At 37.0% G+C, this 126,778-nt stretch overlaps 1 protein-coding gene, 1 long non-coding RNA gene and 1 pseudogene across 4 annotated transcripts; 1 reads left to right on the plus strand and 2 right to left on the minus strand.

Annotated features, from left to right (window-relative positions):
- Positions 1–25,572: 25,572 nt before the first annotated feature.
- Positions 25,573–25,870, minus strand: LOC125387561 (small ribosomal subunit protein eS21 pseudogene; annotated as a pseudogene).
- Positions 25,871–54,929: 29,059 nt separating this feature from the next.
- Dthd1 (death domain containing 1) lies at positions 54,930–117,436 on the minus strand. Of its 2 annotated transcripts, XM_087909031.1 has the most exons (10): positions 116,899–117,436; positions 114,583–115,195; positions 110,034–110,364; positions 107,451–107,630; positions 105,656–105,906; positions 95,985–96,149; positions 92,927–93,216; positions 87,133–87,371; positions 63,881–63,938; positions 54,930–58,949 (listed from the first exon to the last, which is right to left on the minus strand). In XM_087909031.1, exons 1-10 carry the CDS (start codon positions 117,167–117,169, stop codon positions 58,627–58,629), a joined length of 2,721 nt encoding a protein of 906 aa, XP_087765157.1. In that variant the 5' UTR covers positions 117,170–117,436; the 3' UTR covers positions 54,930–58,626. The 2 variants fall into 2 exon arrangements, with proteins under 2 accessions (XP_087765157.1, XP_087765156.1); XM_087909030.1 differs by lacking the exon at positions 116,899–117,436 and having other exon boundaries at positions 114,583–115,191.
- On the plus strand, positions 85,172–113,957 carry LOC148121163 (uncharacterized). Of its 2 annotated transcripts, XR_015738574.1 has the most exons (6): positions 85,172–85,549; positions 95,379–95,468; positions 96,825–96,917; positions 100,614–100,794; positions 111,366–111,429; positions 113,077–113,957. It is a non-coding gene; the product is annotated as an uncharacterized LOC148121163 (long non-coding RNA). The 2 variants fall into 2 exon arrangements; XR_015738573.1 differs by lacking the exon at positions 96,825–96,917.
- Positions 117,437–126,778: the final 9,342 nt, after the last annotated feature.

Here is a 126,778-nt window from a genome sequence, read left to right on the forward strand (position 1 = left end):
AACAGTTTAATCAAAATGTAATTATTTCTTTTTCACCTTTCCTCTTCTTACCTCTCCCATAGACCAAACCCCTTGCTTTCTTTCAAAATCATGGTCTCAGACATCTTCAGTTTATAAAAAGAAATCACCATTAATATCCTGAGGAAAAAAATGTAGGAATTGCTACATCTTTTTCTAAAATGAAATAAAGTTAAAAATAAAACAGAGGCAGGAATAAAATAAAATAAATGGTAGAGAAGGGAAAATAGATAAAATATAATGGTAGGGAGCAAAGACTCACAGGATATTGAAGAATAAAGTTGGAGAAAACTGTCCGAAAGTAGAGCCAAGGCCGATGAGGTAAAAAGAGAAGAAAATGAGAGAACAAATCCAGAAAAGTCCTTTGCAGGGCTGCCAGAAATAAAGAACAGGGGGCAGAAAAAAATACAGAGAACACGAAGTCATCAAAAGAATTTCAGGATTATTTCCAAGAACCAGAGAACAAGAAATTTTAGTTTCACAGCGCCCGTAAAAAGTTCATAAAAGTGGAAGAAAAACAGATCTAGCTCAAAGTGCCTATAAAAGTGGAAGAAATAAGCTCTCCAGAGAAAATTTTATGAGCTGAAACAAAGAGAAAGAGGAGGGAGGATGAAGGGGAGGGACAGAGACCACACAAGGATCTTAACACTCTGTAATGACATTTTCAGTAACATAACACATTCAGCATGACTTCCATGTGACCATTCTAAAGAAGAGGAATAGGATCCCTCCCAACTCACAGGGTGGAAGAAGAGGAGATATTGCATAGTGGGGAAGAGACAGAGCAGGACAAGTAATTTTCAGGATGGTGATGGAATGCAGCACCCATGTTAACAATGGCAATCTATGTTGCCACCACAGATGAATTTACAGTCTTCAGAAGTCTTCATAGTTATACTAGATATAAGAATAGCTGACACACATGGATATATTTAATAAGTTTTTATTAACAGTAAGGAGTATCTGGTTCAGGATATTAATCTTTGACATCAAAATGTGTGGAAATAAAGAGTTTAGATTAAAAGTTAAAACAACTACTTTTGTATGACTTTATATAAATTATAGTGCAAGAAATAATAGAGAAATGATGACATGGAAATAGCAAAAATAAAAAGATATAAAGCATGAAATGGAAAAAATCCATAAAAACCATTTATTATATTTGATTCTGAAAGAATATGATAAATTTAAAAATAAATTCGTTTTGAGAGATCATCTCTGTTAAGAACAACCTGAGGAATGTCATCTCTGACTAAAGTCCAAGCATGTCAAGCTCGGTTTGGGTGATGTTATCAGTAGATAGAATACATGGAGGAAAGACTGACAAACAAGAAAAACAAATTTAAAGAGATTGGAGTAATTAACTCTCCTTAAGAAATGATGTTATCTGCCTTAACAGATTAAATAAAAAATAATGAAATCTTAGAATTAATATACTGATTTGCTCATTAGTGGAAAGTGAATATGACTAAACTCTGAAGAAGACTCAGGTAAGAGTCTTAGGACAATTCTCATCTCATTTTCTTTTCTTTCCTTTAAATTCAAGGGAAAAAAGAATCAAGGCTTAAAATAAACCTAGAAAATATAAATATATGAATATATTCATATTTGAATTTATATTATCTATTCACATGCAAATTATGAGCCACATAGGGGGATGGAGAGATAACTCAGTGACAGCGTGCACTTGTTTGCCTTACAGAAGACACAGGTTTGGTTCCCAGCACCCAAATCAGGCAGCTCAGAATCACCTGTAATTCTGATTCTGTAAGATTCTATGCCCTCATCTGGCCTCCACAGGCACTGCAGACATGTGTTGCAGATAGACATGTACACATATACATAAATAAAAATAAGTATTTTTAGTTAAAAAGGACAGACTAACCTCATTGGAGTCAGAGAGATGGTGCAGTAATTAAGAGTGCTTGCTGCTATTTCAGGGGACCGAGAACCGTTTTCTCATCCCCTGTCATGGAGTTCACCACCACCTGTAACTCAGAGGATTCAACACATGTGAGGCAACTGCACTCCCATGGCATACACACACACACACACACACACACACACACATAAAATGACAAAAATAAATCCTTCTTGAAATGATTAGCTACAAAAAAGAACAAATTGTTCAGTGGTGGTAATCACAGTGGGTATTAAATATATATCAATTATCCATTAAAAAGAAATTTCATAACGCTGGTATTTTCCAATCAAAGCAAATATTTAAAACAGCAAGGTGTCTTTCAATTAATTAATGAGATGTTTTAATCAGAAAGATATATGACAATTTGTTTGTTCCAGATAATGGCAAAATTTGCTGCTTGAACACATTTAATGAAAACAGCTATCTGACAGCATGTTTCTTTTTATAGAATCAACACACAATCTTGCCTACCTAAGAATAGTGTACCTTTTATGCTTAACTCAATTCAGGGTGAGAGAATTCTTTCCAATTGCCACAAAAGCACTCAAATTTCACAACTTTCATCATCAAAAACATATTAATGAAAACAGGGCAGATTGTGAATATAAATCTTTAGTCGCCCTTTTAACTTTTCTAAGTAATTGAAGAACAAATGCCGAAAGGAAGAAAAACTGAACACTAGCCAAATTTCTTCTTTGTACAAAAATCCTGGAGTTTAAAAAAGACAAGGGGAGAGACGTCATACTATATAAATGCTATCTCAAACCATAGCATTTCTTCAAATTTAAGAATATATTCCATCACTGGGTTATCTCTCCTGCCCCATGTTTGGCTAATAATTTGCATGTAAATAAATAAAATAAATGTAAATATAAAGTCTCTATCTTAGAAAGAAAACATTAATATAACCACCACCACCACAGATTTCTACTTTCTTTTCCAAAGTAATGCCAAGGAAGTTTGTTAAGCACAGGAAACTATTTCTGAATTCTAGAGTGCCCCCATGTGGAAGTAAGTAAGCATTACTGTCTTATACTAAAATCCATCGGCTTGTCTCACACCAATCTAGAGGCTTATAAAGATTTCTTTTTAAAATTTTTAAATTGGTTTTATTGAGCTATACATTTTTCTCTGTTCTCCTCTCTTCTTAGCCCCTCCCCTTCAACCCTCTCACATGGTCACCAGGCTCTCAACTTACTCACGAGATATTGTCTTTTTCTGCTGTCCATGTAGATTACATCAATGTGTGTCTCTCATATGGTTTTTATTCTAGTCTAGGTTCTCTGGGATTATGATTTATAGACTGGTTTTTTTCTTGCTTTATTTCTAAAAGATACTTATTAGTGAATACATATGATATTTGTCTTTCTGGGTCTCTGGGCTACCTCACTCATAATGATGCTTGAGATCCATGCATTTGCCTGCAAATTTCAAGATGTCATTATTTTTTCTGCTGTGTAATTTTCCATTGTGCAAATGTACCACATTTTTCATCCATTTTCGGTCGAAGGGCATTTAGGTTGTTTCCAGGTTCTGGCTATGACAAACAATGCGGCTACGAACAGAGTTGAGCACATGTCCTTGTGGTACAATTGAGCATCCTTTGGGTATACCCAAAAGTGGTATTGCTGGGACTTGAGGAAGGTTGTTTCGTCGTTTTCTGAGAAATCGCCATACTGATAACTGAACGGGCTGTACCAGCTTGCTCTCCCACCAGCAATACACGAATGTTCCCTTTACCCCACAACCTATCCAACATAAGTCGTCATCAGTGTTTTTGGACTTGGCCATTCTTACAGGTGTTAGATGGAATCTTAGAGTTGTTTTTATTTTCATTTCTTGATGGGTAAGGATGTTGAGCATTACCTTAAGTGTCTTCCAGCCATTCTATATTCTTCTGTTGAGAGTTTTCTGTTTAGGTCTGTACTCCATTTTTTATTGGATTATTTGTTCTTTTGATGACCAATTTCTTAAGTTCTTTGTATATTTTGAAGATCAGTCCTCTGTCTGATGTGGGGTTGGTGAAGATCTTTTCCCACCTTGTAGGCTGCTGTTTTGTCTTGTTGACCATATCCTTTGCTTTACAGAAGCTTTTCAGTTTCAGGAAGTCCCATTTTTTAATTGATTTAATTGATTCTCTCAGTGTCTGTGCTACTGGAGTTATATTTAGGAAGTGGTCTCCTGTGCCAATGCGTTCAAGTGTAATTCCCACTTTCTCTTATGAGGTTTAGTGTGGCTGAATTTATGTTGAGGTCTTTGATTCACTTGGACTTGAGTTTTGTACATGGTGATAGATATGGAACTATTTTCATTCTTCAACACGTTGATAGCCTGTTATGCCAGCACCATTTGTTAAATATGCTTTCCTTTTTCCATTTTGTATCTTTTATTACTTACCAAAGTTAAATCAAGACCAGAAAAGCAAAGTAAAAAGACCTATAATTGCTAAAGAAATAGAAACTGTCATAAAAACTCTCCAACCAAAAAATCCAGGACCAGATGGTTTAGGCTCAGAATTTTACAAGATTTTCAAAGAAGAACTTATACCAATACTCCTCAAATTTTTCCACACAATAAAAACAGAAGGAACATTGCCAAACTCTTTCTATAAGTCTACAATTACCCTGATACCCAAACCACATAAAGACATTTTTAAGAAAGAGAATTATACTCAATAAAATACTGGCAAATCAAATCCCAGAACACATCAAACACAAAGTCTGCCATGATCAAGTTGCCTTCATTCCAGAGATGCAGGGATGGTTCAACATATAAAAATCTGTCAACGCAATCCACCATATAAACAAACTAAAAAATAAAAACCATATGATCACCTTATTGGATGCTGAAAAAGCTTTTGACAAAATACAACATCCCTTCATGATAAAGGTCTTAGAAAGAGCAGGGATACATAATAAGGGCAATATATAGCAAGTCAACAGCCAAAATCAAACTAAATGGAGAGAAACTCACAGCAATCCCACTGAAATAAGGAGCAAGACAAAGTTGTCCACTTGCTCCATATCAACTATTCAATATAGTTCTTGAGGTTCTAGTTAGAGCAGAAAGACAACAAAAAGAGAACAAGGGGATATAAATTGGAAAAGAAGAAGTCAAACTTTCACTGTTTGCTGATGATATGATAGTTAACATAAATGACCCCAAAAATTCTGCCAAGGAACTTTTACAACTCATAAACACTTTCAGTAATTAAGCAGGATACAAGATTAACTCAAAAAACCAATGTCCCTCCTTACACAGATAATAAATGAGCTAAGAAAGAAACATCATCCTTCACAATAACCACAAATAGCATAAAATATCTCAGAGTAATTCTAACCAAACAAGTGGAAGACCTGTATAACAAGAACTTTAAGTCTTTAAAGAGAGAAATTTAAGAGACTGGTGAGATGGCTCAGTGGCTAAGAGCACTAACTGCTCCCCCAGAAGACCTAGGTTCAATTCCCAGCACCCACATGGCAGCTTGCAGTTGTCTGTAGCTCCAGTTCAAGAGAATCTGACATCATTATACCAATGTGCATGAAATAAAGTTGAATAAAGCTTTATAAAAAAAAGAAAAAAAGAAAAAATTTAAAAAATACACCAGAAAGTGGAAAGATCTCTTGTGCTCTTGGTTAGGTAGAATTAACAGAAGAAAAATGTCAATCTTACTAAAAGCAGTCCACAGATTCAATGCAATGCCCATCAAAATCCCAGCAAAACTCTTCACAGACCTCTAAAGAATGATACTCAACTTCATATGGAAAAGTAAAAACCCAGGATAGCCAAATGGTATAGGAGAGTCTTCTTTCTATGTGTTGCTTTCATTGGTTAAATAAAGAGACTGCCTTGGTCTTTTGATAGGACAGCAGTTTAGATAGGTGGAGTAGACAGAACAGAATGCTGGGGAAAAAGAAGCAGAGACAAAGCATTGCCTGCCATGAAGCTGCCAGGTCAGACATGCTGAATCTTTTCCGGTAAACCATGAGCTAGTAGTGACATACAGATTATTAGAAATGGGTTGAGTCAAGATGTGAGTTAGCCAATAAGAAGCTAGAACTAATGGGTCAGGCAGTGTTTAAATGAATACAATTTGTGTGCTGTTATTTCGGGGTATAGGCTAACCAGATGGCCAGGAGCCTGGCAGCGGGAAGTGGCCCTCCACTCCTTATACAACAAAGTAGCACTCCAACGTGGTAACTAACTCCACGTAAATCCTAAGAGGGCTTAAAAAGGAGTTCTAGACACAAATAAAGAGTTTAACACAGCTTTTTTGCTGTTTTCTAGGGCGTGATGTAGGGAGATTTCCTCATTCAGCAACAGTAACTGAAAAAAAAAGCTGCATAGTTTGAAAACTCAGCTTCCTGGGCTGTGCTGCCAGCATGAATTCTGGCTATAAAGCATTCCAATGGATTTTATCAGACTGGATGTTTGTGTTTCTGCTTGCAATCGGGAAGAAAATACTCTGAGACTATGCCTGCGTTCCCTGCCTGGGCAGACAGTGGGATCAAGCTTAGGCAGGCGGCAGAGCATGGCGGATTTCTGCCACCATACAGAGAGATGTTTCCAGGCTGCCCTAGAAAACCGGGCTGGTTTTCTTTGCTTTATGTTTAAAAACCACGTATGAGTTAGTACATGTGATAATTGTCTTTCTGGGTCTTGGTTACCTCATTCAATATGATGTTTTCTAGATCCATCCATTTGCCCACGAATTTCAAGATATTACTTTTTAATGCTGTTTAGCATTCCATTCTGTAAATGTACCACATTTTACTTATCTATTCTTCAGTCAAGGGGTATTTAGGTTGTTTCCAGTTTATGGATATGACAAACAATTCTGCTATGAACATAGTTGAGCATATGTCCTTATGGCACAATTGAGCATCCTTTGGATATATACCCAAAAGTGATGTTACTGGGTCTTAAGGAAGATTGTTTCCTAATTTTCTGAGAAATTGTCACACTGACTGAAATGGGATTGGACCAGCTTGCATTCCCACCAGCAATGCAGTGAGAGAAGATTTATTTTTGAGCATGGTTTCTGTTGAATTTGTTCCTTGTCAATTTCATACAAGCACAGTGCATTCTGATTTTTCTCACTCCCTTTCTTATCTCTGTCACAACCTTGTCAAATCCTTCCCACAAGTAGCTCTCTCATATCCATGACTCTTTGTTTTGTTACCTATAGTGATTAATCAGAGTGGTCTGAATAACCATGGATTTAGACTATCCATGAATGGAATCTTTCGAAAGCAACACAGAAAAACAACAGTTTACTGTGCTTTCTTTTTTTATTTGGTTAAACCCTTAATAGGTGCACAGTAACAATATAAATAAACTGCACAGTCACTGTTTGCATCTTAATGCTTACCAAAGTTTTTTTCACAAGGCAAAGAGATCTTAGTTTCCTTTTAGCTTTCATGATAAAATATTCTGACAAAAGCAAATTAAAGATCAACAATTTATTTAACCACACAGCTTCAGGTTACAGTCCATCATTATGGGTGAAGGCACAGCATCAGAAGTTTGCCGCATTGCGCTCAGAATGAAGTTGCAAAGGACTTGCTTGCTGTTCAACTCCCTTTCGTTACTGACATTGTCCAGAATACAAAGTAGGGAATGATACCACCAACAATGACTGGTCATGCTCATCAAGCATTCATTGGTAGCAGAGGCTATCAAAGGCAGACAGCCTACTAACTACTGCTTTTTATTTCCTCAGGAAATAAATAGTGAGGGGCTGGGAGAAAGAAAGAGTGAGAGAGAAAGTGTTATGGAGAAAGAACATTTCTGGTTTGGAGGAGTAGGAAGTTTGGTATGTTCCTCCCCTTCCCACATAGCTGAAATTATTTAAAATGCTTAAGACTGCTAAGACTCAATAAATGACAATGAGGTGGAACACCTTTCCACGGTTGTCATTGCTTCATGCTTAGGTAGTCATTCTGGTACAGATTCGTAGAAATAACAAACAGTGGCATGGGACCAAACTGAAATTTCCATCTCTAGCACCGGTTTTTAAACCTTGCTAATCTCAATATACTTTCTCTTGTTTGCATGAATTATTACTTGGACACTTTAGAGACAAATATTTTGATGATTTTATGTCACGAAGAACAGTAAAAACTAAAATTATTTCCAGTAGCAAAACTTAGGACCAGCAAACTAAAGCTTTTGCTATTGTCATTGAAATAAATTAAGTCAAGGACAATTTTAACTAGAATTTCACAACACTCATTAAACTTATTCATGAGAAAAAGAAAGAGGCTAAGCTATTTGATATTGACAATTCAAAGTACACATCTTATGAGAAATTATGTTTTAAACTTCATTTGTAATCAAAATTATGAATACTTGGTTTAAATATATGTGATGGAGTGTGAGAATTGATTAATAAGGAAAATGAAGTTTCCCCATTACAATAATATAAAAAATAAGTTCTTACTATTCTACTTTTTTGTTCTTCTCTCTGTTTCCTACTTAATTTATAATTATAATACAAATAATGATATAAAATTATATGAAGCAAACTAGGGCCATAGTCTATACTATTATTAAGAAATTTAACAAAAATGAGTTTTATAAATACTTATTATTAAAATGTCAATCATGCACTTTAGATTTGTATAGCATACCTTTAGATGTGGTATTTTCTACATAAATTACTGATATGTATTTCCTTTTCACCGAAATATAAAATCAAGTAGACTATAATAATGTTCTCTTCTTTTTAAGCAGGAAAATGTTTCATCTAGTAAATTATATTCTTTTGTGTTTTCTCAGGAAAAGAATAAAGTCTGCAAATAATTAAAGATACTTTTAGGAAAAATTCATATATATATATATGCATATTTAAATATGCACTCCATAAAACACTAGTTGGCATAATCAATATAGAAATCCAAGTCTTCATATGTGCATCTCAAATACAGATCTAAGGAAGAAGTTTATGTATAGAAGTCATAACATTATTGGTTGTTGTAACACCAACCAAAGATTTGACTCTAGTGAAAACAAGCCTTTGATGTTTCATTGTCCACAGTCCCTTTATGTAGGCTCTGATTCTCAATCTGGTAGACCTTCATCTTCCTCCACCACATCATTAGATAAATACCAACACTAGGATGCCACTTCATCTTCTTCTCCAGGTTCTACTGATGTTAGAGAAGAGTTGGAGTTGATTTTCTCTTTTCTCTAGAGAGACTATCCTCCTTCTCCTACCTCACAACTCTTCCATCAGTAATTGCTGATTCTTCTCAGTTAGTGGGCCACAAGTCTCTGTAGCTCCTGCTGCTTTCACTACCCAACCCTTTTCTCCAGTTCTCTCTGTACTCTCTTTTACCATCCTTTAACTATATCTGGAAAATTAATGGATTTAGTATTTAGGTCCCCCATGAGAGATGCATAACTTCCCACTTGGGCAAGAACCCATTAGACAGTACAATGCCAGTAGTGTCTTGTCCATGGTTCTATTACTGCTCTTATAGTTCATGCCTTTACGTATACTTCTGCATTACAAGACAACCACAAACCCAGAGAGATAAGGAACAACACGAACACCATTTACAAGCATCCTGAGGCATGTTGGGTTCTAAATGCATGTTTAGTAAGAAAGAAAAAGTGCAAAACTTTTAAGCAGAGAATCCCACAGGGGTTTCCATGTAGAAAATAACCAGGAAAGACTGAGTTCTTGTGGAAATTGTGTGTGTGGTAGTTTTTAAACCAACGAGTACAGAATAATGATAGGGAAGTTGGCCACTGAGGCCTGGAAAACTCAAGAGGCTCCATACAGCTATTCAATATAAATAATTTCCCTTCTGAACTTTCCATACTTCAGTCATACTACTGTCTAGGGCCTTACTATATTAGACTAGTTTTCATGCATAATATTTTCATAATATTTGTTTAAATTGACTCACACTTTCATTAAACTTACTATAAAAAGAATTTTGCATCATTACTCTCTAGAGAAAATTCAGGTTTGTCCCAAGAATACAAATTATACATAAGGATAATGGGTGTTTGGTTTTAGCTAATTCCACAGTAGGTAATTAGAACTAATCCTCCCACAAAAAAACAACTAGGAAAGCTAAAGGGAGTATTTTTAAAAGTAGTTTTAACACATTAGAGATCTCCCAAGGCTAGGACAAAATAAAGAGAAAAATCTTGGAGAATACAGGACAATAAGAGTTGAGTCTCACAGCAGACTAACCCCCTCCAAACCACTTCCCCCTGAAAACCCCAGTTCTGATATGTTTTCTTTGTCAGATGCTGATGTCTAATGAAGACAAATTAATTCCAACCCTCCAATTTCTCCTTCATTGTTTTGATGAAGACCATAGTAAAAAATAACTTAAGAAGAAAGGGCTTATTTCAGTTCGCATGTCCAGACCACAGTTCATCACTAAGGGGGCAATGCAGGGAATGAATTCAAGGCAGGAACCTGGAGGCACAGTGTGAAGAAGTGTCATGGAAGATTGCTGCTTGCTGTCTTGTTCTTGGCTTGCTCAGTTTGCTTTGTTGTGCAACCCAGGACAACGTGCCCAGAAAGTGGCACTGCTGATAATGAGTTGGAATTTCCAGTATTAATCAGCAATAAAGAAAATGCCCCGTAGACTTGCCTGCAGGTCATCTGATGAGGCCAACGCTCGATAAAGGTTTCCTCCTACCTGTCCAGCATGTGTTGAGTTGAAGAAAATAAACAGCACCCAAGCTGTTTTGGAAATGGAATGTATGGCAACTGCAAGCTTTTACAATAGAGCCTTTTCCATAGAGAAATCGCCTAGAGTTGTCCAAATTAAAGCACAACCTTATTTGGGATGGTGCTTTCTTCCTTTGTCTGCATAGATTCTCTCACCATTTCTCTCACTTTCTCCTGTGTGTTCACACGGTAACACTTCCTGGCTCTCACAGAACTTTCTTCAGTAAAGATAACGTAGGTCAGATGGAAATGGTCTCAGATGGTGCACAGATGTTCAGTCCGAAAGAAACACACAAAGGTCTACATTAATTATAAAATCGTTGGTCAGTAGCTTAGGCTTTCTTATTAACTAATTTTTACATCTTAAATTAGCCCATAATTGTCTGTGTTAGCCAAGTGACTTGGTACCTTTCACCAATGAGGCATTCTCATCTTGCTTCCTCTAGGTCTGGATGACAACTGAAGACTGAGCCTTTCCTCCTTCCAGAATTTTTCTATTTTGGTTGCTCCACCTATACTTCCTGCCTGGTCACCCCATCTATACTTCCTGCCTGACTACTGGCCAATCAGTGTTTTATTAAATCAATATAAGTGACAAATCTTCACAGGGTACAAGACCATTGTTCCACAGCAACTCTTAGGCAAGTCATATGTGGAGTTTCATTTGTCCTGTGGGTATTATTTTAAACATATTGTTCAAGTTCCTTTACCAGAGGCTGTGTTTCTGTAGAATATTAACAAACACTTTGCAAAAAAAATGCCAATAAGAAAAACTAAGAACTTTGGAAGTGTTCTTTCCCTTTCTGTTTTTTTTTTCTTCAAATAATTTAAGAAGTATTAGTTGCATATTTTCTGTGAAAGTCTGAAAGACTTGTGATATTAATACATACGGGCCTGTGCTGTTTTCAGTTAGAAGAAATGTTATTATTTAAAACTAACTAAAAACTTAAATATTGTTTTACAGAATTAGCAAAATTCAATACCATTTAATTATCAGGAGGCACTGCCTTGCGTTCTTGGTGTTAGAGACTGCCTAGTTGTCTTTGTTGATGACAATAGTCATAATACCACTAGGAATACATAAACACAAAGCCTGAAGAAGGTTAGTAACATTAATAATTCTAATTTAGAAGATGCAATTTCTGTACAATATTTTCTTAAGCTTTGTATAATGCAAGGATATCACAAAAGAGCCAACAACAATTAATCTCAGTATGTAGAAGAATTACACAAATTTATATATGTTTAGTAAGCTTCAGTGACTGTAAAGTAAAGTCATAATCATTTTGAGATTTAAATATATTACAAATTTTAAAAAAGAATTGGGGGGAGAATTTCAAATATAATTGCTATATTTATATCATTTTCTCTTTCCTCTCTTTCCTCCCTTGTTCCTACCCACACCCCTCTCAAACTCATGATCTCTTTTTCATGTATCATCACATATAAATATACAATGTGTGTGTGTGACCTGCTGAATCCATTTTATGCTATATGCATTTTAATGCTTTTAGCACTGTCCACTTGGTATTGAGTAACTAATTAAAGGGCCTATTCCTGGGGCAAGCTGATTCTCCCTCTCTTAACAGAATCTTTAATAGGGTTACAGCATTTGCAAACCCAAAAGATTTTAGTATCTTTCAATGGATCATTATTAGCTATTATAAACAAGTTAATTACAAGTCTGGCTTATACAAATAATAACAAAATATTTATTTTATTACAGAAAACAGATATATACCAAGATTTTTATAACAAAATTGTCTAAACACCAGATTCTTTACTTGAACACTTTTGGTCTGGAAGATACTAGGAGGGTGAAATTGTATCATGTATGTAATTAAACCTTCCCACATATTCGTTCCATCTCTGAAGTCCCATCATTATCTAATTTAAGTAAGCACCTGCTGGATTCAAGAGTCAATAGCTAAGCTAAAGTCAAAAATACCAATGATAACCTATGCTGGAGAGGATGTGGAGAGAGGGGAATTCTCATTCATTGTTGGTGGGAATGCAAACTTGTGCAGCCACTGTGGAAATCAGTGTGGCGGTTTCTCAGGAAACTGGGAGTCAACCTCCCTCAAGACCCAGCAATTCCACACTTGGGAATATACCCAAGAGATACCCTATCATACCACAAAAGCATTTGTTCTACTATGTTCATAGCAGCACTATTTGTAATAGCCAGAACCTGGAAACAACCTAGGTGCCCCTCTATAGAAGAATGATTAAAAAAGGTGTGGAACATATATACATTAGAGTTTTACTCAGCGGTAAAAAACAATGACATCTTGAATTTTGCATGTAAATGGATGGACATAGAAAACGCTTTCCTGAGTGAGGTAAGCCAGACCCAAAAAGAGGAATATGGTATGTATTCACTCATAAGTGGATTCTAGCCATAATTAAAGGTCTTTGAGCCTATTATTCGTGATCCTAGAGAAGCTAAATAAGAAAGTGAACCTGAAGAAAATCATGTAGTTATCTGCCTGGAGATTGGAAATAGACAAGAGTGCCAGGTAACCTCGGGTGCATGGGGGGGATGGGGGGTGGGATTGTTGGAAGGGGAGAGGGTTAGAGAGAAGGGAGTAGGGGAGGAATGGGGAAAGCTTGGGGGACTGGGATGGGGGGAGGGAGGAAGGATGGATATGGGATCAGGGAAGTATATATCTCAACTAAGGGAGTCATTTTAGGGTTTACAAGAGACTTGATTATAAAGGGGATCCCAGGTCCAAGAAGAGATCCCCAGATTGTTCTCTGGACAGAGGAGAGGGTGCCTGAACCGACCTTGGCCCACAACCATACTGATGAATATTTTGCATTTCACCATAGAACCCTCATCTGGCGATGGATGGAGATAGAGACAGAGACCCACATTGGAACACTGGACTTAACTCCCTAGGTCCAAACGAGAAGCAGAAGGAAAGAGAACATGAGCAAAGAAGGCAAGACCAGAGGGAACCCTCATTTGACGATGGTTGGCGACACAGACGGAGACCCACATTTGAACACCGGACTGAGCCCCCCAAGGTCCAAATGAGGAGCAGAAGGAGGAAGAAAATGAAAAACGAAATCAGGACTGCAAGGGATGCTATCACCCACTGATACAAGGGAACAGATCTAATGAGAGTTCACCCAGGCCAGTTGGACTAGGACTGAACGAGCATGTGATCCAACCAGGTTCTCTGAATGTGGCCGGATTCTCGGAATGTGGCTGGCCCGGAGTCTTTCTGAAAAGCCATTGACAATGACACTGGGACTTGTTTCCTCTGCATATACTGGATTTTTGGGAACCAGTCTGTTTGGATACTCACCTTCCTGGACCTGGAGGGAGAGGGGAGGAACTTGAACTTCCCACAGGGCTGGAAGCCCTGACTGCTCTTAGGGATGGAGAGGGAGGAGGAGGGGGAGGGGGGAGTGGGAGGGTGTTGGGAGGAGGGGCGGAAATGGAAACTTTTATAATTTAATAAACTTTGAATATAAAAAAAAGCAAAAAAAGAGTCAATAGCTAGGGGAACTAAAGAAGAATGTTTGCAAGGTCTAATACAATATAAAAAACTTCTATCAATCGTTCCTTTAAAAAATCAAAGTTGGGTACAACCCTGTGAGTGACAGGTGTCCCCTGGTCATTCTTTTTTTTTTCTCAAAGTTTATTAAAATACAAAAGTCTCCATTTCTGCCCCTCCTACCAACCCCCTCCCACTGCCCCCACTCCCTCCCTTCCTCCTCTCCATCCCCAAGAGCAGTCAGGGTCTCCTGCCCTGTGGGTAGTTCAAGCTCCTCCCCCCTCTCTCCAGGTCCAGGAAGGTGAGCATCCAAACAGACTGGATCCCAGAAATCCAGTATATGCGGAGGAAACAAGTCCCAGTGTCATTGTCAATGGCTTTTCAGACAGACTCCGGGCCAGCCACTTTCAGAGAATCCGGCCTCATTCAGAGAATCTGGCTGGATCACGTGCTTGCTCAATCTCAGTCAACTGGCCTTGGTGAACTCTCATTAGATCAGTCCCCTTGTATCAGTGGGTGATTGCACCCCTCGCGGTCCTGATTTCCTTTTTCATGTTATTCCTCCTTCTGCTCCTCATTTGGACCATGGGGGGCTCAGTCCGGTGCTCCAATTTGGGTCTCTGTCTGTATCGCCATCCATCGTTGGATGAAAGTTCCCTACCATCCCTGACTTCAAACTCTATTGCAGAGCTACAGTATTGAAAACAGCTTGGTATTGGCATAAGAACAGAGAAGTTGACCTATGGAATCAAATAGAAGACCCGGATATTAACTCACAAACCTATGAACACCTAATTTTCGACAAGGGAGCTAAAGGTATACAATGGAAGAAGGAAAGCATCTTTAACAAATGGTGCTGGCATAACTGGATGTCAACCTGTAGAAGAATGAAAGTAGATCCATATCTATCACCATGCACAAAACTCAAGTCCAAATGGATTAAAGACATTGACATTAATATGTCCACTTTGAACCTAATAGAAGAGAAAGTGGGAAGTAGTCTACAAGATATAGGCACAGGAGGCCACTTCCTAAGTAGGACCCCAGTAGCACAGACAATAAGAGAAACAATGAATAAATGGGATCTACTGAAACTGAGAAGCTTCTGTAAAGCAAAGGACACTGTCAGTAAGACAAAAAGGCTGCCTTCTGACTGGGAGAAGATCTTCACCAACGCCTCATCAGACAAAGGTCTGATCTCCAAAATATATAAAGAACTCAAGAAACTAGACCCTGGTCATTCTTTATAGCTTTCTATAAGTTGTCCCTCTTCTCACCAAGGATGTCACCATTGAGCTTCCTTCTACTTCTCCATTGTCAGTATGGTTAGTTCAAGATATTCATTCTGACCCAGGTCCAAGGGGAAGCAGAGTTATTGTTTGGCCTGCTGTGTCCATTGATCAAACTTACTCTGACTGTAAACATCATTATTGCCTCTTCCTTAGACATTCCTGCCTTTTTAGAATAAGTTGTGGTAAACAATGACATGTACCAGTTACAGTTACTTTACAAGTAATCTTATATGTCTCTTAATTTCTAAACAGTTTATGATAAAATTTAGATTCTGAGAAATATGTCATGGATAATATATATGACTTTAAAATGGTTCCTTAAAAGCTAGTTATTTGAAAGATATTAACACAAGCAGATACATAAATAAACTTTGAGTTCGTTAAGGTAATTTTTCCAGTAGCTCAAAATTTGAACATAAATAGCATAGAATATCAAACATTTTTCTCATAACAAAACATAAAATCTTGTTTTTTAGCTATAAAATAATATTAAAAAGAAAACAATATCTGTACTCAAGTTTAAAATGTCACAAGATGGATGCAGCTATTTATTAATGCAGAATTCTCCAGATTACCAACAGGTCAATAAACAAGACACAGAAATTATGTTATAAATTTACTATCTATTTCTAACCACTTCATATTAACCACTTTAATAGTGAAGAAATGAGCAATCAATTCTCAACATCTTCCTTTATCTTACTAGTTAACAGATGACAAGGGTCAGATTTTCTCAAGAATCAAAACAAAGTCTAAATGTTCACTTTTCTTCTAAATAAAGTTAACAAACAATTGATGTCAAGTGGAGTGGTAAGATATAAAAGTGTACATGTAATGAAATTATTCCAGCAACTTCTGAGATCTTCTAATCTCTCTTTCCACTCTAGGGTCCCCTTCCGGCAGGTAGTAGGTACCACAAGTGTGCTTGTCAGTTCCCTATGCCCATGGTGATTGTTGCAGAACTAGGATCATAGCCTGCACCCCAATAATCCAGGTTTAGGTATGCCTCATCTATAAGATAATTAAAACAACAAATTTGGTAATGAATAGCAGGAAAGATCTATTTTACTCACTGTGACTACATTGGGACGAGAGACAGAGGTATAAGACCCATAAGCTCATCTTCCTCTGTAATGATGTTTAATAAGTCCTCTTCTATTTTGAATAGTCCCAATAGAGTCTGCACATTAACTTTTGCATAAGACAATGAATTTGGAATCACTTGGAACAATGAACCAATCCCAAGTTGATCTTTGATGACTGTGAGTATCCTGCATCTTCGGTCCTTGTGAGCAATGAAAGATTCTGTTACTCTCAGAAGTAGAAACAGCAGATACAGTGTAAGATATATCTCAAGGAACTGGTTTATGTCATAATCAGTGTCAAATGGGAAAGACCAAAAATTGCTGGCCAGGTTATCAGAAAAGACAAGTGGGAACACTTTGGCTCATGGCAAAGTTGCTGTTTCGTGGATATATCTTCTTTATCACAAGTTTTCGAATACCATTCAGTAGATTAAATTGGGTCTGCTCATGTCATCTAAAATATCTCTATTGCTTGAATTCAGTTTCATTGTGACAGCAATGACAGCTGCAAAATGTCTTTAAGGCAGCATTCACATTTTGATTTGTAGCCCAGCCAAGCTGAGCTATCAATAGACACTAGGCTATATATTGTACATTAAAGATGGAACAGAACCACATTTACAATTGAAGTAAACACAGTAGGTACAGCATTCAATACCACATACATTTGTCTAAAACATAATCTCATATATTTGCCTTCCCTCATGGCCTTCATTCACATGTGGTCTGGTCTCCACATGTTTGAACTGTCAACGACTGGAGTCTAATATTCATAACAGTTCCTGCTGAGAATTTCTAACTGATACAGTATCCAAAGATAATCATCTTTCCCTAAAATGATAGATTACACTTTCAGAATATTTCCTTTGAAGTCCAAAGAGTTCTGTCATCTTTTATACATTAAAGTAATAAGCCTGAATCTTAAGATTTGGGTGAATAAAGAGTGTACCATGACTGATCAATAATATAAAGATACATTATTAAAAATATTAAAAGGATGCTCTCAACCTTCATGCCTGTAACAGTAAAAGGATATTCCAGTTCTACACAGCATGATACTACAACGTTCTTTTTTCTTGTTAGGGACTATTTCCACAACAAACTCAATTGTGTTAAAGGCAAAATTGTGAAGTACCTTTAACGTATTTCATATCAATTCATTTTGTTCTATAATCTTGTTTGGTCTCTGTCATGTTCCAAATAGTCCAACAGAAAAATTTTAAACCAGTTTCCCCACTAACAGTGATTCATTTTTCCAGGAAATGTCTTTTCTGTCTCTTATCATTATAAAAGAAATTACCAGCTATTCCACCAGCAATTTTCAGTGTCCTTGGAAACAAACTCGGTGACTTCTTTTCAATAAAGATGCAGAGAAAGTCACATGTGCTCTGAAAACAAATTTATCTAAACTAATTTTTGAAAGGAAGAAAATGCCAGTTTCCTAATTTAATCATACTATATAGAAAGTTATCAAAAATATAATAGAAACAAGCCATATTTAAACAAATAAGAAATTTAAAATCAGATCCTACACAGTAAATAAGAGAGAAGACATGATTTTTTAAAAATTCAGTAATAATTATTTAACAGGAAACATTTTCTTCCTACACCCCACATTGTTGGCTATTCCTGTATTACATTTTCCTTTACTGTCATTGTCAAAAATTGAATGCAAAATCTTCCCTCTGTAAAGTTGGTTCCTAGAAATCACTGGTTTAAATGGACATTTTATACTTGACCTCAAAGTACTTGTGGGAGGAAACTGTGTGTATTCAATTGGATTGTTTGTCTTCTGTGTTTGAAAGCACTGGGTGGAGTTTCCTGTCTCTGAAAGAGACTGATGAGATGCTAGCTAGAGTTGTAAGAGGGCACTACATTTGTCTTTGTCTCTAAGCTGACCACTCCTAAGATGGGTGAGGTTAACTAGCTGTCTCTATAATTCTTCACACTCTGCAAATCTCTTCTTGTACTATTTAAATATGGTACTATTTAAATGCTTACGCATGATTCTCATGCTACTCCTCATGATTTTAAGTGGCTGAAGATTTCAGAAATTGAATCCAATGTCCTAGAGCACTTAGTTACATTTCTGACTCTGAATCACATAGATCTTTATAGAAATGAATTTGTGTCTCAAATTATATATCGTATTTATATTTATATATTATCTTTTTATATATAATTTATATGTTTTACATGTATGCATCAGATGGCTTGAGATTGGATAATCTACCAGAAGGCTCAACCCTAGAGAAGACTGATTCTCCCTCTCAGCAGCCATTTATTGCCTGTAGTTCTTTATTTGGAAGTGTTTGGACCTGGGAGATCTCTCCCAGCAATGTAAGCATATCAGCTGTACTGTTACAGTTCAGGCCATGTTTAGGCAACCACACTGTTAAGATATGAGGAACAATAAACTTGCTCATCAATGTGTGTGTGTATTTGTGTATGTGTGTACTGTCAATATATATTTGTAAATCAATAATTTTTCATCAGTATATATATATATACATATGTACATATATAAGAAAAAATAACAAAGAAGAAGTCATAAATTTGAGACAGAATGGGGAAAACATGAAGTGATAGGATTTGGAGGGAGAGAAAAAGGTAGAGAGAAATGATGCAAATATAGTATTCATGGATGATACATTTTAGGAAACAGATAAGAAAAGTTATATAAGTCCTGAGAAAGAATCAAAAATTCTGTAAATAATCTAAATAAGAAGTGAATTTGGGGGTTTCATAGATTTTAGAGGTCTGAAGAAAATTAATTTTGTAGACAAATATCGATGCAGAAAATAAGCTAGCATATTAATATAAAGAACTAAATAATGGAAGAATTAAGACTAGACATAGGTTCTTCTGATATTCATAATAGTGCTGTAACCATTAAGCCATGTGCATCTTACAGTCCATATTTTGGATTTATCATGATAAATATTAAAATAATATCCCAAAGTCTCTAACAACCTAATAATGCAAAGAGTAGAGGCATGTAAAGAAACTGATAAAAGAAGAAAAAGGATGTAAAAATCAAACTGAAATGTTATATAACAACAAATACACTATGGGAGAAATGAACACCGTTAGTGACAGTTCATAAGTAGACAGTTCATAGAATCAGTGAGTAAGCAAACAGAGCTTGGGAATAGCTCTTAAGGCATCTAACATCTTGCCCACTCTTAGCCTCTACTGAGAGCTTCTTCCCAATGCTAAAAGTCACAAAGGTACGGATATCTCCTTTGTGCACTCTGTCTTGGTCTTACCTCCAAACCCTCTTACCATGTAGAAGTGCATGCTAATATTGTTTCCCTTATATAGTGCAGTTGTCTTGATTAACATCTTTGCCCATATTTCATTTATATTTTAGGATTTAAGGTGTGTATACTACCTTAGTTCTATATGGAGGTAATATATGACTCTAAATGTATTATTTATTTCTATTTATTTTTTAATAAAATATATTTTATCAAATCCTTTATCAACCACTACTTCTCTCAGAGTGTTTTCACCTCCCCAGCTATCCAATTTCCTATTCTGTGCATAAAGATAAATAAATAAATAAATAAATAATCAAAACAAATAAACTTTCAATAAGACAAACAGCAACAGAATTTGGTTTTTGTGGTTTTTTATTTTGTTTTGGTTTTGCTGACCAACCACTCTGGGCATGGACCCTGTCCTGGAGTGTGGTTGCTATACCCAGTGACTATCCATGAGAGAAAATGGGATTTCCCTTTTCCCAGCATGTATCAATTGCAAACAGTGTCTTGGTTAAGAGTTGGACTTGCTTATGTCTTAGATACTCAAAATTCACAATGGTGACTTTTGGTCACCAGAGGGCACTGCCTACACAGAAACTGGTGTTCTAGTGACGTCACCTTGACTACTAAACCACAACTGAAAACAATGATTGGTCTCTCTGCCACTAGTAGTGCAGATGATCCTGGCTGAACACAGTGAATCTAAAAAGAAAAGAAAAAAAAGGAAGAAGGAAAGAAAGGAAGGAAGGAAAGAAGAAAGGGAGGGAGGGAGGGAGGGAGGAAGGAAGGAAGGAAGGAAAGAAGGAAGGAAGGAAGGAGGAAGGGAGGGAGGGAAGGAAAGAAGGAAGGGAGGGAGGAAGGAAGGAAGGAGGGAGGGAGGGAGGGGTGTAGGGAGGGTTGGAGGGAGGGAGGGAAGAAAGAAGGAAAAAAGAAAGAAAAGAAAAAAGGATAGAAGAAAAGGCGATTAAGTAGAGCAATACACATCAGTCAGGAGGGTGTGTGTGTGTGTGTCTGTTTATAAGAAAATCAAATATAGAAAAAGAGGTTATGGATTCAAAAGAATGTAGTTGGTAGGGATACTAAAGAAATTATAGGTCAAAGATGGTGGGGAATAAGACAAATACAGTATAACTATGTTTAAAATTTGAAAAGTTTATAAAAGAAAGTCATGAGTATAACAAGGAGAATTGTAAAGAGGAAGGGAGATAATGAGGTGAGAGAGAGAGATGGGGATTTTAATAATCAGAGTAAACATATATGATTGAAATTGCCAAGGAAAATACTCAATAAAAGCTTAAAATTTATATACTATGCATATACTTTGTACAACCAATCATTTAGAATCCTGGAGATATCTATGGATTATGCAAATAAGGTCTCTCACAATGGGTTTCTAGGATTTCACTCCAAGCTGATTTTTTGAAATAATCGTATCTGGTTAGGCATTTAAAGTCTAATTTGGCTGGGTCATTTCCAGTGAGGGAAACAATTTTTATTCTGGTCTCCTCTAGCAACTTAGCCAAAAGGTGTTTGTCAAAATCCACCTATGTAACATATTAGGTTTGTCATTCATGCAATATAGAGAATGAGGAGGGGGAATATACACCCACACAGTTTTAGATATCTATTTGTAACTAGTAATGATTAGCTAAATTACAAAGAGAAGTCACAGTGCACAAAAGTATGGACTAATCCTTCTTTTAGAGTTTAGGAGCAGCTACCTTGAGGTGGTAACATAAGCAAAGCATCACCATAACTAATCCAAAGTAAGTAAAAAATAGTTTGGTAAAGAATGTCTAAGAAAACACCCCAGATGGAAGAAAGTAAAAATAGCCCCATGAAGTACAACATGATAGATAACAGGATGAGGGAAGGAATGTTTAGACTTAGAGTTTAGTCCAAAAGAATTGCTGTGTGGGAGGCTATGCTAATCATTTGCATTCTTTGGAGATGTACCTGCTATTCAGGCACCTGATCCAGTGTAACCGCAGCTTTATGACATTGGTAACATCAATCTAGATCCATATTGATTTGGAACGTGACCTGGAGAGTCACCACAAAAAGATATCATTATACTATAATGAATTGTTGGTATATGTATTTTAAAGATCTTGATTTTGAATCTCAAAATCAGAGAGTAAATCATAGCTTTTGTATTTACAACCAATAAACATTGACTTTTGCAGTGTTCATTAAGCAATGATAGATAGGTCATAAATGTAGAAGATAACAGAAAGTTCATTAAACACACTCCTGGGCATTTAAAATTTTACAAATAATACAAATGCTTGTGTCATTAGTTTGGCAAATAGACAAAAGCACATGAAAATGAAGTAGGATAGTGAGTGAGTAGAAAGAAAGGGTCATGTTTAAAACCCATTGTAAAATTTACCTAGTAACGCTTAGGACACTATACATTCAGTTATAAGAGTACAATGACAAAATAAATTAGTTAGGGAATGTCTTGTTTCTAGCATGAAGGTGCTGCTGACAATAAGCTCATTTTTAGTATTTGACTTTAGTATCCTGAGCACAGCATTAAGCTAAGACACAAATAAAAATTTTAGGAAATAGGAAAGATGGATGGTTAATTGACTCTCTTGTGATATTTCACAGCCTAAGTTTTATTTTGAATGACTAGGGAGGAAATGTTTAATGTTTTTCTCTTGACTTTTTAAGTTATTCTCTCTAGTTTGCTTTCATACTCTTCCCAATTGTGTCAAGTCTTTTTCAAAAAGGAGAGGAGGGCTTAGTGCTTATTTTAAGAGTCATATGAGAACAAGTGAAAGATGCCTGTCAATTGTACAGGGATCAATCAGAAGTCAATGTCATGATGAAGGTATTGTCCTCCAAGTCAACCTACCCTGACCTCACTAACATGGCTTGTATTTAAAGAGAGTATGCAAAGTGAAGAGACACGGGCAAGCATGAACTAAACTTCAAATCCCCTGTTCTTCCAGAACCAGCAGTCACCAGAGTTTGCTCCTGATATAAGCATTACTCATCACAGCTTTGAATTCTACACTTAAGACAAGATATTACACAGCAGAAAAAAACAATGAAATCTTGAAATTTGCAGGCAAATGGATGGGGCTAGAAAACATCACATCGAGTGAGGTAACCCATACTCAGAAAGACAATTATCATATTCTCATATGTACTCACTCATAAATGGTTTTTAAACATAAATCAAAGAAAACCAGCCTACAAATCACAATCCCAGAGAACCTAGACAACAATGAGGACCCTAAGAGATAAGACATACATGGATCTAATCTACATGGAAAGTAGTAAAAGACAAGATCTCCTGAGTAAATTGGGAGTATGGGGACCATGGGAGAGGGTTGAAGGGGAGGGGAGAAGAAATGAGGGCAGCAGAGAAAAATGTATAACTTAATAAAATCAATTAAAGAAAACCCTTGAAAAGAAGACACGCTTTCTAAAAATCCCTGTTGATAATATGAGGGGATGAGCTCTGAGTAGATCAAATCCTGTGGAGAAAAAAAAGTCATAAATGGAATTAGTGCTCTGAAAAGAAGAGAAGTGTGTAAGATATTCTATATCTTTTATAACATGTGAGGTTACATAGAGAAGAAAACCAGAAAAGGATTATTCTAAATTGCTTTCTACTGTGATAATATTCACTAGGACCCAAAGCAACATGGGAGAGAAAATGTTCATTTCATCGTTCCCTTTGTGGTAACAGATTATCAGAGTTCAGGGCAGGAAGTTAAGGCAGGAACTGAAGCAGAAGCTATGGATTAATGCTTTTTTATTGTCTTGTTCCCCACATTATGCTCACCCTACTTTCTTAACACATCCAGGAACCTCGACCCATGGCGGTACCGCCCACAACGGGTTAGACTATCCAATATAGATCATTATTCAAGAAAATGCCCCACCGACTTGGCTACAGGGCAGCTGATTGAGGCATTTTCTCAATTGAAATTTTTCTTTTCAAGAGACTCTAAAAAGTGTCAAGTTGATAAAACTAACCAGGAAAATAACCCTCCTCGTTGGATAGTTATTGTGACAAAACACGTGACATAAAGTAACTTACAGGTAGACGTTATCTTCGTGGAGATATATAGATTAATAGAATGAAAGAGCCAGCTAGGAATCTGTCTGAACCATTGGTCAAATAGTATTGTAATTATTATAGTCTCTGTGGCTAAGCACTGGGAAACTAAATTCAGATCTGAGCAGCTGGGAAAGGAAAGTGCAGACTCCGTTTACAAGTCAGGGTGCTTTTTGCTTTGCAGCTAAGAAAAGCTAGAATGTCACTGAGGCAAGTATGATAGAGCAAATCTGCCGACAGCAGACAGTAAGAGAAGAGAGAAATATATTGTTCAAGGCCATGCCCTTAGGACAACCTTCCTCCAACATGGTCCCACCTCTGATAGCTCAACAAGCTAAGAAATCTTCAGTGGGTCATACTTTACATAAATTTTATGTTCCAATGTGTGGGAATAGCAGCCCCGAGTTACATTTCCCTGCCCCCATTTGAGGTGCTTATCTGCAAAGAAAACATAATAACTTTCCTCTGCCCCTGGAGTTGGGAAAGGAAGTTTGAGTGCACGTGATCATTCCTTGATCCCTGCTGGGGTCAGGTGACAGTCCCTCCTGGGGTCAGGTGACAGTCCCTTCGCAGCCCCCTCCTCTTTTGGTGCCATGGTATAAAAGTTAGCCCCAGCAGAACAATAAAGAAGCTGTTCCACCTCAACCTCGTGCTCTGTGAATTCATTCAACCTGGACACCCTCCGCCGCGACTCTTGGTTCGAGCCCGCGCTGGCGCAGTACCAGTGTCCTCTCAAAGGTCTTCACCTGTGAACACTACTGTACACATGGGGACCAAGAATTCAGCACATCAGCTTCTGGAGGACACTATAGATTCAAACTATAAAATGTCTTTAAACACTAATCAAAATGCCTTGGTCTCAGACAGACACAATTCAGATTATTAAAAAAAAATTTATAACATTCAGTCGAAGATATTTGTTATTAAATAGTTGCCAAAACAGATTAAGACATAAGTAAAAATGACTTTAGAAACAGTATTACCACCTCCATTTGTCCTGAAAAAATTTCTTGATTTCCTACGCTTGTACACCCAAAAGTTCACAAATGATAGACTTCCATTTGTTATCCAGCACTTAAATGAAAGATACAAGAAAGTATAAGTGTTTTCAAAGAATATAACATTAAAAATAAAGCTAGCTTTAGGATTTAAATGTTTAAGTACAAATAATCATGTTTCTTTAATGATTAAGGTAGAAAGCAACAATGACCAAAAGCAGCAGCAGCATCATATGTTACAGAATTGGAAAAGACTGGAGATGGCCCCTTAACTTATCTAAGGCTAAGGCTAAGAATTCATAATTGGTAATAAGTCTCCTTGTCTTTATTTGGGAGCTGGTTGACAGTCCAAAGAAAATCCCAACTACAAAGTACAGTTTTAGGGCTTTGTCTGCCATGCAGAAGGACCTAGAATCAATTTGTGAGAGAGAGAAAGAAGGGAGGGGAAAAGAAGAAGAACAAGAAGAGAAGGAGGAAGAAGAGGAGGGGGAAAGAAGAGGGAAAATGAAGAAGAGGAGAAGGAGGAGGACAGGAGTAAGGTAGACCTAATCCAAATTTATATATAACCTCCTGTAGACTTAGATTCAAATTTGTAGATAACAAGTAAGGTGACTTTATGCTTCATGCTAACTTTTCCTCATTTTCCTTTGTTTTTTTAAGTTTACCAAACTTAATCTATTTTTTTTTGTACTTTTTCTCACTTTTATTTATGACCGATTTTCCCCGATCTCTTCTGTTCAAAAGTTCTTGGAGACAATTCCATCAGCTTTAGCCAATCGGAGAATAGAATCATCTGACTCACCCATCCTGCGAATGGCCCCACAGATAGCGTAGGTTTTAAACTGGCCATTAAATCGACCTGTGACCCTGTCAACCTCGGCCACGTTCATCTGGATGGACGTGTGGTCCTTGGCACCAATGATGCGGTTGCTCGCTGAGCATTTCCGCGGCACGTACAGGTCCACGAACTGGCCAGTGTCCTTCTGCATGTCGAGGTCCTGCCTGCTCACTAGGCCGCGGGAGCACAGAAAAGCACTTAATCCATTTTTTATGTTTTTTGCCTTAAACACGAAACTCTGCAAAGTTTACACGATTTATGGATAAGTATAATATAAATCAATAGAAAAACATTTAAAACATTTATATTTTATAAAAGATGTTTATATAATTGTATTTCACTATATTTGAGATTACTAAGACTACACCATTACAACATTTGTGACATCCTGATGACTTTTTAACTCACAATTAAAGGTAGATAGTATATGGAACATATATTTTATATTGTAGTCTTGTCTTCTGTATAATCTCTTCCTCAATAAATATCTGAAATGTTTATAATAAAATGTTATATTTGTGTCAATATATATAAATTGTATGTCTCTAAATGTGTGTGAATGTGCGTGTGTGTTGTTTATATATGTGCATAGGTTGTGAGAAATATAAAAGTTTTGTAATTTCCTACTGTGATGAGAATATAAATGTGATGCTTGTGCTGTTTGTTCTTATTGGGCTAATACACGTCTTAACAACTTAAGTTGAAAGTCTCTTGCACTGCAATAATGGCACTGTTCTCATTAACAGGGATCCAGGAAAGAAACAATATTTCTTTAACTTAGTCCACAGCTATTACTAGGAAATGTGAGCCATTATTGTGTGGAATTTGTGTATTAAATATTTATAATTAGTGATAAATATTTATAATTTAATAGTACTGTAGTTTAAAGCAAATGAAAACTGCTGTAAATGTGAGTTGGATATGAACAATTAAGTAATGGGTGGTGGTCACTAGGAAAAAGGTTTCTTGTTGCTTTAGAGAGGAATTATAGATAAGTAATGGGGGCTAAAATAACATACATGGGGATATATAGAGCTAGTGACATCAATGACAATGCATTCTAAATTACTGTAGTCTCAACTAGGTATACATTAAACATATGTACAGGTCTGTGTACACAGGAAACATATGAAAACATAAAACTTGCTTTAATTGCTCCAGTAGCCTAAACATTGCCTACAAACCAGGGGCCATGAGTGCAATGCTCACATATAATAATTATTGAAGAATTGGCTAATATAATACTGGATAACATGTATGGTGCACCCACCAAGAACATTTTAGTGTCTGAGAGTAAGAAACTTTTTCTCCAGCACCATGTCTACCTGAATGCCACCACGCTTCCTGTCATAATTCCAATGGATTAAACTTCTGAAACTATAAGAAAGCCCCAGTTAAATGCTTTCCTTTATAAAAGTTGTTATGAACATGATGTCTCTTCATTGCAATGGAATACTAAGACACCAGGCAAATACTTCTCAGCAAGGCTGCATGGTAATTACCATAGGGTTGTGTCAAACAGAAAGTGTGTACCCTTAATGTGACATGGTGGCAGAGGAGTTTAGCTATACTCCTCTGTAGATATTTTCAACTCAAGGGAGGGGAGAACCTTATGATATCCAGAAAGCTAATGAAATGTGCAAAATCTGGAAGCTTATGAATCACAAGAATGATAAACTCCTTCCCCAAATATATGTAAGTGTAATGACTGCTGAAAAGAGGAGGCAGACCCATGGAGCTGAATGTGAGTTACACAGACAGCTCGAAGTTTAGTGGTTTAGTGCTCATGTGGAAGTAGGTCTTTGGGTGATGTAGCTGTCTTAATTCAGTCATGTTCCTGTGAGTAATCCCTCACTCATGATCTTGTAAGTACCTCCTCTCCCATATTTATGTAAATAACATCGTATGTATCCTGTAAAAAGTCATTTACCATGGTCCTGTAAACAACACCAATAAACCCACGAGATAGCTAGAGATGGATGGAATTCTTTATTTGGTCTGTTGTCAATATCCTGTCTGGGATGAATAAACATTTGATTGTGTCACCTCCCAAAAAATCATTCAACAGATTGATCTCACAAAAGCTACAATATAATTTTTGTTGTAATAAAAGTATGAGACACGTTTAAGAACATTCTCCAAAATACCTGATGAGTATTTCCCACAACTGTCAAGTCATGAAAATATAGAAAAGTATGGGGTACTACTGGAGGTATAAAAAAGGAGATAGGGTAACCAAATAAATTATATTCTAAATAGAGTCTAGGAATAGAAAACAAACATTAGGTTAAACAGTAGTTAAGTCTCAGTAAATAGGATGCAGTTACTAATTGGTGAAATCTGATTAATTAATGTGTTATACTAATATAATGCATTAATAACAGAAAACTAGATATGGAATGCATAAGAATCCTCTGGTTTAGCTTCTCAAATTTTATACAAATATATTTTATAATGATAAATTTACTTTAAAATACATTTTAAACGTGTGAGAAGCACATAAAATATTCTAAACACATAAGACAGACTAAAATTTAGGTATATTTTTATGAAATACAGTTTCTAAAATTTTCAACATACTCATGAAAGTTAATGTGTATATTTAATAAAAAATAATATGATCATAAATAACTCACTCAAGTCATAGTGTTTGTTGAAGAATGTATATTTTTATCTTTTTGAAACCACAATGAGTAAATTTTCTAGACACATAACAATCTTTGATATACTATCCTTAGACAACTTAGTAAACAATTCATGCTTCATTAATTTCATTTGAGCAATATTTTATGTTCTACATTAATGAAAGAAAACATAAACACATCAAAATTTCATCACTAGGTTTCATCTAATGTATTACAATCAAAATCAAAATTGCCTATGTGTCTGACACTGAATAGCCCTGTCATACCTCCCCGAGGACTTATCAGACTATCATTTCTTAATCAATTAAAGTCAGTGTTTACAGAAATATTTGAGGCATTAAAATTCCAGGTCATGTTTGGATGTTGTCAGTACGTGTCATGTTCTTAGTTAGGGCTTCTATTGCTGCAATGAAACACCATGGTCAAAAACTAATTTGGGGAGGAAAGGTTTTATTTCTCTTAGACTTCACCATTGCTATTCATCACTGAAGAAAGTCATGACAGGAACTCAAATAGCCAGGATGCTGGAGGCCTGAGCTAATGCAGAGGCCGTAAAGAGGTGCTGCTCAATGTCTTGATTAACCTGGCTTGCTCAACCGTTCTTTTTTATAGAATGCAGGGACAACCCAATACGGGCTGGACCATACCACATTGAACACTAAATGAGAAAATGCCTTACAGCTGGAGCTCATGGAGGCTTTTCCTCAACTAAGGATCCTTCCTCTGATAGCACTAGCTTGTGCACATAAAAACCAGCCAGTACAGATTACTAGTCTTGTTTGTCAATTTAACTGTATCTAGAATTAACTAAAACTCAAAAATGGAGGGCACACCTGTGAAGGATTTTTGCTTAATTTGAAATAGGAAGATCCACTTCTCATGTGAATCTTTGAGGTAGGAAGACACACCTTTAATTCAGTTCTTTTGATCTTGGAAAACACTTTCACTCAGATTATTTGAGCTGGAAAAACCCACCTCTAATCTGGGCCTCACCTTTTACTGGAAGCCCATATAATGACATGGAAGAAAGAAGATTTTGCTCTTTGTCTGTTTCCTCTTGCCTCATTAACAAATCAATTCAGTCACTGTTATCAGAGTCTACTTCTTTGGCATTCCCACAAACTAAAGAACACCTGTGTGTGTGTGTGTGTGTGTGTGTGTGTGAGAGAGAGAGAGAGAGAGAGAGAGAGAGAGAGAGAGAGAGTGAGCGAGCAAGAGAGAGAGAGTGAGTGTGTGAGCGAGCAAGAGAGAGAGAGAGAGAGAGAGAGAGGCTCATCCTACAAGCTCTGTTACTCTAGAGAACCCTGACTATTACATTAGGTAAACTCTTCTTTAAAAGAAATTAGAAATGTTTTAAGTTGCAATTATATAAATTCTGTCTGGGAATAATTAACACATTGAATCCCATTTCCCCAACTATTAGCATTCTTGTTTTGCTGATGAGTCAACCAAAGTCCAATCACTAAAGAAGTATCAGTCTAAAAGTTAGAGGAGAAGAAATTAGCCCAGGTAATAGACTTTACGCAACAGCAGGGGGTACGGGGACTAGAAAATAGACTCCATCAGTGATGGAGCTTCAAGGCATGTCCTGCCAGCTTCAGATAGTAAACTCCAAGTGACAGGCCTATGGAAAAGAGAGTAGCATCCCCAGGTAGTCGTGGTGAGCAGCTCCAAATGTTAGAGAAATAAATGAACACCAAGTGAGGCATCTGTGACCTTCTCCTTAACATATAAGTTTGTGGAAAAGGTTTAATAGAATAATGGGTCCTCTAAAATAGCTGTCTTCCAAATTCAAATTCTAGTCAGCATTGATTTTGAAGAATACAGAGAAAGGCAACTCTCAGGCAGAATCAGCTTAACCCCAAAAGTACAATGTGCACAACCAGGGGGTGCTACAGTGGCAACAGTGTCCTTGAACCTGACATCACTATCCATCCTAATCTGTATGGAGCTCTGTACTCATCTGACAAATAGAGGACACTTTATTACACAGCCGAAAACAATATTTTAGAAGAGTTCTTACAAACTAAAGATCACCTATGATGCTGATTAAGATGTACCTTTACAAGAAAGGTAGAAAACAAAATAGAGCGTGTCAAGAATGGTTTATTAGTGTGTCTGTCTGAAGTGAATAAGAGGATACATCATATCTGGAGGCCAGATTTGTTATGTGGTTAGAAACACCTCAGGAAAAAGTCAAGGTGACCAAAGCAAGATGGTGGCCTGGAGTTGATGACACAGGTCCAAGGATTTCACAGGACATAAGGACATAAACGAGCATAGCAGGAGACTGCACAAACACCTCTCACAGCAGGCATCAGACCACAAGGCCTCTAAGTCATGGAAGCCTGGAGCACGAGACAGCATTCACCACTGGTACCCTGCATCAATAATTCAATCTTTCTAAGCCTCATCCATCTCATCCTGTAATTTCAACTACTTCACAATAGAGAAACCATTTAGAATGCTGAGAAACATTATTATTAATAGTAAGTATATGAATTAAATTAAAAAGTGATAATAATAATAATAATAAACATGGTTATGAGACTATGAAAATTGAGCACAACTGTCCAGAGCACAGCAGCAATGCCAGAGAGCTTATGTGCAGTGATTTTTAAAAATCTCTTGTTGTTCCTAGTGACTCAGTTCCTGATCTTGATTACTAGCCTTTAAGACAAATTAAATTATTAATTACTGGCAGGTAACTGTATTGTATATTACAAACAATATATATATATATGTATATATATATATAAAAGAATAAAATTGTACCCTGCATGGTATTCATAACAGATATTAAAACATTCATATGATTTGTTGGTCTCAGCTATTATCCATAAATACCCTACCCTCAAAATATTTTAGGGGTAGATTTATTGACATCCAAATAGTCTAGAACTCTTGAAAGCTTGGGTGTAGTCTGAGGAATTAGTGTTCTCTTAGATGTTCTTTTCTCAACAGCACTTTTTGTCCTCATAACTCTTCACATGAATGCCCTTTTAAAGGTTTTTAGTGATCTCCTTTGATTTTTATTTCTAGCCTTGAGCAGTGTACCATAACTTTGCAGAACAAAATTCTGTAACTTTCCAGAATTACCTTTTAACACTAAAAGTCATATGTCATTTTTGCATCTTATTTATTTTTCTCCTTAGCTTATAGACACAGCAAATGCCACTGTTGTTTAACGTAACCTTTGCAGTACCTTGCATATAAAGTGAGGGTGTAAAATGTGTCCTTTTAAAGGCTAAGCCGTCTCTAAATTCTAGGGTGAATGTCAAGATCCTCTCCTTGCTTCTCTAGGAACATTTCTGGTGACCCTGCTTGTCATATAGACTTAATAAATTGAACAAATTAAAATGTACAGGTCTCAGACCAATCCGATGATAATTTGATTTTTTATTTAATCACATAAGAGGTTCTACTGAGTGTTTAGATTGAGTTTGTCTTGTAGAGATTGTGCAGTTAAATATATTGATTTCTATAGCTGAGAGCAGGTGATAAGGACAAGTAAAAAGAACAAAAAGGAATTCACATCAAATATAGCGAATCAAGCCCCTAAAGTTAGATAAGAGGACAGAAGCTGTAAAAGATGTGTCCTCTATTCAGAGAACTCAAATTCCTAAGTATGTCCAGCATATGAGCGGTAGAAAATTATCAGCCACTTTCATCTTCTCCTTTCCAACATCATAGTTCTCTTCATTTTTCAGGAGATTAATTCTAGAACCTGATGATTGGGATTTAAATATTAGTTACATATTATTGGAGGATTTTATTCACTTTTTAGTTCATCACTGACACATCTATAAAGTGTGAATAATCATTCCCCTATCAAAACAATAACAGTGTAACTAAGCACATTTTGTTAGAATTTATGCTACTGCATTTCCTCTGTATTAGTTGCTTTTCTGTTGCTGTGAGGCAAGACCATGATCATTGTAACTTATAAAAGAAAGTTTATGAACCAGGCGATGGTGAGGCATGCCTTTAATTCCAGCATTCGGGAGACAGAGGCAGGTGGATCTCTGTGAGTTCAAGGCCAGCCTGGTCTTCAAGAGCTAGTTCCAGGACATGCTCCAAAGCTACAGAGAATCCCCATCTAGGAAAACCAAAAAAAAAAAAAAAAAGCAAAAACCAACAACAAAAAAACAAAACAAAACAAAAAAAATGAAAGAGAGAGGGAGAGAGAGAGAGAGAGAGAGAGAGAGAGAGAGAGAGAGAGAGAAAGTTTATTTATGATTATAGTTCTAGAAGGTTAGACTCCATGACAGCAGAGGGAATGCATGGCAGAAGGAACAGGAAGCAGAGGGCTCATATTTTAAACAGCAAGTACAAAAATAAGACAAAGGGGATGGTGTGAGTGTTCATACTTTAAAAGTCCACTCCCAGTGACAAACTTCCTCCCCAAAATTACATCTCAACCTACTCTGGTGGAGCCAGAAACTGAGGACAAAGTATTCAAATTCCAAGGAATATGGGGAATATGGTAAAAATTTCATTCAAACCCCCACAGAGTAGGTGACTATTTCTGAAACTGACTGCAAACATAGAATCTGATATTAGCTATTTTAGTGACACACTTAGGGATAAAGTACGGTATAGAATGACAATCATCATTAGACACCCAGAGGTAACTTTAGGGGAGAAAAAGTGCCAAACAGAACAAGACAGATTTCTATAATATGTAAGGGGAACTTATAAAATTTTGAGTGGAGACCTACAATTCCTGAAGCTATTTGCTGTGGGATCTCAGATGATGGTTGCTTGTGATGTGGGATTTCCCTCTGTATGCTGTGATTATCATTAATGAATAAAGAAACTGTTTTGGACCTATAGCAAGGCAGAATTTAAGTAGGCAGGAAAAACTAAACTGAATGTTGGGAGAAGGAAAGGCAGAATCAGAGGGAAGCCATTGAGATGACGTAGACAGATGCTGGTTAGAATCTTGCCAGTAAGCCACAGCCATGTAGTAATACACAGATTATTATAAATGGGTAAAATTAATATGTATGAGTTAGCCAATAAGAAGCTAAAGCTAATGATCCAAGCAGATATTTAATTAATACAGTTTCTGTGTGATTATCTAGAGTCTAAGCTAGCCGGTTCTCTGGGAACAACAAGTGTCCTTCTTCTACACACATTTGTGTTCAAAACCAATAACCATCCCAGAGATACAGAGAACTTCAGAGTACTGGGGCTTTCATTTTAGTTTAATCAAGAATTAGTTTTAGCTGGGTCTAGTGGTGTAGTTCTGCAACCTCAGCTACTGTGTGGTTTGAGACTGTGGACCCCAAGTTCCATAACTACCTGGGGAACTTGGTGAGATCTTGTCTCAAAAACCAAAACTGAACAGAAGGCTGAGAACACAGTTTAGTGGTAGAACACTCACTTTGTATGCCTGAGGCTTTAATTTCAGTTCACAATAGAAAGAAAGATAATTATTCATGAACAAGGCTAAGTCATTGTAGTATAGAACAGGAAAACTATAAATTGTGATTGGTGCTCTTGAATACCTTCTGAAAGTGCCTTCTGAGAAGAGAGGTTCCAAAAGGAATGTCTGATGAACCAGTTAGAACAAATATTCAAATACAAGAAAGAAGACAGGAAGAAACCAAAAGAATAACATACTAGGCAGAGGTCAAAGTTCAAATGTTTTGAATGAAACAATATCAAAGTAAAAACAACCATCCCAAATGTGGTTGTATTCAAACCCCGGAGTGATGGAGTTAATTCTACAAGAAGAACCCTGAGAGACAGTAGGTCGAAAGGGAAAGGGTACTCTCTCCTTCTTAAAGGCTGGAAATATGAGGACTCTAAGTGCTTTTCCTAAATGAATGAGAAGACATCACAAGTTACATGAGGACGCAAAGTGGTATGTTTTTAACTGAAAAAAATCTCCTCAAATTATTGTCCAGCTATTATTGAAGGTGAGAGAGCAATCACTAAATCTGTCCTTCCCAAGGCATTCGCTTTTATAGTTTTCCTTTAATTTCCAAATCATCACCTTTATCTCTTGGACCTTTTTACTCTAAGAGCACACAAATAAGATGCTGTTTTCTAGCATATTATCTTTTAGGATTTCACACACTCCTCGTGATGGTTGATCTTGTATGTCAACTTCACCCACTATAAAATTAATGAAAATTCAGGTTTCTGGGACTTTCTGCAATGGGATTTTTGTTGGTTTGTTTGTTTTGTTTGTTTGTACTTTTTTCTGATCAGATTATAGGAAGTGACAAGGCCCACCCATATATGTAGGTAGTACCTTCCAGTTGCAGCCCAGAAAAAAAGGAGATGGAAGGAGCAAACTTTGCTTTTTGCCTTCTTGCCTTTACTATTCCTAGAAAGTTCATTCATTCTATTACTGCCACTGCTGTATTTCTTCACTGAAAATCATCTTCTTTTGGGTTTCCATCACAGACTAAAAACCAGTACTTCTACATACACACAAACACAGACACACACACACACAGACACACACACACAGACACACACACACAGACACACAGACACACACACACACACACACACACACACAGAGAGAGAGAGAGAGAGAGAGAGAGAGAGAGATTTTCAGTAAGGTTCCAGACACAGCTGAGACATCCAACCGCATGGATTGAGCAACTGAGCAAGAGACAAGAGAAGAGGGGAGGGGAGAGGAGAAGAGAGAAAAGGAAAGAAGATTTTCCTTCCTATTTGAAGGAAGGTCTGCTTGTTTATTCCCGGCCTCCCGGCTAGCATAGACCTGAAAAAATCACACAGAAACCATATTAATTAAATCACTGCTTGGCCTAAAGTTCCAGCAGGTCTGACTCAGGCAATGACTCCATGGAGTCTCTCTGACTCTGCCCTTCTTTCTCACAGCATCCAGCTTAGCTTTTGCTGCCTACCTAAATTCTGCCTTGCTATAGGTCCAAAGCAGTTTCTTTATTCATTAATGGTAATCACAGCACACAGAGGGAACTCCCACATCACCTTCCTTCCTTCCTTCCTTCCTTCCTTCCTTCCTTCCTTCCTTCCTTCCTTCCTTCTTTCCTTCCTTCCTTACTTTTTATGAGACAGGATTTCTATTTGCAGCCCTAGCTGTCCCAGAACTTGCTCTATAGACCAGGATGTCGTTAAACACAGGAGATACACTGCCTCTGCCTCCTAAGTGCTGAGATTAAAGCCAGTGCCAATACTGCCCCTGAAAGAAGATTTTTCTAAGTTTTCTGCACACTTTGACTATAATCCATCTTCTGTTGCCTCTAATTCAGCTTCTAAGTGGACTTCAGATATACTACTTCACAAAAGATTCTCTTTATAGATATCATTAGTGAGCCCTGAATTGCTGAATTCACTTTTTCAGATGATCTTTCAGAACTTTTATCACTGCTTGTCACAATCTCATCTAGGAAGTTCTGTAATTGTTGACTTTCCACATACACCTTCTTCTAGTGTCCCTCCTCTTTTCTTGGATGCTTTTTCACCTCTTGGTGGTTCTTCTCTTGGTCCTCCAATTTTTAATTCAAATATATAACACATCTTTCTCCCCCTAGATATTTTTATTCAGTCTCATGAACTTAAATTTGTTGTATATTATGATGTGTCTCAATTTTACAATCCCTAGCTAAGACTTCCACTCTGAATTTCAGAGAATACAACTGTCTAATTCCATCTTGTGCTTGGAAATTAACTTGCAAAAGCCATAGTTCCCTGTAAAATGAATGGCGGGCTGCTTTCCACCGCCCACCTGGTTAGCTTTACCTGAAATAATTACACAGAAACTGTATTCTTTTAAACACTGCTTGGCCCATGACCTCCAGCCCCTTATTGGCTAACTCTCACATATTAATTAACCCATTTCTAATAATGTGTGTGGCACCACGAGGTCATGGTTTACCAGGAAGATTCTAACCCACGTACATCTTGGAGAGGAAAGCCATGGCGTCTGCCTCATTGCCTTCTTCCCAGCTTTCTGTTCTGTCTACTCCATCCACCTATGTTCTGACCTATCAGGCCAAGCAGTTTCTTTATTAATTAACCAATGAAAGCAACAGAAATACAGAAGACCCACCTACATCAGTTCCCTCTGACTGCTCTATACCTTAAAAAAGAGAGCTCTATTTCTGTAAATAGAAACTACTTTGTTCCCGAAACTTACTAATTTGTAGGCAGAGATTTCCTGTCCTAGCAGCTGCTTCCAAATTACCTCACTGAGGTTTATGTTACTTATAAACGCTTGGCTCTTACAATTTAAAGCAACCCATTTTTATTAATCTACATACTGCCACGTGGTTCTCTCACCTTATATAAAATTTTTGGGCAAGCCTAGTGTACTCCATTATGAAAGCGTATTCACAGATGAACTACTTATTGCCTTCACTGCAACTACCCCCCTAAAAATACCATTATTTCTCTTAATTGCTTTCTACCCTTTAGTTTTAATTCTTCTAAGTCCACGGTAATCATAAACCACCAAATAAATTGGCAATCATCATGACATACATTGATAACTTCTCAGTAACTTCCTTTGAAGAGAAATACAGACAAAAGTGATTTTTCTATACTTTCTAGCCCTTATATCATTTGACATCATCTCAACAAATAATTTCTTATTTAACTTTGCACAACTCATGGTATAAACACTATTTAACATTTTATCCTCATGGTGCCTAGATGATTCTTCTCCTAGACTCATAATGCTAGTTCACAGATTGTCTATGAGTTGTCATCAGCCTGCAAATAGAAACCACATTAGGCAATTCAGAGAAGAAGATTTATTGTGGAACTGGCTGTTGAAAGAGGTTGACAGGAGGTGTTGAAGGATGATAACAGTCCTAGGAAGCATAAAAGTGAACGTGAAATAGTAAATGCAGAAAATAGCTATCACCTTTACAAACAGAGAAATTTCTAAAAGGGTGTGGGGTTGTCAGAAGATTATGGTTCAGAAAACTGTGATTCAGAAATCTAAGCCTGGACTATGCCCACTTGATTGTGGAATTTGGGGAACCTGGAGGTGTTGTGGGCTTGTTTCTATTGCCTGTTGTGTGGTCCCCATTTTCCAGGGGTGATGCATGGGGTGAGAAGACGTGGAAGCAATGACACAGACTCAGAGATTCCAATGTAAAGGCTCTTTATTCCAAAAGGGTCGGGAATTTTTGTGGGGCTAGGGAAATTAAGCTGCCACAAAAATGTTTTTGGTTGGTCCTTTTGAAACTAGCATTCACTGCTGGCATGTTATGATTGGCTAGGAGTGAGTGTGCATCATTAGTTACTGTGCTTCTGGTCCACTGAGTGGCTGTTTTGGCTAATGTTGCTTATTCATTGTGAGTTTGCATGCACTTGCTTGGGCTTGCACTATTGCCCTACCTCACTGTAGGAAAAGCCCTATGAGATTTGCTCTCACATCCAGAAGAAGTCTATGTTAGGAAAAAAATAGTGTGTCTGTCAAAATACACATATCAAAGTGCATAACGTAACTGTAAATCAAGATGGGATACACGAAAATGCAACTAAGAATATACATAATAGAGCATAAAGGTGGAGCCCTGAAGCAATAGGACTGATGGGAAGCAGGATGTATGCACATAGAGCAACAGGTTCAGGTAGCAATGGCAAGACGGTGGCTATTACAGGCTACAGCAAAGGCGGTTCTCCAAAGATTCCTTGGTCTTGAACTTCTAGACCCCAGCATTATAGCAATCAAATCTTTAACCTCAAAGTCATCCAACCTGTTGTGTTCTATTGTGACAGCCAGAGACATTTAATAAGATCACCACCTGTCAGAGCCAGTGCCTCAGAAAATCAAATGAGGAGTTTGGAGACGTCTTTATAAAATTCAGAGGAGGAATTCCATTAATTCAAAATTTACAACAAAAGTTGAAAGTTAAGGTCATCTCTTGCAGAGCGAAAGGACCATCTCTAGAGTGATGCTAACAGAAGCAAAACGTGGACAGGAGGAGGAGCTTTCTCTACTCCTCCAGCTTCCAGCCACCATGTGCTGAATTCTTTTGAGTGCAATTTAACTAAACAAGGGGTCAATGAAAAATAGAATACAAAATCCCAGGAAGTATAGACAAAATACTTCATCAGAGTCACTTGATTCCCATGCTCCTTGAAAGAAAATGAGTCTAAAAGTCCCAAGAAATACCAGGCATGAATGTTCACTCGATTCTGGAGATAATTTGTAGGGTGCCTCTGACCTAAAATGAAGCCCTTGTGTAGGTAGAGATTCTATTGGTCCATTGGCTCCAGAATAAATGCACAGAGATTTATTATTATTATAAATGCTCAGTTGATACTTAGGCTTGTCACTAACTAGCTCTTTCACTTAAAATTAACCCATATTCTAACTATATTTTGTCTTGTGGCTCATGGCTTGTTACCTCTAATGTCCTGCTTCCTTGGCAGCTGGCTGACATCTTTACTGACTCTACCCTTCTTCCTTCCAGCATTCTCAGTTTGCTTATCCCAACTGTATTTTTTGCCTGGCTACCAGCCAATCAGTGTTTTATCAAACCAATTCAAGTGGCAGTGTGCAAAGTAAGTATTCCATAGAAGATTCTCTCAACCTCTGAAGTTCTCAATAAATATCAGAATGCAAAGTAACAGCCTAAACATTTGCACATTACAGTCCATATCTGCTTAGCAAAGCACATTTTTCCTCCATAATTGTTTACTCAAAACCAGGTATGAATTGTGTGTTTTGCAATATATTTGATGAAAATCCCCTCAGAAGTATTAGATGAAAATGATATACTGTCCTTTGTCCAGACACAATGGGTGATTAGCTAGGTATTACAAAACTCAATATTGAGTCTAGTGATGTCTAGCATAATGTTCAAGATCTGCAAAGGAATTATGGCAGCATTGATGCAACATATGGGTAATATAAAGATTAGGATTGATAGAGTTGTTAGCAAAGTTAGGCATAGATTAGTACTTAAATAAAGTAAACAAAGTAAGTTTCCATGTAGGAAATCCCCATCATAGCATAGCATGAAATGTTAATTGTCCAGTAAGCTATGAGCAGAATCAGACCAGACTCAGATTTCTTATGCAATTGAGAAAACAAGTAAGTATATTTAAGTAGCAAATTTATTGGTAAATAATGATTTTTAGATGGAGGTATTGAATCATACATCTTTATTATTTACTTAAAAATATTCTAAATAATTTATCAAAGGGACAAAGCCAGTGTCAATGAAAGAGGCTCTAAACCTACTCTGCCCTCTGCATATAGGAACAACACAATCACTAAACAAAGATTAGCTAAACCCCTGAGGTTCTGTAATAAGGAGGTGTGCTTGTTTGTTCCCGGTTGTTCAGGCCCGAAATAATCACACAAAAACTGTATTAATTAAGTCACTGCTTGGTCCATTAGTTCTTGCTTCTTATTAGCTAACTTTTACATATTAATTTAACCCATTTCTATTAATCTGTGTATCACCACATGGCTGTGGCTTACGAACTAAAGTTCCCGTGTCTGTCTCCAGGAGGACTACATGGCTTCTCTTTGACTCTGCTTTCTTTCTCCCAACATTCAGCTTAGTTTTTCCCACCTAGGTCTGTTTGCCAGATCATTCTTTTTTTTTGGGGGGGGGGGTTCAGCCACATTAGTCTGGAATGAATCCACAAGTTTTTATTCTCTGTGGAAACAAAATAAAAACTTCTTTTCAAATACAATATATCCTTAGACCCAAGTTTTGAAATCATGATACCTTTATAATATCTATGCTGGTTTAGCATAGCAGCTCATACAATGAAATATCTCTCTGTACTTAGCTCCTTCATGGTTTGAAATTTTAAAAAAACACAACAATATACATAATTCAGACTCTCTGTGTCTTTACATAGCTCATTTGTTTTAAATATTTTACTTTTTAATATTTCTTTTATTATCTTTCTCATTTAATCTATGACTGACTATACTTTCAAATATTACATTCACTGTTTCTTTACTCTTTTCTCTTCCTAACCTACATACATTTTTTTTAAACATTCCAAGTCTCATTTAGAGGTCTTTCTTTTATGTCTGAATCTATCCTTATTGTATATTTTCTGACTAAGATGGCTTCTTAAAACACTAAGTGCTTCTTTAAAGCCCAACTGGCAGTATTGCTAGGTCAAACACAGCCCTGCTTGCTTGCTCTGCTCAGTCTAACATGGCAGAAGTCCATTTATTGCCTCTGAAATTGCCGGGTAGGAGTTGAGATTCATCACCTCAACTTTGGAAACCAGTTGGCCCATGCTGCATCTAAGTAACTTGTGGCATGCTGCCTATAAACCCCATTCAAGTGCTCGGCCTCCTGAAAGAGTCAGAATTCCTGCTGGCAGCACAGCCCAGGAATTCACCATTTTGAAACCATGCATTATTTTTTTCTTTTGTTACTACTGCTGAATCAGGAAGACCTTTCTTAAAGGAGCTACAGCATGCCACCAGCAAGCAAGCAGAGCCCATCCAAAAATAAAATGTGGCTAAACTTTGTTTTTTAGTATTTAGAATTTCTTTCCAAGCCCTCTCAGGTTTTATGTGAATTTAGCTAGTACAAATTGGAGCGCCAATTCTGGCCACCCAGACACCCAAAATAACCACTCAGAAACTATATCAACTAAATCACTGCTTGGCCAATCACTTAAGTGTATTGCTATCTAGCTCTTACTTCTAGAATTAACCCATTCCCATTATTTTATATTTTACCACAAGATTCATAGCCTACTGGCAAGGTTCCAGCTACCAGCTTGTGTCTTCCTCTTCTGGTGCCTCCATGGTGTCTCCTGACTCTGCCTCCTTTCTCCTAGTATTCATTGTTTTTCCCATCTACTTCTCTTCTGCACTACCAGGCCCAAGACAGATTCTTTATTCATTAACCAATAAAAGCAGCACATATACAGAAGGACTTCCCACATCACCTGTCCATGTCTACTTTATTGCCCCCTGTGTTAAAATATAAACCAACTTTTATTAAACTTATAATTTATTCACAATAACAAAGCTAGTTTTGCTAGAAAGATCCTGTGAGAATTTCCCCCTGAATTTCACACTTTGCTCCACTGACAACAATAGGCAGAGAAGAAAGACATGTACTGGACTTCACATGACATCTAGTGGCTAAGCATGTGCATGGTAAACACCTTGGTTGTTTTTCTTCAAATATATAAACACAGAGCTTCACAAGTCCACCTGCATGAGGCCAGTTCCTCAAAAGCTTTCTTCTTTAAATAAGTTTTTATTTTGCATAACCAAGAAATTCTAGAACGAACAATAGACCACTTGAAGCATTTGAACTTTTTCCTATCCTGTGTCTTATTGGCCTTGGAGATATGAAATGTGCCTCTCAAAACACTTTAACTAGGTATAGCATGAAAAGGAAGTGACTTAGAAAATTTTGATTGATGTAAAGCAGGAACATATTTTAATAACATGGAAGGTCTGTGATGGGGTTAGGAGCTTGTAATAGCTCTATAGTCAACTTAAAGGAAAACATCATCATCTGAAAACATATCTTAACATCTTCTTAAAATATATGTTAGAAGACTTTGCATTAATTTAGATAGTTCCCTAACGCTGAATATTGAAATAGTGAAGTGTTGCCTTCTGAATCATTATTTGAATATGTTTCATTTTGAAAACTTCCTATATACATCCTGTCTAGGGCCAGCCTCAGCTTCACTCACTCCAGTGTTGGCCTATATCACCCAGGTTTCAGTATGGGTTGGTCCTAGATTGAATGGCCAATGTGAAGCAATGTAAGAAGTTGAGATACAGGGTGAGTCTTGTTCAGGTCTCTCCCTGTCAAAGCTGTGTCTCTCAAAGGAGTCAAGTGTCTTCATGACTAATGTTCCTATATAGGCTCTATCTAGGTCTAGTACTTCCTTCTGCTCTAGAACTTTCTTTGTCTAGGTCTAGAAAATTCCTTCTGTTGAGGAATTTGTTGATAGTTTCTAAGTACTTCTGAAACCTTTTTTTTTTGAGGTTAACTTTTGCTATGTCTCCTGAAGAATGGCTTTAAAAACCAATATTCATTTAAACCTTCTGTGTACTTGATGAGACTTTTGAATATATCTTTCTAGATATGAGACTGTTTACATAAGGGGAAAAACATAAAAGATATAGCATAAAAAGAAAGAGAAGTAAAAAGCCAGAAAGCTATCAGACTGGATGCCATGTGTTTTAAGTAACCACTAACTTCTTCAAAGTAACACATTTAGTTTCAGGAAGCCCCTAACCTGAAAATAGTATTATTTGTTTGTGTAGGGGATGCTATATATTGTTTCTTTAAAATTGAACTTCCTGAAAGTGTGAAATTAATATTGTTTATTGTTAATGTTTCCTTCTTTAGTCTATCAATATCCAAATATCTCTAACTTAGAATACAAATAACTATAAAATGTAAAAAGTCAATAGATGTTACAGTTTTCATGATCATTATATTTTTAAACACTTTTATGTTAGATGTTAAAAGAACAAATGTTCTTTTATACAAGGACGCTAAGCAGTAAATCCCATACAAATAGTGATCAAATATTTAGAAAGCTCAAAGCTCATATTTTTCTCCAAGGCACTGTGATTTATGTTCACAATGATTATTATAAAGTGTATCCGCAGGATCATAGGCCTTCTGAAACTTAAAAGAGATGAAATCGATCTGCTGTGTTACTGTTACTTCTACTCTGTACTAGCCAATTTCCTATGTGCTGTAATTGAAATTTTCTTGTGAGTTCAATATCAATTTTTAATAAGGAAAAGTGCCCTAAAAATTGAGTAAGGTGACTTTGGATCCAGGGAAAATAATAACTCATGTTAGGAACATATTCTGTTCAATAAGAATGTGAGTGAAACATCAGCAAGAACAAAGGAGCCAGGCAAGAATGTTCCTCTAAGTTCAATAGGATTCTGATAGTGGATTTTGTCTTGAACACCTATTTCCTTCTTACTCAAATGGAAAGTGAAAAGAGAAAGATAGGAACCTGCCAACGACAGCATCCCTAAAAACTCATTTACCATGACCTAAATTCCTGTACCAGTATCCCATCTCTCTCTAGAATATCACAAAACAAGAACTTCTGTTTGGGGACTAAACTTCTAATCATGAGCATATGGAGGGCATCGCATATTCAAAACACAATGTGGGGATGTCTAGTGTTAGCATTCACCTCCTTCCACTAGGAAATAAGCATCATATGGACCTTGGAATCGAAGGGTAGATTTCCAGGCAGTAATCAGTAAGACATTTGAGTTCACCTGTAAAATAATTCTCAGTTTCTTTCCTATCTCGATACAGATTTTCTCAGAGCTGCTAGAAATCAAAATATTCACCCTCACTTATCTCAATATAAGATGATGTCTGTTATCACAGGAAAAATCTCTCTGACAATTTTATCATTATTGAGATTAAGTGCTTCAAATAAAAGGATCATCTTTCCCTCACATCTCCAACACACTTGATTTTCCCTGTTATCAACATCTTTAATTGATGTGATGTATTTATTATCATCAAAGAACCAAGATTGACATAATGTTGATATATAGTTATGTAGAATAATATCAAGGCTTCACATACTATATTTAGTCATTAGATGATCCTAGATTTTGTTTTCTAAGATGACTGCTCAGTTTAATTTTGATGTTTAATTTTAATTTTGTATTGAAGAATTTTCCTCATCTATTTCCAATAATGCCTCATAATTGGGATTTGATTAATGTTTCTACATTACTAGACTGTGTTCTGGGTTTAACAAGAAAAATGCCAAGTAAATAATCCCCTCATGACATCATGTCATTGTACATATGGACAAGAGAACTTATCTTTTTTATAATTAATATTTATTTTTTTCCTCCACATGACAATTTTGGTGAACAGTTTGTTTTCTGATACATTTTCACTGTCTTTCCCATAGGATTTCAACGTGAATACATGCTGACTTAGCCTCAACTGTACTTATCTTTCTTCAGTCATGTCAAGTCCCACTGAGAAGGCAGTAGTTGTTACTCTTCATCTCCATTACAGTTCTTTGGCTTCTGTTTCATTTGGATGTATATTGGATAAATAAGTTGGCTTTATCCCTGGAACAGGATAATTCCTGTTCCAGCAGTTGTTAGTTGCCTTTAGTACATTGTCTATAGTTGGGAGACCACAAAATTTTCTCACTTTGATGCTATCATACCACTGATTCAGGCTTTTTGCTCCGATCTTTCTTCTGCAGCTATTTCCGGGAGAGATTGTTTCAGAGCAGACTTTCTGGCATTTATAATTGTTATGTCCCTTCTCCCTCACTGTCCCTCAGCCATAGATACTAGAGCTGTGATGTAAATGTATTGAACTATGATGGGCTCCTGGTAATCCACTGACTTCTGCATTATTTCCAGTTTTGATTTTCTTTGATAGTTTCCACTTATCAAGAGAAGTTTCTTTGATTGGGGTCATAGCAACATTTATTTGTGTATATAAGGATAAGAACTAAAATGTAGTAAGCTATTTGCTGGTCTAGCAAACTGATAGTAGTGGGTCTTTTTCTAAGGCTCATGAGCTCACTATCCCTTGGAAGCTGGCTAGATTTTCAGTACAGGGTTTTATTTCTAACCTCTTGAGTGAGCCTTTTCTGATCAAACATCATGACCAAACAACTTCTAGAAGTCTAGAAGAGTTTATTTGGGCTTATAGTTCCAGAGGGCTGAGGTTTATGATAGCAGAGCAAGAACATGGCAAAAAGCAGAAAATTGTTGCCAACATCTGTGTGTTTGTGATTGTATGGTTGGTGTACCATTGATTTTTTTTTTAGCTGTCATCTCAGGGAACATTGGAACTTATGCTATGTATCCCCCTTTGTCTCAGGAATGGAGACAATTCCTCCCCTAGAATCTGTGTTCCAAATTTCTCTCCTTCTCCTGCTGAAACAAACCAAATAAAGTTAATAAGTCATGACCAATAGTACAGTCTTACTTTAGAGTTAATTCTGCTATACAATATAATAATGAGTGAAGTCCAATATGTTCAGAGTATAAACTATAAATAATTTATGACAAGAGATTGTGAAATCTCGGGGCTGGAGAAATGGCTCAGCAGTTAAGAGCACTGACTGCTCTTCCAGAGGACCCGGGTTCAATTCCCAGCACCCACATGGCAGCTCACAACTGTCTGAAAATCCAGTTCCAGGGGATCTGACACCTTCACACCAATGAACATAAAATAAAGATAAATAAATCATTAAAAAAAAGAGATTGTGAAATCTTGGGGATAGTTTTAGAAATCTGTCTACCACAGAATTTTATGGACTGGAGAGAATACACGCTTTGGAATAAGAGATAGACAAACTTAAAAAATATAATCTCATAATTTGAATGAAAAACTATTTAATATTTCTTTATTTATTTAACCATGAATGAGTGACTGAGTGAACAAATAAGAAAAGAATGTGCAAATGAAAAAAATCTGAGCATTTCAAAACCTACTTACCACGTCAGAAAGATAAATAATAACACCAAATTGAAGGCTTCTTAAGAGAATGAAATGAGGTTATATAGTAAAAGTCTATGGCATATAACTGGCATTCAATTAATTGCTACCTATTATTAATCTTTTATAGTTTATGTATTTGGGCTTACCATTCATTCCAGTAGCAATTTCTTTCCAGTTCTGCAAAAGATTTGAATCTTTGCATGTTCCTTTCATTTGTCTTACTTTTAAAGCCCAGGTGTTTGCTCCTTTGTTCAAAATTTCTTAAAATCTGATAGCCTAAACAGACAAAGTATGTTTGTCTTCCTTGTGCTTGATAAAAGAATCCAACTGAATCCAGGGAGATGATGACACACTACAACAGCAAAAGTGTTTCCACACATTTTCTGACATATTTCCTATTTATAGTTGATCTCTTCCACCCTTAGCACCAAGGTCCATAAAACATCTTTCATAGAAATGGTGCTGTTATCAGAGCAGGAAGAAAAGGAAGAACCATTTAGTGATCTTAAAATTCTCACTCAAATGTGATCTTGTATATCGTTGCGCACTTTAAAATACATAACAAAGCAGGACCTTAGTCAGCAGGAATAGATCACCAACTGTCAGTAAGGAAGAACAAACACTCAGACACAACCAATATGTTGTAGCAGTCCTTAGAGTAAAAAGGTGTTGTACAGTATTATTCTGTTTTACTTTCTTCTCATGAATATCTGACATCATTGGTTTATATTTGTGAGATGCACTGTGAAAGGAACACTAACTAAAAATAATAAGCTAAAAATGCATGGTTTATCAAAAATGACTTTATAATAAGAAATATATTTTTAGTGTATAGATGTTAGCCAATTACATTTATTGCTAAACCATAATAACAGATTATGATTCAGAATATTTAAAAAAATTAGAAATTGATTCTTGATACCTTGGGATCAAATCAGTACATTAACCAAATTTGTAAACATTTACTGGAAATTGAAAGGAGATCACAGTGTATTTGTTCCTTAGTTGATGTGGAATTCCCCTCTGTAGGATGTGGATACCATTGGATAATAAAGAAACTGCCTTGGGCCTGTGCAAGGAATAGAGGCAGGCAGGGAAAACTAAACTGAATGCTGGGAGCAAGGAGGAAGATTCAGAGAGAAGCCATGGACATTCCACCAGAGATAGATGCTGGGAACTTTACCTAGTAAGCCACAGTCACATGGCAATACACAGATACTAGAAATGGGTTAAACTGAGATATGAATTAACCAGAAATATGCTTAAGCCATTGACCAAACAATATTACAAATAATATAGTTTCTGTGTGATTATTTTGAGTCTGAGCTGCTGAGCAGCCGGGAACTAACAAGAGACCTCCTGCTACAAATTGGCTCCCAAATGGCCAACTAAGATTCACTTAAAACCTGGAAGGGCTTGCAAAGGAATTCTAGACACTAACAAATAAAGTTTAGTCACATTTTTTCCCCAAATGGGCTTTGCTTACTGGCATCATGCCATGGCTCCTTTAAAAGATGTTTTCCTGATTCAGCCATAGCAGAAAAAAAAGCCATGGCTTTCTGATCCATGCTTCTAGCATGACCTCTGGCTCTTTAAGGAGACTAAGCATTTGAATGGGATTTGTGAGAAACGTGACCAGTTGACTGTATACCTAGAGATGGGACAGTTTGCACAGCTCTCTGGGATGGCAAGCAGCTATGCCATGCCAGATTGTGAGGGGCAAGTAGGCAGTACTGTATTTCACCTAGCAATGACACAGCTTAATTTTTAAGAAGCACTTATCATTTTAAGGAGTGCTCCTGAACAGTAAAGAATTGCAAATATACAATAGGACAGATTCAGACATTAAAAACTTCTAAATGGGTCACAGTGATGGATAAATGTACAGAGGCTTGGAAAAGAAAAAAAAAAGTATAGACAGTTATAAAGGAAGTAAATGGTTTTAAAAAATAAAACAATGCCTTTAAAGATAGATTAAAGGAGTAATGATAACAAAATAAATATTAAAAAGCAATATATTTAAAACAAATAAGCCATGTAAACATGGAGAATACACAGAGAGTCTGTATTATGTATAATATTGTGTTTTCTTTGAATTTTCTGACTGTGAAGGAGCTAAGTACAGAGAGACATTTCATTATTTGGACTACTAAGCTAAACTAGCATGTATATTATAAAGGTATCTTGAATTTGAGTTTAATAAAATGTTGTCTTGGAAAAGAGGTTCTTCTTTTGTTTCCACAGAGGTTGAGAACCTGTGGAATCCTTCCAGACTGATGAGGTTTGATGCACCAAGAACTTCTGAAAGGTTGCTGTCAATACCCCCCGCAAAAAATTACTTCACCCAACTGCTGACTGAGATCAGCAGACAGAATACACCACGAAAGTTCTGATTAACAGCACCCCCAATCAGCATGAAGTAGTCTAAAGAAGTATGCCCAAATTCTCTAAATGATTTTTTATAAATGTTTGCTTACATTTAAAGAGGGATATGCTATAGAAATCAGCATTGGCATGGATCTTGGTTTGTTGATACAAATTTAAGGTTAATTTTATTTATATATATTTATTATGTTTATTTCTGCTCTTTATTAAGGTATTCTGACTGTATAGCTCATCTGAAAATATAATGCATAATTAAGAAATATAGGATAATAAATATTTATCTATAATAGTCAACCTTGTAACCATGTTAGTTAGGTTTTCTAGATGTACAGAGATGTTTTTCAGATAGCTAGGCATTCTTCAACTCTTTCAAAGACTACAGAATATAGCATTTAAAAAACTTAGGACTTTTCATGACAGTGAGACACATCTGCTCCTGACAGCACCAATCTACTTCAAAAGAAAGATGGGCATCAAAGAGGCTCCTCATGGAATTGGTTAGTCATTTTGTCAAGAAACTGCTCTTGCTTGGACTACTTGAAGAATTGGTCATGCAGGACCCACAGAGAAATGACTATTTAACTTGTCTAAATATAAGATGATCCTTCAAGGTTCCTGCTTCATGACGAGTCTGTCAGACATTCTGCATGACACAGTAGAAAGAGCCTGACAAACTGCAAATATAGGCAGAACTGTCTTTGCATTTTTCAGCTTCATGGAAAAGTCTGCTGGATACTATGGGCCTGTATACTAAAGATGGATGCCCTTTGGGTGACTGTCCATGAAGTGAGATGTCTCTGTCAATTCTAGAGTTTTGGAAGTTGCTTACAATGCACTTTCTGGTTACTTAGGTAATATTATGTCCTTCTGGAGTCTTTGATAGAGCTGAAGAATTATAGTTAGAGTTTTCTTTAGTTATGATAAAAGACAAAGAAGACATAAATATTGTAACTGTAATTCTTGCTTGATACATGTTTCTTTATAAGTAATTCTACTATGTTAAGGTTTACTTCCTTTTTATTTAAAACAGAAAAGATGTGGCATTCCCCTCTGTATGCTGTAAATACCATTGGTTGATAAAGAAGTTGTCTTGGGCCTGTTCAGGGAATAGAGGTAGACAGGAAAAACTAAACTGAATGCTGGGAGGGAGCAGGCAGAGTCAGAGAGAAGCCATGGAGCCCCCACCAGAAAAACACTGGGAACTTTACTCGGTAAGCCACAGCCATGTGGTGATGCACAGATTACTAAAATTGGGTTAAATTAAGATGTAAGAGTTAGCCAGAAATATGCTTAAGCTATTGGCCAAACAGTATTGCAAATAATATAGTTTCTGTGTTATTATTTCGGGTCTGAGCTGCTGAGCAGCTGGAAACCACCAAGTAGCCTTCTCTTAGTGTCACTTAGTGCCATCAATTATATTTGTATTTGCTGTTCCCAGAAAATTTCAAAAAGTTACACATCGTTTCTATAACTAATTCTACATTGCATTAATAATACATTGTTTTGGTTAAAAGAACTCAAAATGCATTCTAACTTAAAACACTGTATAGCAGTTTCTTTGTGCTTTGTTTTGTCGTACCAAATGAGTGTGAGACTTTTGAGATAATCATTACTACTAGAACTGAATTTAGCAAAAAAAATTACATTTGTAGTTTATTGACTATATGTCACATTCTTTCTTTTATTCTAAAATATTATTACTTAAATACCATGCAAAATGTTTTTCTCAATATGCAAAGGAATTTCTTTGGAAGCTCTTGCTGCTTGCTGTTATCCTTGATTTTGTGTGAGACATGGGGTCCCCCTTGTGGTTATATTGATGCATTTGAACTGACCATTTAAAAAGGAAAATCTCTGAATGTGTTATAGATGGTGAAGTGAGGCTGGGGTCACTTCATGGTGGAGGCCCTTGGTGTCTGTTCAAATGACCCCAAATGAGTCTTAATAGAAGTATAAAAATAGTGCATTCTACTTTAAGTCTTTTAGTGTGCAGAATATGGGAGTATAATTTTATCATTGAAAATGAAACAACAAAAAGTAAATTCACATCAGCTTTACAATAAGTGACTTCCTGAGGAGTCAGCCCCTAGGCATGGCCACAGTAAGCTCTTCTCATTTCAACACTGCAGACCTGAGTTTCTTTCTTCCTGGAGGGACTGGGTGAGGAGTTCTTCCCCTGCTCCACCCTCTTATCTTGGCTCTGGGCTCCACTCTGCTCAGCCTTGTGAACAGATACATCTTCTCAAATGACAACTCCAAGGGAAAAACTCTTTGTAGTCAGCATAGACAGAGTTTTCTCTGTTCTCTTTCTTTCCTCCTACTACTCTTGGCACAGTGCTAAGCACAAAAGTTAAAAATTGCAAGAGTGCTTTGGGCAGGACATAGAACACAGTGACCACTGCCCTTCAACTTTATGAGCAAAATTATGACCTGAGGGACTTGGTGGCTATCCGTAATACAAGAATGATATAGAGGGCTGAGTCCTCATTGTATGAAACTGATTTTAACAACCATTCCACATATGTCAGAGTCTATTTGAACAGAAAAGAAATTGTTCTTAACCTGACTGCCTGTGAAGGATTTTGCTATTGTGTTTTCTAGGGCCTACCCAGGGGTTAATGAAGCAAGATTTACTAGAATCAGCACAGATTTATACTGATTTAATATACAACTATTTTGAAAATTACTCTGTAATACAGAAGGATCATACAGATAACACAGATTGGGAAGGACCACCAGGGACACATCTGGAACACAACATAATTGGGTTTACTTATTCAGTTCAACAAAGGAGGCTGCACATCAAAGGGATGGTCAGTGTCTCATTACATGAATTAAAGAGTTATTTGAGTACATGGGGGATAAGTTTATTGTTTTAATGGGCACAAATCAAAACAGAACTACACGTGCAGAGGTCAGCATCAGGTTTCCTGGGCAAAGTGCACCTCCCTGGTAATGTTAAATCTGAGATGGATATGCAGTAGTAGGTCTAGGGGCCTTTTATCTGGACAAAACCTGGTTCCTCAGTTTGTAAATTGAGAACGCTTTTCTGTGTCAAAGTGGCTTCAGTCCTCTAGGCAAGCAAGGGATTTCTTTGTGACTGATAAAATTTCAAGTGGTAAATTCCTTTTACATTGGATAATTTGGAGAACAAAGTTTCTCTCTGTGTAAGGTATCTGCTGTCTCTTGTTGGCAATGCTTCAGAGCTATGATGTGTGGGGCAGCAGTGATTCCTCTTAAATCTCTGGTCAGCTTTACCTATGGTTTGTGACTGGTAGGTCTCATAGATTATTAAAAATTGCTGCAAATTCCCAAATAGCTTGCTGTGGGATCCCTGGCAGCAGCAGGCAGTGGGCAGGGGGTTCCGAGAGCAGCCAGTCTCAGGCAGGGACAGCACACAAGACCACGTGGTAGGTCTCCGAAGGTGGCTAGTCCTCGGAGGTGAGCCATGTGGGCAGCAGGTGAGAGACAGAAAGATAGGCACACTATGTAGAGTGAGGTTAGATATTTATTTACTGGTTATGGAAGGGAAAGGAGAAGGGGAGAAGAAGAGAGAGAGAGAGAGAGAGAGAGAGAGAGAGAGAGAGAGAGAGAGAGGAGAAAAGGAAGAGGTCAAAGCTGCCTCTCTGAGAGAGATACTAAGGCTGCATACAGGGAGGGAGTGGGCATGGCTTGTCTCTTTAAGAGACAGAACAACCATTACAGTAGGGATAACTGTTAAAATCCACATACATTTTCCTCTTTTCAAACATGGTAATTTCCTCACAAGGATATCTTGGGATGAAGCAGTTAAGAGTCCAGATGGCCTGTCAGTGTGTTCATGTATACTTGCCCATTCATTAGCTTGTTAAAAATACTTTTGAGTGCATATTGTATGCCTTGTCCTTTGCAAAACTCTGGGACCCCACCAATGGACAAAGGCAAAGAATTGTGCTCAAGAAAGCTAAAAGGTGACTGGGAGAAAATATGTATCAATAGGCAATTATAATAGTGGACAGACAGTCTGTAGCTGTACTTGCAGGTAAGGTTCAATGGACATTTACCCTATCCTGGGAATTCAGGAAACAGAAACACTTTGTCAAATTTATAAACTCTAAAAGACTGCTAAGCAGGTAGGGGACTAGCCCAGGGTAGAAGTAAAAGGACTTTGGAACAGAATCTTCTAGGGTTTTGGCTATTGTTTCTGTTTATTTTGGGTTTTGAAGCAGGGTCGGTTAAAAGCACTACCTGCTCTTCCAAATGCCCTGAGTTCAGTTCTCAGTAACCACTTGGTGGCTCAACCATTTGTAAGACACCTGGTCAGTCATTCTCATCAACTTAGACCATGAAACCAATAGTGACAAGTTCAACAGAATCACCATATATGGGCAGCTTATGCATGCTTCAGCATTGCCAGGACATAAATTTCAACTTCTAAATCTCTTCTTATATTGCTCAGGCTGGCCTTGAACTTGATGTCCTGCTGTCTCAGCCTCCAGATTACTGGCATTGAGCACAGTTACTACCACAGCCAACTGAGTCCTGGTGTCAGAGTATGCGAGTGTAATAGGAGTATCCGAGTAAGCAGGAGACAAGCTCCTGGTCTTTGAGTTTGTGCACAAAAGAGGGTGCTGACTCACAAAATGTAAACAATGGTAACAAGTGAGTAAACTATTTAATGTACTAGATAATAAACTGGAGAAGATTGGACAAGGTAGTGAGTCAAAGATCAAATAACTGACATAACATCTCGGAAAACGTGCAGAACATGCTGTGACTTTCTGTGAGGTTAGATTACAGAAGTGCTTGGTTAAGCTGCTGGGAATCCCCTAGCCTACATCCGCCCTGACATTGACCTCACCCACTATTTCCTTCTTACCCCATACTGTTGCCTTTTTAATTTGAGGGGACACGGCTTTGTACCTTCAATAAATCTCTTATTCCACAACAGTTCTGGATTCCTCACTGATAATGAATCTGTTTGAACAGTTCTTGAAGACACCAATAGTTGCTGGAGAGTTTAACTTGGAGCCTTCAGAACTTAAATATTTTAGGTTTCCTTTTGCCTACCCATACTTTACATCAAACCAAAGGTTGAGTCAAATGCTTACTTCTTACCACATTCACCTTCTCACTCACCCACCCCTGTCTGTATGGGGTAGAACCTTGTGGAAACCATGTTACTAGTCATAGGATCTAGGGGATCTTTAACTACTTGGTGTGGAGAGAGAGATGTTTAATGTCCTGAATTCATGAACCATTTCAATTAAGTTTTTTTTATTAAATTCTTCTCTCATGTATTATATCCCAGTTGCAGTTTTTCATCTTCTCTTTCCTCCTAGCCCTGCCCCCATTCACTTCTCTTCCACTTTCCCTCCAGAGAAAGGCAGGCCTCCCAGTAATATCAACCAAACATGGTAAATCAAATTACAATAAGACTGCGCATTTCCCATCACATCAAGACTGGAGGAGGCAACCCACTAGAAGTAAAGAGGTCCCAAAAGAAGGCAACAGAGTAAGAGATATCACATGCTCCCACTATTAGGAGACCACAAGAAGACCAAGCTACACAACTATAGCATATATGTATAGAGCCTAGGTTAGAGCCAAGAAGTTTCCCTAAGTTTTGGTTCAGTTTCAATAGGCTGCTATGAGTCCAGGTTTGTTGATTCTGTGTGGTTTCTTGTGACAACCTTGATCATTCTGGCTCCTACAATCTTCCCTCTTCCTCCGCCTTTCCACAAAATTAACTGAGCTCATCCTAACATTTAGTTGTGGGATTCTGCACATCTGTTCCCATCAGTTTACGAATGAAACCTCACTGGTGATCATTCTGACAGATTCCTGTTCTTGAGTATAGCAGAATATCATTAGTATGATTTTTTTTTGTCAGTCTGTTTGGTTCTATTCTCGGTCTCTGAGATGTCTGGTCTCTGGTTTCTGGCCCTTTAGACAGTATCTGTGGTGGGCTCCCTCTTGTGTCAAGGGTCTCTAGTTGTATCAGTCTTTGGTTGGCCACTCCCACAATTTCTGTGCCATCAGGTTAGTTCTTTCTTTATGCAATATTCCATTTAAAATATCATAATGACTTTCTAAGAAGTACTAGTTTAGAAAGATAGACCTTTACCTGCAGAAGTTAACTCTTTTGAAAATTGAATTATGATGTTCTCAAAGCACTCATTGTTTATTTAAGACCTTTCTATTTTTTTCTATGAAATACCTTGAATTTTGTACTCCAGACAACCATTTAATCAAGATTACTATGGTTAAGCACCATAGATTTTGTTAGCTTGAATAATAAATGTTGATTTTATCTAATTTGTAGAACATGGTGCTCAATATTTAGCAAAATGATATTGGTAATAGGCTTTTCACTGGTGAATCTGGTGACTAATGTAAATAGTAAAGCATCCTTAACCCTGAGTCACATAAAACAAGAATTTAGGTTAAATTAATTTTACCAGCCTACATTTCACTCTCACTCTTAGGTATGCTAAAATAAAATGTATGCCTATATATGCTGAAAGTATGCAAAGAATTTTCATATTAGAACTGTATATGACAATCTGAAAATAGAGTTCATTTCAATGCCAATCTACAATAGAATATATGAATAATTTGCTGGGTGGTGGTGGAGTGTGCCTTTAATCCCAACATTTGGGAGACAGAGGCTGATCTCTATGATTCTGAGGCCAGCCTGATCAACAGAGCAAGTTCCAGGACAGCCAGGGTTACACAGAAAAACACTGTCTTCAAAAACCAAAAATAAAAATTAATAAAAAGAATATGTGCATAATTTTATTTTTCCATAATGAAATATTGGGCGATTATGCAAATGACCAAACTATGGCCATACACAGAAAAATGAGTGCATTTCACCAGCATAAAATTGAAATAAAATTCAAACATCACAGAATACATGTTACATTTCTCAATTTAAATATTTTGCAAAATTAATGATGACATGATATCTTTCATGTAAAACACTTAAAGACATTGAAAACACACTTCTTTTCTTAAATAAGACGTTAATATTTGAAACTATGAACTGTATACAAAATGCACGATTCCCCTTGTAAATATACACTGACATGTTTCTAGCATGGAAGGTGAGGTTGACATTTCAATAAGAAAGAAGTGGGATAATTGAGTAGACATAATTAAAGGAACACTGTCTTAAAAGAAAGGGGAATACATGGAGAGCTGATGTGGGATTCCCATATGTATGCTGTGAATATGTTTTATTGCATTGGTTAATAAAGAAGTTGCTTTTGGACAATGGCTTAACAGAATATAGCCAGGCTGGAAAAATATATAGTGAGTAGGCAGAGTCAGAGAAGATGCAGTGTCGCCACTGCAGGAGACAAATGCCGGATGAGAGAAAGAACCTTACCAGTAGACCACAACCACATGGAGATGCACAAATTAATAAAAATGGGTTAATTTAAGATGTAAGAGATAGCTATGAATATGCTAGAGTCATTGGCTAAGCAGTGTTACAATTAATATAGTTTCAGTGTGATCACTTCGGGTCTGGGAAGCCTGAAAATGAACAAGCAGCCTCTGTCTACATGAAGCAGAAGCAAAACAAGGAAGCTGGTATAAACTCCAGACCTAAAGAAAGGAGCAAAGCAGACCCAGGGGAGTGTGGTTTCCTAGGGAGGAGTTTAGATGAGAGACACTGCTTTATAACCATAATCAAAAAAAGGAAAAGTGGGACATTGTGTAACCAGCTCCCTCTCTCCAGGCTTTTGCTAGGTCTCAGCAGTAGGCACCCAACTGGAAGCTAGTGTTTCTGTGAGTGTGATCCAGGTAGATTAGCACATCAGACAGAGGCAGAAGCATAGGACTAGGGCGTGGCTGTAAAGAATTCTGGAACATTTTTATGTGTTTCCTTATTGTTTTAAAGTTACAATAATATAAGAAATGATTTAACACTGGAAAAACTATGTCAACATGTGCTAAGGGAAGTATGTATGTATTTCCTTTTTCAATGAGTATTTAAATGTATGTAAGAGAAAAAGAGGTAGAAGAAGAGTAGACTTTGTAGGAGAATGTATGAAACATAAGTGTGCAGGTACAGATTTTTTGTGTGTATGTATGTATGTGTGTGTATGCATGTGCTTGAGGATATACATGTTGAATATGTATATGAGACATGGGAGTAGATTGTATATGGCAGAATATGCCTGTGAGTCTTTGTGAAAGTATCCAAGTAGATTTGATAATATACCCATTTGTATATATGTGATTATATATATGAAAAATGTGTTTGAATAGGAGAATATATTAGTGGTATATTGCTTACAGTATTCAGATATACATGATGTACAAAGATAGTTGCAAGATGGTGAAGTAAATGGTATGTTAGAGAGTGAGATTTTGAGAGGAGTTAAAAAATGTGCTTGTTATTATTTTTTTTCAAAGTTTATTAAATTATAAAAGTTTCCATTTCCGCCCCTCCTCCCAACACCCTTCCACTACCCCCACTCCCTCTCCTCCTCCCTCTCCATCCCTAAGAGCAGTCAGGGTTTCCTGCCCTGTGGGAAGTTCAAGTTCCTCCCCCCTCCCTCCAGGTCCAGGAAGGTACTCTTTTGGCTCTTTTGGAGAGCCCCACCAAGCTCCCAAACAATTACAAAGAAGTTTATTCTTATTTATGAATGCCTGGTCTTTCCTTGGCTTGTTTCTATCCAGCTTTTTGTAACTTAAATTATTTTGTCTACTTTTAGCCTCCAATCATTTCTCTTTCCTAGTCTATATATCTTTCTTTACTCCTTACTTTGTGGCTTGCTGTGTAGCTGAGTGGCTGATCCCTGGCATCCTCCTTTTCTTCTCCTTTCATTCACTTGTCTTTCTACTCTTCTTCTCTTTCTATTTGTTGTCTATGCCTGCCAGTCCACCTATACTTTCTCCTACTTATTGGCCATTTAGCTCTTTATTAGACCATCAGGGGTTTTAGGAAGGCAAAGTACCACAGCTTCACAGAGTTAAACAATGTAACATAAATGTGGCAGGATAAAAGAAACATTAAATCTTTTTGCAGTTAGAAAGGCACTAATTATTTTACTTTGTTCTCTTTACTTCAAGAACATAAGAAAATAAGCATTGTACCTTTTGGATGGTGTGTAAAAGTATTTCTTGACTAATAAAATGTAAGACAGTCAATTGTGACTGTCTTAGAGAAGTTCTCAATATGCTGTCTGTGTTTTCCTTCTGAGAATTTCTCTTCTCTTTTAACCCTTATGTTGATGCCTATATTAAAATATCTTTAGTTAATGCCACCTCTGCTTAATTCTGACTAGTTATGAACTTATTTTCTGTGTTGAGTCCACTAACCCCAGTTTGACCTGAGTGCAGGTCCCTAATAAAGAGAACATCTCAGCCTGTAGTATTGTGCCTTCTTTGCTGACCTAAACCCCAATGGTTATGTAATAAGATTTCTCTTAACTGTGCAATAAACGACCTCTATTAGTAATTGAAAGAGACCTTGGGTTACTGTACACAACTTTATTTTTTTATCACTTCCCTGATAATGAGTATGAAAAGTCACCAATTCTAAGCAATCTTGTTATGAAAACCTCTTTTGGCAGAAAGAGGCTGAAGTGTTTTATACTATTAACTTATTTTAAGAGTTTCAGTGTCCTAAATTTGATATGTTACCTCCTATCATTGGTACCCATTATTTCACAATGTCACATGTGGGTTTCTGTCATCATGTAACTGGAATTGATTGCCTGGAGTCACGAACAACTAGTTAAATTTTATATAACCATTTTTAAAAGCCATTCTCTATATCATGTATTTACTTCACACTTAGTAAACAGCCTTACCTATTAAACTGCAAACTGGTTGTGGTAATTTGCAAGTGAATGGCCCCCAAAGTGCGTGGTACTCTTAGGAGGTATGGTCTTGGAGTACACGTGAGCTTGCTGGAGAAAGCATGTCACTATGGAGGCAGACTTTGAGATTTTATATATGTTCAAGCCATGCCCAGGGTCTCAAATCATTTCCTGTTTCCATTGACCTGTAAGTCAAGATGTTGAACCCTCAGCTATTTCTCCTATATCGTGTCTGCTTGCACACCATTAAGTTGCATCATGATGATACGGACTAAACCTCTGAAAAAGTAAGCCAATCCATTTAAATGTTTTCCTTTATAAGAATTCCCATGCTCATGGTGTCTCTTTACAGAAACAGAAACCCTAACTAAGACACTGGGAAAACTCTGCTGCAAATGCCTGTAAGCTTAGTTGAACCCCTGGTGCTATTGGTTACAGAAAGCACGTCAGTCATCATTGAAAGTGCGACGCCCAGAGATGCGTTTAGTTGTTTGAGGAGTCTCCTTTGTTTCCTCCAATCACTTCAATATCAAGTCGACTCCCTTCAAACTGTCTTAGTAACTGGAAAAAGTTAACGCCCAGTCTTTAAAATCCGTGAGTCATTTTCTAGGACAAAAGAAGGATCAGCACACCTTTAATCGGCAGCCACATCCAACCAGGGCTGATGTTCCGTGAACACCTTATGCTCCCACTTGAACTTGAGCTCTTCTGCAAGATCACCCCGGCCCAGCTTGCGGAGATGGCGAGCCAGGAGGCGAATTTTGTCCATGGAAGTCGGGAGCGATCGTTTCCAGAAGCAAAGCAGGTCGTGGATCTGCTCTGTCAGATCATCTGGGTGCTTGAGCTTGATGAGCTGAACGGTGCTGCGACGCAGAGGAAGGGATGCGGTCAGGATCTCAGCACCTTCTTCCGAGAGCTCCTCTGCCAACCAGTGAAGTAAATTATCCCAAAGAGTCTCTGTCGGGACACATGTAAGGTTAAGTGAGGATAGGGAGGTGAGGATTCTTGTTTAGGCACTTGCTGATTTAACGCTCCTCGCCAGGTCATGTGAAATCTATCTGCTTTCAGGTCTAGCCTCTGAGACAGGAAACTATGAGACAACAAAGGTAGGCTGCCAAATGTCTGCCTGGTCTGAGGTCATCTGAGGGTACCAGCTACTGCAGAGGTTTAGCAATGCCAGCATCCCTAGGAACCAGAAGGGCTTGTTAAAATAAGTTTTATACCGCATCCATATAGTGATTGAGCAATAAGTACTAGGGTAAGAAGGGCATATGGTGTTTTTAATGAGCTCTCAGTAGATGATGATGCTGGAGTCCAGACTACTGCTTGAATAGTGCTGTGTTGGAGAATGTTTTCCAGGTACAAGCAGATATTTTTATTAGTACTAATATAATGAATAAATACATCAGCTAGTCAATTTTTACAGGAATATAACTATACATATATCCACAAAAAGCCAGAGTACCCAGAATGCATTTCTATGGAAGGTCCTTTAACAAAAATAGCTAATGACCTCTGCACAATATAGACCTGCAAACATCTTGAGTAGATTTAGTATGATCAATGTACCTCTCAGCAAATCTGGAAACCACTTGTTCATCTCTTGCATTTCTGATTCCATTGTGCAGTCATTACTGGTTGTGGTGTGTAGTTTAGACCATCGGTCTGTGTAAGGACCCCATCCCCTACTCTTCTATCACAGCCACTTCTCTCCTGTTTTGTATTCACTCTCACCTTTGACTATCTGCATGAACTACTGAATACACCTTCCTGTGAAGGTTACTTAGGAAAAGGGGTAGATACAGCCTTGTTAGGTTTCAAACAGTGTTCTCCTAGCATCAGGCAAAGCATACATTTTGATGTCCATTGCACTTTGTAGCTCTTCCTCTCTCCATGTCTTTCCCTCCTTCTTCTGAAATTAGCAGGCAGCTTCATTAGCAGTCTCGCCAATAACTGTTCACTTTCCTAACCACAATCCCTTTGTCCTGTCTTGTGTTTCCAAAACAAATAGAAGCCAGACTTCACATTTCATTTTTTTTCTTTTCTCTCCTTTTCTTCTCTTCTTTCCTTTCTTCCTTCCTTTCTTTCTTTTTGCATTGCTGAAGATCAAGGTCAGGGCTTGCTCCATGGTCAATAGTGACTCTACCAAATCATAGACTGTAATTCTACCACTGAGCTACTTCCATCCACAGTCTGAAAATTTTTCATGCTTCATAGTCAATGAGATTGCTTCCTCCTATGTGATCTAAATTTCTCAACATTATTACTTTCCTCTACACCCTAGAGTTCCACAGCTCCCATTCCTCTGCTCCTGCGTAGTAAGCACATCCCTCCATCACTAGTAGCTGTCCACCATTTTCTCACTCATCCATGCAGCTACTTCCTGCCTTATCACAGTGCTGCTCTAACGGCTCACCTCTCTATATCCATGATGGTCTTAGAATCAAATTAAAATGTGTTTCCTTTTCCTCTTCATTGTTTCCAGGTTCTCAACTTTAATTCTGTTTTCTTAACGTTTTCCAAACTACTTGGGCTTCCCAGAGTCATGAAAAATATGTTGAATACAGCGAGCTATGCTACTTTCTATCAAACATATTATCTGAGATATTGACAAATGCACTTAGAAATCATTTTGTTCTAAAGTCAATTTAAAATTTTCTGTACCAGTGACCATCAACTTCTTTCTTCTGTTCTAAGCCTAATCAAGCTGTACTAGAGACATTTGGTTACTATTTACAGCCTCTGGCTCTTGGTCTGCATTTTCTGTGACACCCATTGACCACGTCATCATCATCATCATCATCATTATCACTATTATTATTATTGTTATTATTATTATTATTGTTATATGCAGTAGCAGTATTTCACGACTTCCTTCTTTTCTCTCTTTCCTCAGTTCACTCATCTCCCCAGTGTAACTCATTGTAACCTTCCTGTGTCAGTTATTTGAATTTTTTAAAGAGCATATTTTTTCTAAATCTAATTTTTATTCAATATTTGTGGATGTATATGTGTCTATGGTTTACATATGAGAATGTGGATGTACATATGACATGATGTTTATATGTACGTTAGAAAATAACTGGAATTTGAAGTCAGTTCTCTCCCACTATGGAGGACAGGGATTGAACTCGGGTCTTTAGGCTTATGTGGAGAGCACTTCTACCTGACAAGCCAATTTGCCAACCCCAGATATTCAATTTCTTATGTCTCCCCTCAATGAATTCATATAATCTTGCTTCCTTACCTCTCTCTTATGTAACATACCTCAATCCACCATAGATTCATCTTTAGCTTTGTTTTTCTTGAACCTACTCTAGAACTGAAATCTTTGCCTCTGTGAGTGATGAACTTATCTATATGGCTATAGAACAGACAATTGAGATACCATATTTATAAAACTGAAACTATCAACCTTTGGCCTTTTCTTCTTTCCAGCTGCCTGGGTCTTGATTCCATTTGTTTGCTTCTTTGATTTTTTAATGTGGTAGTTTGGCAGAGTAAGCTTAAACACTGTCTATTATTCAAATTTCTCAAAGCCCATTTTCCACACCGTTATGTCTAAATACTATCTCAACTTTACAGATGCCAAGTATTTCTCTTGATTTCCAGCTTTATTGACACCTTATTAATCGTTCTTTCTGTAGTCGGAATCTTGAATATCTTACTTAAAAGGCCTGTGTTTCTTGGTCAGTGGTGCTATTTGGAGTTGGAGGAATCCTTTGGAGGTGGAGCCTGGTGAGAAGTTAGGTCATTGGGCTTTCTTGTTGGGGAAGCACTATGACCCTGAAGTCTTCCTGTTTCTCTCCATCTTTTCCTGATGGGAAGAAATGAACAAAACTCCTCTGCCATATACTTCCACCACAGTGTACTCTACTGACAGAAAGTCATGGTAAAACTGAGCCAAAGCAAGATTTTCTCATTTGAAATATTTTTGACAGCTATTTGTTTTGTTTCACATGTGCTGTGTGTATGGTATACCATGTGCACGCAGGACTAACACGGGCCAAAAGAGTTCATCATATTCCCTGTAACTGAAGTTACAGAGAGTTTTTAGCCACCATGTGGGTACTGGGAATCAAATGAGTTCCTTTGCATAAGCAACAGGTATTCTTAACCATTGAGCCATTTCTCTAGGCCCTTTCCTGTTTTAAAATTGATTTCCTCCGTTATTCTGTCACAGTATTGGAAGACTGACCACTACAAAGTTTTATCTTCTTGCTGAAAGGAATTAAAGTTCCCATTCATAATCTTGCTATTAATTTTGGCTTGCTTTTCAATTTGACACAAATAATAAGAATTTGAGAGTTTATCTGATGTTATTGAGCACTTTTAATAAATCTATTGAAAGGCAATCCTACTGTCTAAGCTTTTTAATTTGAGTATTTTCAACACTTAATTGTTTCTTTGTTGTGCAGGAAAGCTGTAAGCTCACTGTGCACTGTGGATGGGACACAGTGCAGAATATTCTTCCCACTTCTAGGAAGAATCGCATAAACTATGATAAGTGAATGCACTTGAAAGCAAGTTCATGAAGGGAATGCCCTGGTCTGTTCTCATTAACCCCTTGACATGGCCAAGATGATAAGACATAACACCAGGTGTATGCACATGTGTTTGCTTTTCTACTTGTAAACATCACCCTATCTTTTCTTGGCCTTAATAAAATTGAGAACTGTTTTGTTCGCACTACTCTTTTAGAATTCTGAAGCCTGGAGTCCCCGAGTTTGTCTCCATTCAGATCTTTAAAATATATCCTTTTGTCTTTCAGACTTAGCCCTGCTGGTCATGGGACAGGTCAACAAGCCAAGTCTAATTCCATCTGTGATCATCTTCCATCTGAAGCTTTGATGCCACCTGGAACTTCCTAATACACATAATGAGGAGTGCCATGTTTTTGTACAATTTGATGGTCATTGACAACAACAAATATTGTGTTTTTATTTACACATTAAATTTATTTAAGAAATTAACATCGTTAAACTTTCTGAGATTTCACTAACCTCAGCTATGCAAACTTCACCTGCTCTCTTTTAAAATGTATTTATTTGATAAAGTATATACTAATAAAGTTTGTTCCTATTCTCTATGCAATGCAGATGAGGAGTTCCTGCATTTTCTGCACCAACCCGTAAAGACTGCTAATCAGGATTCTGGTCCATTCCTGGTGGATCTAGTAAAGTATGGTGAACAATATGATAAGTTTGATGAGCACAAATTACAGAATTAGTAGACTTTACGTCATTAAATAATACATGTAAAACGTAAATAGAATGTGTCAACTCCTATTTTGGAAATGTGCATCTTTGCTAAGTAGCTACATTCTTATTAATATGAAACCTAACTAATTGTGAATAACCACAACCAAATATTTTCCCTCTGGTTTCAGAGCTCAAAGTACTCAGCATTACACAGTGAAACCTTCTCTTTCTTGTTGCAATAAAATGCACATCTCAATTTCACCTTTACTGACATCTAAGACAATCCTTAATTGACAACATTTAGATACTGACACATGGAAATTAGAGTTGAACAATTTTGCAATGCTACAAAACTATAGTGTATTTACCAAATCTAGAATTTCTATGTAAACAAAATGATTTATAAAGCTCTTATTTCTATGAATTACAATATAGCTCTAATCATATATATATATATATATGTATATATATATATATATATGTGTGTGTGTGTGTGTGTGTGTGTGTGTGTATGTAAATGCTATTTGAGGTTGCATGCCCATGAATTCTCAAAGAAGTTCATTGGTGGGATTTCCTAAGATGATTAAGTGTTACTCTCTCATTTCTTTTATAAAAAAGAACTGAGATACATGTAACCTATATGACAATAAAACGTAATTTGACCAGGACAAAGCAAAGGATCCTTACCTAGAGGGTCTGTGGACACTCTTTTGGTGCTCTGCGGGCGGTTGATTACTTTTTCGTGCTGCTCAGAAAAGGGAAGCACAGTAAGCGAAGGAAGTTACAAGCTGAAGAACAAGCTCAGTCTCCACCCAAACCTCACCCTTGTTGGCAATACTCAAGCTGCACACTTTGCAAACTGAGACTGTGTGTGGGGGTTTTCACCTATAGTTCTCCTGTATTAGGTCAAAGTATAACAATCCAGATGTTTCAAAAAATTTACACTTAGTGACATTTCAGTATCGCCAGAGAAACCACATGAAGCCCAAACAAAACTAAAATTGAGGATAATTTAAAAGACAACTTGCATAAAGCACCCCATGAACTCTATGCCCAAACCATGATATTTTATAAAATCCATGTATGCCAGGAACGGAACTGGGCTTTAACACTCAACTTGGGACTTGGTACCCAGCAGAGACTCAAACAACAGTTTATATGAATGATATGTATATAGGATACAAGATACAGTTAAGTTGTTATGCATATATCTTAAAACATATTTTTCAGAACTAATCACATAGTTAACCATTCCTTTTGAAACTACCTGAATAACAGTTTGTACACAGTTAATGTGGAAGAGTGAAAAATAGCATATGACATGATGCAAAAATGTCTGGTTTTAAACAGCTAATTAGAGGCTGAGAAGCAGTTTCTTTGAAGCATTTGACACCTCAATCTCTGTGAAAGATGGTTATTAAGACTGCATCACAAAACCTTGAAAACAGTTCATTGCAGCTTCATCTATAATGGCAAAAACATAAATGACCATGATTGTCTTAAAGAAGTGAGCACTACTCCGAATTATGGAAGAGTACTTACTAAAAAATAAAAGACAAATAATTGAAGGACAAAAAAGGATAAAAATTGAAAGGTGCAAGTTTCTAAATAGAAGTGCCATAGAGTATTATGCTAACTGCAAAATTTTTGTTTTGAAAAGTTACATATTCCAGCTTCTCTGAGATCATGTTCCTAAAATAATGTTTTTTCAGATATGGGAAAAATTGCTAGTGATTTCTCATAGGTAGGGATCAACAAGACATGACAATAAAGGGGAATAAACAGGGCATTGTGGTAATGAACTAATCCTGAATCTTGATGGTATGATGGGTATGCCATTCCCTGAGCTACAAAGTAGCAGAGAGCTGCACACAAACATACACAAACATGTATACATGTATTGATGGCAACTTCCTGACTTTGACAATATACTGCATTTACATGGAATACAGATGCTAAGGAACATTGGTTGAAGAATAAATAATTCTCTCTACTACCTTTCCAACTTCCTCAAAATTTATCTTTCCTTTTCTTCTGTCTCTTTCTCTCTCTCTCTCTCTCTCTCTCTCTCTTTCTCTCTCTCTCTCTCTCTCTCTGTGTGTGTGTGTGTGTGTGTGTGTATGTAATGGGACTGAACCAACGGCAACATGCATACTAGTGAATGTTCTAATACTAAGGTCGAGGTACACTGCAGGCACCCTATTTTTTTTAATTAAAAAACCTACCTCACAGCAATGACAATACGAACAATAAATGTACTATATTTCAATATATAGCACACCTTATGTACTTAAAACAATAAGTTCACTGAATCTGAATATTTGCTTTGTAGGAATGCTTTTCATAGAAGTTCTATGCAAGAATATAAAACAAAATTAAGAAGTTTCAATAGGAGGAAATTAAGAAATAAATATATGTATGTTCGGGTATATTGTATTGTACCACTTCAATCTAAATTAACTTGGATGTAATGACTATATGACAGACCCTTTAAAACTGAAATATAAATGTGAATTTATTTATACTTTTAAATTCAATTTATGTGTGTGTAAACATCTGTGTGTGCTTGCGTGAACGTACATACTCAAACACGTGCAGGTGCCCATTGAGGCTTTGGTGTCAGATGCCATGAAGCTAGAGTTACAGATGTAGGTTTCTGCGAACCAACATGTGGGTGCTGGGATCTGAGCTCTGGTTCTTTTGATTAAACAGCAAATATTGTTAAACGCTGAGTCATCTTGTCACCTCCATAAACAGTGCAACAGAATCTGCCTCCCCATCAATGGACCTTGCATGGACTAAGTCAATGAAAAGATATAGGTATCAAATTGCTTTCTTTCTTTCTTTCTTTCTTTCTTTCTTTCTTTCTTTCTTTCTTTCTTTCTTTCTTAATGTATCAACAAATTTTTTCCTTATCCCAGGATATTGTTCTTGTTCACAGAAGTCTCATAGAATCTTGATGCTTGACAGTGTTTCTAATGCCTAAATACAGAGGGGTTTTCACACATAAGTGCATCCAGTTTTCCCATAAAGGATACAGTTTAATGCTTGGGATTATAATATGATTACATTTCTCTCTTTGATTTCCTCTACCCAAACCCTCCTATATACCCCTTCCCACTCTTCTTCAAATTCATGACCTCTTCATTCATTAATAGTTACTGCATGTAAATATTTATATACATACATATTCCTAAATATAACCTCCTCAGTATGTAAAATATTACTTCTGTATGTATACCAAGTGGTCAGTCCTGAAATCATAAGGGATGTTTAATGCCACCTTCCTGTGCTTTACTTGTCCCCCCCACTCCCTCTTACTGCTTACTGCTCCATCCGTTCTCTGCATGGATTTTACTAGTGTCCTTAGGCTATTTTGCCTGGAGCATTGCCTTTCAGACTTTCTGGTGTCCAGAACTGCCCTCAAGGCCAAATAGAGTCTGCATGCCCTCATGCATTCTTTGCAATGATCCCAGTGTCCCCAAGCCCCATACCTTCCTTTCCAGAAACAAACAGCTCCACTTTTATACTTTCTGCTTTCTTTTTTTTTTTTTTCTGCTCAGACAATGCCAACCTGTTACCCCAGCCACAAACTAAAGGAAGCTGTGTTATTTTTATTAGTAGCCTTTCTGTATGTTAGCTAGTATATTTTGGCATGTTGACTGCAATTTCTTCATCACTTTCAACTTTCATAGCACATGAAGATTGTTGAATAAATCAAAATATGGCTCTAAGCTTTCAAAGTTTTTTCTTCAATACACTACTCTCTTACAAAGGAGACTAGCAATACTTATGTGGGGACATTTACTCACAACAACCCTCTTAAGGATACCAGCATAAACCATAAATAATTTGTATATGTGCAGGTACATATTTATACTGCTATTATAAGTCACTTCTCATAAAATGTCATAAATAGAGCTGAAACCCAAAATAGCCACTTAGGCTTGAAGAAGGTATAAGTATTGAGTTTTAAGACTTCGATTGTCAGGATTCTAAACATGCTGACTATTCTTTCTGTACTGCCTAAGAATAATCCTCTTAGTGAACTATTCAAGTTTACTAAAGAATCTAGCGGAGCTCATATCTGTGAGTTGAGTTGCTTTTCTGTGTAATTTTTAACAAACTGACATAGAGTTACCTATTAAACTCTCTAGTTTTAAGTCCTTTAGCAACTCCCGTTTTCTCCCTTGTAGGTCTTCCACTCTCTAAAAACAAGACTGATCAGTCTTGGCTTTCCTTGTTATGTTAGTATTTTCTGTACGTTGGCAATCACAAACTGTTCTGCAATATATGTATATATGCATATCTACATTGATAGATAGATGGTAGATAGATAGATGATAGATAGATAGATAAATAGATAGATAGATAGATAGATAGATAGATAGATAGATAGATAGATAGATAGATAGATATCATACTGTTTTATAGACCCTAGAATTAATTCTTCCTAATTGTTCACTGGTTCTGTTTATAGCAATAGAGATTCAGACAGAGAGTCTGTAAAGCATTTTAAATGCCATGGCTTGGGTCATTTCTTCACACATAATGTATGCTCAGTTTAAGTCACCTTTTTTTTTTAATCACACCAAGTTTGGAGAGAACTGGATGTCATTTTTGCATGTATGAAGGGTTTCCACAGCACTAACCTTCTAATTGGTGAGTGTCCGAAGTTTCATCTGTAATTATGATGTAAACAGAGGTTTAGGTAAACAGAAACCCCATCTCAGTCAGTGTCACCATTGCACAGTAGCCTCAGGAATAGTGCTTTGTCCTGTGTCTCACAGCAGCTCTGCACTAAGCTGTTGTGAACCATCTGAGCTCTGACAGTACTTTGATCAGGAAAATACTAAGCATTTCAATATCAGTTATGACTTACGTCCATTGTAACATGTTTTCAGGGAGCTTATGATGGTGCATTCAGTAGCCAGGCCAGCATCACTATAGAAATACGTGTGTGAGAATAAAGGAAAAAACATTGCAGAGGAAGAATGAGCCATTGTGGACTGGTTTTAGGGTGATTTGTTTGGTGACATTATATCACCATTGCACCCTCCACCCTAAATGGTTGAATGTGGGTCATAGTTGAGAACACAGCAAAGATGATGGGGTTCTACCACAATAACCGGTAAAACACAAAATGAAGCTTTAAAAGGAAAAAATTGGGGGAAACTAAATCACCCAGACTATTTCGTACATATCTTAAGTGGTTAAGTAGAAACAATGATATAAAATATGTCTTTGAGACCTGGAGCAATACTCTATTTTAATTCAACCTTAGGTAGTAAACTAATTTCAAAGGCAGCTAGGAAAATATTGTTGTGATTTGGTAGATGTAGAAGTAATAAATAATAAATTTGTCCTATTTAGTTTCTAGTGCATTCCAATATGGGATCCTTTAGAGAAGAATTACTTTGATCAGATAATTATGCTAAAGATTCCCTGTTCTTTTGAGTATCTTTACACATTGACACTGTATAGTAGAATGAATAACAGCACTTAATCATAAAGATAAATTTACAGGTCCTTATTATAGTGTCTTATGGTAACAGCTCCTTCATCTAGTTCTACCTCACACTCCTCACACTTTAACCATCTTGCCACAGATTTTTTTTTGGTAACCAAGTAATTAGTTTTGTTATTAAAATACACACAAGTTTATTTTAGGAATAGACTAAAACATGTATCTAATTAGTATCTGTCTGCATATCTTTAGGATATCTTTAATAGACTAACAATAGACCCAAAATGCATCTAACTAGTACTTGTCTGCATATCTTTAGCCTGGGTTTTTATAAGAAGCTTTAAACCACCATAGGCAAGTTCTGGCCTTGACTGTTAACAGTAATTTGAATGAGAATGTGTAGAAGAAAGGGGCGGTCGCACCCAGATCCTGACTAGCTTACCCCCAAAATAATTACACGGACACTGTATTCATTTAAACACTACCTGGCCCATTATCTCCAGCCTCTTATGGGCTAATTCTCACATCTTGATTAACCCATTTCTAATAATCTGTGTAGCACCACGAGGTGGTGGCTTACTGGGAAAGATTCACCTTGTCCGACCTGGCGGCTGGTTCCATGGCATCTGCCTGTCTCTGTTTTCTTTCTCCCACAATTCTGTTCTGTCTTCCCCACCTACCTATGTTCTGACCTATCAGGCCAAGCAGTTTTCTTTATTAATTAACCAATGAAATAAATAGATAGTTAGTAGACTCTCCTACATCAATAATGACCTCCATTGGCTTACATAATTGAGTAGTTGGTCTTTATTAGCTATTTGGGGAGCATTAGGAGGTGTGTTCTTGTTGGAGGAGGTGTCACTAGGTGACAGGCAGTTATAAAGCTTCAAAAGCCTTCCACTCTTCCCAGTGGGCTCTGTCTCCCTTCTGCTGTGGAGTGAGTTATGGGCTCTCTGCTGCTGTTCTGGCTGCATGCCTTCATGTCCTCACTCTGCCACCATAAATTTTAACCCTCTGAAACTGTAAATCCAATCAAATATTTTATAAATTACATTGCTCATAGTGTTTTTTTCAGAGCAATAGAAAACCAACCAATACAACTGCTTACTTTAACCAATTGATTTTGTGTGAATGACTATTTAATAATAATCATCATTTGCATTTGAGAACAGTTATAGCAAAATAACTGTAAGCCATTTTTTTAGGTTTGTAACTGATGGTTTACACTGATTTCTTAATGATTTCATATTATAGACAAGCTAGATAGACTATTAATCAAATAAGTGATCTGTTATGAAACTAATACTAGCAGAAATTCTATGATATGTCTAGGTTCATCATAACTGTCTGTCAAATAATAACTTATTGCAGGATTGTCTCAGTCGATCCTTTATGACATTATTTCATTCCAAAAAGAAAACAGTAGTTTGATTAATTATCATTTCTATTTCACAAACATAAATTTATGAAGTCAACATGGCTAGGAAATTACAAAACTAGATTTAAAACCTGGGTCTTTTTAAAACTCTAATTAGAAGAGAATGTTCTCTGATAACATATTTGACAATGATTTTGATTGGTAATCGTATGTTAGGAGTTTCTCTAAAGGGTATAACCTGTAATCTTTGCAGCAAAATGCAGTTTTGTGGGTATCTGATGAAGTAGTTATTATGTACTTTACAGATGAAGAGAACAGATTTAAAGAAAGAAAACAATTTGGTTAGAAATATACATTCAAAATGACAGACATACCATTCAACCTACTATCTATAAGAAAAAATCGATTCCACATTTATAACTGTAATTTAAAACTTGCATATAAAATGAATATAGCGTATATCTTTGCATTTAGTTATTCCAGTAATTTCTACATTGCATGCATCATTCATAGATGCCAATTTTGCTTCTTTGGACTTGAAGGTAGTATGAGATGGAGGTTTAAAACCTGACTCTTGGCACTAGTACTCATTTAGTTGTGACTTTGACCAAAATATTACCTTTTTCCTTGGTTCCTCACTTTAAGCAAGAATAATAGCAATTGTTTCCCAGTAACATTGAAATGAGACACTGAATTATATCATGCTCCTTTAAAGCATGGCATAATATACAACAAAGTGCTCAAAATATAACCAGCTATGACTTGTTTATTCTTAAAAATTACTATTTGCTGCCTACTTAACAGGAAGTTCACTTATATAAACAAAAAAGAAGCTCTAAAAATAAGTGCAATTAAAACAAAACAGCATTGCTAAATTCTGTTGCTAGCCAAGATTTCTGAACCTGAGAATAATTTTCAGCTAAAAATGGAGTTTTGCAAGTGATAGAGACATTAACACCAGCCTGTGTTCTATTCACAAGATCAGAGGAAGGGACTAAAAAGAGAAGAGCTACATCACCACGTGAACCTATTTTTTATTTAAAGGTAATTTATGAATTAATTTAAGAAAAAAATGGAAACACTACCAGCAACTTCAAGACTTGAGGACAAGCATTGTGTCAAAGAAGCATTCTTTTTTTTTTTTTTCGAGTAATGACAAAACACTGGATAAATAGGTATGGACAGTGTTTATGTCTTTCCAAGCTCTAGAGAAAACATTTTAATGGCATGGGAATAATGAGTCACCAAGGGAACTAGACTCTTCTACATCAGAGAAAGCCAGGTCCAGGCGGGTAGAGGGATGGTGGCAGTGTCTGCTCAACTGTCCCTAAGAGCTGTGTCCCTATAAGAGTAGAACAAAAAAATCTTGCCAGCGTGTCTATAAGTGACTAAGCATTTAAAACCAACATGATTATAGAAGATTGCTTCTGTTGTGGGAGCTAAGAATTCCCAGAATAGCAGATTAACTATGATCCAAGACTCTACTCCAAAGTTGAGTTTCAACAAAAGAGTTTGGTTATGTTCTCTTGGAGGTCTGCTATTTTTCTGAAGGGAAAATGGAAAGAGAGTGGATCTGGGGAAGAGGAGAGATGGAGAGGAGCTTGGAGGAGTGGAGGGAGGGGAAACTATGGTCAGGATGCATTGTTTGAGAGAAGAATCAATTTTCAATAATAAATAAATAAGCAAATAAATAAGTAAATAAATAAATAAAATTGCTCATTCCCTTCTCCAGGGATAGAAGAAGACTACAAAAGAGGATGGCAGAAGACAAATGCTGTGACTGGGTCCTATTATGACCCTGTCTTTTACAAATCAAAAGAAAAGAGAAAAACTAATTTCTCATTGAATATAGAACATAAGCCTGCTGGTGCTTATTACAGAGGAAGCTAATGTATTGTGATCATTTATTGTACTCACCCTTTAGAAATGTATTTGCAAGTATTATTTTGTAGATGAAATGGTAGGTCATATTTTGTTTTCTTTAAAATTTTTCTACAAGAAGAATAGTACCATCAAATCAAGGTGTAAAATGATCGAAGAAATGTTCAGTAAAGTTCTTCTGCATATTATTTATTTTGTAGCACATTTATGTGTCTACACACCAGCATACCTGAAGATTTTTAAATAAACTAAAAGGCACCATCATGGGCTAATAACCTGTGGTTGTTGTCACATAGACATTCTGAAAACTCTGTAATCAGCGTAGACCTAGAAAAAGACAGTCTGCAGTCACAATGAAAGGAAGTATCATCCCATGGAGGGGCCGAAAGGTCATCCCAAACCTACAGACAAGTAAGATCACCAGAAAACAAAATACCAAGAGTTCAGAGCCATTTTTTTCTTTTAATCTAGATAGATCTCACAAGGAAATAAATGAAAGAATCAAGTTTGGAATTGAAAGTCAGATGTTGCCACTGTGGAAGTGCCATGACCCCTCACTGGACTTGCTCAGACTGTCCTTGTTTTAGGACTGTTCTTGTTTCTATGCAGCAGGTTTTGTAATTGCTTCTTCATTACTTTTACCATTGTTTAAAATTGAAACTTAATTTCATTTTTAAGGTATAATGTTATTATGCTTTTGTGACTAAGAAAAAAATGAATATGTTCCCCTTGCCTTGATAAATCTAGTCACAATGGAAGATAGCTTTCAGGCCCTTTAAGAAGATGAATCAATTCAGGAAAAAGCCAAGGAATCTAAGGAACTTGGAAGGTGGGAAGAGCTTCCTCTACCAATGGCTGCATTTGTAAAATAATAAAAAAAAAATCTGAATAGTTCAGAAACCACACGAACAGTATTTAAAGACAGTCAAAAACAGTCTGGAATAGAATAATCTGAGTCTTAAATTGGTAATCTTGGCTTCAGGGTTTCTCATTTGTTTTTACTGAAAAAAACAAGAAAAGCAGAATATATGTTACATGAGTCAATGAAACACTTCACATATACTGGAACTTCATAAATATTCACACTTGCTAATAAAAGTTTTTAAACCTACTCAAAATTCCAAGTTGCTTTTGCAAAAATCAGGTCTCTTTAATCTACAAATGTAGCTAAATGAAAGGTGCTACTTATTTTTACAAAAATGTAACATAAAGGAGCCTGCTTGTTGGAGTTTATGTCCTGCCCATTTCCCCACAGCCATCAAACCCCAAAGAAAATCACACAGAGAGCTCTGTAAGTTATAAAACTGATTGGCCCATTAGCTCAGGCTACTTATTAGCTCTTGTAGCTTATATTAACCCATTATTCTTATCTATGTTAGCCACATGGCTCAGTACCTTTAGTGGGACAGCTCACATCTTGCTTCTTCGGTGAACTGGATAGAACTGAGGAGGGAGCTTCCTGCTTCCCAGAATACTCCTGTTCTCATTGCCCCACCTCTACTTTGACCCACCTATACTTTTTGCCTGACCAATCAGCTTCATTTAAAACATGATTGACAGAATACAGACAATTCTCCTACACCATAAAAACAGAAAAGAAGCCATTCATTAGAATTTATACAACACCCCAAAACTTTTTTTGATGGCTCCACTTTAATATTATACTCCTTATAGATTTGTCAATCAAAAGATCCACCAAGGTGACTAAATTCTGAGAATAATTATTTCTAGAATATTCTAAATGATTTTTGATTTCCTGATTTATTTTGTTTTTTCTTTAATGGGCTTATAGGTAGGAATAGACTTTCTGATAACAGGGAAATGAAAGTTACCAGAAAGGCCTGGACATTCACAAACATAGTCGTAGGTCTTATATAGAAATCCCAGCAATAACCCTTACTTTGCAGTCATGAGAAACTTTTGCCTATTAGCTGAGTAGAAAATGGATTAAACTTTTGTCAGTTATTAAAACACACTTCAATTGTTCAAGATTGTTATTAGTATGTATTCATTTATTAAATAATGAGTTCAGTAAAATATTATTGAAAGCATCTGAGGAGAGAATATTAAATTTAATGAGGTCCTCTATCCCCAATGAACTTAGTCACACATGATAAAATAGGGTGTCATGGTCAGTTGTGCTGACACTAGAATCAGATCAGGTCTGTTGTACTATTAAATTAGATGTACTATTTCTCCTGATGGGAAAATTTTACTGTTCATCTATTTCTTCAATAATGTACTTTTTTCAGAAAATCATATAACAAGCGTAAATGTTTAATCCAATTTCTATCAGAGTATGACAATCAGTATTACCAATTACTTTATATAAATAATAATGGCAATGGAACATACATTAGTATATGTGCACATACTTTGGTGACAGTTACTCCTCAGCACCTATCACCAAGTTTCCTTGTTATTGTTTAGTAAATGTAAGAGTTTCTCTAAGGAGGTGACAACAGAGCCAAGTGCAATGATCCCTGCTATAAGTAAGTAAGAACTTATGATAAGAGATCCTGAAGTGGTCATGGTTATGATGAGTAATAGAAATGGAACAAAAGATGTTACTTGGGGCAAGGCATCTTGTAAAGGCTATAGGGCATAAGGATGGGAGTTGGGAAGGGCTTCAATGCCAACGTGACCAGGAATACCTACTGCCTATAGAAGAATCCTCATAAGAATGATAAAAAAAATGATAAATCTCTCATTGAATTTTGAGAAATCCCATGGTTTCGATTACATAAAAGCTGGTCTAGAATAGAAAAGGGCACTGATCACAGGTCCTCAAGGGAAAATAGTTTCAGTGGTTCTGTACTTAGAATAGAGATGAATGCAAATCTGAAAGTCAATAAAATACTGCACTGATCATAAGACAACAGGTCACACCAGTTGCCAAAAACCCCTTCCCACAGCTTCCTCTATTGTCCTTCTATCTCCTAGCTCCACCAATATCCACAAGTACTGTTGTCTCCATCCCTCAACCTCTGCGTCCTTGTTCTCGTCTTACCAACATCACCATTTCATCCATGTATTATTTAACTATTCTTTGATTTACTGATAGTAATTCATATCCTGAATATATTACCATCTATTACAATGATACTGCAAACAAAATTTTACCATTTACTCTCCTGGTTAAGCTTCTCCAACGGCTTGTTATTAGTTATTCCTATTCAATTAAATTCATATAAATTAAATTAAATAAAATTGCTATCAAATTAAATTTAGTTATAAAGTAGAAACCTCGGATTATTTGTTTACTATGTCTCTGGGTAGATTTTTACCTGATTGTATTCTCTGTGTCATAAAATCCATCACAACATCAATGAAGTGTTGCATGATGGGCTGGCTTGGGATTTTCTGTCCTGCCTGGTTCCCACAGCTATTTAGCCCCAAAGAAAATCACACAGAGGTCTCCATAAGTTATAAAACTGATTGACCCATTAGCTCAGGCTTCTTATTAGCTCTTATGACTTATATTAACCCATTATTCTGATCTATTTTAGCCATAGGGCTCGGTACCTTTTTCAGTTAGCAGGTAAATTCCTGCTTCCTTGGTGATCTGCGCAGGACTGGGAGGAATCAGCTTCCTCCTTCCCAGAATTCTCCTTTTCTCATTGCATCACCTCCACTTCCTGTCTGGTTTTCCCACCTATACTTCCTGCCTGGCCAATCAGCATTTATTTAAAACATAATTGACAGAATACAGACAATTCTCCTACACCACTGAAAAATTAGATATTCAGGTGACCCAAAAATGGAGTTCAAACCCCTCCATAATCAAGTCTCAACTTATCTCAAAATGAAGTTTCCAGGTCTTTCACACAGTCCTCAAAGGACTCATTACATGTTCCTGAAATACACCTGATGCTTTCCCTGGGTGAAGTTTCTGTTCACACTGTGATACTTTCTCTTAACCCTCTCTAGAGTCAAATTTCTTTTTCAATCACTGTTGCCCATCCCAAAGTCACCCTAGTACATGATGTGTAACAAAACATTTTCTGAGAGAATGCAGCATACATGACTATTTATCTCAGATAGCGAAACTGTGACAGACCAAAATGTGAATACCATCAAAATCCAACTTGGTGAATCAATGAGATTTACTGGGTTCCATAGAGGAATGTGAGTGAGGGGTTACTTACAGGAGGAGAAAGATTCACAGATAGCTGCATCAACAAGACCCAGCCCAGCATGGGTGATAACTCACAAAGCTGAGGACCTAGATCACACTGCACAGGCTGCAGGCAGCTCAACAGATTGAAGTCTCTTTTTCAGAGGCCTCAGTTGCTCCAAACTTCTTCTAGCAGCTTGACTGGTTTCTGCTTCTTCCAGACTGGCATCAGAGTCTGCTTTGCTTATCTGAGAGTTCTTTATGGCTCAGCATCCTCCTCTGAGGGGACTCTCAGTTTTTATTGCTTACTCCAACAGGGGGAGGCCTAGTGAGTCCTGTCAGTTTTAGGCACTTTCTGAAGTTATTTTGAAATACTTACTTACTGTTTAAAGAGTTTCTCAGGATAGAATGCTTCAGTGTGAGAGAAAACTGCTACATAAAAGCAAACAAGATTTAGCACTTCTCTGACATAGTCTATCTTGGCTCTGTAGGGCAGTTTATCATAAGACCTTGTCCGTGGATTTTATTGTATTGTTGTATGTGGTTCCTATTTATCTCTTATATTGTTTTATAACTTTTAAAATGTTTTCATTTTAAATAAAAGCTACCTTGAGATTTTGTCTTATACCAGTCACAATGACCAAGAACATTAAAATAAATGACAGTTCTTGCTGACAAAGATGTAGGGTAAGTTCCTGCTGGTGGCAGTGTAAACTTCTACAGCCATTATGGACATCAGTGTGGCGGTTCCAAGGAATCTAGGAATCTCACTACCATAAGATTCAGCTATACCACTAGTAGACATATATCCAAAGGACAATTCATCCTACTACAGAGACACTTGCTTAAACATGTCCATTACCATTCTATTCATAATAGTCAGAAGTTGGAAATAGCCTAGTTGTCTATCAACATATCAATGGATAAAGATAATATACATTTTCACCATGGCTATTAATCAGCTGTACATAACAAGAAAATGAAAACTCAAAATGACAATAATTAAAAGTGATATAAAATTTACAGTAAATGGATAGAACTAGAAAAATAATCTTGGGTGAAGTAACACAGACTCAAAAACATATAATACATGTTTGCTTATATATGGATGTAGTTGTTAACTCTTCAATAAGTGGGCTATAATTTGTATACCCACAAAGGTTTGGTAGGAGCAAGGAACTAGGTGGTGGAATCTCTCAAGAAAGGGATTATAGAAAAGAGGGTTATGGGTAGATGGGAGAGTTGACCTGGAATGGTGGAAAATGGAGAGGGGTAGAAAGAAGGTGTTAAAGAGTAAATATTGGGAGGTTTAGCTAAAACTAGGGCCCACTAGAGGAGTTGTATAGAAAACTAATACAGTGGGAGCTTCTTAATATATTTATATATGTGAAAGGAATCCAAATGGAATTACCAAATGACCAGGGAGACAAAGCTCCAATGAGATCTTTCGCCAACAAATGAAATGTCCATTTCCCTGGAATGTGTTACATATAATGGAGTTGTTGGTCAAAGGAATGCCATGGAAACTCCCAACAACCCAGGCTATTGCCAAGACGGTTGACTGTGCTCCACAAATAGATAGTAAAGCTCGATTGCTGAAGGTAACATCTACACATCTCATTGAACACAGATAAATCATGCTGATTTAGAGAGCCTTGTTTCCTTAGATTTCTCCATCCCCTGTGGCTCGGACAATTTCTCTGCCTCCTCTTTCACTTGATTCCCTGATCTCTGAGGGGAGGGATTGGATGGAGACATCCAATTTAGAACTGAGTGTTCTAAGGTCTCTTTCTGAACAACTTAGCATAGTATTTCAGTTTATCAGGATCTTAGTGAATTTATTTTCTGATTGACAAAGGGTGGAGCATAAAGCAACAGATTCATCCCTGGATTTGCCTTTACTATAGAAAACATGGAGTTAAGACATAGAAAAGTCCAAAACTTCCAGAAATTCAACGTTTCTACAAAAATCAAATTATCCTGGGTTTTCTGATAGGCTTTAAAGTGTGTGTGTGTGTGTGTGTGTGTGTGTGCGTGCGTGCATGCGTGTGTGTGTGTGTGTGTGTGTGTGTGTGTGTGTGTGTATTCCTAACTTCTTTTCTTATTATCCGGAAACAGAATAATAAATTCAACTTTTTCAAATAATACTTTATTTATTCTGAAAAATTTCTACACACATACACTATATCTTAAGCATAGCTATATCTCAAAGTCCCACTCCTTTAACAACATTTTCTTTCTAAATATTTTTTTTTATTTATAACCCACTGAGTACAGTTAGTACTACCCATTTGTGCTATTGAGGCTTTAGTTATTAATCCTAATTAATTTTTATCAAAGTACCACATCTGAAAATTGTAGGAAAGCTAAGGTGCCTGTGATCATAAGCATTTCTGCTATTCCAGAATCTATTCATCTATTCACTTAAGAACACTTTATTGGTTCAGGCTGTTAGAAAAAATACGTTTTAAAAATCAGCCTTACAGGGTAGGGAGAATGCAATGAACATCCAAAATCAAGAGAAAGTGATGGGATGCTGCCGGCAAACCAAGGCTTGCAGCGTATCCGCACACTTCCGGCCTTCAACGGTGCCCTTTTAAATGTGGTGGAAGAGCAAATGCTGACAGTACCTTTTTTTTTTTTTTTAACTAGAGGTGGTGGGATGAAATGTCATGAGTTCACAGGGGTTTTTTGACTGTTTGGTTTTTTTGTTTTTAAGGAAGTTCAATCTCAGCAGAATTCGGTCTCTGTTGCTTATATAAGCCTGTCATTGAGTTATTACTGGGAAGTCCAGTCTCAGGTACGCTTCAGCCACGAGACTGAAGCCTTCCCTATTCAAAGCAAAATCGCTGAACAGGTGGGAGAAAGATGATGTAGTCACAGCCCAAGCTGACGAAAGCAACCAAATGTCACATAGTCAGCCATCTGGGAAATTTCTGAAGCACACGCTCTAGCACCAAACATTCTAACCACTTCCTTCCACCCCAAAACTCTTCATCTAATTTTTAAACGTGCTTTCTTTTTTTCAGGCATACAAATGCATATAATATCAATAGAAAGTTCTAGAGCATCTCTGAAAAAGCGTGTTTAAGGCACAACTGAGGAAATGATTTATAGGCAAACTATGGTCCTTTGTGGCCACATATTTTAGACATATTGCTGGCATGGCCATTTTTAGAAGGGCATCTTGATTACCAGGTACCACTAAGACCCTCTGACTTTTCTTGTAGACTTTGTAGCTACCATTGCATATTATCCATGATGATGTTTCTTAAAGGCATCACAGAGGCTTGGAATCTACTGTTTTCTTTACCTCATCTAATACTCTCTGAGAAACATAGATAAAGGGGCTTCTCATCGTGAGTTCCTCTTCACCCCAAAAGTTAACTCACTGTTGGCCTTCTGTGACTGTCCTAATTTCACAAACATGCCACTAAGTTTGTTTATCCTCTGATGCTAATTTGCTTTCTTCCTTGACTTTTCTCATTTTCTTCTCTCATTTTTATTATCTATAATATAAGCTATATTTATTAATGCACTCAAGCAACCAGAATTTGTTTAACATGTAATCTATGCCAAGCATTGCTCTACATCCGTGTTACTAGATAATGATGGAACAGAAGAAAGCTTTCTGCAATCATAGAATTTATTTACATTTTTGCTGCTTGTTTGTCTGTGTTCCTGCAGCATACCTAACACATGAGTCTCCAGTGCTTTAGAGGGAACAAAGTTAAAGTAGGCTAAGCAGGGACTAGAGTATTGAATTTAGAGAACAGAAAAATATTACCCATTAAATAGATTCAGAGGAGGATTTAGAGAATGTAAAATTTGACCAAGCAATGAAAATTGAGGTATTGGCATATAGGTAGATGTTAGGAGAACCATTTAGGTCAGAATAATCACTAACACAGAGTTTTAAATCAGAAGACTGTGGTGTGCTCTAGAAGCAGGAATGGAATAACTGTGGGATTGGAGCCGAACCAGTGAAGGGGATGGGATACAAGGATCTGGAATCAGTGGGCTTATAGGTCACATAGAGACTTTTGCAATAGCTGCCTCTTCTGAGTGGTTTGTAGTTTCTGGTCTCAGTATCTTCCAGCCTCTCTGGTAACATGGTCAATTAAAGTTGAAAGTATTGAATGGAAATTCCCAGAAATAAAAAAATCATAAATCTTAAGGAAATTTTATTATAGTAAATTATAAATTGTTCCACTTAATTGTTAGTTGTGCTTGTTAATATCTTACCCTGCATAATTTATAAAGTACAACTTTATCATAGCGATATACACATAAAGAAGTCCATTCCCTTAGATGTCGACAATTTCTAGCAGGCACTGGAAATCTTGGAACATATTTCTGTCACATGAGCGGAGCCCATGCTCTAAGGGAAACGAGAGTCATTGCAGAGTTTGCAGCAGTCATGTGATCTGAATAATACATTAAAGATACCGCTGTCCTAGAAATAAAAGATGGACCTCAGAGAAACAAGAGAAGGATTAGACTATTACAATTTTTTCTTCATTGTTATCTTAGGGGAATTTGGAGTTGCCTGGGAGACACACCTCTGGTATCTGGGAGAATGTGTACATTGAAGTTAGACAGAGAAGGGAAGACTTTGAACGTGGGTTGCAAAATCCCATGCAATAGGGGTCCCACACTGGATTGGAAGGTAAAAAGGAGAAAAAAGGTTAAACCCTGCATTTGTTTCTGTATGACTCCTAAAACACACCAATTCGAGAACACCCCAGTGCTCCAGCTACCAACCATTCTTGTCACCAAGCCTTTGTGTCAAGATGGGCTTTACCATCTAACTGTGAACCAGAACAAATCTTCATATCGTGCTTTTCACAAGGTATTTGGTTGCAGTGACAAGAGAAGTAAATAATATACTATCCATACTGGATCACTATTGTATATGTGGCCCATCACATACAGAACATGTTTTTTAAGGAATTAATTTAAAGGAATTAATTTAAATTAATTTAGAGGAATGAGCAAAGTAGGAAAGTTGAAGGATATAAGGTATTCTCACAAGCAGGAAGTAAACACATAAAAATTGCAAATGATCATCATTGTTTGAGGAGTCTTACAGTGCATTAATATTATACCTTGTGATTACTTGTGTGCAAATATGTGTGACTGTATACACACATAACACACAGTGACCTTCTGATGACACAGTGTGTCTTTGAGATGCTTTTTTTTTTTCAAAATTCTTGAAGTCTTGACCTTACAGGTAAAAAGGACATTTCGATTTTATTTATCCTGTAACAAACACTTAGCTATCTAGACCTTCCCAAGGTACTAGGGTGGACTTGTTTGTGGTGGAGTTTATGTGTTAGTTTGCTTTAAATTAGAATCATTTAAGGGGATACGGTTTTCAAACTGTTCTAAGTGGTGCTTAATATTATAGTTTCTTGTATTAATGGAAAGTAAGCCACAGCATTTTTTTCTGCTAGAAGTATTTACTGTTTGCCTTCTGTGCATACTTCTACTTACTGAGAAGTAACACATTTTCATGCTGCTTATCTGAGCTGGAGATCTTTTTCTTACTCTACATTTTGTGGAAGTAGTCTGTGTTCACAAAACAAAGTTCACAGTTTCAGTTCCCGTTTAGGTACACATTAGTGATAAACGGGGAGAAAAGCTTCCGCAGCCACAGATTCTTTCTCAGCTCTGAGGAACTCATTTGCAGAGGCTTTGTGTAAAGCTATGGCCTAGAGTGTGAGTTTGGAAAGCCCTGTACAAACCCATCCGGGAGGAAAAGAAAGTACAGATGTCATATTGATCATCAATTAGTCTATGAAAAGCAGCAGATATTTAAGACACTCTAACATGATGATATAGTTTCAAGATGGTAAGTTTCAAGTTTGCACAATTTTAACACTAGTAGAAATGACTTTATTGATCTAGTCTCTTACAAAGACACTCTGAAACTGTGCTGTCAGTTGCTTGGTAGAGTTGTGTAGAAAAACTTAAAAGTTTGTGTTGTCAATCATGCCTTCCCAGGTGGAGAAACAAAGCCCCCCAGGAGAGATGTCTTCTAAATGCAACCAGAAGAGGACAGGGTGGAGGAAAGAGAGAAGGAAAGATGAGGAGATAAGAAGAAAAGAAGGAAGGGAGGGAGAGAGGAAGTTACATTCTGAAATAATCAGAAAGTAGTTTCACAACATGCTTATTTAGAAAAATACTAGTGTGTTCCCAGGTTGGAGGATGTCTTTTCTAGCCATGTGTTTGTGAACAACATTATAGCACCAGGTCTGGATTCCAACATAAAGAGTGGACTTCACATCCAATTTTAGAGCAGTTGGTTATCTCTAAAATAGTAGGAGTGGCGGCACTAGTGAACCAGGAGATATCTTGCCTGGCAGGTCTGTATTGCAGCAAGCATGATCTATAGCTGAGGGAGTTTACTTTCCCAGAAACTTGAATAGCATGTTCTAGCACTGTGGCTAGTTTGGATGGGGGGGGTGGCTCAGTTCCATTTTGATTTCTGTGTCCTATAACAGAGCATGTATTCAAGATACAGTTTTATCAGCATATTCTTGTTGGGAACCAAGACAAGGCTGTATTGTTTTGGAGCCTCTGAGACTTTTCTGGTCAACAACTCCTAGGTAGGTATTCCACATCTAATAAAGGTTTTGCTTAAAAGCCTATGGCTTCTTAGAACAGAATTAGTCGTCCATTAAGGAAAAGTACCTCCATACCAAACTTTTTTAAAACTTGTTTGTTTTGTTTTTTTTTTAATTGTATAAGGCAAGGCCATAGACATTTTACATGTATCTTTACCTTTCGGTAACCCTCCAAACCCCACCATTTCCCCAATCCCACTTAAGTATTTTCATGCCGATGCAGCAATACTTTGCTATTTATTCTTTATTTTATATTTGTTAATTCCCTGACTTAGTGCTTCACTCCCAGTGTTCCTTCCTTGCTTCCTAATAGATATTTATATTTTTATCCATAACTAGTTCTACTTTCAGTATGGGACAGATATATGGGTTTTTGAGGAGGGTGGCAATTAATTCAGAGACTCGTATTTGTTCAAAATGATGAGAATCAGTAACAAATGGGTGCTCAGTCTTAAACAACATAACATAAACACACAAATACAAACAAATGCATGCACACATGCACGCACCTGAAGATGCAGAGAACATTGCAGAAGAGTGGTCAAAAAGAAGTTAATGGACAGAGGATGGGTAAGTGGACCATGTACTGCTGTCATCCAGATCTGCCATTGTTCTTGGAAGCCTGAGTAGTAGCTATAGACTGGGCTCCCACCATTTCCACCATGGATACAGGAGATCCTCATGAGGCCTACTTCCTGTCTGAAGAGTGAACGACTGTTAACAACTGCTAGAGGAGCATGGATCTTTTTCTCTAATGGTGTAGCCACTAGGAGACTAAGTGGAAAGAAGAAGGTGATTGGAGGAAAAGAAAGGGGGTATCACGGGATAAAGATGAGTATGAAAATAAAAACAAATAATTTATGTCTATAAAAGTTAGAATTAAAAAATAATTTATGTGTCTCCCATTTAAAACACACATACATTTGTACAAATAACATACATAAGCATTTATCTGTAATAGAATTTCTGAGGGGTTGATAATGGCTCGAGAAAATGTCTAAAAGATTCTTAATGAAGGCAATAAAAACAGTAACGTGGAAAAGTGTTCATTGAGAAAGAATAAGCAAGGCGTTGTCATGAAACGTGATAAAAGTAATAAAAAGAGATAAAAGTGATAAAAAGAGATAAAGTACAGAATCTGTTCCTGTACAGATGAGGAACACTGAGCTTAGACTAAATGGTGAAGTCAGGACAGCTCCCTGGGAAAGGTCACTCTGAGGCAGAGGGACAAGAGGAAGCCAACAGGAGCAGGCCACTGGGTGAGAGTGTGTGTCAGACTCAGAGCAGGAAAAGAGTTTGTGACACATTTATGGTGATCACTTACAAGCTCTCACAGGGAAAATCTCCATAAACTCCTAAATTGACTACCTTGGCTAACCTACCTAATGATTTCAAGAATCATACAGGCCACAGAGAAAAAATGGATAACTGAAAGTTCAATTTATGTCACATTTGTATTGAAATTCCGTTTTCTGTACATAAGTTCTCTCTTCCCACAGCTTTGCACAGTGGAAGTAAAGTCCTGGCACTTTATACGAGAAGGTCCTACCGTGCTCAGTTTTGTCTCCCTCTGATCATGTCATAGCTGCAGAAGAATGACCCCGCTCTCTGGAAGAAACATGCTCAATTAAGCAGCCCAGAGGGCAGTCCTCATGGGCATTCTCCACTCCTAACCTTTATGTGTTCACGCACATCTTCTCTCCTCAGGGTGACAGGCAAGGGCTTGCACAATTAAGCTCTAAGATCTTAATCTGAAAAAGTCCATGTGTTCCATCCACTTCACAGTTGGGATCCCCAGGGAAGCTAATGAGGGCTGTATACAAAACACCTCTCCTGTGTAATCACACATATTTCGTGCCTGATCTGAGTCAGGCTGTCTTCTCACCGTTTAGACCAGGAACTGGGCAGGACAGACTAGGTCTAAATACAGCAAATAAACCTAAAGACGGTTGCAACTTAAAAGATACCTAGTAGGTGGGGGATAAGGACAGCAAATGGCATGTTTGCAGGGACTTGAAAGAGCTAAATACAGGAGAATATTCAAATTCTTCCTTCCTAGGTACTCTGAAAAAACTAATGTTTGAGGTGATGGCTATCCTAATTCTCGCAACTTGATCAGTACATGTTATGTATGTATCAAAAATTCTACATCATAAATATGTATTTCTCAGTTACTACTAATGGTGATTGAAGCCAGAATCTCACATATGCTAAATACATGCTCTATAACTTTGTACATCCCATATAGTATATAAATTGTTATACAAATTAGACTCAAAATAAGAGCTAAAGAGACTGCTGAGTGGGCAAAGGAGAGAACCAGTTTCCCAAAATTATCCCCAGACCTCCACTGGGGCAAATAGATATATTTGGGCTGAGTATTCATTTAGATGACTATACTGTTCTGAACGTATAACAGTTTGTACAATCAGTGTATTAACAGCATGTCCTTCTCTGCTCAAAACACCACCTAGCACCCTCCTTCAATTCAGCAAGGAAAGGGCTCACATGACTCAGTGCATGCTCTTTGCAATTAAGCTCCTCTTCACGGAGGCTGCTTTAGTTCTGCTTTGGTTTGGCTGGTGTCCATGACATGCTATTTGCTACCTTTTTCTAATAGTTTGCCTATACTCTTTTTTAAATTGTTCTACAACTTTTAGGGAGAATCTAGATACCTACAACTCTATTCTGCTTTGTGGTCTAGGAATAGAAGCTATGTCTGCTAAGAAGCAGGAGCAAAATGGTTGCTGAGCACCCGAGGAACAGATTTCTTGAGTTGGAATCCTTCCTCTGCACTTTGCTCTTGGATCCCAGACAACGTGACTGAACCTGTTCTGTCTCCACTTCCAGTAACACAAGAACAATGGCAGCAAAAGATTCGGTAAGGATTTAAGGACAGTGCATGTAAAAGCACTTAAAAGCATTTTCTGTTTTAGAAACTGTGGTAATGGCTTTAATTGAAATGTGAATTTCTGCTAAGATATTTCTATTATCCCAAGCAAAAGCATTCCATTTCCTTGCTGTAGACCAGTTTCCCCTTTGTGTCTAGTGGTTAAATTCCCAAAAACAAAACAGGTTAGAAAAAAGTGATGCACTCATCACAAAAGGTATACTGTTTTCAGCTTCCTGTGATGCTCTCCTCAACTTTTTAAACAACTATTAAGGCATTATTTATACCAATATTTAATTCATTATAACCTTCTAATATATTTTTATATACATGTTTTACATACTTCATTAGGTTCTATTTATCGAGGAAAGTGCTGGTCCACAGAAAATGGTTTGAGATGTATATTTCAATTTAGCACTTACTTAAAGAAAAATAAAATTTATTTATAGAATATATTATTTAACCTGATCAAACCAAAAATATTACAAATATGCAATTTCATCATATAAACAGGTTATGATTCATTCATATCTCTAATTAGATCTATCTGACACAGGATATTCCCTTTGAGATTAGCCATACATTGCTCCATGTTTGAGGATAGTCATGTGGGCAGTAGCTACCATTCCTGACAACACAGCTTCTGATTACCTTTTCTGTCTATAGCTCTGTATTAATGATAACATGTAGAAAAGCTTGTCTCTTTCAGAAGTACAATTAATATTCATTAATTAAGGGCAGTACAAAGGCTAACTGTGATGGTTCACCCCTGTAATACTAATACTTGGATCTAAGCGAGGGGATTTGAGGTTTAAGGTCATCCTCAGCTATGTAGTGAGTTTATGTATAGTCTGAGCTATATGACTCCTAAAAATGTACAAAATCTGTATATGGAAAACATATTCTGAGATTCAAAACACAGATGGGAAGAACAGAATAAAACAATTTAGCTTCCTTTAAAAGTAACAAGCCTCTTTGCAAGACAGAAATAACATTATTTTCAGCATTATTTCCATTAAGAATATAGTTAGTTATACTTATTTACAGAAAGAAATTACTTATACAATGATAAAATGCTTATATATTTTTATGTGTTAGACTATTTTGGGAGGCAGTTTAAGCCGACTTTCTGTCAGGAAGCAGATTTTTAGCTAATAAAAATTTGTAAACGTGCTGGGGTAATTTAGTCTTACTGAAGTTATTTTGATGTTAGTCCCGTGTTCAGAATGATCTGTCCTTCGAGTACGCTCTGAAATGCACTCAGTGTTTTCACAAATGATGTCTCAGATTTTTTAGATGTAGGTACAGAAGATGAATGACATTGTTTCCATAGTCATTAGCAACCTGTTGTGAAGAACCAATCAACTTCCATTGCTCTAGTGAGAAAAACTAACATCAGCAACAGCAGAAACCTGATACATATTCCATCACTCTAGAATTGGCCCTACCTGGTCCTTTATCAAATTTATTATTATGTGTTTTAACCTTCTGTAGCCATTTGCTTGCTGAACTGATTGTAATAGGGAATTACAAAGAAGTAACAAAAGTTACATAGGAAGATCAGTGTAACTTACCTTGGGCAATTTCAATGGTAATTTACAAACTGGTAACTGGTAAATATTTTCATGAAGGGATTGATCGAAGCCAGGGACAACCTTCTCTCTGGGTAACTTATAAACCACAATGGCGCCTTTATAATGAGGACAGCTATAGTTCCCAAATTCATCCACCTCTTTGATGTGGAGTTCTAGCCTCGGTTTTCTTTGCAGGTGGAAAATGAGTTTGTAGTCTTTCCCATAATCCTTCCCATTGCCTAAAAAGAGATTGATTTGTCACCAATAAAATAATCCACTTGCTTTCGTTTTTGAAAATCCAAGTGAACTTTCATTTATCAAATATAGTTACAGTGCTTGCCTATGCCATCCCTTATGAACATATAACCTAAGAGCAATGGCGTGGTTATTGTAGATCATTAAGAAGATTTCTCACCTGTAAGAGGACCACATATTCTCTCAAAGCTCCTACATGGAATCATTTCTGCTTTTCTTTTGCCTGTTTATAAATTTCCATGAATATTTTGGAGAAATATTCACATTTTCAAGTATTTAGAAAGTTTCCCTCACTTTCCAAGAATTATATTTCCCTTCCTCTGTGCTGTTCCTATCACACTGTGCACTGCCATGACCTCACATTGAATATTTTAGTAATGTATTCTCCTGGGACATGCGGCTACTTAAGTGTAAATTAAAATTAAATTAAAGACCATTGAAAATTCAACTCTTTGACTTCCTAGATGGTTCAACTGGTAAAGTTCTGCTTGCCACAATGCATGATTACCTGACTTCAATCCTTAGATCCCATGTGATGGAAAGCAAGAACAAACCCCTACAGATGTCCTATAATCTACACACACACACACACACACACACACACACACACACACACAATATTTTAAAATTCAGCTTCTCAGTTACTCTACCCATGCTTACTATACTCAGTGGCTACCACTTCAATCTCATGGTTTCCTTAGTCTTGTTGGTTTGTTTGGTGTATTTTTTCTTCAAGAAAATGTCTCTCTGTGTAGCACTGGCTGTCCTGGACTAATAGACCAGGCTGACCTCAAACTCAGAGATCCATCTACCTCTGCCTCCCAAGTTCTGGGATTCAAAGTATGTGCCAGCACCACCAAGCTAAAGGCTTATGTAGAAAAGAGAACAGAAATAAAATATATTCACAATAATGAAAAAGACAATACTATGGATCTTCAAAATGGAATATTTACTGGATTTATTGAAACTATTAAGAAAGTATGGAGGATTCTCTGAAAAGGAAGACAAAGATAAGTCTTCTCTTTGAAAATAATGAAGCTTGTGAATAGGAATTTCCACCTCTGCAGGTGTGAAAGGGACACTGCTGCTCCTTAAGATAGTGCCTGCCTGTATCACCATTGCAGCATCTTTAGGAATTCTGAGAGTACAGCTGAGTTGGCATGTTGCAGATGTAAATGTCTAGTGTAAAATCCAGCCTCTGTCATTTGTCTACATGGTACTATCTGTCCAGTGTTTTCACACTAGAGGAACTCTCAGGCCCTTCCTTAACTTCCTCATCTTCAAAACAAGAGAAACAGCACTTGCTGTCTAAGATTACCCTTAAAAAGGACTTGATGTAATTTGGACAAAATAATTGCCCCAACTCCTGATGTATATTAAATGTTGGATAAATGACAGCACAATAGCAAACGAAGAGACTGAAGCAGGGTTCTCTTGCTGTATTTCATCTGCATGCTAAACAAAATAAGTAAACCTTTATTGAAATTCCCAACTGAAGGTCCGCTCTCTAGGCATCCATAAAGCTGCTGGTCCTCAGCTATCTCTCACAAAATGAGCGCTTTCTGTCTTGCCTAGAAAGAAAAATTCAGTAAAATATTTTCTAGATAGTAAAATATTTTGAAGACATTGCAGCTTCCTTACTGTGGGTTCTAAAAGGCATTTTTAGCAAATTTCTAAACTACATTTCAAAGCAGGAATAGACCAGTTCTCAGTTATGGAAAGGACAGGAATGGTCTCCTTTACAGAAGATCGTGTTGTGGCAATCTGGCCCCTTGAGTGAAGCAGATCTCTTCGAAGACAGTAACTTACGGGAAGAGGGGTATCTTTCTTAAGAAGGATTCAGATCAGCATTTTTTAATGATAAATTATTTGGGGTGATTTAAATGTGACCTAAATTGTGAATTAAAGTTTTCAGATACCCTGAGTAAAGCCAGGTAAGATCTCTGTTTCCCACCCCAAGAATTATCAGAAGAAACAACACTACTCTGGTCCTAGTAAACTATGACTTAGGAAATTTCTTTGTTGTTGTTGTTGTTGCTGCTGCTGCTACTGTTTTATCTCTTCTTTCCCTGTGAGATTTACAATTACTTATTAGTGATGATTAATATGCAGCGTCCATACAATGCAGATAACCCTAATTTGGTTAAATTCAGATCTAAACTCTGTAACCCTACCATTGCCAGTCAACAACTTGTAAAAAAAAATAGTGGTATCTGTAAAGGAACTCTAACAGTCACATCTATAAATTAAATAGTGATACACCTACTGATGATTTATCAGTAACAGATGGGTGGTCTTATAAATGACTTGTTATGTAATTTTTTAAAAATTTGGGCTTGTGTCGTTAAGAGAGAACACTATATTCTGAGGGTCATCAGTCTCCAATAAAAAGGAACAATAGGTTTAAAAAAACGTAAAAAGAATAACAGTATTTTTCTTCTTCCTCTAACACATATAAAGAAGTAAAAATGAAAATGACATTTCAAACTCACAAAGGACAGTTTTGACTGCTTGACCTTTGGAGAGTGTTTTCCCTTCTCACCATATAACACATAGTCCTTAGTAGACAATTGAGACAATCACTATTGCAGAAATACTTGCCATGTTAAAAAACTATTTATCTTTTGTGAGTAACTGGAGTCTTCTTACAGCAATACATAATTGTTCTCAGAAGGGTGGGTTACATGTCTTTTTTTTATGCCATAGGCAATACACACACATGAAGAAGTGCTTTCCTTAGAAAAGCCAGATGAGGAAGCAAAAGTGCTAGTTATACCAGGAAACTAGGTATCCTGAAGCAGTGTCACTTACCCACTATCCACAACTTCTACTCAAAGGTCTGCCAAGGTCTTACAAAAAATGGCTCAATTACAGAAATGACTCATTAACTGATCTCTTCAACTCTCACAGTGAGGCTAATTCTTAACAGAGTTGTGGTCTAGCTTATCATGTTAGCCCTCTGTGGAGCACACATCACAACTGGTACAATCTTTTGCAATGGTCCTAGGAAAGATCATTCTTCATCTCCTGGTACCGTTCTTCATGCCTTCTGATCCTAGGTGCTGGGGGTCGCATGGTGCCCCCAACCACACTGCCTGCCTCCAATGGGGAGCTAGAGAAACTCACATTGAGTGAGTAAATAGAAGGTGGCATCTGTGGTAGGGGCCACAAAAGAAAAGGTGAACATCTGTGAAAATAAACTAAACAGGAATGATGTGATGAGAAAGAATAAGGAAGACTTCCTCAAACATGACCACTAAGAAGATGAAATGGGAGTCATTAGGGTAGGAGAGAAGGCATCAGGGAGGATATTAGGGCCCAGCAGGCAGAGGACACCTCGGGTATATCTTTCAGCTTCTCTGATTCTGATGAAGAGATAGAGATCAGCCCTTGTGGAGAGTCCTGTTCTTCCTAGATCCAGAAATTTCTAGTGAGGATCCCAATATGAACAAGAATCTCCTGGAAATGGACACTAGAAAGAATATGGATATCTTGCCTGCCTCGATTTCTTTGAATGACAGTTAGATCATATCCATTCCTCATAGACAAGCTGGCATACATGCTGCCAGTCTTTCGGTGTCTTAATTTAGCATGGGACCCTTGTCTGACTCAGTGAAGACAACAAGTTCTCTGCTTGGGAAGAAAGCAGCTCAGTCCTGTTTAGCTGCCTCTTAGGTATTACAGAAAAAATCATTTGTACCATTAGTTAGGGTGGAGTACTTCCGAGCTCTGACTATCTCTCTTTAGAGAGTTTCCTTGGGTCTGCAGTGTGGTTTCTGCTTTAAAAGTTAAGTAGGAAGGTGTCGTTCACATCCTTCCTTTCTCCCCTCCTCCAATGACAGAGTTGCTTTATGTAAGAATGGAAGAGACAGTTGAGACTTGGAGATATTGGGTAACAGAGTCTCACTTATCCTTGTGAGGGCCAGGACTGGCTTGAAATCTCGTTTTCTTTGTTAGCTACATACAAATACCACATAAGGTTTGGGGGCCCTTTTCTGAATGAGAGCTAGTAGGCATCATGGATTCAATGTTATGCATATTGATTTATAAATATACAACAATTAAATCAAGTCAAGGCTGTAGTAAGGTTCCTGATTCAGAAATCTCTACAAAATTTACTCTTTAATGTTCCCTTATACCCCACCCTTATAAGTAAACCTTTGATATTCTATTTTACTCAAGGAAGAAATTGGAAATTGAGTAGATGATGAAAACAAATGCCCAGATGGCAAATCCTCTGAAGACCTTTCGTTCTGTGCCTTTAGCTATCGCTTTACTTTTCTTCTCTTTTCCTCTTTCACTTCCCCTTTCACTGCCTTGTATCTTCTTCACCTCACTAAGCACTCACTTCTCCCTCCCCTCCAGTTCTTCCCATGGCCACCACCTCGTTTTTTTTTTCCTCAGCACTGTCATAGCTTATACATTCTCTACCGTCAATGAAAGACGGTGTTGTGAGGCTCAGAGGGCATCAGACAAGTAAGTCCCCCAAACTTTCATTTCAGTGAAGAGTATCTCCTGAGAATATGAACAAAACCTAAACCTGGGAATCAATAATTTCTAATTTGAATTAGGTTTATAACAGAAATAAAATTAACACTGGGTAAATGTGAGAATGAGAAATCTGAGGGGTGTGTCACCATCATACAGTATTCCTAAGCGTCTTTTGTACCTCAGACCACTTTCCAAATGCAGAACACACTTCTGAGACTATAATTTAAAATAAGCAACATAAAGCATATTTTTATGTTTTATTTATGGACCTACTGACCCATGCTGGATTCTTGAAGGATACATTAAAGACTATGTAGATAACTGAAGGTGCAATGGAAGCCAATACAGTTCAGAAGAATACCAGACGGATGCTCCTGGACTTCTGGCGCTGTCACATTCTTAGAAACGTAACAAATTGAAAATATCATGTCAAAACCGCATTTAATATACTTCAGATACTTAACACCGTGGCTTAGCAAACCAATATGCAACAGAATATTAGTTCTTTCTCCTTAAGACTGGGTGGCCAACTAAGACCTGTGACGTCTCAGACTGAATCATTCCTGAAACCATTAAACTGGAGAAAGATCAAAACCCAGAATGTGTTATTTCTACTTGGACATCTATTGCTATTGCTCATCATAAAGCCAACTTTTCTATGTCAAATCATCATAAGTGAGAGGTCATCTGTCACATGACATGCTTCTCAACAGATTATTATTACTGTGTGTAAAAATTCACAATACCAAGTGGAAGCAGGGAGCATTTAGAAGAGGAAGCTGTCACAGGGAAGAGGTAAGGCTAGCCTGAATTCACGGGGGCAATCACAAAGAAGACTCTTTCTAAAAGAATGTCACTTCCAATCTGTCTGTAAAGGCACATGTGCTCCTGTGCAGAAGAAGAATAGTGTCTAGATAGACTAGTCTCCAAATGTTTCCCAAAATTCTCGAAAACAAAGTCTTCCTTAGTAATACAAGTTTAGGGTGTTGCAGCTAAGGATTGTGTCTTATAGTCTTTAGAATATATAAGCCTATTTCCTCATACTTACTTGAGCCAAATATGTTTCCAGTAAACCTTAAAAGAAGTTGTTCTCCTTCTCTTACTTGGAAATGTCTAGATGATTCTGAAAGTCCTCCAAACCCTTCCGAGCGCAAGTTCTTCAGTGTCAGATTTAACTCCTTAGAAGGTGGCACTAAAATAACCAGTCTGTGTGGATTGTCCTTCTGGTGTGACAGAACAATGCAGGCTGTGGTGCTGAGGGAGGCTTCCTCTAGAGACTTCACAAAAGAAACCAAGTGGCTATTGTCCACTGTGGAAGACAGGTGGAGCACAATAAACCTGTGCGAAGGGAAAGAGACAAGACTCAAGGTGAATAAAAAGCACTGAAATATCATAGACCCAAGGAAAAAGTTACTTTTCTTAACTTAGAGCAAGCATTCTGATGATCAACTACCTATATTAATGAGAGACTTTAGTGAAATTCCAGGCAGTCAAGAAACTAGTTCAGATCAGCTAAGCTCTTTGTTGTCATTGTCTGTGTGTTTTATATGCATGTTGTTTGTGTGGGTGTGTACATCTGTACGTTTGGTTGTGTGGGCACATGGATGTGCATGCATGTGGAGGTCAGAGATCAATGTTAAATGTTAGGTATCTCTCCATCCCTTTCCACCTTATTATCTGAGATATAATGACTCATAGAGTGTCTTGGTGAACCTAAGAGAGTTCATCAGGTCCCCTAGCCTTGCTGACCAATGAGTTCCAAAGATCGGCCTGTCTCTGCTCTCATCAGTACTGGAGTTGCAGATGTGAGCTGTCATGCTAAGGTATTTGAGTGCTGGGGAATTGAACTGCGGTCCTCTTGTTTGCATGGCAGTAACTTTACTGACTGAAACCTCTCCTTAGGTCTCAAGTTATATTCTAAAACATATTCTTGACTATTGTTGAGTGGTTTATTCTTGCTCTGTAGCCCATCTAGCCATGAACTCACAACAATCCTTCCTCAGGCTGATGAGATTGCAAGTCAACCTTTTGGTGGACAAAGGAAAAAGGAAAAAGGAAGTATTTGCATGATAACTCTGATGCTATGTAGGCCTAGAATAATGTCTATTTGTGCCTTAAACTTTAACAACAACAAAATTAAATTAAATAAATCTGTATGGATTGGTTTACATCAGTAATTCCAGCAGTAAGGAGGTAGAGGCAGGAGAATTGCCATGAATATGTAAATAGAAAGTAAATAGCCAAACAGTATGTTTCTGATTTAGGCTAATTGATAGTATAAATAATCTAAAATTCTAACATTTGAAATATATGAAATAACAAAATAATAGTAAGAAATATTGTTTATGATTGAAGAAAAATATAGTAAATTTAGTCTAACCAATGTTACAGTGTTTATAAATTATGCACAGTGTAGACTAGCATCCTGTGTTAAAATTCCGTGTTCACTGATTCTCCCTGAACCATGCTCTGACTGGCAAGTTTCATTCAGAGTAAATGTATATAGGTTACTTTTTAAAACATCTTTTATCCTATATTTTATATGCTGAAAGATGTTTGATAAACCAGCTATTTTATGTTTAAATCAGTTGCAACCATGCACACTTAGATTTATACAGACTAAGTCACCCAGGCTTGTGTGAGTATGCTGTGTTCTTTGTAAGAATGTGCAGTTGGCAAGGTTTGAAATTTTTGTTATTCAATAATTAAACAGGGTAAGGCACTTACACTCTGTTGCAGAGTATCAAAGTAATACTTCAAAACACGGAAGCAAACTATGTTCAAAAAATCTATTTCTGTAACAGATGTAGGTGGGGATGAAATACTAATCTCTAATCCTGTGATGTGAGAATTTTTGTGACAGATCATGTTATGAGATTAATTTATGTCCCATCCTAAATCTTATCCTCAAATATTAGTGTTCATGTAACATTTTATGTCACTACAGAAGTATATAAATTAAGGTAAAGTCACTAGGATGACCCCAACTCAGTATTATTAGTGTGCTTCAAGGACACTAATTTCAAGGACACGCGGACATGTGCTTCAAGGACATGGTTTTTTTTAACATAAAAAAGCATGCAGAAAACACTGTTGAGGAGGAAGAGGGCCATTTATAAACCAAGGACAGACTTCCAGTAGATTCTTCTCTTCAAGTTCTCAAAGGGATCAAACCCTATAAAGATTTTGATTGGAGACCCTGAGCCTCTAGAACTGTAAGATAATAGATTTGTTACATTTTGTTACAGCACTCCAGGGAAGCTGATACAGACTTGGATCCCAGAAAGGGACAAGTTAACCATTGTTTGTTCTCCAGAGAGCAGAAGCCCTCATCCAGAGCAGCCTTCTCTCACAGACAAGGACCGTCAGGTGTAACTTTCAAAGCCAACCACTGTGGTATTCCAGAGCTTCGCTGAGGCACCAGGCTGGGGAAAATCCAAACAAAATCAGCTTTCCCATCATCCTCCATGGTTTCCTCTGCTTCTTTCATTCCCTCATAGGGTCTTCCAGAGAGGCCTTCCTCAACCAGTCCCTTGCCCTCTCATCTCACACTGTGTTTCCGCAGAATTTGGCCTGGGATAATCATACAGGTAATGTCGTCATTACGAAATATAACCTATCTTTAGGCATGTATGTGATTGCCTTTCCTCATGAGTGTTTACTCCTCCTGTACCTTAAAGCTGTCTAAAACACTCCTTTAATGGGCTGTCTAGAAAACATGGAAATGAGAAAGCTAAATGAAGGAACTGAAATAACAAATTCAGGTTATATCTACATAGTTATGAGATGAGCATAATACGAACAGTTAATTGCTATCCTGTGGAATTTAAGAAATGAAGGTGCTGTTTTGAAACTATTTTGGTGTTAAGAAAAACCTATAAAAATAAACCTATGCTACAAGTCATTTTGAAAGTCCTAGTTAAACTATCAGGAGCAAAATCACAGTGGATCCATGTCAATTGTGGTTTGCCTTTTAAGTGTACTCCAAAAGACAGCTTATGTTTCTATCTGAGTAATAAAAATATAATCCTTGGATTCCATTCCTACCCATTAATTACAGGCTGGAGTAGAGTGTCATCACCTCTGATTGCTTCCTATGGTCTTACCTTTCTAAGTGTTCACATAATTCGAAAGATACCAAGCCATTCTGGACAGTTCTCACCACAACGTCATCAATCCCAAACCAACCACTGTCTCTGCTTCTGAATCCTAGTAGTTTCAAATTGTCACAAGCATTGTTACCCGGTTTTCTGATGGAGGCACTCTTGGTCCTATAATATAGTAATAGAAATGAGTAAAAAATTTCATAACACAAATCACACTCAAAACATCTACTTTTCATGAAGTGACTAAGCCAGTAACAACCCACCATGAGTATGCTATGTATTGCTAATGATTTCTGACTTCAAGAATTGAAAGACAGGATGATTATAGCCGTTGCCTACAGAAGTATCCGTATACAATCATAGTACAGAGTGGGGCCATCTAGGTGGTACAAAGAAGGTAGAACGAGTTAGGAACAAATTTAATATTCAAGGATATTTGCAAAATAAAATGCTGGTGTGAAAGAGTAGATTTGAAGAATGAAATACATTTTACTAATGGTACAAAGAGGATTAAAAGGGGACTCTTAGAAACATAAAGAACTCAGAGATGAAGAATGGATACTTTAGAGATACTCAAGAATGATTGTATAACATGCTAGGTAAAATCATTGACTCTAACACTATTTCTTTTCCTGGCTGGGACAGAAGTCTCCTATAAATGACCTTATGTATGGTCATTTGGTTATCACATTAGAATAATACTGTCTTTATTAAAGGATTACATATTCAAGAATTGATACTTATGAAGCAATAATTGAAAGTGTTAAGTGGTATTAATATTCCCATACTACTTCCTACAGTTAGCCAATAAACATTCTTAAATGCCTTTTGTGTTTATAGACTGTGTCCCTCCCAAAGATTGACAGTTTTAAGTACTGCATGATACTGCTTGCCAACTAGAGATCATTCCACAGACCAAATTCTAAGAGCGAGGTAACACGGTTTCCTTTCTTTGGCATTTGGCTACATAGGAATGCAGAGACTGTGGCTCATCATTTTTCTTTGGTTGCAATGCTCTGGACTAAAAAAATTAATTAAAGATGTGACTATTAAGAAGAACATTTAGATGTTAGGGAAATAAGGGAAAAAATCAATGTGAAAGAGACCATGGAGTCTTCAGAGACTAAATAAGAGGTCTTACAATGAATTTTCATTTTGCATTCATTTAAGCAGCATTTATTCTTTACAACCAAAGGTGAGAATACACATTGATACTGGACATCTTTGGGGGAAAATATCCTGTAACTTGCTGGGAGACAGAAACAGTCTAGCTAGCTACCAAAATCAAGATTTCTCTCTGTCTCTGCCTTGCTTGCTCTGTGTGTATGTATGTGTGCGTGTGCGTGTGCATGTGTGTGTGTGTGTGCATTTGTGTGATGTGGTGGTGTATGTGTTTATGTGCATGTGTGTGTGTGTAGATAAGTAGAATTATAAAACTTACTTCGGTTTCACAGACCAATATGTCCCATGACTCAGAAACAATGAATTGGTCTAAACTTAAATTATTTTGAAAATCCTCTATTGGTTTTTCAGGACTTAGACAGAATAATACAAACATTAGGGAAATTGGCTATGGGATGTTAGATTATAATCACAGATACAGTAGATTTTTTTTAGTCCCTGAAGCTAAAAATTAATTCACTTTAAATACAATGCTCATCCTTCCTTAAACCCACCCTAGGTAGTAACTATTCACTTTTTTCTACCGATGCTCTTAGTTTCCATGAGGCTGTAAAGTGAAGTGAAATCACATACTTCCTGAGTCAGAACAGATAATAACTTGTTTAAGTCAAATAGTGCATCTGGCATTCTTGAGCATTGGCCACTAAAATAGTGGCTAACCCTCTGTTTTGAGTGCACAATGGGGTGGCACGTCTCCGTCACAATAGTTGAGTGGGACCACACAACTATTTCCAGTTAATTAACGGGAAATTAAGAGGTATTTGTCACCCTGAGGCCATGACGATCACTGTTAGCGGGTCTATCCAAAACTGTTCTACAGGTAGGATGGCAGCTAAAAAGTATTTATTCTATGTCTACATACAGGCATTAGAAGCGAGAAGCAGCCTTTCATAGCCTTGAAATGAGATAGAAAGACTTGTTATATAAGTATAATGAGATACAAGGACTGTTGAGAGTTTTGTTATCACTTCATAATATAGGCTGACCTGTACTGTATATTCCTCTGGATCCAGATATGAGTTTCTGAGATATTTGGAATTGGAGTTCAGCTCTAGGTATCCATACATATCTATGAGGGAAATTCCTATCTTTCTCTAACTTGAATTATGAAGATGTGGTAGATATTGTCTGCATGAGGTAAAAACATATCAAGAAATTTAACTGTCTTAAGAAAGAACACAAATGAGAGACTATGTTTTATTCCCAGCACACAAAACATAAATAAATAAAGTTACAGCACTTTTTGATTAAAGACTTTTGTTTGCTTTTCTGTGATTTAAAAAGTGTCCTTAATAGTCAAGGCTAATAGCATATACCTGCACTCTTAGTACTGGGGAGGCTGAGGTAGGAGAGCGGAGAATGTGAGGCCAGCAGGGCTGCACAGCAGATAACAGAAGATAAATAAATAAATAAATAAATATATATATATATACATATATGTATATATATGTAAAACAAGAGTCTGTCTCAAAAACACAAGAAAAACGAGCCCTGAATTATCAATTAGAATGTGCAATAATAGACGCAAAGTATCTTTAAGCCAAATAACTGCAACAGCCAACATGGTATACCTATATCTCCTAGGATTAACAGCTCTCTAACTAGATTGTGCCCTTAACCACTTATGCACTATTAGCAAACTTTGATGAATAATGTTGCCTAGCAATGACAGGTACTTGGTCGAGATAAAAAAAAATGACAACATTCTGATGTTAAGGCATTCTCCAAAATATATGAACAAGGACTGGAGAGATAGTTCAGTTAGCACAGCATGGAGTATGAGCTTGGGAATTCTGACCCCTAGGACCTATGACAATGACAGGTGGGTAGATATGCCTGCTCTTTCATACTCCCACTGGACAGGAGATGGACATAAAGAATCCTTGAAGCAAACTGATTGGACAGGCTAGTTGATTCAGTCTGTTCCACATTCCGGGAGATACCATTTCAGTCAACAAACTGAAGAGTAATCGAGGTAGATAGCCAACATCAGCCTAAGATCTCCACACACATGTCCAGTTGTATACACCCTCTTGCAATTGTACATAGGAAAAATTAAAATAAATAAAAGATATACCACTTTCTAAAAATGGTTTATTTTAAAATGTTTATCTCTTCCCCAAACAGAATCAGGCTCTTTGAAGACACTGCCTAAGATAAATATGCAACTAATGTCTAAAAAAACATGTACTGCATGCAATTACATCATCAAATTCTCATATCACATTTGACTTTCAGACATTCCTTTTGTGGTATACATAATGTATGATGTGAATGTCATTAACGTTTTAGAATCAACTTTTTCTCAGAAAGCTAATTTAATTATTAAAGTCCTGATTTTTACAAAGAACTCTTTTACTCAGAAATTGAAAACAATTCTCATTTTAAATTATGCACGTTTTGATGGAGCTGTTTTAAAAAGAAGTGTTTCATGACTCTTACTTTTGTTAATTTGACACAAGACAGAGTTACCCAGGAAGAGAAACCTCAAATGCAAAAATGTTTCCATCAGATTGTCTGTAGGGAAGCCCGCAGGGAGTTTTCATTTTTCCTGTTTGATGTGCAGCAGACCACTGTGGGTGATGCCATCTTTGACCAAGTGGTCCTGGGTTGTATACAAGAGCGGGCTAGACAAGGTATGGAGAGGAAGACAGCAGGACTCCTTGGTGGGCTCTATTTCAGTTACTGCCTAGCTTTTCTTCAGGGATGATGCAGTATGAGATGGAAAAGTAAGCCAGATAAACCCTTTCCTCCCCAAGTTGCTTTTGGTCACAATGTTCATCACAGTAATAGGAACCCTAAGACCGAAAATAAATGGACAAGGAATGTGTGCAGGTCATATAGCCAAGGGTATATGACATACTGAGGAAATTCCAGTGGTCTATTTTCTACATAATTTTGTATTTAGTTTGCAAAATTAGTGATTATTTTCTGGGTCAAAATATGCACTCTGAGTTTAATATTTATTTACAGTATAATCCATATGGATTTCAATTCAGCAATTGATATTAAGAGTTAAGTTTTATTTTTTTTCCTTTTCCTGATTCAATTATTCTGTTTAAATGAACAAATCATAAACTTTTGGGGTCTTGCTTAATTGACAATGTTCTTAGTCCCATTTACACTTATCATGGACTCCATAATCTAATCTACCACATGTCTGTTTGTGATAACTGAGGATTCCTCATGATCTGTCAACATTAGAGCAACCACAAGCTCAGTCCTCTACTCCAAGCATTATTTTTCAAAAATATAAGAAACGCTCTTCAAGGTACATAAATCATGTACCATTCCCTGAGACTGTGCTGCCAAAGACACTGCATGCTAAGCACTAACATAAATGTTTATTTTTTTCAAAAGTGAAATTATACACATTGCCAACCTGTCTTAAAGATCAGGAACTACCCATTCAAATTCCTTTCTTTGTATTTGTTTTTTTCTTCCCAGGAGGCTTCACAATATCTAACTTAACAAAGAAGAAATATTTCCATAATGCTGTACTTCGCGGAAAAAGAAGGGTGGTGACTCCAATCAATTTTCATTCAGAAGTCTCTTGTTTCTAACCTGACTATTTATCCACCCATCCCCAAGGCAATGAATATCACATACCAATGTGTATACAAGTGAGGTAACATTTGTTAAGATTCCTATGAGTAAAGTAAGAAATAAATACACTTTACCAAACTATAAGATGAAGCAATTAATATTAATGCATGTTTATTAGTGGAGCAAATAGAGAAAGTAGAAAAATTCTCTATAGAAAAAAATCATCTTTACCTATTTTTCTCTTCATCTTAACTTTCTTTTTCGATATTACCAGTGAGCGTATTTTTCGAAGCAACAGAAAATTTACTGTTTATGTTAAAATGTGAACAAACCAAGGAATTGATGCTGCTGTTTCTTAAGTCCCAAGCTGTTCTCTTGCCAATGCCTATGCATTCAGAGGAAAAGCTCTACCCACTTAAGGTTAAAAGTTTTCTTATCGCAGTGACATTAACTAACATGGAAATCGGCTATTGAGTCGACTTGGACAGAAAGGTAATCTCTAGAAACTCGGTTGATTTTGCCCAGACAATCTGACAAGAAGATGAGATGATAGGTGCGCAGCCCAGGGTACATGGTCTCAAGCCTGACAGTCACCCATCACCGCACGTTTGTCAATTTTCCTTAATTCCTTTAATACCACATAAGAGACATGCAGAAGAGTGTCCCTTTATAAAACGTTCTGCTTATAGTCACTTCACTATTTTATTTCTGTGAGTGGAAAGACAGGCTACTAAAGAGTGTTCAAATGGGGAGTTTCCTTTTGATTTTCCCAAACAGGCTTTGCAACTCATAGGAACTTACTACTCTTAAATGCAATAGTATTGTGGCATGTTTGAAAACTTTACAAAACAATAGCTTCAGGTTTAACCGATGGAAAGCATTTTATTGACTCCATAGCTGACCAAGCCAATGTTTCACAAACATTGTGTCATTATTCTGACACGTGGGGCTTTCCTGTATGGATCAGACAATACTAGCACCTAAGGATAGAGCAGCATGTGTATGTTTCTATCTAAACATTACCATTTCATTCTGAAGTGGATTCTCTAAATGACTTTATATTTAATACATATAACACAGAATGGGAAGTAACAAGTTGGAAATGGGTAATTTGAGGGTCTATCCTCAATAAAGTGAACTGGTTAGTTGATAATAAATATGACTTTTAAATAAAATATTTTGACTTTTGTAAGACAAGGGACTCTGAAAAAAATTTCCCAAAATCTTCTACAAAAAAAAAATATGTATTAGGTCAGAGTTACATCAGAAGAAACAATCAGAGTGGAACGAGGGGATTTCCATATGGACAAGCACCCTTCCAATAACCAAGAATTAGGAGGCAGCAGCAATAAGCAATATCTGAATAAGCAGAATACTAGCTGATCATCCTTGGGATCACAGGCACACTGGCAAGATGAACTTGAAGGCTTAGCATATTGAGATTTTTGAAAATAGTCCCTTTGAAGTAGGAGTTGCATCGCAACAGGGACAGAAATAAATGCCACCTGAGGAAATTGGCTCCATTTCATGCCAGCAGAAATCCTATGGTACCCATCCAGGCATTAAAGTTCCCAAATAAAGATATAGAGCCGTGACTGACAGCTAACAAAAGAAATGGCCACAGATGGGAATTCTCAAGACTGAGGTGTAAGCAGCAAGGAACTATCAAGTATCTAGGAAATTGTAATAGGTGACAAATAGAAATAAGAGAATTTAGAAGAAGATATTAAAAACAATAATTCAAATATCATCTTAAGAGTATATTTTATAGGTCAGAATATTTTTAACAATGGAGTGTTTGGAACTGGAATGGGAAGAAATTATATGTCACATTGCCATATCTATAGATAGATATGTGTGTGTGTGTGTGTGTGCATATATGTGTGTGTATGTATGTATGTATGATGGGTATATACATGATGAGAATATATAAGAAAAGTAAAGAACTGTGAAAGTGGCTCAGCTGCTGAAGTTACGTAGCAAAATTGATGTCTGTTTCTATGTTCTCTATCATTTGTTTATTTCCTCCCCTCATCACAAACCAACATAGTATTGCCTAAGCTTCTGAAGTTGCAAGCATAATAGGAACAAGAATATAAATCTTCTTTTATATTTATGGTGGATTCAAACCTATGGGACACTATGAAAGCAGTGCTAAGAGGAAAGTTCATAGCACTAAGTGCCCACCTAAAGAAAACAGAGAAAGCACACATTGGAGACTTAACAACACACTTGAAAGCTCTAGAAAAAAAAGAAGCTGATTTACCCAGGAGGAGTAGAAGACTGGAAATAATCAAACTGAGGGCTGAAATCAACAAAATAGAAACAAAGAAAACAATTCAAAGAATCAATGAAGCAAAAAGCTGGTTCTTGGAGAAAATTAACAAGATTGACAAACCCCTATCCAAACTAATCAAACGGCAGAGAGAGAACTTGCAAATTAATAGGATCAGAAATGAAAAGGGGGACATAACCACAGACACAGAGGAAATTCAGAGAATCATTACATCTTACTACGAAAGTTTATATGCCACAAAGTTGGAAAATGTAAAAGAAATGGACATTTTTTTAGATAAGTACCATATACCAAAGTTGAACCAAGACCAGGTGAACAATCTAAATAGACCTGTTAGTCGTGAAGAACTAGAAGCTGTTATCAAAAATCTTCCTACCAAAAAAAGCCCAGGACCAGATGGTTTCAATGCAGAATTCTACCAGAACTTTCAGGAAGAGCTAATACCTATACTCCTTAACGTATTCCACAATATAGAAACAGAAGAGTCACTGCCTAACTCCTTTTATGAAGCTACAGTTACCCTAATACCAAAACCACACAAAGACACAACCAAGAAAGAGAATTACAGGCCAATCTCACTCATGAACATCGACGCGAAAATTCTCAATAAAATACTGGCAAACCGAATCCAAGAGCACATCAGAAAAATTATTCATTATGATCAAGTCGGCTTCATTCCAGAGATGCAGGGCTGGTTCAACATACACAAATCTATCAATGTAATCCATCATATAAATAAACTGAAAGAAAAAAACCATATGATCATCTCACTAGATGCTGAAAAAGCATTTGACAAAAATTCAACACCCATTTATGATAAAGTTGTTGGAGAGACTGGGGATACAAGGATCATACCTAAATATAATAAAAGCAATATACAGCAAGCCGACAGCTAACATCAAACTGAATGGAGAGAAACTCAAAGCCTTTCCACTAAAATCAGGAACGCGACAAGGCTGTCCACTCTCTCCATACCTCTTCAATATAGTGCTTGAAGTTCTAGCAATAGCAATAAGACAACATAAGGGGATCACGGGGATTCGAATTGGAAAGGATGAAGTTAAACTTTCGTTATTTGCTGACGATATGATAGTGTACATAAGCGACCCCAAAAACTCTACCAAAGAACTCCTACAGCTGATAAACACCTTTAGTAACGTGGCAGGATACAAGATCAACTCCAAAAAATCAGTGGCCCTCCTATACACAAAGGATAAAGAAGCAGAGAGGGAAATCAGAGAAGCATCACCCTTCATGATAGCCACAAATAGCATAAAATATCTTGGGGTTACTCTAACCAAGAATATAAATCTTAACCCAGACAAATGATGGCAAGTCAACGAAGAGGAAGCGTGTGAGTTCAGTTCATGACTGCATCACTCACTAGTTAGCAGACTTTCAAAGGTTCTTCATGTCACTACAGCTAACTCTCACATTGATACAATAATGCGGGAAACAATATACAAAACAAATCTGCTGCAGAGGGACTCTTGGATAGTAGTAGCTATTATTCTTGTTTTTCAAGACAAGTCCTTTCATGTTTAACGAATGGAAGCATCCCCTTTTGCCTTCTCTATTAGCAAGGAAAATCAATGTTAAATTAAAAAGTGCAAATTAAGATCAGGTTTAAGGTTCTTCAATATATTCTATTTGTTAGCCTTTCATTTTTTATTTATGTTGACTAGTGAGTTAATATGTATATTTGACTTTATTTATGAAGATGTTTAATTATATAACATGGGAGAAGGAATACACTTGTAGGTACATATAAATTGAAATTTAATTAATAAATAAATAAATTAATTTTGAGACAGGATTTCTCTGCGTAGCTCTGGCTGTCTTGGAACTTGCTCTGTATACCAGGCTTACCTTGAATTCACAAGCATCCCCCTTCATCTGACACAAACCCTGGGGTTAAAAGCATGCATCACCACCACATGGAAATTTTAATTTATTTTTAAAAGATCAAATTTATCTTATTTGATGAATGAAAAAATTTTAAGTACTATCTTGCATTATTATAGCTAACCATATCATAAATTCTTGAAAGGTTTAATCTTGTATCTATATTATTAGAAAGCACCATTTTGTCACAACCTGCATGAGAATGAACAAGGCCCTCTGAATGTGGATGACAGTTTTGTGGCTCGGGAAGTTTGTGGGGCCACTAGCAGTGGAATTAGAATTTATCCCTAGTGCATGAACTAGTTCTTTGGAGCCCATTCCCTATGGAGTGATATCTTGTTCAGCCTAGAGTCAGGGGAAGGGGTTTGGGTCTGCCTCAAGAGATGTGACAGACATTGTTGACTCCCCAAGAGAAGCCTCATCCTCTCTGAGGAGTGGATGGGGGGTCGGGTGAAGGTGGGGGGAGTGAGAGGACTGGAGGGAGATGGAACTGGGATTGGTATGTAAAATAAGATTGTTTTAAAAATAAAAAAAATAAATGAAAAAAAAGCATAATATTTTCACATGACACAGTTTTGAGTCCATGAGAACTGAAACTCTTTTCTATTGCGGGTCAACAATGAGAACATACTTCACACTATTTTCCTCAGATATCTAAATATAAGCCATCTGATTATAGTTAATCATGGAAGGTTCTTTGTCTCCAGTAAAACTGGTTAGCCACAGGAGGTCTCCGACCCACCTGTTGAAGTATGAAGGTGTTGGCAGACTTCTGTGCATTGTGGCACTCTCTGGTCTCCTGTGATCTTGTTCAGACTGAATATTCTTCTTTTCAGAGAGAGGGGAGCAAGGGAGGAATACTGTGACTGGTTTCTGAAAAGGATGAGTTAAAGGGTGCTGGACGTGGATAAGAGGACTTGTAGACTGTACTGGGTAGGAAGAATCTTGATGTGCTTTTAAATACGACACCAGAGAAGAATCAACTGGCTGAATCTAAACAAAAAGGAAGGAAAAATATGCTCATGTATATACCTCAAACACAGATATGCACACATACATCCAGAAGATACAAATATTAGTATGTTCCTAAAACAATTTTCTGTAAATTTAAGGGAATACATTGTTATGTGTTTCTCTGTACATTATTGCCTGGAAATAAAACTCTTTATGTAACAGCACACAATTGAGTAAAATCCCTTAAAACATCATATCTTATTCACACATTCATGCACACACACACACATACACACACAAACTCATGCATGGACTCACATATACACGCACACACATATATACACACTAACACAAAAACAAATGTGTTTATTTATACATATATATGTTTGTGTATTTGTGTGTTTTAGAAACACTCTTAGCTAAAAACAACATGATCAAGAAAACAAAGATGACATTTCATGTAATTTTTAATTATCACTTTCCTTAGATCATGTGGCTCAACAAAAGTTGAAGTAAAGCTACCACAGCATAAAGTTTGAAGAAATTTTCAAAGGAAATATTGCAATCAAGCTTTCTTTCCAATCTTTCTCCTTACTTTTGTGATAGGAACTAGGAGAAAAAGGAAAGAAAGAATGGGGAAAACAAGGCTGGAATGAGAAGGAATATAATCGGAGAATGTAAATCTTCTGGGATGTATATTGATATAGCATTACATGTTATGAATATAGTGTTTGTGTACATTAAATCGTTTCAAAAAATCTGATTTTCTTTAATAGATAGAACCCAAAAATCTTGGTAATAACTATTTGAACAAACCAGTACATTCCTTTTTTAATTTATTTTTAAAAATTTATTAGATTTTTAAAAAAAAAATACCAATCCAAGTTCCCTCTCCCTCCTCTCCTCCCATTCCCTCTATACACCCTCCCACCACACCCCATCCAATCCTCAGAGAAGGTAAAGGCACATTGATTTGTGGAAGGTCTAAGGCCCTCCCTACTATATCTAGGCTGAGCAAGGTACACTTCCAAAGAGAACAGGATCCACAAAAGTCAATACATATAGTAGGGATAAATCCTGGTGCCACTGCCAGTGACCCCTCAGTCTGTCCCAGCCATGCAACTGTCAACCACATTCAGAGAGACTAGTTTGGTCCTATGCTTGTTCCTTCCCAGTCAGGCTGGAGTTGGTGAGCTCCTGTTAGCTCAGGTAAACTGTTTCAGTGGGTGAACCCATCATGGTTGACCAGTAGCTTCTTATCTTTCTCTATTAATTTATTTGGAAATCTGGATTTATAGAAATGCCCCCAAATTTGTCAGTAGTTGTTTTATAGGTATTCATCAAGTGTTTGCTAACACAACTAGTAATGCATAAAACTATTCAGAAAAGCCTTGCAAAGAGAAGCAGAGATGTACTTTCAGATGTGCTAAACATGTGACTGTGTCACTCAACTCATCATAGATGAGCCCAAGTACAGGAGAAGATGAGTTTTATGTCTATAGGAGAATGGCCTGCATTCTCTGCATCCTTAGGACCATGCTTGACCCACTAGACAGGATATAATTTCCCTTTTTACTTTTTACCTTTAGTTGTATGAGCACCGGTGAGCTGAAAACTCCTGCAGGATAACTGAAGGATACTCGGGCATCCACAGTTGACTTCAGAGTGAGCCCTTTTTTTGTTACCGTGAAAGACTGTTTCTTTAAACACGACACTACTGAAAACATACCCAACTTGTAAATGTTCACGGCAGCACAAGTTCCCTATATGGAGTAAAAAACACTTTACTCAAGTAAGCAGTGAGCATTATTTTCGGGAAATACATATATAACACATATTCTGTTGGCTGTCAAAACAACCAAAATATGTATATGCTACCCATAAACTCCCCCATGGTGTGAAGGAATCTCATTCACTGAGTGTGGATGGCCCTCCCCTGAGGCAAAATATAAGTATATGTTAAGACTTTCTTGAGTTTGGTCTTTTCCACGGAGAAATGAGAAAGAAATGAATTTATTTTGTAACAAGTTAAATATTACACATGTATAATAAGTAGTCATAACAGCTTCATAAGTTTTAGTTACTTCTGGAATCCTAGCCATTTTGGCTAGGATGATTTTCTTTTCTTTTCTTTTCTTTCTTTTTTGACAGAAGGAATTTTATTTGTAGATCTTGTCTAGAACTTCCTATGGTATTTTACAGAATTCTAAGGAAAAGATTTTACCACTTGAGCATTTTATTCTAACATTGCAGCAAATGTGTTGTTGGAAAAATTCTTCCTCCTGACAGATCACAGCATCTTCAGATGCCATAATAAAGTTATTGTCTCTGTTTCTTCTGCAGTTGAAACAGATAACTACAGAGTATCACACTACTCCTTTCTTGTGCATCTATATTCAAATAAATAATCGTATATCCAACCATGCATTCAGTTTTTATCATGCAAAATGAAACTGAGTCCATTAAAGAAAGAAAATGATCTATGTTTATAATGATCTGTATATATAATGACCAATGCTTTAAACAAGGAGGCAAACTAAGAAGCAATTTACTCTCTTCATGCTTCTCACAATACCAGCTTGTCTCCACCCAGCATGAGTGGATAAGAGCGTATGCACACACACAAACATTTCAGGGTTCTTCACAATGGAAAATAATCTATCATTTGAAAGCTGACTAAGGGAAACATTTCCCAATCTCACGGTTGGGAAAATTCTGAGCACAATGATCTGTCTTCAGTGGCCAGAGGGAAAGTAGTGAGAAGAAAAGGTCTCCTGGGAACAAGTGGTGGTTGCTGAGCACTGAGGCAACATTTGGCAGATGCTGGGGAAACTAAAAAGGCTTTTGGGAATTAGAGCGTTTAAATGTCATAGGACCCACATAAAACTTTGGAAGGAGTCCAGAATTCAAATGTTCCTGAGCTAAAATTAGCAGTAACTCTCATTAGATTACTATGTAAAGAAAAGTACAGTTTTTTTGTAGACAATGATCCTCTTAATTTTTCTTGTGTCTTGATTATTCATTTACAAAACATCGTTTGAGCCCATCTGGGAAAGGCTCTTGTACTGTGAGCCGTTTCTAAAGTACTTGTTATAAAAGACACATAGACTCGCCAAGATTAAGAAGCCTACTCTAGAGCAATGCTAATCAGACTTCTATATTAATAGGAGGCTAGTCTAAATCTAATAAGATGAATATGAATAATGAGAACAGACATAGCTTTCTTATCTAACTATATAACCTAGATTTGATTTGTAAACAAACCGTAAGGACAGAATGTATTATTTGCATGGAAAAAGATAAACACCTTAGTTAGTTAAAAATAAATTCAGTAGCCTACAGAAAACCCTTAACTTGAGTCCTCATCAACTCTCTAATACTAAATGTAGCAATTCTGGGTTCTGTCTCAGCAACATTTTAATTTTTAACATAGATATCTTTAATAATATTACAATAAAATCCATTTCAAATGGTAAAAATGAATTAACAACTCACTATATAAAGGCTTTCCCCATTTTCTTCAGCAGTTTTTTTATTTAATTTTGTCGTATTACCAGGCAAGCATTATTATAATATTTTTCAAATAAGAAAAATTGTGTCACAGAGAGGTGTCTTGATCCAGCTAAGTTCACACTGCAGCCAAATGTGGAAACCAGATTTCTTCCTTTACTGCCCGCAAATAACTACCAAATATAGATTCTTCAATGTTTAGACTAATCCCTTTATAAATTTAATAAATTAATCAAACCATGCACATACACAGTGTTTCCATTTTATATATATTCTTCTAATCTGTGAATAATTAAAACTAAAACAATAACATCTTAAGATTCTAATGTTTCCGTATAGGCAGTAGTCAAATACGTTAGATATGTTTATGAAGTCAGTATAAACCATAAAGCTAATTAATTAAACTATGATGCTGGTTGCTTTCTAGGAGACAAAATTAATGTTTATTGAGTGAGTCCTAGGGCCATTCTCTATTACTATAATTTCGACTGTTTGGACTTCATAGACGGTATTTAGGGAAAAATCATGAATGTTCTAATACAAATGTATCCACACTTATACAATGGAAGAATTATTATTACACTACAACATAATATTTTGAATTATAAGAAGAAAAGGAAAACAACAAATGCAGTTGTCGTTCAGGCCGTACTGACCTTATAACTACCCCTCATTCCTTCCAGTGAATTTGGAGTCAGGTAACTTGACTGAAAGGCTGTGTCCGACATTTTCACCATTATGTCTCTGTAATTGCCCTTGTAGTTCGCCTTGAATGGAATCGCAATACATATTGGGAATGGAATTTTCTTTTCCTCATCTGAGCATTCAACAATGATGACGTTGCTGACCAACTCTTCGTTATCACTCACTATAAAGGAACTCAGGCTGTTAACTATGTGGCAGTCCACCTGCTGCAGGACATGCAATGGGGCAGTGATGTAACAAGACACTTGAGGGTCAGCTCCATCACTCAGCATGTCAAGATACCTGCAGGGAGAAAAAGTGAGCTTCATTTTCAACTACTCTATTCTTGCACTTTATAGGTAAATGCAGACGGTCACAACTTTTGAGGCACATTGCTTGATGTGAACTTTAGCTTTCCTATTCTTTTTTTAAATCTTTGTAGTCAAATACCACAATTTCCTCTAATATGGGGTGAAAATGATATCCACTTCGCAGGAAAACTTTGTGTTAAATGTATTATTCTACAGGAATTATCAAGAACTACGCCCTCACATTGTAAGAAATACTGTATTAACTATATTAGCTAAGAAGATAAACTATGATTGTTTTTGACTAATTTTATTATCAGTATTGTTACTTTATTCCTCACTATTATTCATCATATAATAAAGTAAAAATAGATAATGTTTTTAAAGAAATGAATGTAACTGTGAGGAGAGTCTTTATGGGTACGTCCTCTAATATTGCAAGAATGGATTCTTTTTCTGGTGATTTGAAAGTGAAAGACAGAAAAGAGAGAAGTCCCAGCAGTCATCCAGTTTTACTTAAAGCAAAATTACACATACATGTGCATGCACATAAACCCCACAAAAATAAAGACAGAGACAGAGACACAGATAAAGACAGTCAGACAGAGAAAGACAAAAGGAGAAACAGAGAGATAAAGACACACAGAGAGAGGATTAAAAATGGTGCAGAGTGTATTCAGACTCTATACGATTAGGGGTGGGGTGGATTCCCTTTCTTCCTAAGAACTGACTGGTTTGGGATATTGCAGGACCCTGAATAACCCAGACAAAGAAGAAAAGCTAACTGCTCTCTTTTACAGGCTCACCCCTGACTCCCCACCTCTCTTGGAAGACTTGAAAATTCTGAACAGTTCCTTTTGTAGAGAAAAAGGTCAGCAAGTCCTTGACTTGGAGAGGAAGAAGAATGAGGAAGTTGCCTATCATAAATGCTTAAGTCTAAAGTACATTTATCTACCTAAAACCTTTTATTTATTTGCCTGTCTTCCTGCTTACCAGGGATCTGTATGACTCCAACCACCTCAAGAAGAAGTAATGAAGATGAAGTACAGAAATTGTTCAGGTACACTAGATAAAATAAAATTTAATTTTTTATACATTAGTCTTATTAAATAGGAATAGATTATTTCTAATCCTCAGATTATTATTTGAAAAGTTTATTGTAACTATTTTATTTTCCTCAACATCATCTTTGCAAAGATTTTTAGAGTCTTATAAATTTGAATTCAAATTTGAGACCAGGCATTTCCTATTTGTTTGCCTATAAATATCAGAACCACGCAGAATAGTCAATAGTTTAATGCTTTCTGTTGATAATATTTGATCCAAAAAGTTTTATCTAATTTGTATAGCTTCTGTATCAAGTGCTACTATCTTAACTATTTTACAGATAGGGAAATTGAAGCTGAAATTTTTTAACTTGCTACAAATCTCATAGACGTTCAGTTTCAGAACTAATAGTTGACTCTGTGCATCTTTAGTGTGCAAGCAAAAGCTCTCAAGTATTGTCATGCCTTTCTCAAATCTTTCCTAAGTACTGATTGCTCTATCCATTACAACTTGACACTAATATCTAATCTATGATCTTGGGAAGTTTGAATGAGATATATTATTTAAACCTCTTTAATACTAATGGATATTCAATAATGATTTGAGAACTTGGAGCTCTCTTCTTGATGATATTTATTACTCATTAGAGAAAAAAATGAGAACAAAAGCAATGTTGAAGATAAATGCCAGGATCTTTGTCATCACAGCATTGTTTCTTTTTTCAGTTACACACTAATAAAGTTTTAGCTGCTTTTTGTTTACTGTTAGCACAATTTAAAGTTTACTATTAAATACAATTTACATTTTCATAAAGAAATGTAATAAAACGTTTAACTCATAGAGGTTGTTTATTTATGTAAACAATTCTGAACTTAGAAAAAGATCTCCAGCATGCTGATCTACTTAATGTTTTTGTTAGAGATAATGATAATTGAGAAGAAAACATTATTCAGTAGACGATTCAGTGAACCAGCTTCATATAAGTTCAGGAATGCACTTGTATCCTAGAAACAATCTCAATGTAGCCAACCTCTATGAGGTGTGGTTCCCGAATAACAGATAAAATGTAAGGGAGATGTGTAAGTAAATACATTCTCCATAGTCCTAATCAAATATGACTTGTTTTGTTATTAAATAAATTTCACTGGTTTACTGTTTCCCTTTGTTTACACATTAGTACAGCTACCTCCGAAGGATGAGGCTTATGGAAAACTAAAGGTTGAAAAACCACAGAAGTTCCCAAGCAAGGTTTTGTTTATCACATACACCTTTGTGTGGTGTGTGATGGCTTAGTAGCCTGGGAACTGCAATGAAGAATCATCTTCGCAAATATGCAAGCCAAGCACAATTGGTTCAATGCCACAAAGGAAGTCGCTAACCAGGGAACACCTAAAGGAGGTGTTAGAGGGAGTGGTGCAGGCAGTGACTCACTAGCTGTTGTTTTGAGTCATTTCTCAAGGGAGGGTACGAAACATCAATGTTTTTCTCAAATGAAATGGGTAACCACATATTGACAATTTTAGAGGCTGTTTGTCAGGGGCAATAATTCTTGCAAACCACGGAGGTCTGCATGCATTGAGAGATTTATTTATAGAACTCATTAAATTCTTTTTGCTGTGGATACACTACTATCTTTCTTTTTTCTTTGTTTTTTTTATAGCGTCCCGTGATCAGTGAGCAAAGTACTTGCTAAAAAACATACACATGGTGATGTTTTCCTGGGAACGGCGCTGTGCATCTATATAGTGGATCAGCAGCATGTTATGGATCCAGATGAGAACAGAAAAGAGGAGGGAGAGGATTGTGAAAGTAGCTGGGCATTATGTCAAATAATACGCGAACATTTAGCTTAGTGTGAAATATGACTGAGTGACTCAACGCTAGGCCCCTCTGTGATTGTCTCATTTGCTATCAAATGCTCCACGGAAGGAGAAAGTACTCTTATAAATGAGAAACTGAGACCAAAAAACAAACACACAGGTAAAAAGAAAGAAAAAGAAAACACAAGTTGCCCAGTGACAAAAAACCGACTCATAAGGAGACAGCAAATAAAAATAAATTTTTCCCTGTTCCCTAAATATTTTCTCACTATAACACATTGCTAAGGAAGATTTTGTATTTATATGGGAAAACATAATTAGAAATTATCAGTTTATACAAATCAAGAATTATTGTTACCTTACAGTTGGGAGGGGGAGATAGCTCATATAATACATCAGTCTTTTTCTCCTCTTTATTCCATGCGCTTTTAAAGAATTTAGTAAGAAAAAGAAAGACTTCTGAAAATTTTCTGACCTAAATAGTTATGAGCATCACATTTGCCTTTAAGAATCCTGAAAAGCCTACCCACAAATCTCCTGGAGCTCTGAAGACAGAGTTTAAAGACTGATGACAATTATCTTGAAGATATCCATAATATGTGTTTTATAGTTATGACATATGTATTTATTAGTTACATAATCATGTTAGAAAATTGTGTTTTAATTTTTTTAACATTCTGAAATCTCTTTCTTCTATTAAAATTGAATTTTGTTTAGAAAAGTGTTCATGTTCTGAACAATTGTTTGAACTACTATCATAACTAATTATTTTTTCACCAGAACACCAGTTGATTTGTGAATGTTTCCTGAAACGATGAAGAACAGAGTGACATTAGCAATCGCAGCTGCATAAATTTCTTTGGGGTGGTTTCAACCTGAATCACTAGTTTACAGCAACTTTTGGAGACATGACCCAAAATTATGAAACTTCATTGCGTATTCCCTCATATCTAATATGTTGAGATTTTATCCCACAGGGAACTGTGTTAGGACACAGGGCCTTTGAGGGACCTAATTAGGTCATAGCACAGTTCTCACGGATGGGATCAGTGTCATTAATAAAGAAAGGGCCTTGAAGCTGGTTTGTCCCTTGAAGCTGATTCACACCATTTGAGAACACAATAAGCAGGCACTGCCCGTGAATCAGTGAGTTGTCACTAGATACTGAATCTCCTGTGCCTTGTTTGTCTCCCTACCTCTGGAACTGCAAGAAATTAACTTCTTTCACTCAAAACAAACCAGTCTGTGATAGTTCGTCATAGCAGCAGGATTAAGGCATTTAGGAACAACAGAAATAAAGGTAGAAATAGGCATATGTAACCATTTCTCATGGTGCCTTTACTTACTCCTTTTCCATTATGTTATTCTTCTGTTTTAGACTCTCTGACTCACTATGAAGACTCTTCCCATCCTTACTAGAGACATCCCATGCTGTTGGGGATGTGGTAATCTCTTCTCCTTGGCTTTCTGAGCTCTCTCGAGTGTCTCTTGCTGTTGTCTGGATTACATCATGAATGTCTCCCTTGTTGCCATTTATGTTCTCAGCGGTCATGTGTTCTATTTGTTTTTCATTTTCATTTTCTGCATTATCTGGGAACACTGTGCTCTGTGACTCTTCTTGCCCTATTACATTTCCACTCAATGATGCATTGTTTTCATTTTCCCCTAATTCAGAATATATCTGAGTTTGATTTTCTTTTAACTGGACCTGGTTTGTGTAATGACTTTCCCCTGCATTTGTAGGAGAAGCAGTAGCTGTTTCCATGACATTTAGTTCCCTTCTTGGAGCAATGTCTGTTGCTTTGGTGTCTTGAATGGCCGATATTGTCTGCTGTGGAGTTCGGTCCTCATGCATGCTGCATAAATTACACATCTCCTTTGCTTCTTTCCGTAGAAGCATAGCAGTGTTCCCAAAATGTTCATTCATTTTCATGAGGCAGTCTATGAAAGCAATAATTTCTGCACATGTACACACAAAGAAAAAGTAAAAACTAAGTCAAATTGCACTTCTACATAGACGAAGGAAATATTTGCACAGTTTGCCAGCTTTTAACACTTATGTAACTACAAGGAAAGCAAGCTTTACTTTAAACATAGTAGCCAAAATGTGAAACTGACCCTTTTCACCCACGAGTATGCTTTAAACTTTATTATTTTATTGAAAAATGAGCATACTCCCAAATAGGATAAAAACAACTCCTTAATGATTTGGTATATTAGACAGTTGTTTGTTTGCCTTGGAAGATAATATACAATATCATTTGTCCATTTCAAATATTAAACATAAATTTATCTGAACACTCCAAGACAGGTTAACAACAGAAAAGCAATAGCTATGTTTTTTATGATGACACAGATGCTGTATTTTGGCTCGAAATTCAATCCTCCCATTACTGAGCATGTGATTCTTAAAATATGTCAAATTGTTCATTCAAAGAGTAACTTTGACCATATTATTCTCTGACTGGATCCTGCAGCGGCGAATCAATGACAACCAAAATAAGACAGACTGCTTTGCTCTAAGCCGAGGCATCATCAATATCTGAGTCATTCCACTTCTCACTCCATCCCGAGTTCATCCCAGCTCCCATCTTTGCAGCTTGCTTCTCAAGCTTCTTTCTGGCTGAACCTTTCCGTCCTCTCGTCTCGGAGCTGGCAGTCTGTATGTCATGTCCTCACATCTCACTGTCACCAAACCACCTTCCACTAGCCTGGGCTTGCCTCTGCACTGCAGTTCTGACAACTTTGTCTTTGTCTTGCGTCTGAGATCCCATGTTTATTTTGAACTCATCCCTTTTGGTAGCTGACTACTTGCCTTAACTTGTCTAGGACTGTGTTCAATCCTTCTAGAGACTTCCTGAGCTCCTGCTGCTGATCCTGGGGTCACACAGGTTTGGGACAGGTTCTCTGAGATTCACTTTTACTATTTGTCCTTTGTGTTGTCTGCTTGGGATGCCTGTCTGATGAGGACTATCTGCTCACTGTGACACTTTATGTCTGAGAGCTGGATTTCATAATGCCACCTAGATATTCTGAAAACATCACTGTTACGATCATATTCTTCCCATGCTGCTTTCTCCATATTTACTCTACTTTTTAGCACACACACACCTGGTCATATTCCCAGGAATTTACATCCAGCCTTCAGCGTGTAGGCATCCAGTTTCTTCTAGCTCATCCAGTCTTTCCAGTGTTTTTGTAATTAATAGGACTAGGCTCAAATGACCCTGGAGTTAGAACACGTTATTCCAATTTAGAAAAACTGCCTCTTCTGCTTTAATTAGTCCTGAACTTTTCTACCTCTAAGGCTTGGGTCTTGCAAATAACAGACAAAGCTCCTGAATTTCCAGTTGCATGACTCCAGCTCGGTGTTGAGGTGTCAGTTTAAATAGCCCTATTTCCTAGCAGAGTCTAAATTCCCCCTCCTTAAAATGTGACCCAGCTACTGGAGAAAACTGAAAACACTTCATCTGTGCCCACGCAGGAGGAGCATCTGAATCCTGTGGAATATTGCCTTCCCCCACTTTCTCTATAATAGCATCAGTCTCTTCTAAACAGATTCTGCCTTCATTGCATTTCTATACATAGCTCCTCTTAAATACTGACCAAATGAACATTTCAAAAGAAAGTATAAACCCAAGCAAACAAAATAAACTACTTGCCTTGTCTCCAGATATGTTGATTATCCTTGTCAAGTAATATATACAGCTGCTGGCAGGTGGACTGAAGGGTCCCCGCTGTGTGTTCCAACAGTTGAAGAAGGGCTTCATTGAGCCCTTGGCCCAAAAAGATCACTGTGGCTACCCAAGTGGCTCCACCAGCCACCTCACAAAGATTATCACCCAGGAGCGCCTGCTTTAACATTTGGTTTTGTCTCCAAATCTGCTTCAATATTTGCCCTAATTTACCTAAGCCCATGTCTTCTGTATCCATTTCTAAGCTCCCAAAATAATATATTTGTCTCCTGCCAAGAAAACCTAAAGGTTTAGCACATTCAAACTTGGCAACGGTTATTTCTCCTAAAATCTCGGAGATGATCCAGGTCAGCTAGCCAAACATTCTTCTGCAACCTAAGAATTTATTCAGCTTGTTGTTGACGAATGAGAAGTTCCTAGGTGACCAGAAGAGGGGCGTTCCTGAGCCCAAGTGTGATTGTGTACACAATAGATTAATCACTGGGACAGAGTTAGCTCGCATAATCATATGTCCATGTAAAATTTACAAATTAAATATGCCATGGAAACCCCACATGCTCTTTCATTTTTGCAATAGAAAATATACATCCAGGTGGAAGATTTACTTCACCAATAAAAGTAAACTATTATTTTTTTCTTTTCTCTTTTATTGTAATGCTGGTAATAAAATTCCTGTGTATATCTTTATAAATATTTCTTAATTAAAAATATGCTTGCTTTAAAATGATTTAGGCATATAGAAATAAAATTTATATACATAAGACTGGCTTTAAAATTAGAATTTATTGGAACTGGATGGAGTTACATGTGGGGTCTTTTAAACTTGCAGACATGTAAAAATAAAATATTTAAAGTTCAAATAAAGAGTTAAAAGAGGTCCAACATAGTGACTTATGATTCTAATCACAGCATTTTGGAGTTAGGGGCAAGATGAGTGCTTCAAGTTCAAGACCAATCAGAGTTCCATAATGAGACATAGTCACAAACAATCACAGCGAGAGTTAAAAGAAAAAACTTTCCTCTGCTGGAGAGTAGCCTAAGTACCGTGGTTTAGTAAGTATAATTACTACTTTCTTATAGGTAAGTGTACATCAAGATTGCGATAGGAACTTGGTCTCCACTCTTCCCTTTGATAATTTCTCTCTAATTGTGTCAAGGGCTTCTTTACAAAAAGAAAGCATCCTTGAAGATTGGCTTCCTCTGAGCTGCCAAGGAGTATTTACTACCACTATAATTAAATTTCGGATGTAGCATGTTCTCACCATGAGCCTGTTCAGTTGGCACATTACCCATGGGATCATTGCAATACAAAGCATTACACAGGGGAGGCTGAGGTGTACTGCAGAACAAACTGCTTCCTCTTCTCCAACACTCCCTTTTCTAAGGAAAGAGAACACACAACCAAGAGAGAAGGGTCTGTGAGTTTGAAAACAACGCATGTTCCCTAGGGGCCCTGGATGGAAATAAAATCTTTCCAATGGGGGGCTAGAATGCTTTCCCCCCACCAGCAGCATCATTTCATCCCAAGTGTAGAACTTCTTAGGGCATCACTCAGAATATGTGAACCACTGGGGAAAACAGCCCCAGGGAATGAAGCAGGAGGATTGAAAGCTCAGACCTGTAGCCTGCACAAACTGCCAAGGTTCATAAATTCCAAAGGACAAGGAGAAGAACACAGAAGAGCTGGCATCTACATGCTTGTGCATTTTGGTGTCAATTAATTGATGTCACTGACCACAAAAACCCTGACATTTACAGTAGAGACGCCCAAATAAATCAACTGCAAAAGTTTATCTGAATGTTTTTCACACTTCTTTAGAGGCATCATTGCTGAGGCTTTATTGAGACTAAGCATCCTGTATTTCACTAACATGAAACCAATTAACACATGGTCTTCTTGATGGCTAGTGATGCATAGTTCAGATGTCAGCACAAGAACTTTAAATCTAAACTAAATGTAAATGTTGTCAATGTGCTTCTTAGTTTTAAAATGTTTCAAAAGATCACAATATGGAGGAGAGAAGAACTTGATGGAGGGTGGTGAGGAATGAACTTGAGTGAGAACTAAGAGTACTGGTATATGTTTATAAACACATGAAGATGCCTCGATAAATCCCATTATTATGCATATTAAAATAAATAGATAACATAAACTAAGTAAACAAATCAAATAGTAACAAAGTCAACACTTTTGGTTTTAGAGACAGATTTGATGCTCCTCTTTTTTGTTTTACTCTGCTTCTTTCTTGAATTCCCCAGAAAGGAGAAAAAATAATATATAAATTCCACTAGAAAAAGAAAATGAATTATAGAAGAAAGAGATCAACAAAGGCCAAGATATTTGAAAGTAGTAAACTGTGTGACAATAGAGGAGAACTGAAACTCAAGAACATAAAAGGTGAGACATGGGTTGGCATTCACCAGAGATGCTCACCAAGTCCCAGCACATAGAAAGGCTTAGGACTCCTGAACATAAGCATGGACCTCAGACAGTAAGTAGTTTTTGTTGTGACCACTTGAAGAAGGCATATTTCTAGGAAAGGACATATGTTTCACATAGTCGGGTCACTGCTTTTTCCTTACTCACTGAAATTTGTGATTCCTCCTATAAAGAACATCAGCAGAAAAGCTGAAGACCTTGTTTTAGCACCAGCTTGGTGAGAGATCCCATGCCAACCACAGAGATAAGTGAAAACCTAAAGGCTTTGCTTTTTCTCCTTCTTTCCTTCCTTCCATCCTTCTTTTCTTTCTTCCTTCTTTCCTTCCTTCTTTCCTTCTTTCCCTTGTTTCTCTCTTTTTTCTCTTTCGTTCTTTCTTTATTGAAAACGCATGCTTTTTTTACAAAATAGATTCTGATTACGGTTTCCTCTCCTCCAACTCCTCCAAGATTCCTTCCTCCATCCTGATCCACACCCTCTTTTTTTCTCTCATTAGAAAATGAACTGGCAATTAAAGAAGTATTAAAAAATGAGAATGTGCTCTGTTGTTCTGCTCACCACTGAGAGCGTAGATGGATGATTATAACCTCCTAGACAGAATGCAGAGTCTTGGCCATAACATCTCTGCACTGTAAGAGATAAACAACTGGGATTGGATCATTCAATGCCCCTCTCCAACTCCAAGCCCTTCAGAATCTGCACAGCCTGCACAAGATTGTCCAACCAACAATGAGTCTCTTGGTCTTAAGCCCTACCTGTGAATGTCAAGCTTGCAAACAGTCCATTTCATGCCTCACTTTTAAATGAGGGGGAAATAGCTTTAAATATGGGGAAATAGCCAAAGAGGTTAGGCACCTACAAAAGTCTCTAGTGTAAAACCCAAATAAAGCATTTGAAAGAAATAGAGCCAACACAGGTGAAGAGAAGAAACTACCAACCAGGTATTTAATTTTATAAATTTATAATTTTATAAATACCAGGTACTTAAATTTATCAGACTCTAAGAAAATGTACACCTTCTCCCATCAGACAAGAAAAGATTTTCTTTGCAAAAATGATAAATTTGTCTCTTGAGAAAGAACTCAGAAATTAAAAATATTAATGGAAAAATTGAAACTAGTATATGGCCATGAAAAAAACACAGTTAAGAAGACCTGTAGAGAGATCAAAGAAAAGCATCAGAGATTGATACTCAGAGGTAGGGGAAAGGATGTTAGTGAAATTAAAGATTTAGGGAGGTAGTCCCATTAATATGAATTCTAGGAAGTAAAACAGAACAAATATAAATGTGTTCCAGAGTAATTATTGGTAAGCTTACATATAGTATAAAACAATGGTAAAACCAGGATAAAATTAACTTTTGAGGAGGTTGTGCTCTTATAATCTACTGTGTAGCACTGATATGACTAATATTTACAAAGCAAAAGTGATAAAAATATCTATCATTGTTTAAAATAAATATTATAAGTCTGTTACTGAGAAGAATCCAAGAAGTGTCTATCTGAGAATTATATAAAGGGAGGTATATGTGACAGCAAAAGGGCTTATTACTCAAAGAAGCTTTCACTTTATAAATAAATGTGCCAAAACACAAAAATTAATATTTAAGACTCTAAAGACTCTTAAATGGGAAAATGGCAGGGCAGTTAAAGTCCTTGCCATATAAGCATGAGAACCAGAGTTAGAATAGACAGAACCCACATAAATACTAGATGAGTATGTCATCATGCCTGTGAATTTAGAATTTGAAAAATGAAGACAAAGATCTCTGGAGCAATCTAAATAATCAGACTGTGTAGTGAGGAGCTGCGGGCAGGCCTGCTTTTCATCCTGCCCGGCTCCCGCACAGCTAGCTTAGTCCCAGAAATAACAACACACAAATTGTATTCATTTAAGCACTGCCTGGCCCATTATCTCTAGAGAGTTAGTTACTGACTAACTCTCATATCTTGATATTAACCCATTTCTAATAATCTGTAGCACCACAAGGTGGTGGCTTACCGGAAAAGATTTAGCATGTCTGACCTGGTGGCTGGCTCCATGGCTTCTGCCTCATTGCCCTCTTCCCAGCATTTTGTTTTGTTTACTCCGCCTACCTAATTTTCTGTCCTATCAAGGGGCCAAGGCAGTCTCTTTATTGACCAACGATAATAACACAATAGACAGATAACCCTCCTCCATCAAGACTGTCTTCATCATTCATCATGGTTTTATTTGACAGATACTGTCTCAATGAAAGTGATGGGGAGCAATCATTGAAGACACATGGGGTCAGTCTTGGGACTCTACATGCGTGCACACACACACACACTCACACACACACACACACACACACATATACTTCTGCTCATGCACATGTAAACACACATGTGCTACACATAAACATGCTTTTAAAAGGACTCTTCAATGTGATGGCTTCTAGAAAGAAGACCACAAATAGAAAAGCAACTTCTGACTTCTTGAAACTAGTCTAGCATTGCCTGGTTTGCTAGGTGCTGCTCTGACTTTCACAGCTAACAGTTGGCTTTCTCACATTGAAAAACAGAAGATTTTGATATGACCCCAATATCCTGCTTGGGTTTCACAGCTTGAAGTTGGCAATCTCACATTGAAAAATTAAAAAAAAATTAGAACCCCAATATCATGTAGAAACAAGAGAAAACCAAGATCCCCATAAAATAACATGTAAATACAGATAATATGTGATCAACCCCTAATCCTTGAAATACCACATGTATCTTTCTCCTAGCCTCTGTGCTAACTGCTTTCAAACAATTGCATCTGCTGTCTCATTATAGTCTGGCCTTCCTGCAGAGACTTAGTGAGGATTGGGCATGGAGTGTAGTTCAGTGGTAAAGCATTTGTCAGAACTTATCTAAAGGCCTTGAATTCCATTCTCAGCACCAAATGAAAAAAAATGTATTGAGACACTGATACATCCAGTAAAAAGCAGGATTGTACCCTATTTTACATACCATTAGAATTCGGAATGAGATACAGTCTCCAAGACACCCCATCAAAGCACACATCAGATCAGCAGATGAGACACCTCACCACTCTTCATGGCAAGTTTTCCTTCACTTAATTCATGGAACTTGTTAGTTCTATTTGATCAGTTTCAGGTATTCATGGTAGTCTTTGATAAACATTTGAGCATTTGGGGTGGAAGATTGAGTGATCTATTGTTTTTCTTTAGAATTATTATAAGATATGATTTAAAATGTTATGGTTATATTTTTCAGGCATAAGGTATAAGCACACATTATGGAAGAGCTTGATACAGCGTTGTCATCTCTACAGATCTCTTGGCAAGGTATTAACATTGGCATAATATATCGCATCTATGGAATTACTTCAAAGGAGTTAACGTAGACTCTGTTGACTTTATAAAGACAAAAATTACCATTTGACAATGCTTTGAATCCAGTGCCAAATGTCTAATAGTGAACAAAAATCTAATTGGCTGGATGAGACTTTCAGAGGTGAAATGATCTGCAATTGAATGTGACCTGGAGCCAAGTACCTCATCTGAATAGAGTTCCAGGCACAAGCCAAAGCCAACAATTGTTTGGTGAATCAAAGATGAAATGTCATAAAACTCCCACATATTCTTTTTAAAATATTACCATACCTTTTATCTATCTTGAAAACAAAACAAACAAAAATCTCTTTTAATGTCATAAATATTATCAAATATTTTGAAACATTTCATAAACGTAAGAATCTTCTTACACAATTCCTAAAATTATAGTCTAAGGTTTATGAAGGTGACTGACGGACTACTTGCTAGTGATTTTAAAGCAAATTAAAACACCCGAAACTCGTTTTTGTAGGTGTACATGCCAAAAAGAAATGGTAATGGAACAATTTAATCATAGATTTCAAACATCTTTCATTTTTGTCATTTTGTGCATGCTAATGAGACATAGAAGTAAAATAGTTTGTTCAAACCAAGTCACCCAATTTGGAAAATTATAGGAGACTTTTTGACAGAGATGTTTTTATTCCTTTGTATGTCAGTGAATTCATGAATGTTTACCATCCAATTAAGCAAATTCACCAACGTTTAACATTCAATTATAACTGTGAGTGATTCTGAGATGGTTTCTTACATATAGATGTTTAGTGTTGAAACTTCATTTTCCTTGGGCAAGTTCCTCAATCATAACAAAAAGCAATGGTTTATTCTATTCTGCATGTCAGGAGGTATCCTTGACTTGACAAGCAATTATGTATTCAATGATTTGATTGGCAAATCTCCTTTCCAATGGCATTAATGGTCTCCAAAGAGAATGCCAGTGCTTCAGATTACAGCCTTGCCACCCTGAGTCATTGTTGTGTTTGTAAAGACTCTGACTTTGTACAGTCATGGGTCTATCACATGAAGCCATGAAATAACTTTCCTGGGAATTGAAAACTAGACAGCTTTCCCCTCTGCCAAAGTTTTCTGAAACAGATTTTCACAAGAGGGTGTGCCCAACGCATTGCCACACTGCCTTTTGCTGTCTCAGTGTTTTGAGTGCTTGTTTGGCCTTCCTTGTGTTGATGTTTCTCAGACTACAATTGTGGGTTGGAACAACAGATCCAGGAAAAAAAAGACTCAAATGAATACAGGATATTTTGTACAAAAGAGAGGAAGAAAGTGATTCATATGTTTTAACTTGAACATACTTCACTTATTCCACCATGTCCCCTCTAGGTGATTTTTGCCTTTGTATTCTCTAAGTCTTAACACAATAAAAATTCTCTTCTACGTATCCCATGACAGCCTAGAAACTGTAATCCCAGAAATACTCAAAGACTCCTCCCTTGCTCAACTGTCATCAGAAAAATGATTCCTCACACTGCAACATATAAACATAAGATTTCCTCACACTGCCAAAAAAAAAAAAATTCCTTCGCAACAAGATAGTTCATAAGCATTAAGGGCTCACTTACCATCATGAAACTGTCTGTGGTAAACAAGAAAACAATAGGATGCCCACTACCATGCTTGTCAGATATATATGAACCTATTCAACTCCATTTAAAATGAGCTGGGATCACCTCAACACCCCATCCTATTCATCATGACCAGGAGAGTTATACTGTGCATACCTCAGTGCCCATGTCTTTCAGAAATAAAGTTCATTTCAAGTGGAAAATCTTTAACTCTTCGGAGTTGCAATTCATCCCTTCTTAAACTGCTGTTCTTATAACCCACGTGGCCAGTTCGCTACCATTTTACATAATCTCTATCAAATTATTGGCCACATCAAAAATCAGAAAAGAACATGGTTAATCTTTGTTTCATAGCTCTTTTCCCTTTCTCTCACTACTATGTTCAGGACTTTGAAGATCTCAGGGAGGAGCACTGTGGGGGAGGAGGAGAATCCATTTTGACCTTAGGCAAGACTTTCCCTCCACAAACTTATCATTGTTGCTGGGTCTTTCCTGGCTCTGTTTCCAACTCCCTTTTTCCATTCCAACACACTTTCCATGTTGTTTTCTCTTTGCTATCTAGCATCGCCCGCCAAAATCACCTGCGTAAACCTATTTGCACTCGAATCTTGGCAGGTCCAAGATTCCTCGCAGGCGTGATTTGAACGTTTAAAGAATGCCGTGCAACAGCAGTTCCTAGGGCGGGCTCCTGTGCTGTGCCTGCTCAGGTACCTGTTAGCCTGTGCGTTAGGTCTGCACAGTGCGGTGTTATTATAAGATACTTTTCTTGGCATTATTTTTTGAGCACTTCCAGAAATAACATGATTATTTACCCATCCATTTCATATTTCAGAATTAGCTATAAAAATCCCAAGGAAACTGCATTTAATTTAAATAATTTCTCTATGAACTTCCCAGAATAAAAAAAAAAAATGAGAACAAGAATGAACTAATTTTATTCTCTGGAAGAAACGACTCTTCGGACGCAGGCAATCCAGTACTTTTTATGATCTATCTGTATTTCACAGTAGACCCAGTTAGCAGCCCCCGTGTAATCCCAGATTCCCATATTGAATTAAATCTGATCTGGGTTATTTGGGCCACAGACGGAAGCAGTGTCCTTTCCGTGTCATTTCTCTGTAAATAGTGGGTGCCTTCAGCTTTCCTCTATAATGTGCATTTATTTTTGGAGCTCATTAAAGAGGTTAGTCAGTTTAAGTAGGTCTAGTCAGTAGTTAGGAGCAGAGGCTGAGGTTGGAAATGCTCTCTGTGGTATTATCTAACCACATAAGCTGGGGTCCTTTGACATTCCCGGATGCTACCTGCAAAGGATTGAAGAGACTCCTTTGAAATTCAGGCCTTTGAATTAGGTCTACACTTCACATGGAAAAACTCTTCATTTACTTTCACACTGTCATTTCTGAATGGCAATAATTTCATTTTTAAATCACACTCTCAAATGCACTATGGGCTTTATAAAAGCTGTGTTATCCAGATGTAAAGAGTCTAAAAATTTACTTAATCCTATAGATCAATTTCTCTTCTTTAGCTCCTTTTCATTCTTCTAATATCTGAAACCATTCGCAGAAAATTAAAAAAGTGCTTGCGAATTAATGATTAAGCTGCATTTTAGTAATACTAGCATAGATATCCATTCTAGATTGGTATGCAAGCGTTTGACTCTGTATAGGAAGTGGCCTTCTTAAGCTTTGAATGACTTAATTTTTCAAGTGCTTAATTTTTGTTTTAAGAGGGATTAATGGTACTAAGATATGCCTATGTACATACATGCACATATAAGACATATGTGATTATGTGGTATGTGAGCATGGATGTGCACGTACATGTGTGTTCGTGTATATGTGTACATGCATGTGTCTGTTGTGTGTGTGTGTGAGAGAGACAGAGAGAGACAGAGACAGAGAGAGAAACAGAGAGAGACAGAGGGAGACAGAAAGAGAGAGAGAGTGCGTGAGCACCTGTTTGTATGAGTACTCAGTTCTAGAACTCTTTGTTTATTTCTAATGCCCAGAAGCATTGTTACGCTCACCCCAGGGAATGCTGCCTCCTAGGATTCTATACTTTAAAAGTCACAATTGAGTCTAAGTCTTCTGATTTGAATGTTACAGTTTAACATTGTCCAAGTAATTTCTAAAGAATTGATAATAACAGATGAGTTGAAAAGTGCTATAGGATTTTTAAATGCATATTCACAATATTTTCATTAAGAAAAATTGATATTTAAAGGGAGGAAATGGATTCCTCAGTACTTTATGGCACTTCACACATTCTCACTTAAATGACACATTCTAAACTTAGTATCTGGAAAACAATTTCAACATTCATAGGGATTAAGAAAGTGAAACACAGAGATATGTGTCAAGGAAAATGCTTGAGATGTAAAGCACATGCCCTTCAGTATTTAAGTTTTTCTGAGACTCATAGACCTATAGAAAAAAATATTCACAAATAGGACTATCACTGACAAT

The sequence above is a fragment of the Myodes glareolus genome, chromosome 8, assembly GCF_982192425.1.
Source record: "Myodes glareolus chromosome 8, mMyoGla1.1, whole genome shotgun sequence".
Taxonomy (NCBI): Eukaryota; Metazoa; Chordata; class Mammalia; order Rodentia; family Cricetidae; genus Myodes; species Myodes glareolus.

Coding starts and splice junctions, on each gene's coding strand:
- Dthd1 (XM_087909031.1), bottom strand. CDS start 117,169: ATGGATACAGAAGACATGGGCTTAGGTAAATTAGGGCAAATATTGAAG. Junction 110,365..114,582: donor AATAACATAATGGAAAAGGA/GTAAGTAAAGGC, acceptor TTCTCCCTGCAG/GTATCTTGACATGCTGAGTG. Junction 93,217..95,984: donor TTATGTGAACACTTAGAAAG/GTAAGACCATAG, acceptor CCCTTCGCACAG/GTTTATTGTGCTCCACCTGT.